Source organism: Cottoperca gobio, chromosome 9, assembly GCF_900634415.1.
Source record: "Cottoperca gobio chromosome 9, fCotGob3.1, whole genome shotgun sequence".
In the NCBI taxonomy this organism is placed as follows: Eukaryota; Metazoa; Chordata; class Actinopteri; order Perciformes; family Bovichtidae; genus Cottoperca; species Cottoperca gobio.
The window spans coordinates 8,760,963-8,888,462 of NC_041363.1; the positions used below are offsets into that span (position 1 = coordinate 8,760,963).

The 127,500-nt window shown below is 40.4% G+C and overlaps 9 protein-coding genes across 23 annotated transcripts; 6 read left to right on the plus strand and 3 right to left on the minus strand.

Annotated features, from left to right (window-relative positions):
- Positions 1 to 14,861: 14,861 nt before the first annotated feature.
- On the plus strand, positions 14,862 to 19,361 carry LOC115013945 (arrestin domain-containing protein 3-like). Of its 2 annotated transcripts, XM_029440516.1 has the most exons (7): positions 14,862 to 15,267; positions 15,855 to 15,912; positions 16,051 to 16,198; positions 17,172 to 17,268; positions 17,799 to 18,055; positions 18,271 to 18,497; positions 18,647 to 19,361. In XM_029440516.1, the coding sequence occupies exons 1-7, from the start codon at positions 15,012 to 15,014 to the stop codon at positions 18,753 to 18,755; spliced, it is 1,152 nt and encodes a 383-aa protein (XP_029296376.1). In that variant the 5' UTR covers positions 14,862 to 15,011; the 3' UTR covers positions 18,756 to 19,361. The 2 variants fall into 2 exon arrangements, with proteins under 2 accessions (XP_029296376.1, XP_029296375.1); XM_029440515.1 differs by having other exon boundaries at positions 14,864 to 15,267; positions 18,271 to 19,361.
- Positions 19,362 to 20,605: 1,244 nt separating this feature from the next.
- LOC115013630 (arrestin domain-containing protein 3-like) lies at positions 20,606 to 24,199 on the plus strand. The gene is made up of 6 exons (XM_029440070.1): positions 20,606 to 20,951; positions 21,461 to 21,518; positions 21,602 to 21,743; positions 22,264 to 22,360; positions 22,461 to 22,717; positions 23,022 to 24,199. The coding sequence occupies exons 1-6, from the start codon at positions 20,696 to 20,698 to the stop codon at positions 23,769 to 23,771; spliced, it is 1,560 nt and encodes a 519-aa protein (XP_029295930.1). The 5' UTR covers positions 20,606 to 20,695; the 3' UTR covers positions 23,772 to 24,199.
- Positions 24,200 to 24,561: 362 nt separating this feature from the next.
- Positions 24,562 to 31,986, plus strand: LOC115012949 (uncharacterized). 2 transcript variants are annotated; one of them, XM_029438819.1, is made up of 6 exons: positions 24,562 to 24,962; positions 26,032 to 26,319; positions 26,520 to 26,676; positions 27,691 to 27,810; positions 29,010 to 29,100; positions 29,437 to 31,986. In XM_029438819.1, exons 1-6 carry the CDS (start codon positions 24,858 to 24,860, stop codon positions 29,633 to 29,635), a joined length of 960 nt encoding a protein of 319 aa, XP_029294679.1. In that variant the 5' UTR covers positions 24,562 to 24,857; the 3' UTR covers positions 29,636 to 31,986. The 2 variants fall into 2 exon arrangements, with proteins under 2 accessions (XP_029294679.1, XP_029294678.1); XM_029438818.1 differs by having other exon boundaries at positions 24,819 to 24,962; positions 25,916 to 26,319; positions 29,437 to 31,985.
- Positions 31,987 to 37,166: 5,180 nt separating this feature from the next.
- aqp3a (aquaporin 3a) lies at positions 37,167 to 43,063 on the minus strand. The gene is made up of 6 exons (XM_029439629.1): positions 42,907 to 43,063; positions 39,367 to 39,493; positions 39,106 to 39,243; positions 38,830 to 38,945; positions 38,492 to 38,709; positions 37,167 to 38,332 (listed from the first exon to the last, which is right to left on the minus strand). Exons 1-6 carry the CDS (start codon positions 43,012 to 43,014, stop codon positions 38,131 to 38,133), a joined length of 909 nt encoding a protein of 302 aa, XP_029295489.1. The 5' UTR covers positions 43,015 to 43,063; the 3' UTR covers positions 37,167 to 38,130.
- A 6,341-nt stretch (positions 43,064 to 49,404) lies between these two features.
- On the minus strand, positions 49,405 to 63,562 carry nol6 (nucleolar protein 6 (RNA-associated)). Of its 2 annotated transcripts, none has more exons than XM_029440061.1 (26): positions 63,360 to 63,562; positions 62,788 to 62,997; positions 62,517 to 62,633; positions 62,203 to 62,382; positions 61,882 to 62,050; positions 61,578 to 61,712; positions 61,252 to 61,415; positions 60,998 to 61,118; positions 60,788 to 60,846; positions 60,595 to 60,696; positions 60,388 to 60,503; positions 59,919 to 60,096; positions 59,357 to 59,479; positions 58,763 to 58,911; positions 55,694 to 55,769; positions 55,132 to 55,272; positions 54,801 to 54,918; positions 54,363 to 54,517; positions 54,024 to 54,187; positions 53,642 to 53,794; positions 53,405 to 53,502; positions 53,114 to 53,238; positions 50,897 to 50,986; positions 50,584 to 50,778; positions 49,927 to 50,028; positions 49,405 to 49,748 (listed from the first exon to the last, which is right to left on the minus strand). In XM_029440061.1, exons 1-26 carry the CDS (start codon positions 63,396 to 63,398, stop codon positions 49,599 to 49,601), a joined length of 3,429 nt encoding a protein of 1,142 aa, XP_029295921.1. In that variant the 5' UTR covers positions 63,399 to 63,562; the 3' UTR covers positions 49,405 to 49,598. The 2 variants fall into 2 exon arrangements, 1 of the variants encoding a protein (XP_029295921.1); XR_003832815.1 differs by having other exon boundaries at positions 49,607 to 49,748; positions 50,577 to 50,778; positions 63,360 to 63,560.
- LOC115013623 (zinc finger BED domain-containing protein 1-like) lies at positions 55,717 to 59,504 on the plus strand. 2 transcript variants are annotated; one of them, XM_029440063.1, is made up of 2 exons: positions 55,717 to 56,734; positions 57,655 to 57,703. In XM_029440063.1, exons 1-2 carry the CDS (start codon positions 55,995 to 55,997, stop codon positions 57,689 to 57,691), a joined length of 777 nt encoding a protein of 258 aa, XP_029295923.1. In that variant the 5' UTR covers positions 55,717 to 55,994; the 3' UTR covers positions 57,692 to 57,703. The 2 variants fall into 2 exon arrangements, with proteins under 2 accessions (XP_029295923.1, XP_029295922.1); XM_029440062.1 differs by having other exon boundaries at positions 55,722 to 57,497; positions 57,655 to 59,504.
- Positions 63,563 to 63,731: 169 nt separating the features above from the next.
- Positions 63,732 to 68,648, minus strand: c20h2orf81 (chromosome 20 C2orf81 homolog). Of its 4 annotated transcripts, none has more exons than XM_029440777.1 (6): positions 68,511 to 68,648; positions 67,909 to 68,040; positions 66,798 to 66,950; positions 65,485 to 65,737; positions 65,125 to 65,331; positions 63,732 to 65,021 (listed from the first exon to the last, which is right to left on the minus strand). In XM_029440777.1, the coding sequence occupies exons 4-6, from the start codon at positions 65,722 to 65,724 to the stop codon at positions 64,152 to 64,154; spliced, it is 1,317 nt and encodes a 438-aa protein (XP_029296637.1). In that variant the 5' UTR covers positions 65,725 to 65,737; positions 66,798 to 66,950; positions 67,909 to 68,040; positions 68,511 to 68,648; the 3' UTR covers positions 63,732 to 64,151. The 4 variants fall into 4 exon arrangements, with proteins under 4 accessions (XP_029296637.1, XP_029296638.1, XP_029296639.1 ...); XM_029440778.1 differs by having other exon boundaries at positions 68,515 to 68,623; XM_029440779.1 differs by lacking the exon at positions 68,511 to 68,648 and adding an exon at positions 68,336 to 68,472.
- wdr54 (WD repeat domain 54) lies at positions 67,942 to 72,459 on the plus strand. Its single transcript, XM_029440781.1, has 10 exons — positions 67,942 to 68,053; positions 68,366 to 68,640; positions 69,329 to 69,391; positions 69,592 to 69,658; positions 70,146 to 70,199; positions 70,681 to 70,808; positions 70,976 to 71,076; positions 71,373 to 71,535; positions 71,724 to 71,798; positions 71,947 to 72,459. Exons 2-10 carry the CDS (start codon positions 68,416 to 68,418, stop codon positions 72,076 to 72,078), a joined length of 1,008 nt encoding a protein of 335 aa, XP_029296641.1. The 5' UTR covers positions 67,942 to 68,053; positions 68,366 to 68,415; the 3' UTR covers positions 72,079 to 72,459.
- Positions 72,460 to 84,814: 12,355 nt separating this feature from the next.
- rhobtb4 (Rho related BTB domain containing 4) lies at positions 84,815 to 125,150 on the plus strand. Of its 8 annotated transcripts, XM_029438893.1 has the most exons (13): positions 106,677 to 106,702; positions 107,011 to 107,107; positions 107,273 to 107,354; positions 107,569 to 107,770; positions 108,101 to 108,204; positions 112,024 to 112,209; positions 112,649 to 113,468; positions 113,599 to 113,818; positions 114,737 to 114,855; positions 118,151 to 118,301; positions 118,581 to 118,669; positions 118,848 to 118,953; positions 119,500 to 119,678. In XM_029438893.1, exons 2-13 carry the CDS (start codon positions 107,071 to 107,073, stop codon positions 119,676 to 119,678), a joined length of 2,295 nt encoding a protein of 764 aa, XP_029294753.1. In that variant the 5' UTR covers positions 106,677 to 106,702; positions 107,011 to 107,070. The 8 variants fall into 8 exon arrangements, with proteins under 8 accessions (XP_029294757.1, XP_029294758.1, XP_029294759.1 ...); XM_029438897.1 differs by lacking the exons at positions 106,677 to 106,702; positions 107,011 to 107,107; positions 107,273 to 107,354 and adding exons at positions 84,815 to 84,925; positions 85,623 to 85,759; XM_029438898.1 differs by lacking the exons at positions 106,677 to 106,702; positions 107,011 to 107,107; positions 107,273 to 107,354 and adding exons at positions 84,932 to 85,210; positions 85,623 to 85,759.
- The last annotated feature ends 2,350 nt before the right edge of the window (positions 125,151 to 127,500 follow it).

The following is a 127,500-nucleotide window of genomic DNA, read 5'->3' on the forward strand; positions in this document are numbered from 1 at the left end:
CAGAAACGCTTCAAGGTAATTCTGTTATAACAGGCAAAACGGTAATCAATATTGGGAAGTGAGCACAACACACCAGGCTTCAAGGGTAACATGGAAAACAAGGTAAGTGACCGGTCATATGACTGCCACTACTTGGGCTTTATCCAGGGATATAATAAATAAACAAGATGGCGTCTCAATCACTCACCATGCAGCACTTAAATGCTGAGGACAAGAAAGATCCATAAATAATGGGGGAGTTAGATTGTAGATATGTGTTTGGCCTGGGAAACGGCCGTCTCCGTATTTTATGGGGCTAGTTGCAATGTTGATGAATATTTGCCGGTTTAGAATCATAGCTTAATGTCAGCCCGCAATTTGTTGCAATTAGTCGGGTGATTTATAGGAATGCCGTCGCCAAATGCATGGTAACAATTAACCCAGCTTTCTCTAGGCTTTTTATTAATGGGGTGTCGCACCAGAAGAAGGTTTCAACCAAAGCTAGTACATCTGCAGGCCTCTCGGTGTGTGGCACCGTCCAGCAGCAAAAACGGAGGACAGACTAACCCAGTTCAGCAAAAGCCACACAGGCAGCGCAGACTTACTCGCTCCCTTTAATTGTGCGTGTGTGTTCAGCTTCGTGTTTATATACAGTAAGGTGCTATATGTGTTGTCTAACTTTTTTAATTGAAAATATATATTGCATTTTTAGATTATTTCTATATTTTATAGAAGACTAATCTAGACAAATTAGTGTCCAAAACAAATTGTTTTAGTATATGCATTTTAGTTTTTAAGTGACAAGAAATGACATTAAATATATATTTTTTCTGTTGCCTAATCAAATTGAATTGTTTCCATCAAATGGTATGAATGATTTAAAAAAAGCATATTTTGAAAATGCATGATTAAATATGTATGCATTTTGTAATATCATTTCTAGTTCTCATAACATTTAAGCATGTGCTTTTTCAAAACTATGCAATGAGACAAACATTTAAAAAGGAACCAAACAGCTGCTCTGTCTGGCAATAACAGGGTTCAAGTGGAGCGATGTGCCCCTAAACGGCTAATAAACGGCACAAAATGAGCCTGCAATTAAATTTATACACTTGATTGCACTGCTGTCATGTCCACTACAGGCTTATCGAACACCTGGGATCTATTTCCTAATAGAACCTTGGGGAGAGTGGGAAAGAGAGAAAGAGGGGGGAGAGAAATGAACAAAGCAATCTTTTTTTTACCCCTGTATTTTTGGCTGCTTTCTCAGACGTTTGTAGAGGATCCTCTTCACTCGCACGGAGGGTTTTGAGGTTTTAAATAGAAAGAAAGACAAAGGAAGGGGCTTTTCATTGAACAATGTTGTATAGCTGTAGCAAATTAGTTTTTTTTATACACTGGTGTATTCATTTGTAGCCATTAGTAAGCAGCATTATGACATGAAAGGTTTGTGTTTATGGATTCAATCAAGGTGAGTATTAAAAAAAGAACAATCTGTAGAGATGTACTGCATCTTGTAATATTAAATGTCATGCCTTTTTTTTTCCCCAGTATTTTTGAACAATTGTGCATGGAAAACACTGAGTAGCATAAATGTCTATACACGTTATTTGTGACCCGTCTCACCAAGTTACATGCGTCAATACATGATAATGAATAATGTTGTTGCAAATCTAATGAAATGACAGATTCTATTCTGACTCCATAAGCGCTGACAGTGCACTGCAATACGTCTCAGTCTCAACACTTCATTTCATCCTGAAAAAAGCTGTCGGCAAATTAAAATCCTTAATAAACCTTTATTTGATGGTGTTTGACAAAACTGTGACATTTCTGTGAAAATACTCATCTTTTTCTCATGTTGTCTTCTCACTTTCATCTCTCGCTCACTTTGAATACCTAGGCACGAGCATTTTATTCCTACTCAAGCAAACATACTGACCTGTAGATGTGCTGCCCGAAAGTACAGGCTATGATTAACAAAAATGTAAATTAGGAACTTTTTTTATATTTACTCACTAAACTATGAAAATGTTTTTTGTCATTTTAAAAAACTTTACACAACAGGTCATGTTTTAACCGATACAAATAGTAAAAAGATCTAGCTCTGCTGCAGGCAAAAGATTGAACTTTGTGAAAAATAAGTGTTCACTGCATTCGAGTTTAACTAAAGAATCCCACACTGTGTTCCCTTTCCTCATCTACTGTACAGCAAGACTTCCTTCTCCCGAAGTTTCCTTCAATTTGCTAATTACACCGGGCAATTTCAGAAGAGAGCTGGATGAAAAAGTCACGTTTTGGACCCACAATCTGTCTCTGACCACTGCTAAGTCACATAAAGTATGTGGCAGGAGGCCAACATTAATTTTGCTAACCCTTTTTTAATTGTGGGAGGGTCATTCACAATGCCCAGTAGAAAGCATTAACCACTGAACTGCGACTGACAAGGGCAGGTTTCCCACCAGCAAGAGGCACCTTGCAGGCAGGCCAAGAATTTACAAAAAAAACAGAAGTGAGTATGTTAGATTAAAAGCCATGTTTTACTGCAAGCTGGCACTGGTTGTATAATTCTAAAACAATGACAATCTCATGTGTTTTTGTCTTATTAGTCTTGAACTAAATGTAAAATTAACTTCATGTGGACTTAAATATTCAATTTATGTGCTGGTAACCAACACCATAAATAATTCAGTCAACTCCTTATTTGATTATGTTTTCTAATTTTCTGACCTTGTCAAGCAATTATTTGGCAATCTCTGCCTTTTTCTCTACTTACCTGGTTCACTGATTGGCTAATGGTATTTTAACTTGTCCAAATTATGAGAGTTTTTCTGAAGTAGCCGCAACAAAATTGGTTCAATATGTTTCACAGTTAAACATTTAACAAAGCAACATTCCGAGGAATTCACAAATCTTTCTAAAGGATTCATCACAGGATGTGGAAATGAAGAAATACACATTTTCTTGTCTCTCTTACTCTTACATTATCCTTTTTTTGACAGCTGACTAACAATCATCATTAGAGCTCAAACGGTTACCTGTGTGAATGGCCATAAATCTTGTTAAAGTAACCAAAACCGTCTCTTGCGCTTTTTTCCCCACAAGAAGCAACCTGTCTGTAAGCACACACCATCTGTACATAGTTAGAGCCGTATGCACACAGATGGCAGCCAAACACTCCCAAAGTTGCTCCGTCCGCACGTCTAACCTTACAAAGCAAACTAATTAACAGTAAAACGCAGAGAGAAGGAAGGAGCAGTTTGAAAGAGTTTGCAATGACTCTAATGAGGGGGGGGGGGAGAGAGAGAGAGAGAGAGAGAGAGAGAGAGAGAGAGAGAGAGAGAGAGAGAGAGAGAGAGAGATCTATTTAGCAATGCCAGAGGGATGGTGGGGGGGCAACTTCTACTGAGGCTCTGGGTTTACTGCCCTCTTTAAGATCCATATTAAATGAGGGCTACTTATCGCCAAGCCTCTGTCCCAGCACACAAGCCTTTAACAGCATGGTGCGGGGCATAGGGCAGGCAACTGAAAGGCGGGAGATGAGTGGTGGTAGAGCTGGGGAGGGAGAGAGGAATCTTGATTTGCCAAATAAGATATCGCTAGAAGCGCTTCCTGTTTCTTACTTTACTGTAAGAATCAAGCTTATAAGCCGTTCTCTTGGGGTTCGGTGATCAGACACGGGAAAGTTTGCTTTTCCTCACTTTGCTATGGGCCCAAGGTTTAACATTTATCAGTTGGTTACAAATCTAACAATGCTATATTTGAATCCAGCTGTTTATTTAATGTATTTCCTTTAAATGACAAGCAACCAGTTAAGGACTTGTGTATAGTTCTGGTTGTTGTCTTTTCATGAGACTGTGTACCCACACTTGCAGTGGCCTACCATTTTGATGAAATTCATTTTGTGAAAAGGAGGACAACTCCTTGGAAAGTTAATTAGAAGGAAACAAGCACAGGAAAAAGCAGGAAACGAGAAATGACCCAGCTGCCAAAAGTAATAACGTTTTCATTATTTATTTCATTATTCATTTGTGGATGTGTTCAGACAGAATTAATAATAGAAATCCCTCAGAGAAAATGTTTGCGCTGGAACCCTATTACGAGCAGGCCAAGTCCAGTGGCACAGTTAGTTAACATGCACAAATGTACTGCCCCCGACAAATAACATATCAAGTGGAGCCCTGAATTATTTTGTGCTCCCAAACCTCTCTCTTTCAATTCTCTGCTTTTCATTTAATTGTTTCAGTCAGGGTTAAGGTTGCTACTCCCTGCTACCTTCATGGAAAAATAATGCAATTTAAGAAAAAGCTACAGCAATAAACAGTCATCTGCTGCCAAATACTGTGAGAACTGTATTGCAATAATCACAATGGCAACCATTTAAATGTGTATTGCTCTGTTTTTATAACAAAATGAGCTGTCCATTTCTCTCCGAAAACACTAGTAATGAAGCACAGAATCAATTAGAAGTCCCTTTGGAGAGTGGAATATGTGTCGTTCCATTACACAATTCTTCTTTTTAGTCCAAACATTACTCTGCATGATATTCCCTGATCTGGCCTGTGTTTGCTTTTTCCTCACTGTTTACTGCAACACTTCCAGGCCAACTCACATTTGATTTTCCCCACTGAGATTCCAAATACACTCCCAATACACGCTCTGGAGAAAATGAGGCCGGAAAAGAGTAGTGCCGAATCATTCAAGGCTGTCCAAAAGATCTATATTACAAACGCAGATTTTATTTTCACTTCCAACATAGACATCTCTTGATAAAAAGCAGGTCAAAGGCAACTGGGATGACTGGGTTTTCTCTTGGCATATTATTTTTCACTTATCAAATGTGTTTCCCTTACCAGCCTCCCAACCACAACCTACCCACCCAATTCCTGGCTTTACTATATCAAGGAAAATTGAGAACGGATGGTGAGGGACAGAGTGCCTCATTGGATCAATCTATCTATAGAAGATGGGGTTGAGTTGGTGTGTATGTTGGGGGTGGAAGGGAGGTAAAAAAGAAAAAGGAAATAAAAAAAATAAGAAGAAGAGAGCCTTGGCCATGTGTCAGTTGAGCATTTTTACATTAGCCATACATAAGGCATTTCTTTCTTCCTCTCCTATTTGCCGCTCAAAGCACCAGGGCCACGGCCATGTGTGAATAATCACACAGAGGGCCTCAGAGGTGCCCTCGCCGCCTTACAAGAGGCTGGGTGCAAGGGCAGATGGGGGAGGCGCAGGTTGAAGGAGTAAAGAGATGGGGGGGGGGGGCTCGTAAACGTTAACACGTTGAGGATTTGGATATCCTCACAAGCTTGTCTCATTAGCTGCTAATTGGCAAGACTTTCCCCCATCTTTTGTTCTGCATAACGTTTGTCTTTTTTGGGGGGGATGGAGGCAGAGGAAAAAGAGGATGGTGAACTACATATTTCAAGTGCTGCATGCTTCGCTGAGAGAGAGTTAAGCCCATATTACAGTAACAAAAACACTTCTGTCCTACGATTAACCTTAAAAAGCAACTGAGTGCAAAACTAAACGCTCAACCTGCTCAACCAAATTAGCACAGAGATCAAGGTGGAGAGCGTGATAGCAAAAATAGAGTAAAAACAGTGGGTGAGAGAGAGGGCAAGAAGCACAGACAGGGGTTATTTTTCCACTCTTTCAGTTTTCCCAACTGGGAAATTGTAGAAAAACATCAACACATTTTAACAGCAAATTATTACCAAAGCTCTCCTCAGTGCTGGGTCCAACGCAGACATGTTGGAGTTTACTTTTCTAGAATTATTCTGAGTATTGCACTCTTTGACAAACATTAAACAAGACAATAAAATACATAGTTGATGGTGTATTTGCCTACAGGCATAGATGGCTTGAAAGAAAGACAGGAAGAAAATAGGTCTCTATATTAACAACAGTTTCCTGACAGTCCAAGTCAATTATACATTTACAGAAGTAGACACTCAAGTCTGCATGAACCCTATCCTCAAGGCAGAACCTGACTGGAGATTTAAAAGATAGAGTCATGTGCCTGAGGATTTTTATTACTCACACACACACACACACACACACACACACACACACACACACACACACACACACACACACACACACACACCTTTTTCTATCCTTTTGCTTCTACGGAGATGTAAGTTTGCTCTGAATGCCAATAAGGATCAGGTAGAATGGCGGGTAAATTGTCCACCCATTACTTTAGAGGATTTTATTTTTTCCTAAAAATAAAAAATATTGGATTTCAGGACCAAGTCATTTAGAGTAAACTATGCCTGATGTAATCTATTTTAATGGACATCATTAAACTGAATAGACAGAGCTGTCTCTCCATGTTTGCAGATGGATTTTTATGACGAGTTGAAGAATAGAGGATGCATCAATACTTGCTTTTACTGACGAGTGGTATAATATTATGCACTTTAAAAATTCCAGCCGGTGTTCTTTATTACTAGCAGGTGCATGATGTCACTACAGTACTACAACTTATGTTTTTAAAGATGTTTTGAGTTGAGGAAGGAACTATGTGATCACCGCGTAGGAATGAGGGGAGCATCTGAGGAATGCTTAACTTATAAATGGTAAATGCTTACCTACAGCATGCAGAGGGAAATACTATAAAACAGTAAAAAGTAACATGATGGTTACAATTATGGTGAGAATGAGGGCTCCGTTTTATGTTAAGAGAGATGTCAGAGACGAAGAAAGGGTCAAGAAGCTGGGTCATAGCTCTCATATGCTGTTTAACACCTGACGACAAAGACTGACCAAGGTTCATAACTCATAAGGAAAGAGGTGAAGATAAATGGGGGAATAAAAAGAAAAAAGAAATAACCTAAACCGCCAGCTCAGTCCTCTGTCTGTCTCTTTTTTGGGATAGAATACTGACTTTCTGTCAAACCTCTCCTATCATAGTGTGCACAATATAATAAATACAAACTTTAATAACAATATATAAAAGGATAAGTTAGTCTTTTATCACAACATTCAAACACCTACATCAAACTAACCATGTCTGACCAAAGTCTTCTGACTTGTAACAGTCCATAGGACTCACAAGAACAAGGCCTCCAATAGAAAATCAGGGTAGGTCACAAACGGCCAGTTGGCTTCATCCAACATCCAGCAGATCAAGGGCCTCGAACTAAAGCAGTACTGACACTGACCTCACTGAGACCCAGCAACTGAAACAGCCCTAACAAGGTATTAGCAGGCACCTCTGTATACCCTCGAACTCTCTGTCCGGGTCTAAAGAAACACAGCTGCACGGGGTGTTTTCCAGGGCACAGGGCAAACCTGCAAGCAACGTGGTGCCCCTGGCTAAGCTCAAAAGGTGCAGCTGGAAGGTCAAGAATTCAAAGAACTGGGGGGCAAAGTTTACAGAGATTATTTTTTTTAATGGCACTTTTCTCTCTCCAACAAAGCTCATGTATTCCACTTAATGTTTGGATATCAATTTATAATCATCATCACCACCACCACCAGGTAAGCATGAATGTTTTTTGCATGATATCAATTTAAAGTATACACTCAAAATATATACATTTCCTGTTGTAATTGGTATGAGTTTAGTTTGCCCTCTAAGAATGTGGTATAGCTGTGTGGGTTTTTGTGTGTATGCATGTGCAAGCACGTATGGCGGTTGTCTCTGTGTGACTGTGGGCGTCTGGAGGAGAGAGAAGCCTCATCTGTTACCAGCCCCAGCCCGGCCGGCCCGCCGCGTGAAGTAGAACGACAGGGTGTCACCGCCGACGACAGTGATGGATGCCCTAAATTCTGTAGGCAACTTGGGCAATTGGACACATTAACAACAGGCACCTGCTTTCCCCCGTACAAATCTATTAAAAGATAACAGCAATGGCGGCTCCCACACTATTAGTAAATTATAGCTCTGTCTGAGTGTGAGGTAAGTGTGGGCCTCCCTTCTCCCACCTACCCCCTCCTACTCCCTCTGCTACACTGTCTTATTGGCAGTCTAATAGTGCCACCGAGTGGCAGCAATTTATAGTACTTTTCTTAAATGTGGAGCAATTTTTGGACATGGCCAAAAAAGTATATAGAAGACGAAGAAACTCAAAAAAGGTAAAAGGTTTTTAACGGTCTATAATTTGCATTAAGTCAACAATTAATTTCATTATATTTATGAAAATAAGTTCCATCCATAATAGCTAGTTATATTTATCATAATTTCAAAATGTGTCAAAAAAAGACACCAGCAATTATTCATTGTCACATTCATTGTGTTTGTGCAAGTGTGTGTGTGTGTGTGTGTGTGTGTGTGTGTGTGTGTGTGTGTGTGTGTGTGTCGGTGGATTAACAAGTTTAGTTGTTCTTCACCCTTTTGTGCACCTTATAGATTTTTCTTTGCAAGCCATTTTTCCATAAACAAGCCTTTCCTTGGGCTGACTGGGCCAAATGTCTGGGACAATGTGGCTGATATAAAACCATTATGACCTACTCAAGACCTCCTCTATTAAAACATTAACAGCAGACCAGTACTCTCAACATGACACTATTATGACATATGTTGGGCAAGAGCTCAGGTACGGCACATAAACGCGTGTCACATAAATTTGCTGTGGGTAAATATTTCTCTGTCTGTGAGGAGGTTATGTGTTTGCGAGCTAGCTAAGAATAAAGGGAGGACAAGACCAGTAAATACTTTTACAGCAGGCAATTTGTCAGGATGTGTAAATGTCTCCAATTCCCAACAGCACTGGAGTAAAATTTACAGTCACTCGGGAAGTGACAATGCACAAAAAAGGACCACTTTTACTCTCTCTCATCTCCCTCAGACCACTAAAACCTTCTCATAAATCTCCTCCGGTCCCCCCAGATGTCTGCTGTTGTCAGATATCATGCCTTGACAATGCCTTCCACCATCATTGTCTTGACAGAAATATGATATGTGAAACTGCAATGTCACATCACTTAACATGATTTAGCCTAAGCTAGCCTGCACCATTTTAATCAATCAAAAATGTCACCTTTTTCCCTGTAATGATGGTAGAGGTATAGGATCCCAGAGTTGGGGTGATCTATAAGACTTATCTCGGCTACTGATTTATGGCTACTGCCAGCTAATGTACTAAAGGAGCCTCCTCCCTTGCTGTCATCAGGGTGTCTATCAAATTGGCAAATAAGTAGGCCAGTATTACCTCATAGGCAGGGAGCAAGACACTTCATGTTGACTGTAGACCCTACGTATATAAAATGATGCGTCTTTGAAACCTTTACAGGTTTACTGCACTACCAGATAATATATTTTCTATATCCTGTATGTGCAGCATCAGAAATAGCTTAAATTGCCAAGTAAGTGCGTAGGCATACAAGGAATTTGATTCTCTTATTGTGTTTCTCTTAATGTACATACACAGAAATAGACTGATGGATACACTTGTGCTACTGCAAGGTTTGGACAAACATGTCCATCAAATGTCAGACAGTATGTATGGTTGTTGGTTTAGATTATATTGGATTGGTTGCTAACACATCCATTGATCAAATGTCTCCCTCAGCCAATTGTTCTGTAAACACTCTAAAAGCCTCACTGGATAGCTGAAGCATTCGGCAAATCAAAATCAGAGTATTAACAGCATCAGACTGGTAACGGTAGCTTGTCCCAAAGACCTAACAGATATAATATATTTACCAAAACATGAGACAACTCAATGGGTGCTTTTCATTATGCTAACTTAAGCTATATTGCCTCCTCTCCCATCACGTGACCCGGAAATTGTCCCCCCTCCGCTAAATGCACCTCAAGGAGACGAGGACGGAGGAGGCATTTAGAGGAGCAAGAGCTTAGCGCGAGGAAACACAGGTGTCTTTTATCTTTATTAACACATTTTATTCTCACAGCGCTTACTTTGTAGTGTGGCGTATCGGGATTTACAGATTATATAATAGAACACAGTTACATGTTGAGATGCAATATAATGCACTGTCACCTTGTGTGTGATAATATTAACACTTTAATATATATAGTATAATTTAATCGCCAAGTGTTGTGGTATCACACAAAGCAGTTTATTTTTTGTTATGTTTTTTTATTTTACAATACAATCTACATACACATTTTTATGCAGCTATGTGGTGTATTATTGTGCAGATAATAAATAAATAAACTAATAATAACAAATAACTGCAGCAAGTCATAAGTAACTGACGTTGCTTAAGACTGACTATGCAACCAAGAATTTCTCATTTGGCAGCTCTGTCCTGCGACCAGACACGTTAACATAATGAAAAGCACCCTTTGTCTGAATAAGTATTATAGACTTAATCATTGTAAACAAAAATAATAAGCGGCATAAAAAACCATCAATGTGACATACAAGGGAACTGGAACCTGTACCTGTGACCACAATAGAGTGACTGGATCCACATGCAAGTAGCTTCACTCTGCCCAGCCTTTCCATTGTGAACTCTCTCAGATGTGCCTCCTCTGGACCGATGTCCTCTGGACCGATGTGCTCTGGACCGATGTCCTCTGGATAGATGTCCCCTGGCCTGCCATGTCCAGTCTGCCCAAGCGCCCCACTACCCCAGCAAAGCAGATTCATATCCAAGTCACACTATAAGTTCTGTGAACACAGACAGATAAGAGGGATGTGGTTGGTACTTTATTCAGTTTTAACTTCTAAACATAAACAAGAACTGCGTATGTGTGTGACATCAGTTTTCTCTCAGGTTGGAACCCCAGTTCCTTACCTATGCAGGTATTTTAGAGGCTCAAGTGATACTGGAATCATACTCAGTCACCAATGAAATATGTGGTTCCACTTACAGTATGATAAAATAGTGATAGTTCAAAATAGCTGTTTAGAAATACTGACCTTCTGGTCAGCATTAAGCTTGCACAAAACAAATCTGAATTTCCCAGCCTCATGTGTAATTAAATGTGGACCTGATGCAGATCACCAATATTCTCCTCAACATGTTTATTTACAATCTGCCCTCTGTGCTAATTAGAATGTTACCCTGCACACACACACACACACATGCATATACACATGGACGCTGTGTGTATGGATGTATACACACACACCCCACAGCAATGTTACCGCCACCATTCCATCCGACTGCTATTGGAATTTTTCCGAAAGAGCAACCCAATAGATAACCTATTACAAAACTATAAGAGATCAATAGCTAATTTCTTTGCATTGATTACCACTTGGACATTTAACATGCGCCCTGTGGCCACAATGTGTGTTCCACAAGCTTAGATCCCCATTGGCCCTCATGAGTATTAAAATTATCGATTCAGACAGAGGACTTAAAATGTCAAGATGTTCATTAATCTTAATAAAGACTGGACTTGACCAAGGCACCCTTTTTCCCAATGCAGGGATACAACCTATCCAACTAGGGGCATATACACGGCATAGATTAATGAGCTTCTACTGAGGAATGTGATTTAGGTCTTTGCCATTAATACATCAATTACAAAAGAACAAGTTTTTTATAATGGTACTTACTTTTACCTAGTGTGCAGCTCAACACATTTTAAAATGTATATTGACTGCCCAAACATAGTTATTTGCTGAGAAATAAAATGTAAAAAGTGGCGCTACAGTAATGAGGTCTTTGTGTGATATGAAGCCACATCTGCTGTAATGCTACAGATGGCCCTCCGAAGTCCATAATGGACAAATGTTATTAGGAGCAGCCTAACGGCCACTTTCATCGCTGTCTTATGCAGATGAGTTTCAAAGCATGCAGGGCTGTCCTTAACTTAATGAGGGCCCTAAGCAGGATTTGATTTGCTCACTTTTCCTACTTTTAATTACTTTCATATTTCTGTCACACTTACTCATATGTTTCCTGCCAACAATTGGTTGAAAGTTAAGCTGTTGCCATAATATGCTACCTGTATGTCCATTATTCACTAATCAGGAAGGTACCAGATCATTTTTCAATAAAAAACAATAAAAACATTCTCTATGTTACACAAAGACATTTTTCAATACACAAAGAAAATATGTTGAAACACCATTTTTGCTGGCCAGACACGACAGCAAATTGACTGAATTCTGTGCATCGAGAAAGAGCTCAAAGTTTTGCAAGAGTTTAAGAGCTTGTATATTGATGGTTGTTCTATTAGAAATATCTTAAGACTTTATAAGAGAAATCAAATACCACACCACAAATCTAACCTTGCCATTTGGAGATGCTGTTTCTTGTTGCACTGGACAAACAGTTTATATCTAGATAGAGGCCATCTTCAGACTTTTAAAAGCTAGAATGGGTATCATCAATTTATTTGGAAAAATGTATGTTTGCTGGAGTTCATGACATGTAATTGTCCTTTCAGTTGGGCTATACCAACAGAAGTATGAGACATAACAATGAAACAAAGATGGTAAAAGCATCTAAAAAAGGAAATTATTCAGGAAAAGACATAGAAATATTCAACTGACAAAGAGCACTCTTGGACTTGATGCCAATAAGGTATAAAAGGCTTTATGTCTCAAGTTGTATTGTAAATAATGAGAAATTCCCACTGGAGAATCATTTACATTCTATTTTTTATGGAATAATACCGTCACATAGTTTTAGCACTATAACATATTTTCTGGTAAAAAGTCATTTTGTTTGTCCAATAAAAAGAATGAAGTGAAGAGTTGAAATCGTACTTGCCACAATTACAAATAGGCCTATATCGCCATAAAATAGAAGCTTAAATGCAGATTGTAAAGACCAGTTTGGGTGTGTAATTCTGAAAGCCTAACATACGCAACATGAAAGACAAAGAAAGGCAGAAACACACTTAACAGCACAACGATACCAGGAACTAACCTGTATCAATCAATGTTAAAGGACAAGAACATTTAATTTCACCGTGTATACTTCTGTTGTTGGTCCCTTTGTTTTCGCACATTGGTTGCATTTGGTTGTCTTGTGTCCCTGACTTCCTTTCTCCCCCCAATCCTACCCTCCCTGCACTCCCCACATTGGCAGGGTAACTGTCTCCATAGCACCTACTGTTGACAGCACACCAGCTGATTGAGATTAGCCTATCATCTAAACTGGGGCAAACTCTGAAAGCCGCAAGAGGTATTTTAGAAAAGGCACTAACACACACAACATTATGACGGTCATTTTGTGGTCAACTATAGACAGTGAACAGAAGACTGAGTTTGTGGACTCCTTCAATGGTGGTCTGCATCCTTGAATATTTACTTTCCAATGTGCTTGCAAGTGATGCAGTCAATGAGCAGTCTAAAGATGTGTCCCAAATCCATATTACATAGTATTTCTATACAGTAGGTACATAATAGTAGTCATTGTATACTGTTTTAGCAGTTAGTATACAAAATCACCTAAATATTTATGCTGCATCCATTTATTGATAGCTCCAATGTATGACTTGTCACTGACTAATACGGAAGTGCATGACAACAAATAAATATAGATGAATCAGCAAAAGACCATTGTGCAATGTGATTAAACCCACATGCAATTGATATGCTGCGATAATATGCAAGGCAGTTCTGTAATCTTCACACAACCGACTCTGTGGATGTGCAGGTCAGAGTTCCCCAGTGTTAAACTTTAACTGAGGGTTTATTATTAGTTACTTACTTATTACTTATTTTGCCACTTTCACATCAAACTCATTGTGCGGGCCCATCACACACCTGCTTTCTCGATTTTAATTGCTACTCAGTAACTTATGCACCAAGGGCAATAGCGCTAAGCTAACATTTATGACATGGGGAAGTTAAGAGACATTAAATTACGTTATAGACAAATCAATTCTAACGTGCCACCTACACTGACATTTTCTGAGGGGTTTTAACCAATGTTTGCGAACATTTCACTTACTATAACGTCAAGCTCAGGAGGGTAAAGGGTTTACGTTAACAACACTCACACATAGTTTTTTTGGAGAGCGTTAGCTAGCTATATTGCCAAACAACAAAAACTGTGGCTATTTGTGACTTCAAACAGGCACCTCAAATTATTTTTATTGCTGAAAATAAAACGGTTTAATAAGACTTACAAAAGTCTGGAGGTAAATTGTTGAAGAGACGCCGACTTGTGGTGGTCTGATCTGTTGCACACCGGCAAAAAGGGCCCACCGTTTTGATCGTGACCTCTGACATGCGCATTAGGTGGTCTCTCACCCAAATCTCTTCTACTTGGTACATTTCTGCTAATTCTATTACATTTATATATGTCTGATAATATATTTGTGAATTATAGAAAAGTCAACATAACTGATGCCCATAAACAGGTAGGTTATTGATTACGTGACTATTTAAAATTAAAGTTGTAATGATGTCAATTGAAGAATGCATTTTTTCTTCTTCTTTCGTTTCACGGAATAGGCGTCAAGCCTTCAGAATAAAAGCAGGAAGTTGTAATTCTGTTGTTTATTTGTATTTGAAATTTGAAGGGCAGCCACTCACAGCTGTAGTTTTTGTACATTGGTCTTTAATTGTCATGGCAGAAATTATATGTCAAAATACCCAGGCATGTATTGCAGTAAATATTCTCACTTGTTCTGACACTGTGCTTTACATTAGTGGGTTGAATGATTTGCTTAAATATCAAATCGAATTACTTAAATAAAAACGATTACATTTTTTTTTTGTATCCTAAAAGCTGATGGCCCATATCGGACGTCTGTGGTTCATCTTTAATGACCGCACCTCCAAATGTTTTTTCCTCCAGTTTTCCATCTGAGGTTGTTATATAGTCTCAGTTTAGAAAAAAACAATGTTCTCCCTCTGATTGACCTCCAGGGGGCTTCATATCATTGTTTTGAATGATTGCAATGCGCATTTGCACAGAGTGGTCTCTCCTTGTTGCCTATGAGCCCACAGTCTCTCCTTTGTACATTGGATGGCGGTAGAGAACTCTGAGTATATTTTCTTAGGGCGTGTCTCCTTCCTCTGTCTAGACGCCATGAGTACCCTCATAGCAGTGGAAGCGTTTGGAGATGTTTAGGTGGATTGATCATGTGGTTTTATTCATTTCACCAGTAGGCTATAGTCTGATTTACGCACGCAACGACAATGTCTTCAATTCAAAGTTTAACGATGACTTGTGACGCGCTGAATGAGTACGGAACGTTTTCGGAGGGAGACACTCTCACTGGGAAACTAACACTGGCTTTATTAAAAGAGACAAAAATTGAATGCCTGTTTGTTAAAGCTAAAGGAGACGCTGACGTGCGTTGGACAAAAAAGAGTGGCGATCACACCAAAACATACTCTGCACACAATAGATATTTCAAACTGAAACAGTTTTTAACACCAGAGGACTGCAAAGGTAAGCGACAGTTATACATTGCTTAACCCAGTGTTTCTCAATCGGGGATACTCCAGTAACCGTTGGGGTACTTTGGAGTACTGCAGGCGGTACTTAAGATATTTTGACAAATATCAGTTATGCATTGTCCCTAAAATAATAATTCTATAATAAGTTAAATAAAACATATTTAAATGTAAGTTTGAAATAATATTTGAAAGGGGGTATGTTATTGAAAAACGTTTGAGAAACACTGCCTTAACCCTTAATTTGTTACTAACTGACTGAGCGCTATATTGTTTCTGATAGTTCGTTACCACTACATTCAAAACATTAACTTCCAAAAAGTAAAAGTACATAGTTGGTCTATTGGGAGCTCATATGAACTACTTTAGTTTATAGTGTATTACATAACAAAGTGAGTGAATTGCAGCTGGATGACAGAATGTACTATGTTGAAAAGAAGCGCAGTTGAGAAAAAGTATGACATGGTAATTCTTATATAAAGTGCATGTGTTACTTTCCAACACTGTCTTCATTACTAGCATATTTATAGTAATGGCATTAGACCACTGTTAATATTAACACCAACATCGTTTCCTTTTCAGACACTGTACTACCCCGAGGATGTCATGTCTTTAACTTCAGCTTGAAAATACCACCAAAGTCAGTACAATAAGACAAGTTACTTTCACAGTGTAATTGATTTTAGCAAACAGGACCAAATAACCTACTCCTTCATATGCTATTGATGTTAATTCAATTCAAATTACATAACATGAATATGTTGATTCTCCATCACAGAAGCATGCCTTCCTCCTTCAAGGGGAGTCATGGAAAGATTGTCTACACGCTGGAAGCCAAGCTGTCCAGGAGTTGGAAGCTGGACCGTACAGTAGAGCAGATCATACAATTTGTCTCCAAGTCCTATCAAAACATTAATTCTATGATGGTGTGTAAAATATTCAAACATAGAAACACAAATCTTTGATACTGAAAGTCATGTGACAGAAACTGTATCCTTTTATTCTACAGTATACGTGGAGACTGCATTTGTTAATGTGATGTTACAAGAGATACATCGATACTGTGATACAGACTCAAATAGTGGGACCGGGTGACAGTGGGCCAATCTGGTATTGGATACTATTATTTTAATGATTAATAATTCAGTACAATTATATTTAAATATACATTTTTTACATTTTCTTTTACAAAGAAAGCTAGGAAAATAATGTTTAAATCAAGCCTGATGTTGCCTTACACATAGAAGAATGATCTCCGTCACTTCCACACCGTGAGGCATACAACTTATTAGTTAAACACTGGTATCTGATTGGTACTCACTATTGACCAATACCCAAAGTCCAGGTATCGTTATCGGTTTTCCGGACTGAAAAGTCGGATTGAAGCATCCCTAGATGTGTCAGTGGGTGCCAGCAGCCCTTTCCTTGGATGCAGCACTTCTCATGGGGGCAAGCAGAAGCAGAAAGGATATAATGGACTATTATTAAAAAATGAAAAATATAGGTATTACACCATTTTCCCAAACCACATTCAAATGTTCTACTTTTATTTGCTGAAGTTTGGGGACATCCACCTATGAAGTCTATCCCGCCACTGCAATATAAGTGAGACATTTTAACATTTCAAATGCACAGTTGAAATGAATAACAATGGTGACACATTTCATTTAGAGGTGTCAGTTCCGTGGTCCAGCTATTGTGCACGGCAAGCTAACAGAGCCATCATAAACGGCATAAGCTCCACATGTGCTTTTCTTGCTATGATAAGTCAAAACATTTGTTGTGAAAAAAAGCCTATCAGGATTTGAATTTCAATGTGTGCTGATCTATAACTGAAACACTTGCATTGTATTGCAAATGGGTCATAAGTAATTGTTTTCACTGTTTATTGCATTCTAGTCACCACAAATTGATTCAAAAAAGAAAGAGATGGGACTTTTCTCAAAAGGACATGTAGACATGGAAGTCAAACTTGACAGGATGGGCTATGCTCAAGGTAAATCCTCTTCAAACATGGTAGGTTCAAGTCATGGAAAGAGAAGGCAGATGGTGTCATCTATTTATTTTAGTAGTGGTTATCACAGTCTTGAAAAAACAGCCAATTATTTTCATAAAACTGGAAAAGTGGTGACATTATAGTTAAATTGTCTTCCTATGTATTACTTTTGCCAACAAGAAAAATATTGAGTGAGCACTTGTGTAACTAAGAACATTACTGACAGCTGCTTGTCATGGTTTTAGTAAAGCAGAAGAGTTTGGGTAAAATTACGTTAAGATTAAAGTCATTAGAAAAAGCCTACCATTTTTAAATCATAGTCACTATGATATTTCCAGACTTGATCTGATAGAACTTTCAAATAACATGAATGGAACAATAAGTGGGCGGGGTTTATCGTTTTAACACTGTTGATATAACGTGGGTAACTTTCCTTTATATAACACACACTCTGGATTGCATCGTGCTATGTGGCAATGAATTAGAATAAATAAAAATTAACCAAAAATCTTATTGTGTTTTTCTCATAGGTGAAAGTATTGTGATTGTTGCAAGAATCAACAATGCCTCATCCAGTGAGATGATACCCAAATTCCGTTTAATCCAGGAGATGGTGTACCATGCTAAAGGCAGTACCAAACATGAGGCCCACAATATCCTCAAAGTGGTTGGGGACGATATTAAACCTCAAACACAGAAGGATGTCACATGTGCAATGAAGATTCCTCGTGATCAGATGCCAACAATTGAGAATTGTGACATCATCTCAGTGAAATATTATTTAAAGGTATGCAACACCGTAACAGTGTATCTTTATTGTAAAGAAAAATAAGTTACGTCTTGAGCGATTTATAAAAAAAAATGTAAAATTAAAAAAGCTGTTAATCCATAAATATCGATAAAGGTTTTCCAAATTTGTTGTGAATGTCAGATGTTCTCTTGCTATTCTATTTTAAAAGTAAAAGTATAATGTCCTAATGATGCTGTCATATCTTTTCTCAGGCATATCTGGACATCAGCTTGGCCTTCGATCCAGAGGTCTTCTTCCCAGTAGTCGTTATGCCTCTAGCCTGCGCTCCTGGACCTCAGCCTGGTGTGGCTGCGGGTCCCTATCCAGCTGGGGCTGTTGGGGGCCCGAGCAATAGCGACTTCCCTCCCCCTGCGTTGTCTTACGGTCCTCATCCTGTATCCCCACACTCAGGCAGTTATGGAAACCCAGGAGCCCAAAGGTATTCAGCACCACCACCTGTGTATCCATATAACCCATCTGCGTATGCTTGTCAACCAGGTGTATACCCTGCTCTGCCTGCACATATGAGTGGGGGCTACAATAATCCATCATCGTCTTCTGTGCTTCACCCTCCGCCTACTGCCCCAGAGATCCACCCTTCTCCTTCACCCTTCAACATACCCCCAACTGCTCCTACGTACAGTCTGCCGCCTTCTGCACCAATGATGAACACAGACTTCCTGTCTCAATCGGATGAAGCTCCTCCAGCATATTCACTTCTTTTCCCCTCCTCTGCTACTCAGAAATCTGATGCCAAATAACAGTATGTATGCTTATTGACTGAATCGGTTTATTAATTGTGAAGTAAAATACTAATAGTTAGTTGAAATTGGGAAATCCGATCACCTAAATTGTATCTTTAACACTTTATTAATGTTGTTATATTTAAAGTATGAATTGGAAATGAAAAAGGCACCATGTGCAACTTTAACTGTTTGCATGTAATGTATAATATACAAAGAAATATGACTTTTGCATTGTATATGATCTGGTCAGTTCAGGTTGATAATTAGTTTTGTCTCCAGCTACTGACATTACTCAGACTTCAGCCATCAGGATACACTGTGTGTTTTACGTGCCTTGTTTAAGTCAAGTGTCTTGATAATTTTTCGGCGTAATAGTTTATAGGCTACCTACTCTCTACCTCACTATTCTAGAGGTTAATTGAAAGAAACTGGACAGCTACAAGGCCAAATACAGGTCTAATGTTCCTTGTATTTTCTAGTCTATTTTACACCAGAGGACTACTTTTCTTTCATTTAATTACACAAAAGATTTTAATAAAGAACTGTAAGAAAGTTTCTCTGTGACATTCAGTGTGAGTGTGAAAACTTTTTTATGACTAATATACTATTGGCAAGTTATCTCCTCCATCTGATCTCTTCCATCAAATCAAAAGACGTACCTATTTATTTTTTTCGTCTTTACAGATAAATTATTTGAAATATTCGCATGGGGGGGGATAATAAAAAAAAAAGACCATAGTAAATATCCAATGCAATATAAACTAGTTTAAAACCAAATACAACACCATTTTCAAGTTCCAGTGTCCCTTCATGACCTCCACCATGTTGCCTGTGGCTGTGTCACCTCCAACTAGCAATATGAGAGATGTGATGTGATGTGAGATCAGTCAGTACGGATTATGACATAGAAAAGGAGATGGAGTTAAAAAAGGAAGGGTGATGGATATCTCAGTACTCCGTACTTTACCATACTCCTTTTCTTTCTTTATTTGCTAGCTCTAAGGGATCCTTTGAACTCCTGTCAGAAAATGTGATACAGTTAAAGTGTTCGATAATTAAAACATTATAAATAGTACATTGATTATACACTTAATCAGATTCCTTAAAGGTTCAATGTGTAAAATATGCCAGAATTTAAACTTAAAACATTAAAACAATTAACTAACATTTTCAACAGAATGTGAAGAGGTAACAGTGTTGACAGCGTTAAAGCTGCTGGATTCGGGCCATGATCCTGGCAGACCCAGAGCTTGACAATATTACATCAGAACCACTGGAGAAGCTGCAAGCTCCCCTTCCGGGAAGCAGTAGCCTACTGTGTTGGCGTGGTGGACGAAACAAAAACACTTGTCTCTACCAAGCCGGACCCAAGCCATATTTCTATGAAAACATGACGTTGGACGGACCATACAGCCCCCAGTGCCACAGTAAAGACACATATACTTAAGCCCCACGTGGAAATTTAGCTCTCATAGTTTCAGCAGTCTGGTCTAATGAACTGGCTCACACAGGAGTTACAAATACAAAGTAAATATCAACACTAGAAGAGAGATATACATTATATAACTGTAGAATACAATACACAATATAAAGAAAACATTAGAAAGGCTATTCTAATGTTTTCTTTATATTGTGTATTGTACTCTAAAACTTAGAATACAATAAATATACCAAACTACTACAGCTAAAATATAAATAGGATACTGCTGTAGTTGTAGGTATAGTTTACCTATACTGTGTAAACCTGAATAGCTGTGCATTATGTTGTTGTGATAATGATGTACTACATGTCAATCTTGGGGAGGAGTCACACCCAGTTTGCACAGTTTCACTCAGGACTATTGCCGTGAAGTCTCACGTCGGGGGAAACAGCGCGTTTGACTGATCAAAAATGTCTCCGATAAAGGACTTCAATCTAGTTTACGAAGCTGTCAACAAAGAAGGAACTTTTTCTGATGGAGACACTATCGCAGGCACAGCCACTTTTACTTTGACAAAAGAAACCAAAGTGAAGGACCTGGTGGTGAAAGCTAAAGGGGAAGCTCGCGTGCACTGGTCAGAAGGCACCGGAGAAAACCGGAGTTCGCACAATTCGCACAAGAGATACTTTAAACTAAAAGAGTATTTAGTTCCTCAAAATGACAAAGGTAGGCCAAGGAAATGGGTTGTCTCTTTGCTTTTCTAGCTTATCTCAACACTTGGCTGTAATTTAGATTATTTTAAAATGATGTTAGTTTGATAAGATGCATGTATTTATGTGTTTATGTACACGTATTGCTTTTAATATTGGTACCTGAGGATCTGCTTGTCATATGTCTACGTTTAATGCCAAGTGCACTCCATTATTTATTTAGATACATTGTTTCATAAATCCTACAAATCTGCTTTCAGTGTTGACAACAACAGCTAGCCTAAGCACACGTAAAATGCTACTGCAATGAATGTTGTCCACTTGTATGTATACCATATACCACATTCTGTAGTAGTGCACATATACCATGGATTAGGTTACACATGGACTTCCTGGAACCACCCTGCCCTCACTATTTAATTGAGTACATAACACAAAGTGCATGCATCCAGCTTAGTAAATAGAGGCTCTGTCATTTGTCATGTATCTACATAAAGTGTTAAATCATTCTCTCTTCTTTTGCAGTCACTGTACTTCCCAAAGGAGTCAATAGCTTTAAATTCAGGTTTAAAATCCCACAGGGGTAAGTGGGAGATTTCAGCATCTAGCATAAATACTGTGTCATTGTTTGCTTTTACAAAAAACTGCATTTGTTCTTTCTTAAAGGGACATGCCGTCATCCTTCGAGGGGTTGCATGGAAAGATTGTCTACATGCTTGAAGCAAAGATGTCCAGGAGCTGGCATATGCCTTCAGTAGTACAGAAAGAGCTCAATTTTGTTTCAAAGTCCTTGCCACACCATGGCCAAGTAAGTACAATGATATATGCAATGAATTTGATACACTATATACACTTTCCAAATTAACTTTAATTTGGATTTTTGCAGCACTTAAACTGAAAAGTAACATGACTAAAAACTAATGACAGTTGAGGGAAAGGAAACAAAGAGTTAAGTGTGAAAACAGTTTTATACAGTATGTGTCTGAACAAAGTTTCATGAAGTCTGGCATGGAGAAAATTTGAACATAACGGCAGTATACCATACCTAAGTACTGTATATTATGGAGAGTTTGAACGATATGATGTGTAATCTGTTGAAGAAACCACAAACCAGTTGTTTGAATAAACAGGAAATGGAGTGGGTTCCGCTAAAAGAACTGCAGCTGCGAGTGACGAGAATAGTGAATTGATTGATTTGATAGTATGGCCCATTTCAAACAGGGAGGGAGGAGTAATTTTGAGATCTAGACACAGATGGCTCCTGAACTTTATATTTCAGCTATGTTCAGTTGATATCATGTCATGTTTGATTGTATGATTTGTTCTAGTGTCCCCAGTCTGGTTCAGTGGAAAAAGAGATTGGGGTTTTCTCCAAAGGACAGGTCCAAATGTCTGCTTCCGTAAACATGAAGGTTTGCTCTCCAGGTAAAGTCATCCCAGCTTACTACAGCATGTGTATGTGCAATTTTTATTCTGTGATGACGTTATTCCAGAACATTTAGATGTTATGATTTGTTTTTGATAGGTGACACTTTGTCTGTCTATGCCAAAGTCCGCAACTCCTCTTCCAAAACGTTGAAGCCAAAATTCAGTATACAGCAAAAAATAGTGTACCGCGCCGGAGGTTCCACTAATGTCAGTGACCTAAGTCTGTGCAAAATCGTGGGGGACCCTATCACACTGGACTCAGAGGAAACTGTCTCCTGCCAATTGATGATTCCTGCCGATGTCATCCTCACCCTCCATAACTGTGAAATCCTCTCAGTTGAGCATTACGCCAAGGTATGTCATAATGTAATAGGGACTTTTACACCCAATTCAGAAATTAAGAAATTGTGTTGTGTTTGCAAATATTGGCGGTTAAGTGATTGTAGCACAGACGATTCCTGTCTTACATCACACACTTCAACAATCATTAGAAATACAAAACAACATAACACCAGCTTATGAAATAGCAGTATAAGATGCCAAACAATAATTGTGTTTATTAGTCACAATGCATGGTCTACTTAATTAATAGTTTGATTGATTCAAACCTTCTGTGATGTAGACAGATTTTACTTCTTGATATGTTTCTGTTTCTCAGGTGTATTTGGACATCAGTTTTGCCATTGACCCAACAGTGATTTTTCCACTGGTCATCATTCCTTCTAGCTTTGCTACCCTTCAATCTGGTGAGGCTGTGGGGCCTTACCCAGCTGGTGCAGCTGCGGGGCCTTACCCGGCTGGTGCGGCTGCGGGGCCTTACCCGGCTGGTGCTGCTGCGGGGCCTTACCCGGCTGGTGCGGCTGTGGGGCCTTACCCGGCTGGTGTGGGGCCTTACCCGGCTGGTGCGGCTGTGGGGCCTTACCCGGATGGTGCGGCTGCGGGGCCTTACCCGGCTGGTGCGGCTGCGGGGCCTTACCCGGCTGGTGCGGCTGCGGGGCCTTACCCAGCTGGTGCGGCTGCAGGGCCTTACCCAGCTGGTGCGGCTGCGGGGCTTTACCCAGCTGGTGCGGCTGTGGGGCCTTACCCAGCTGGTGCTGTTGGGGCCCCAACTTACAGCGACTTTGGTCCCCCAGCCTTTCCTATTGGACCATTTCCTGTACCTGCAGGTTACGGTGCTTATGGGTACCCAGCACCAGATCCGAATCAACATGCAAACATAACAAGTGGCTACAATAATCAGTGGCCACAACAGGCTGCTCCATTTGGTTTTTCAAGTGCCGCTTCATCTTCAGTGCAGCATGGACCTCTTGCTCCACCTCTGTTTCAGCAGGGAGAAGAACCTCCATCTTATGTGTCCCTTTTCTCCCCTTCTCAGGACGCTCTTGGTGGGACTGGGTCAAATCACTAAAGCTGAGCATCAAAAAGAAAACAAATAATGAGTCAAAAATTACAGACTGGTCAAGTTGTAAAGTATTTGCTGTTTGCAAATGTGAAACTATATTATAGTAAAAATGGTTTTCACTTTTTTCTTAACTTTTAACTTAACAGATTTGTAATTTTTTAGTTGTCCTTTAACTGAACTAGTTCTTATCTATATGCAAGCTTTAAATTGACCAAGGGGCAAATCAAGGGATATGGTATTTAGGGTTCCTCAAATGTTTTACAGAGTACAAGTTACTGTAAGAGTTGCAGGCAAAAAGGGAAAATTCAGCAGCTTTTTATTGGCTGTGAACTGTTTTAATGTTGTTTTAATATTTATGTAGACTAATGCTGTATTTAATTTATTTAATTTTAATTATTTAATATTATTGCAATAAAAGTACATTTGTTCGAGAATATGGTTTTAATAATTTATGTCCACTCAATAAAGGGTAAAAATAATAGGCAATAGTTAGAATAGTAAAATAAAGACTGAATATATATATTTTGATCAAGGTGTTCCACATATTTGTGTGGTGCATCATGATAGAGAAAAACAACATGTGACCAGGCAGGCCCCGAAAGCTGTCACATTCCTCACAGTAACGAATGGGCAATCCTATTCAGCCTGGGACACTGTTTTGTCCTTATAACAGATTTATGCTCTTAAAATCTAATTGGTAGTCCATGGAGTTGTAGCACACTGGTTTTAAACACATTTCATTGCCTGCCATAGTGGTAAACAAGGAGTATCTATGAGTTGTGCATATTAGTTGTATACAAAAAAACAGAATATGCACATGCACAACAGCAAACAAATAAACACAGCATTGCAAAAGACCTAGTGATTACCTAGTTACAGGTGGAGAGTAGAAATAGCAATGGGCAATCAAAGTCATCTTTAATATAAAGACATTGTTATGATCCCTGGACAATAACAGAGTATTTAAAAGTAGGTATCCTCTGAAGAGTTATGAGGTGGAGTGCACGGATCATCCATCCAAGTGACGGATGCATAGAGGGAGGTTGCGTAAACTGTTCCCGCCCACTTGCACTTGCTACTGTTGCTGAATAGATGCAGGCTGTATTGCCACTGGAGACTCCCAAAACTATCTGCCTGTCATCGCCATGGGGAGAAGGCTGTGGTGTGTCTCTTTGCTTGTCTTCGTCATTTTCCAAGGTAACGTAAAGAAAATGACAGTTTTTACATTTCGCTAGCAAGTATAACGGCACTTTTTAATGCAGTTGGTCGTTTGACAGATAACTGAAATCGTCAATACAGCGATTCTAAGCTGAAGCCAACGGTCACTAACGTTATTAATTTCAACTTTTTCTACGTTAGCGGTCCAAATAGTTGTATACTGTTCGTCGTATTAACACTTTCCAAGTCTAAACTAAAGTTAGTTAACTATGGTTGAATAATTTCACGCTAATTCGTAATTTAAGTAATTTAAATAACGAACCTGTTTAGCCCAACGTTTTCTCAAGTCTCCTCCATCTTTCACCAAAAATAATTTAGCTAGCTCTTCACCATAGTTAGCTAAAAGTGGAGTTATGGAGTTAAATTATGTTGAGATAAAGATACATTGCTTTTCAGTCGTATTAACGCTAGAGCTAAGTATTACAAGACACTATTTTCTTTTTTTAAACCTCTGAAGTAATATTTTACGATACGTTTTCCAAGAAAAAAAGAAAGTTTAGCGTTAAATTACAATCTCTTTAATGGAAATTTGGCTTTAAATTCCCTCCTGTTGGGACCATGTTGTCATGTCCCCTCATTAAGAATAATTCCAATATCAGACAACTAATTAGCATAATATGCACATTGTAAACGCACCAATATCTTACCTAAGTTATATTATGTCAATTTAAAACAGTTAGGTGTGTTTCTGGGTTTGCAGAATAAAATATCACATATATGTTGCCATATTATAAATTAAGCTATATTCTTCCCACTTACATGACCTTTTCCTAAATTTAAGTTTTAAGAAATGTAGCCTAATTTAATAACTTTACAATGATATGCCTAGCTTCCCTCCCCAAATAACAACAATAGCTGAGATGTTTATAATAATGATAATAAGATTCAAGCTTGGACAATGCTTTTTTTTTTTTCATGTCCCCCCTCCACAGAGACATCTGGCTTAAAAATTCAGAACAAGCTGCTGGTTAAATGTCTGCAGGTGCAGGAAGGAACCTTGGGAGGTAGAGTATCTCTCGGTGATTGCAGCCCATATTCCGCCTTACAGGAATGGCGTTGGCTCCCTGAGAGCCAGGCTCTAAGGAATCCCCACACTGGGGAGTGTCTGACTGCACCGGGAGAGCAGTATGAAGGTGTCCACCTGCAGACCTGCGTCTTTCCCCCTGAAAGTGACGAGACTGATGCTGGAGTGGTAGCGGTGGATATAGGCCGAGAGGCAAGAAGCCAGGCATGGTCCTGTTCCAAGAAAGGCCACCTCAATTTGATAGGGACTGGTCTGCACTTGAGTGCCACACAAGAATCCACTTTGGTCTTCCTTTCAAGGGAACACAAGCAGGTAAGAATAATTTAGAGGAACAGAAGGGCTTTCTCAATGTGACATAACATCTGATAGTAGTACCTTTTAATCAAATTACTTAAAGTGTTTCAAAATAAGGGAGAATATGTATATTGTAGAACATTTTTACCTAGTAAGAGAGTAAAATGTCAAATGTCTAATGCTAGCTGGATGTTCTCTTGGCTCACGTTCTTTACAAGCCTGGCAGCAGGTGGCGGACACTTGACAACCAGACATTGTGCAATGGGAGAGATGGCAAACACAACCAACACCAATCTCACCACAATCTGGGGAAATCGTTGGAACCTGGGATTTTTCCAAGTGCCATCTCTAATATACGCAGACAGGCTGAAACATGTAAGGACCTAAAAGTATCTCACTAGCAGTAGTTTAATGAAGGTTGTTTTCCTACAGTATGTGACTAATTAAAATAGCATTAAGTTCCTTAAAAAGCCTGTGAGTGGATTTGCTCGATTAAACCCCTCTTAATTACACATTTTTATAAATGCATGACATTATTGTTAACCATTTAATCAAGATTGATTTTCTACATTCCAGCCAGCTAATATTATCAGTCCTTCCAGTGAAGTATACATTATTTATGTATTATTTGTTTACTTTTGTTAATGATTATTAGAACATTATTGGTTTGTGTTTGGTCAAGCAGTGACCATCTTGCCAACTCTCCTTGGTGGTGCATTCATGGATGCATTAACACTAAAAGGCATTTATTTGACAAGTTATTATGTCAAAACCAAGTAAACACTGTCAAGAAAAGGATAATGAATTTGTTAATTTTCCGTGCATTGAAAAGGTTGCTGAGCCGCAAAGCTTTTATGTCTTTCTTTTTTTAACTTTTTTTTATTCAGGGACTGGTTTCACTGAGAACAATGTTCTCATTTTCAGGAACGCCCTAATCACTTTCACACAGTACACAGTCACACCTAGAAGCTGTCCAGTACAACCACAGTCTGATCGTCTGGCACTGAGCAGCTTCACTTGAGCTGCTTGAGTTGTTTTGATGTCTTTAATTGCACCGACAAAGAGGCTTCACAGAATACCTCCGTTCTAATTCATTGTGATGGATTACTTAAGTTAAGAACGTTTTGAAACCATTACAAGTTATTTACACCATAGCCTTTTTTCACAATGATTAAATGAAATGTGTACAAATTAAACGTCATCACCGCATGATTTATGTTGTCATTACATCCAGCTGGTCTTGCATGAACTGTCTCACTACTGAAGATGGACAAACACAACTATGACTTCCTTTATTAAAAGGGCAAATAAATCTCACCTTGGTCCTTGCTTCTAGTTGAGTTGTTGTTGACAGTTGTTGTGACTTATTTCTTTTTTCTCAACTTCCAGTTGAAGGTATATTGGGCGTTGAGGTCACAGAAACATATCCCCTAATGGATATGCCTCTTTTGTCGCTGAGCACCAAATCCCCTGCAGATCCCACCATGATTTTCTTCAGTACGGACTATGGTAAGTTTGGTAAACAGAAATCAATAAAATATTTAATGTATCCTCTGTATCTCCCTTTGTATCAGTGGAAATGTTTGATTCCAATGTAGGCTGACATAGAAGCAGTGGCTGAGGTTCCAATAGTCTATTTTGCTTAGGGAGGTTCCTATCTGAGTGAAATGACCCGGAAGTATTTTAAGTGGCAGCCATGAGAAGAGGCGGTCGAATTCTCTAAATGCTAAGGAAAGGTGCTTCAATGCTCCTTTTCTTAACTCCTTCAGCATAGGGAACACTGGACTATCCTTTATCAAAGGAAGGGACGTGATGCCGGCCCACAATTTCTTTCGGCAGCAACATTTGAACATTCGCCCGCCAATAACATCCACCGTCGCTGTTTAATTTTACACTATGGATGAATTGAAAACATCCTTCTTAGGAGGTGTGATTCTATTTTGGACAGGAATCCTTATCTTATCCTTGAATTGTACAGCATTCTGTTTTTCACTATACTCATTTTCTATGTGTTATAAATAAAGTTGCTTCGAGGTCAAGAAAAAGTGGTTAGCAAAAGACATGGGACGTAATTGTAGTAAAGATGTAGTTATTTTTCCAACACTAGGTGGAGATGGATGACTGTGAAACTGAGAGCAAAGTTTATGGTTGGTGTGTTGCAATGTTTGCGAAGGAGTTTCAATGGGCTTTGCAGGTTCAGAGTCTTGAAAGAAATTTAACAAATGCATGAACAAGAATGATAACTTAGAAAGAAGTAAATATAAGTTGCAATGTGGCTTGTGTATAATGAATGATGTTTTGTTTTGTCGTGAAAAGAAGATTCTTGAGAGAAAAATTGTCTTTGGAGTTTTATTCTTTGCAAAGAAGGTTCAATCGTCATACAGAGTGCAAGCAGTCTGGGTGAGGAAAGAAGAACAATGTATAGCTGTGTTTATACATTTTAAAGACAAAGAAAGGGGAGGGATGGAAGAGTCGTAAAGCTTATCAGCACATGATAAAGAACAGACATAAATTATATTAATGACACTGATTTAATGCAACTGACTCTTAGTGAGACACTTAAAAATCTGTTTACCACAGTGGAAGGTACCTGACTGGTGTGGTGGAAAACGACTGAGACAAACACATATACAATGTATGCATATAAGAGCAAGAAAAGCATATTATGAAATGTACCATTACAGTTTGGTCTGTGTTCATGTGTATAGGGATGGGCTGGAAGATAACCATGTTGGTACTAAGTTCTTTGGCTCTGGTCCTGGGGACTGTGATTATTATCCTCAATGTTTACTCCAATAGGTGAGTGCTATACACACAAACAACACAAAGTAAAAAATGTTTTATATATAGATTTACTTTTGAAAGGATAAGTGGATTAATAAATCTTTGACCAACATAACAAATACATTTATTATATTTAGCTTATCAATTAATCATTAAAATGGTAAAATAGACAACATTTTACTGGTAACAACTTCTGTCAAGCCAGGATTTGCTTGTTCTTTTCAGTGTTTGTCATTGTAAGTTGGATACATTTGAGTTTTTTGAGTCTTAAGACATTTCAAAAAGCTCTGGTACAAAGCAACATGTTGTACTTCCACCCACTTTATATCCTTTTCTGTCTTGCTGTGCCAGAAGGAAGAAGGTGGTGTGTGTTTTGAAGTCATACACTTCGAGGCCAGAGGCGAGGGTTCCTGGATCCCCGGTACCCAATGAAAGAGCCCCGCTGACAGAGCATGCCATGCGCCTCCCAACCTCCTCCCCCACTTTACAACGAGGAGAAATCCTGATTGAGTGGAAGGATGGCACTGTTACTCCACTGTACGAGGCCTGAAGATTGTACCGTTTAAGTATGTTTGAACATGGGGGGGGGGGGGGGGGGGGGGTTTCTTGTGACAAAATAAGTTTTCTGTTGTTTCAGACTGTTGGCATCAAAATAACATTAAGCTAACTGTTCATGTTCTCATGTTCAACTGAGTTCATGGATCAGTATCTGACTGTTTCTGTGAGACTTAGCTGCCAATGGAAGTTAAAAGCTGTTGTGAAGCTGCCAGAATAGAAAGAGTTGGACTATAAGTTTTCACTAATACCTGACATCTGGTGTGTGAGATTTGAGGGATCGCTTTTGGATGAAATGACTGTAAAATTAGTTTTTAAGCATTCAGCCATTAAGTAGGCGTACTATAAGTACAACTCAAGGGCTCAACAAAGTAACCAATAGCTTAGCCCTTTATTTGGATAAATACTAATAGAAACTAATCTTTGTTTGTTTAGGCCTAACTATATGAAGGGCTGATCATCTAGCCCCAGTTTGATGTTGGACACTCAAGTTGCTTCAGGTGTCTCTTTACATATTTGCTTGATCTTGAAGCATTTAAAAGGTCTGCAGGCATTGAATTGATCTTGTAATTAACATTGTGCCAAATAACATATCAAGGTGCACCGTGGCTCCTCAGACTCACAACCTTAATATTAGGATTAACAGGCTTTTTAGGAAAATATAAGGACAGTTGTTTTGCAAGATAGTTTGATGGAAGTTGTTTTCAGAACACAATTCAGTATTATTTAGATCGTACTCTATCATAACTATATAGAGTAGTTAAGATGTTTCAGAAGAACATTTTAACCTAGTTTACATAAGAAATGTCAGTAGTCCGACAGCATAATTCAGTACTGCAACACACTTTGCTTTAATACGGACATTACAAAAACATTTATTAATTCAAATTGTTAATAAAGAGAGTGCTTATAACATTGCCTTTGACCTTGGAAATGTGAATATCATATGATATATTTGAAAGCTCCAGAACCATCTTTTGAATGGAGATTGTTAGTTTTTTTTGCATTTGTATATAGTAACCTGGTAAAACACTAATTAGTGGCAAATGTGTTTAGTTTTTTTAACTAAAGTTAAGTATTTTTATGCTGTGAACTAGCTAATAAAATGGGATATATATATATATATATATATATATATACAATTGACTGTTTTTATGACTACATACTAACATGATGTATTATCTAAAGCGTATGTACTTCTGTGTTTATTGTACATCTGCCAACCCTTTCCCATAGTAGTTTAATATTAGTGAGGGGGAAAGAGAATGGTTGCTGACAAAAGCACCATTTATAGTAATTACTTCAGACAGTCTGTAGGGATGTAATAATCACAGATATGTTAATTTGATGATGATGGTGACTTGGCTTCCAGGGAACATGGTAGTCCCTGTGGCATGGAAACTGCCCAGCAGGAGGAGTCTGTTTACAACAGAACCAAAGGTGCTTTTACTATTTTTTTTCTGGGAGAGGTCTGGGTGATGTTTGGTAGGTTAATTTAATCTCCCCTTCATTTTAACAATAATGAGTGTGTGTTTGGACAAAACCCTGCCAGAAAGAAAGTTAGTGTTACATGTAAGCCTGGTACTTTGTCAAAAGTGTATGTGCAACTAACACTTCTGCCTTTTGTTATATTTGCTTTTAATGCACATGTTTGTACACCTAAAGCTAGAGCTTGACACCCTGTCTCCCCTGCTGCTAGTGTTTGTACTAATGAGAGGGTACAAAGTTAATGATAATGAACAGCACACGGCTCCCTGTAAATGACATGGCATCTCACACCCTTGCAAACCACATCCACATACCTAAAAAAAAGCAGGTTATTTATTTCCTAAGCTTCCACAATAATACACTTTATCTTTAGGACATTAGGTTTATCATACTTTAATTACTTTTTCCTTATGTTTTGTTGTAGAGTTGCCAAACCGATAACTATGCGGTCTATATTTGGAAATGACAAGTTTTCACATTGGATTTAAAATAAAAACAATGCCTATGTGGGTAAATTTCCGCTTTACCCTCATTTTAATGGTTGGCTGTTTACACACTCATTGGGTGAACAGTTTAGGAATCGTAACCCTATCATGTGAACTCCCTTTGCAGTTGCACAGACATGTCTTCTTGCAGGTGAGGAAGGAGGGGATGGGAAGGATACCTGTATGAATAAGAGGTGTGTGTGAGAGAGGACTGACTCAGCACTCTCGATACCTGGCAGATCATATATCCGGTTTCAAAGTCTCTATAATGGTTCCTTCAGATCAGTGTATTCACAAAAGTACTCTGGTAAATGTTGTTAAAATTATGTTTCTGCCTGTTCCTTTGTATTTCAAGTTGCATTGATTAAGTGATTGGTGCTTTAAACTCATACAATAGAACTCTATTGTCTGTATTGATGTCTTTTCTGTTTTGGGACAGTCTCCAGTTTATAGTTTTGTTGGGAGAACAGTAGTTTCTCAGAGCCTGGAGACTGCAGAAATAACCACAGTTGTATCCTGTTCATCCCTATCATCATAGTTATACCGCATGAGACAGTTACCGGATGAAGCAGAATTCATAAGACCGCCTTGACCTTCATATGACCTTTCAGAAAAGTGTTTTCTGTATAAATACCAATCGGCCAGCGACAAACACCAAAAATCCCTTTGCACTATGAAGTGGTGTGGATGACATTTTAGTTTCAGACTTGGATGAAAGGGAAAAGACAGAAAGGAAGAGAAGTAACAATTAACAGATGTGGTCTAAGGACCCTAGATTTATGAACATCCTCTATTTCCTCCTCAGCAATGCACAATGGATACTCTTCAGTTCAAGTTGAAATTCCAGAACGAAACATGCTAACATCTTGTGAGCATGTGTTTGTTGTTTGTGTTAAATGTGTCTTCATCACAGTCATTGACTCGCAGGATAAAGGAAAAAGGATATATATGAAAACATTTCTGTTTTCAATGGATGTCACTCAAGTGTCAATTTCTAGAACAGTTGAAACATAAAAAACAACATTTCTGATGGAGATGTTTTTTAACTGTTACAACTTCAAAAACAAACTATAGCAAGTTTTTGTGTTGTCAGGAAGGCTCACGCTCTGAGTTTGGTCGTTACGTTGAGTATTTGCATGTGTCTTCAACAGGGGGTCCATGACCCCTAGGGGGTCCAAGGGGAAACTGCAAGGGGGCCACAGAATTATGTGTGAAACCTGTTTTTGTTTTTTTTTATGTTTTAAAGTAACATAATTCAAACATATTAATAGCAAAGATAGATCGGCCTGTTCGTTAAAAAAAACAACTCACTGTTACCCATGAATCCTTGTGCAATTACGTGTGCTTGTTGACATTTAGGTGTGAACAAGCTTGTTGGAAGTTTGGAATGCAATGAATTAACACATTTTAGAGTCTCAATCACAACTAACATCAGTTGATAGGATGCATACCTCCGTTCTACAAATGGAAGAATGAAATGCAATCACATGTTGTAGGATTGTTTGGGGTTGACTGTCCAATCTTACTGTGGCTGCATATTGCATTCAATAATTATGGCTGTTTATGTCAAATATTAGGAAACGGTTACCATATTTGGTAAAGATTGGATATAATTTGTTGGAAGGAAAGGTGAAGAAGTGTTTTGGATAGTTTAATGGCCTAAAGAATCAAGGGAAATGTATTTGATTCTGCACTGCAAAGTTCAGGAGTTATGAGCAAAAGTGTCATGTGGATAGGCCAAAAGCTTTTTTCTTGTCCTATTGTCTAGCTTTGCAGAAAAATGTCATTCTATTTTTGTTATATGCTGCTAACAGGCAAACACACAGCCAGAGAAACTGGCACCTTCTTGTACAGGTTTAATATTGTAATTTAGCTAATAGTTCATGACCCACCATGATGACAATTCTGATCAATTTTGGTGTGTTTTATTAGCAAAAGGTATGGAAATAACTATTTTGAAACAGCTTAAAAGTAAGACAGTTGATACTTATTGAATTCATCTACTGCACAGTGTGGATCAGTTAATTTTGTTCTGTATGTGGAAGACAACTCAAAGCAATTGTAGTATTGCTCAACATGCTTTAACAGAGTATTTAACAATGGTGTGTGTTTGTGTGTGTGTGTGTGTGTGTGTGTGTGTGTGTGTGTGTGTGTGTGTTTGTGTGTGTGTACACATACTGTTGTTGTTGGTGGTTGTTGGTATGGTGGATTCATTTAGTTTTCAGGTTGTTGCTAACTCATGTAAATTGGGCATTTTACAAGAATGATTGTAAATGGATATGAATCAATCAAAGTTGCCGCACTGAACTCGATGTAGCTGTCTATTATTTGGATTCACTGCAGCTTCACAAAGCTGCCGTTATCACACATGGCCTGCACATGGTAATAACTCTTCCCTCAGGTGTTTCATATGATGTATAACAAAACAGGCCATTAGTGTCCCAGCCTGAACCAGACACTCCATACAACTGTGTGAGATACATTTTATTGCGCTATAAAATTTAAGGTAAAAGTTGTTTGAACTTACCAGGGCAATTCCCCTCTTTTTTTTTTCTTCTTCCTGTCTGTCTTTATTTGTATACCAGCCATTGTAATAAAAGGGTGAAGCTGCTGATGTTTTCCACATATCCATCAGCTTGTTGTTCCTGTGAAAGTGTGTTATGCAATGCTGAAATGTAGCCAGGTGCAAATGCTTTGATGAGACTCAACCTGGCCTAGGGGATATAATGGAGAGTTTACAGGTATACTCGGTACCAGATCCTGTAAAAAGGAATATACGTGGTATGTGAGATGCTATATTGAGGGTATAATGCAGGTTTAACATGAAAGCCTTCTCTTTTGGGAAGAGGGGCGCTTTTTCTTTGTACACAAGGTATGCTTCTTCCTTCAAAATGTAAGCTTATGTACTTTGTTATTGAGATTACTATAAATGTTCTCATTGCTTTTCTTGTAAAGCTGAGGAGCTGCTAAAACATGTAGTTTTTCTTTTATTCTTTTTTCGTGGCTGGTTACAACTGGCAAATGATTGGCTACATTGGATATGATATTTACAGACATTTATTCAACAGCAAGGTCTATGCAGATGAAATCATCTGTATGCGCACATGCAATGATCAATACTTACCAGAATCCCATTTTATGCTAATTAAAGTTCGATAAATATGGCAAAGACTAGCTGCTGCATCTGGAGCTAAGGGAATCCTACGGACCTGAAAATAATGACTCCAAAATTCGCTGAAACAATATCTTACAGAGCCATAATACGTTAAACCTGATCAAATGTTAGAATTCCGTCTGAGCCTCAGGCAGCATACTGGAGGCTACCTTGCAAGGCAGCTCGAGATGGAAAACACATGTCCACAGCCACAAGGTTGGTGAGTGCTGCTTGGATCAGCTCTTTAAAGGATCATCCTGGCGGATTTGCAGTTTTTAGTCCAATAACTGCAGACTGTGTTCCTTACATTGCTGCTTACAAGTTTCCAAAACATAGTTAAGATATTTTCGGAGAATTTCCTTAATTCCAGTGAACCGGTGTTTCATTACAATGGCTTTCAGCTTCACTGCCATCACCTTGCAGAAACTTGAAACTCTTATTTCATCGCCTATTGCGAGGAATTCTTTCAAATATTCTTACTGCTGATGCGTTCAAAGATGCGCCAACATACTCTTTCATCAGATGAAAAACAATCTGGTTTTGATTCTCTGACAGTTTACGTCATGATGAATGTAATGCTGCTGGCTTTCAGATGTTTAAGGAATAACTTGACATTCTGTGAAATATGCTTGTTTACTTTCTAGCTAAGAGTTTCATACCACTCTGATTTCTACGCGTTATGGATTTAGGGTCAGCATTCGATTAGCTTAGCTTAGCATAAATACTGGAACTAGAGGGTTCTTTCTTTGAAGTACACCTACCTCAGCAAGAAATAGCCACAGAACTTATTTCGTCTTTTGCCTCCTGGCTCCAGCTCCATACTTAATACACAGATAAGAGTCTCTCATCTCATCTAACTCTCAACGAGAAAGCGAATTAGGGAATTTACAAATGTATCATAAAGTTTTGAGGAAAGCTGCAGCACGTTAAACAGCATGTGCCTTCAAATGTCACGTCGGGTCTGTTTAGAACCTGGTGTGGTCCTTACTGTCCGTCCAAATGTGTTTACTTGTCTCTTATCTTAGTGTTTCCAGCTGCCAACGCACATTTAAAGTACCAGGTTGCACACAGGAAAAGGATGACTAAATACAATTTTTTTTAGTTGAGTTGGATTTAAATTAATATAGGAAGTGTAAACTGCAAACTTAAACATGCAACAGCAGAATCTTTAGCCACTTGGGGGCAGCGGAAACAAGCTGTAATCTCAACACTGATATATTATCACCTTTTTAGTTGATATTTGGCAGATACAGAGCACCATTAGCACTTATTTGGACTCAATATGTCCACCTGGTGAATCTTAGTCCAATGTTCCCTCTATTTCTAGCTATGTTTTGGTCTCCAGCTACTCCTGAGGGAAATAGCTGTCTGTTTATCTGCTAAATGCTCCACTATGTTCACCAGCTAGTTGCTTAATTTGTCTATGTGCAACTTGGTGTGAAGTTGGTTTTTGGAGCTAGCCTCTCTGTGTCCTCAATCTATTGGTCTTTCTAAAATCAGCCAGCGTGATAGACATGGAACCATCAAAGCAAACAGCATTAGGGGTACCTTTACATTTTCATCAGTATTGTTTGCTTGTAATAATAAGTAAATTATGTTTTTGCCTCTGTTGAAGGCTAAATTATGCACCACAAAGAGTGTTCTTTGTTCATTTCTGTAAATCATTCATACTGGTTTTTTTTTTTTTACACACAAAAGCTTTAAACGGTAATACCATGTCATTTTGATTCACTATGATTGAATGAGTCTCCCATTTGTCATCGAGATGAAAAAAAGAAATTGTAGAAACCTGTCTGTTTGGAAAACTGCAAGGCAGTAATCTACTCCACACATGCAAGGTGACCTGCTCAGACCTGTTGGAAGTAATTATATAAAAACTGCTGATTCATACCAGATACATCAGAATTGCCCTTTTGTGTGATTCTCCTGAAATTCTCTAAAAAAATAAAAAACATTGAGTGGGCATATTAAGCTGGAAAAAGACAAGGCACATTTAGACCTGCCTGTGCAAGTGTCAAGAAGGCAAGCGTTTCTATCAAAATGAAACGTCGGCACGGAGAAATAGGACTGATTTCATTTATGCTCTGAAGGACGATGGCCCAGTTGTGGTCTGTGGATACTGAGATATGCTTGGAAATAAAGTGAACCCTTTAAATAGCAGTGCAAAACACTGCTTTGCACAACATAATGAGGGAGCAGGTCTCCTTTTGGGAACATAAAATCATTATTAGGGCATAGCTGAGTGAATCACTATGTAGTCTTAGATCTTAACTGTGGTTACATTCTCTTTTAACCGTCCATTCTCTTGTAAATGCGCAACACAAGAACGAAACATGATCCACATTCATGCAACAATCAAAAACAGAACTTTATTGTGTCAGTACAAAAGCATTTCCCCTCAACCTACTTACAAACTATCAATGTGCTCACACTCCAGTTTACCACCCAACCGTTGAGTCATATGCAAGGTACAAACAAATGAATTGACATAAACTACTTGAAGACAGATAGATAATATTGTGCTGTACATAGAATATCACTGTCATCAGATATCTGATATTTGTCAAGCTTGAAATTAGAAGGCTACAATGATTCTTTTGATAACATTTAATTCATACAAAGCGTTAGTTTGCTCGCTGATCGCATATCTCCATAATGATCAGTTTGTTTAACAATTGCTGATTCGAACTTAAACAGGGCAAAGAGAGTGTATGTAAAAAGATAGCTGCTTTAATGTGGTTGCTTTTAGAAAGCCGTGGTAAAATGAAGAATGTTGTGGGAAGGATTTAGCTTCACCGCCATGTTTCAGCTATAAAAACAGTCGACATTAGCGTAGACTACATGGATAGTGTCATTTCACTAGCCTATTTAAAAATGTATAATATTCTTCAATATTTAAACTTTTAGGTTGAAGTTTGATAACTTCCCTGAATTCAAATGTCAACAGTGAAAAGTTCTGGACTGACAAAATGCATACAAAAATAATTGGGAAAGACATACGTCTTAAATACAAGTTTTATAAAACTACATTGGTATAAATCATACAATACTGTTTAAACTGGAGTGCTATAGAATCTAAGATCCAAATGTTCATCTCCTACATGAATTAATGTAATTCTGTGTTTCTGAAGTTGTGTTTCTCCCCTCCACACTCACACACAATCGTTGTCTCCAATATAATACAATAAAATGATAATGAAAATAGAGTGGCCTGTTCCCACAAACACACAGCTAACTTGGAAGATATCCCAACAGCTGTAAAGATGGTTTGTAAAACCCAGTTGTGGCTGGAAGGAAAAATGCTGGTGTGTCTCGGTATTTACAGAATGTGCATATGTCGGTGTGTGTAGCTCTCCAACACCCTCAGATAACTTCTTTGCTAGTGTCTTTGGGTTTGTCATTGGTGTTGATATTGGTGAGTCGGACGTTCTCCTCCTCTGCATCTCTTACGTCACGTTCTTCTCCCTCCATATGAAAGCCAACCATCAGCTGGTAGATTATCACACCGATGATGGTGCCAAGGAAAGGGGCAAAGACGGGCACAAGGAACCAGCCGTTTCTAGCCCTGAGGAGTGACAAAAAAGAGTTTGTTATTTAAAAGAAATGTGTTTTACTTTGTCTCAAGCTTACATGGTCAACAGATAGAGGGCACGGTGAGAATGTTGCAAAGTAGAGTTCACATTAACAATTAATAAGGAAAATGCTTAAAAATATGTGCACTTACGTGAAGACTTCGCTGCCCCACCCAGCCATAGCGGTGAAAATACGTGGTCCGAGATCTCTGGCAGGATTCACAGCATAGCCGGAGTTAAAGCCCATAGACAATCCAATGACCAGAACCACAAACCCCACAGTGAAGGCCTCCAGCCCTTTAGGGATGGGGTTGTTGTATGGATCCACAATAGCCAGAATACAAACAATCAGCGCTGCTGTTCCGATTATCTACGTTGGAGAGGGGGACACGTAAAAGGGAATTGTGAGTTGGACACCTGAGTTGCATCACCTATATTCGTCAAATTAAATTGAGTGTATAATAGCTGTTTTCAATGTTTAAAAGGTTACCTGATCAAAGAAGCCATTGACGAGGGTGAGATGTTTTCCAGGGTAGGTAGCAAAAATGCCAGCTGTGGCATTAGGCCCAGTCACATTGAAACATCCAGGATGGTCCCACATGGCATCTGAAAGTATACAAACAACAAACTAAAGCATTAAACATTTTTAGTTTGGACTGTTGTTTAAATGACGCACTTAGAATGTGTGAAACCTAAAACACAAAGCTGTCCATATGTGGCTGTAACAAGATCATTTATTGAAATTTCGCTCCACTTCAGCACTTACCGTAGTACATGGCGAAAATGATAGCAGCGCCAAAAAAGGCACCGATTGTCTGAAAGAGGAAGTACATGGGGAACTTTCTCCAGCGCTCTCTTCCGAGCAGGCACAGGGCAAAGGTCACTGCCGGGTTCAGATGTCCACCTACAAATGTACATGGTGACAATATGTCAGTACATATTCAGACTCAGACTCCAGATTGATTAATAGAAGTACAAAGCTGGTTTAAGTGGGTTCCTGTCATTTTAATTAAAATACTTTGTTTACCTGATACCTGGCCGCAGACCAGGATGCCTAACATTGCAGCGAAGCCGAAGGCAAAGTTGACTGTTAAGAACATGCCATGGGAACCACCGCTCAACACCAGCTGCGCCACAGCACCACAGCCAAACATCTGAAGAGAACGAATAAAAGCAGGTTTATGCTGGGCTCCAATCCAATTATGCACATAACAGTTTATAAGTAGTTTATGTTGCAGAGATAACAAGTAATCTGATGAAGTAATGCGTACTGTGTGTCAAATTAATTTGTGATTTTAAAGAAAAGAAAATGCACATTCATCAGTGTTCTTGGATGTTCCCTGTGGAAGGTTTTGCACACCACACACTAACCGTAACCAGTATCTCAACCAAACATGAATACTGTACATTTAGTGCTTTGTCAGTTAATCAAGGTCAAGCCAAGAGGTGAAATTAGGCAATGTGATCTTTATCAGTGAAACCAGTGGAACAAAGACCCATTAAATGAGCTCCTTTGTGTTTGTAATAGCACACAGGAGTACAGTATATTGCTGATACTTCTACTGCCCAGCTGATTTATTTTGGAAGTGGAAGAAAAGTTCTGTTTTCACTTTGGATGAGAGAAAAGAGGAAAACATGTGTTGTGACTGATTCTGTCAAAAAGAAGAAAGATTTAGGAATGTGTTATCTTTAGATGTCAGAGCAGTTCTGCCAAGCAGGTGCCATACTTTTTATTCTGCACACTGTATGATTATGTGTGTGAGTTCGGTAAAAGGAATATGTGTGGTTTATGTCTAGCCTGCTGCTCTTTAAGCCCCCTGATGAGGATCAGGGGGCTGACTGCAGGACTCAGATGTTGAGGTTAGCTTGAGGGAACCACACTCGGAGGGACTGGCGCCTGAGGGGAGCTCATCATCACTGGGCTCAGTCTAAACTCTTTTCCACCCCTGATGAAGCCAGCCATTACTGGAAAAAAATACTACATAAATCAGCTCCATGTTAGAATGTGCTTAGTTTTGCTTTTTAGAGTGTGGCTGAATATCTCCTTGATGTTATGCCATGATGGACTCGTGTGATGTAACAATACAAATTTAAAATCTTAGGACTTTTCACTTCACAGATTTGTCAAAGACATTGGCTACCAAATGATTTTTGCATTAGCTTGCAAGGGTCAACTTCCTTACTTCACAATCCACTAGAAAGGTCTCATTTAAATCCGACACTGTATCTGGGAGCTGTGAGTATTCTCATATTCACTAATGTGTCTTCCAAGAATTCCAACATGCCATGTTGCTGTTGTAATCTTGCAGTGAACTGCACCCCACCACCTCCTCAACCAACTCTCAATTGGCTGATTCAGCTGGTCATGCATCCATGCGGCTACTCCCAGCTTTTAGCACAGTCGGGGAGCTTATTAAAGAAAGCCACACAGCAGCCAGCTACTCAAACATATATTTGGCAATTGTTTAGTAGCTGAAGGCAAAACTTAAATTGCTGGCCTGGAACCAATCTCTAAATCAGTACCTGTGTGATCTTTTCAAATTCAAGATGAAGAGCCTCAGAAGCCCCCCCTTACAGCTACTCAAAGCAGGGAACAGTGCAAACAGTGGTTTGAAGTGGAAAATGAAGTGCACTTTGTGAGAGTGCATTGAGGGGTTAACAAAACAGTTACAGTAGGATAACCAAATACATTAACTGCCTATAGGTGACCCTCAAGCACATCTTTTCAAAGCCCCCTTTAGACTGACTGACCTGATACTATACATTCCACTACATGAGCATGAACAACAGACATCCAAACACACTGGACTGACATCAGCCCGTAGGTACGCGACACATTTCTTCAGCATGAACTGAGTTCAGAAATATCCTGTTTAATGATATTAACACGTTGCTAGGAGCGAGTGATACATGCAAAGAAAGTACACACACACCTACTGTACCCACACCCTCACACACGTCACTTATCCTGCCAGCTCATCCTACACAAGTCGCTGATTACTAATGAGCAGTTTGCTTTGTTTCATTTGTCCCTAGTAGAAACATATATTGACAGGCTGACATCTGGAGAGAGAGGATCGTTTAAAAAGATACATTTTAGAGCGAGAGAGAAATGATCTCTGATAGAAGAGAAATGAAGTCAATCTGTGATGTGATGTCTATTGTTCACGGACTTTCCCAGTGCTGCCATCGACATGTGTCACCTACTAAATAACTGTGCCACACCTTTCTGTCACATCAGTAGTCATTGCACATGCTGAATTGTGTGACTAACAGTTGTTAAATATCTTCAGTCCTTATGTAATTGAGTAGTTGTCCACTGCATATCTGTGTTCATACAATTGACTTGTTTAAAAATGATACCTAGCTTCTTCAATTTCTGATTAAGCTCTGCTGGAGGGAAATATGCAAAATTTTTTTATTTTGGATTGGTTTCAGAATAAAATGTTGACATTAATTAAAAGCAGCACACTTCTATGCCTTTATAAATGGCTTTGTTGATCACGGAAAGTGAGTCACAAAACACAGCACAGCCACACTATAAATGTTAAACCATTACAGGAGCCTTTAGGTTGCCCACTAAGCTGGTTGTGGAACTAGTATTTAAAGTATTAACTGTAAAACTCATTTTATGTTAAGTGTCAAGTGTCTGCCAAAACAGGGGTTAGAATAAAATGCTCTTTATAGAACAGTAGCCTTTGTTTATCAGTGTAGAATACCCCGGGTCTGGATCTATTTTACTCAATGAACAAAATAAGTGTCTGTTTACGCTGCAATGAAACAATGTTCTTATGTTATGTTGTTATGTTTATTTTAATCAGAAACAGCTTTTATGAGTTAGATAATGAGCTACTATTTCAGATTTCAGTCTGTGATAAAAAAAAAAGGCTAACATAAGTCATTACTGATGTTTGAAAGTGCAGTGTGTAATTGAATGCCTGTGATACTGAGTTATTATTTGACATTAACATTAACTTGCACGTTCTCCTGCATACAAACACACAATAAAAGGATAATAGGATGTCATGAGGTCTTGGCTCCGGGATCGCAGCTTTTAAGCAAATATGGTTGTGTTATCTTAAATACGCTTTTGTTAACAGAGCATGAAGTCCTGATCAAACCTGTCTGTTCATGTAAATAACACTACAATTACACTCTTTGTCTAATACAAATAATACAGTGTCATTTTGCTCGCTTTGAAGTCTGTGAGTGGTTTATAAATTCATCACTCTTCAAACATGGCAATACAAAAAGGTATACAATACGAATGCTGTCATATGAGGTGTAATTGATTGTATTGCAACATAAAGATAATTGAATGGTGAGAGTACTTAGAGAAAAGAAAACACTTTGAGAGGGGACAGAGTTCAGCTGTTATCATCATACCGAATAATTCACAGCATTTGGCAATTTAAAAGCTTGGCAGCTTTGAATTTTTTTATTTAATAACTCCCCCATCTATTTCAGCATGAGATGTTGCAATGTAAGATCCATCCAACACACACACACACACACACACACACACACACACACGCACACACACACACACACACACACACACACTTACCACAAGGATGAGGGTGCCAAGACACTCTGCCAGGGCCTGGCGAAGCAGCAGGTTACGGATCTGGAAGAACCGGGCCAGTTTGTCCAAATACACCTTTTGTCTACCCATGTTTTCTTGTTAGAGGCTGAGAAGACTATGAGAAGACAGACACGGTAGGTAGATGTTTTTCCTGAGTTGTTGTGAAGCTGGGAGGACTGGTCTCCTCTTATAGCCTAAATGGGTTTGGATTAGGCAGGGGCCAAGCCTGGCCCCACCCTCTGTACCACGCCTCCCTGCTTGTCACAATGAAATTCAGACTGGTTTTCTCAGTGTCTCTCTAATACATACATGCATGCACACACACGCACACACTCGCATGCACACACACACTTTATATTGTTATACCTGTGAGCTCCTTTCATAGACCTCATTCATTACATACCTAAAACCTGATACTTCAGCCTCTTCAACACATGCCATTTCAAAACAATATAGCTTCCCCAAATATAAAACAGTTATTACATTTGGGTAATTCAAAAGTTCAGCCAAAATTCAAATCTCTAGATACATCATAAAAAATGGCCTTGAGATCAGGCAGCTACAGAAACAGAGAAACAGTAAAGAGCTTACTTATGATGCTTATGCTCTTTCAATTTTTCAAAAGGTCTCTTTATAATAAGTGTGATAACAGAGTAGCTCTGCAGTTGGAGATTTGTATGTAGCTTGTGCATCTTGATTATATATTATATATGTTATTTTGCACACTTACTATGGTAAGGCCCTGTCACACATATCCGTATGACAGAAACGTATGCCGGCGCATACAAAATATCGGCAATACGTTGATATAACTTAAGGGTAAGTTGTGATCGTTCGAAGGACGCAGACGACACGCCGAACACGCCAGACACACGGCTCTGTCACACAGTTCCGTATGGCAGAAACATGCTGGCGTATATGAAAAGTAACTCAAAACTTGTCAGAGTACAAATACATCCAACTTTTCGACAGTGGTGTTGCAGCTGACGTATACATAACAAATTATTATACGCATGTCAAACATTGATATCACTTACTTATACAAAACGTATCAGAGCATCTGGCCAACGGAGCTGGAAAAGTGCCATTTGGTTCACATCATGCTGGAGAACAGCTAGAATGTACTCTTGTCGCAGCCTCTCAGCAACCTGCATGCTCTCTGCTGTGTTCATCAAGACGTGCTGTGAAGAAGTGAGGATGAGCTCCTCACAGGGACCCTACATACTATATTCAAACCACAATAAGCTCCCAAAACGCTAGCTGAACGCTAGCTGTACTGTAGAAACACGTTTAATAAGTTACTCGGTCGTCAGGGATAAGCTTAATATATCAATAAATTGGCTCTAGGGTTCACCGTCAGCCGACGTAGCCTATATCTAACGTACCTCTAACGTACTCACGTAGGTATTTACGTACTATATATACGTAGGTAAGTATTCCCGTACTATATTTACGTAGGTAAGTATTCCCGTACTATATATACGTAGGTAAGTATTCCCGTACTATATTTACGTAGGTAAGTATTTACGTACTGTATTTACGTAGGTAAGTATTTACGTACTGTATTTACGTAGGTAAGCATTTACGTACTATATTTACGTAGGTAAGTATTTACGTACTATATTTACGTAGGTAAGTATTCCCGTACTACATTTACGTAGGTAAGTATTCACGTACTATATTTACGTAGGTAAGTATTCACGTACTATATTTACGTAGGTAAGTATTCACGTACTATATTTACGTAGGTAAGTATTTACGTACTGTATTTACGTAGGTAAGTATTTACGTACTGTATTTACGTAGGTAAGCATTTACGTACTATATTTACGTAGGTAAGTATTCACGTACTATATTTACGTAGGTAAGTATTCCCGTACTATATTTACGTAGGTAAATATTCACGTACTATATTTACGTAGGTAAGTATTCACGTACGTATTCCGTATTCACGTATGTCTAACGTAACGTAACGTCTGCATATCTTATGAAGCACACGTCGGGTACGTCTGGTAATTTTGATCATGCTCAAAACATCAGCGTTCAACAACGCACCCCAGCGTAACACAGTGAGCTCTTAACGAATACTACTTATACCTTACCTTATATCAACGTACACTAGCGTGTTGCCCATATTTTGTATACACCATATTTTTGTATATCTTATGCATTCGTTAGGTAATCGTCTGATACATTTTGTATAAGGAAGTGATACTCTATTACTCTATTTGTATAAGGAAGTGATACTATATATTTGGACTCTGACAAATTTTCATATACGCCAGCATACGTTTCTGTCATACGGATATGTGTGACAGGGCCTGTGGTAAGTGTTGCCTGACCTGATCTTAACCCTAAACAAATCTATTCGCCACTCACAACATTTACCATTAGATACTCAGTGCCCTAAATCCACTGAATCCTAAATTTCACTTTTCGTTACTCACCTTTTATGAGTTTGCAGTGAGTACCTTAGATTATGCAAATGAATCATATACAGATAGATCCTGTATACAATTAAAGTAGCCTCTGTACCCCTCTTAATCCAACAAACTGTATTTTGTTCATACGTGTAACCCTAAACCCAATTATCACTTACCCACTTTTAAAGATGCCAGATGTCCCCTATTCCACATCCTTGTGAAGACATTTTTGTCTTCCTAAGAGTAGAAATAAAACACACACAGATAAGTGTAATTCATACCTGTTTGCAGCCCTTACTGGTTCATTCCCACCCGCTCACATACATCTTTCTCTTTTCCCTTTCTGTCCCTCACCTCATTCTCTCTGTCCCGTTCTTTTGTCCCGCGTCTGAAACTTCATCACCACATATTATACCTTCTTTGTCTGCTTTCAATAGAGGTGTGAGAACATTCTCAGTTTTAAAAGCCCACAGACATGCCTCTATCAGTACGAATCAGTGTAACATTTCTTTACTCTGTTTGGACTTTTTGTTCTGTTTGGGCTATGCCTATTTTGTTTTGACAGTGGAGTATGTTATCAACAAGGATCACCTGAACATTACACTGTTGTGCACATATCTGTATAGATTACTTGTAGAGATCTACACACATTTGACATTTTCCATTTACAGCATATCACTGCTACCTATTAAAACAAACTGTTGAGTAAGATTATATGTGAAAATATTTCACTTCACTGGCACGCAGAATGTATCTCAATGAGAACATGGGAAAACAATGGTTCAGAACAATTTAAGAGACAGTATGTTACATGTTGCATAATTGAATGACCCCGAGGCAATCTGAGTCATGTCAGTCACCGCGGCGGCGTCAAACCTAAATGAGTCATGAATGTTGTGCAACTGTTCCCTGTTTGATTGCCTCCATGGAGAAGGGAGGGACAGTAGGAGATGCCAGGTTCATATATTCCCATATGTGCCATACAGAGATGTTGAATGGAATTTGTGTAAAAAGTATATAATGCGATCCAAGTCTACGCCAGTAATGTGAATATTAAACCGAAGAATTGAATGAAACTATATGGTACTTTTGAGTTTCTCTGCATGGCAGGGGTGATCACTCAGGTATGACTGAGTGCAAGGCATTGTCTTTTGCCTGTCTGACTCTCTAGTCAGGTTGTTTCCCTGCTTTCTACACAGTGCATGTCTGGCTAGGCTTCAGTATCTATAGACACTGTTAAGCAGATATGAAAAATATGCTTTATTTGTTATTTTTTCCCATCGTTATCCATTTTTTTTTGTGGCGAGCATTTATTCCCAAGGCCTCAATTCCTCTGGTATTTGCTCAAAAACCTAATCCTCATCTGAAACATTTGTACTAGTATATTCCTCTTTAACATTTTAACCTGGCCAGGGCTGCCATCTTCTACAAAGACAGCGAGAGTGTGCTTTCACATATTTCTACTTGGCTGTTGTCTTTCTGATTCAGTTTATCTACCCAGACTTCCAGAAGGAATCCCATCTTGAAGGCCAGAGGAGCTGCATTTTTGGGCCACATGGTTTTAAACAACTTTTCCTGGAATGGTTTGGCTCAGGGACAGGACAGTACATTGGAAAGGGAAAAGAATGGTGGTACCCACAAACATTCAAGAGAAAACGGTAAAAACCAACATAAATTCCTGTCCATATTCTGCGATAACAACTCATAACAATTAAGCTTTGTTGTCTCACACATGTTCACAACTCTGAGGTCCTTAGGAAACTGCACTGATCACTGTTTTTACTGTTTGTGAGTGATGGCCATATGTCTACCAGATGTGTTTGTCTGCAGTAGGAGTGCCAGTCCAGCACTTTTTTTCTATCATATGCTGGAAGACAAGACAGGTGTAGAAAGATTGATATCCCTCATCCAGATAGAACAGGTAGGCGCGCTGCTTTGCAACAGGCAAAGATGATGTTAGCAACAACTGTACACTGAAATTAAAAGGTCTGATACACTTTAGTGAAGTCAAGAGTCATAGAAGTAGTGCAGGAAAATCACTAGTTCCTTTCAAATCTCCCCTTTTTTGATCTCTCAATGCAGCCTTGTAGTTAAAAAACTGACTCGGAAGCAGCGTTTCTGGTTTTTCAACCACTTTTAAGCTTGTAATCCCAAGCTCAAAGCCCATTGTTATCAGTCCATACAGTGTGAAGGAGAAATCTGAAGTCATGTCGGTTCATGATATCACTGACTAATGCACAATTTATTACCACCCGATTGTGGCGTCACTCGGTGGTGGTATGGTATCTCCTCTCGAATCAAGTTCCCAGCAACATCTTGTCATTGTTTGGTGAATCACTTCAGTAGGGTTTATACAAGCTCATAGACGTAGTTGACAGATGTTTAAAGAATATATGAAAAGCATATTTGTCAACACTTGTCACACTTTGTCAAGATTAGATGCTATGATTTATAACATTATGTGTCATACAGTGTCATGTGTGTGGTGCATTAAGTCGCTTCTAGTACTTTTCCCCTTTCTCTATAATTATGCAGGACTGTAATTGAAACAACATTGTTTCTCCGTCAACAGCTGCAGACATAAAACACATACACATCCTATGACACAGCCGAATGTGTCAGCGTTGCAGTGAAGTTTTTTTAAATGCCGTGTTGTTCACGGCTATGTTCACAGTGATGTGACAAACACACAGCAAACCTCTGCTGTACTGTAGACCGTCAAATGGATCATTTTTTTCCCTACATGTATCAATTTGATGCCTCAGACTCAGATAAATAAAACTCATTTAAATAGTAAATAAATAAATCATGCATTACAAATATAAACAGCATCTACCATCTTGCATATTGAGTTGTCCAAACCTTTTGCAAACATTTCACTAGAATACATAAAAGGACTATTGTGTTTAGAACATAATGTTCCAGTGACAAGGAATCCATCACTCTTCAACTACATTTCATACCTGCGCTAATCACAACCCTCACCTGCATCTCAGATTTTATTGCCCTTTAGTAACCGGTGGAAGTTCAACTGAAATCGAGCCTTACAGAGAGAGAGAGGGAGAGATTGGCACGCAACAAGGAGTCTCAAAACCTTTAAAATAAAAATAAAAATCCTACTTGCATCCAGGTTATTATGGATTATAAACACACAGGTCAAGCAGTTTTACTGAATATGATTGCAACTACAAACGAGTGTCCACAAAGCTCTGTATTTACATATCGCATATAACCAGGAAAAACTTCATTGATGCATCACCTGCTTGTTGAATGTCTCAGAAGTTGCGAAAGCTCACAGTCATCTGTTTTACAGTAATGAAACGACAAGTACAGACACAAACTGGAGATGGTCAACCCAAAGCACCAGTTCCTGGTAAATCAGGGGTGTGTGGTTATCTCCAGAACTGCGTGTTTGAGACAGTGGAGCAATAGTGATTTATTTAGCAATCTTTACCGTACCGGGGTCTGTTGTCTGTGCACGTTTTCATAGTTTGTCTAATGGATTAAAGCCAGAGTGGCAGAAACAAAAAAACAACCCGCACCCCCGTTTTGTCCCCCCCCCCCCCCCCCCGCCGCCGCCAGGAGGGAGCAGCAGCAGCAGCAGCAGCTCTCCTCTATAAGGCCAACGCCACACATGAAAATTATAAGATAATAGTGTTATTTTTGAATGGCACTTGAATTTTGAATATTCTTGCTGTTAGTAGTAGGCTGTTTATAAAACAGATGACTGTTTTTAGATTGTATGGACCCAGCTGTAGAGGTGAAATACTGCCCTTTATTATGTAGTATGTGGTCAGGTATTACACATTGCACTTTTAACCTATTATCAAACTTACTGAAGATACATTTTCTGACTAATCAATTAATCAACTAATCATTTCAGCTCTACTGTAGCAGCACAACTCCATTTAAAAGAAGCTGACTTGTACATGTACATTAAAAAGTTCTATTTTTGGCCACCCATAAATGTTATTACAGATAGAAAACATTTTAATCATCAATATTCTTTTATTACATTTCATCTACTGATTTAGAAGTAAGGCAAAGGAACACAAACCAAAGAGTAGATATGCATTTATTAGACATGATACAGCATCACCAAACAAACATGAGGCTGATCTTTAACAGCAACATTATTAACAGATAATATTGTTAACAAGATGTCCAAAACGTATTCATGGTTCTATGGTTTTGTAAGGTAGACACAAATAAAACAAAGGTAATGTAATGTACCTGGTGAAAATGCTGCGTCTAAAATGACCATTTTTCAGTTCTGGCTTCCACTGATTTGATCAAACCCTTTCCAATGACCTGGAAGTCCTCCAGTATTGCTTCGACGTTGGGAATGGTTTTCGCTTCCTCTCCAGTCACCGCCACATTCCGAGCGGACACCTGTGACGTCTGTGATAAATGAAACAAAGATCAAACATCAGGTCAGAGTGATGGATGTTGACGTGCGGGACATGAAGAGGATGGAGGTAAAGGAGACGCGTGATTAAACAAAGCAAGCTGTTGGCAGTGCAAAAGGCTTTTGTCCTTAATCTATGCGTTTAGATAGAGGACATGTCTCAGGCCTTACCTTAAAGGGCATTGGGATGAAGGCCTTTGGCTTCCATAGAACTGCGATCACTGTTCCACCATGGGGGTCACAGAAGAAGAGGGCTAGGTCTCCGAAAGCCTCCTGAAAATAAATAAGGTTAGGTGATGCAGAAGAAGTTCAGGACACTAGTATGACAGAATCCATTATGTTGCAGTGCTGTAGGCCAAAAGCAAAGTCTGTTACATAGAAATGGGCATCAGCGGATCAAAACTACACGTCAGGACACGTTTACATCAGTTATTTATTAAAGTTGATGTTCGTCTTAAGTTGTTACATTTAACAACTTAGGTTTGATAAGCTTGGTCTAGTCATTAACTCTTGGCTTGCCTGCCTCGACTCATCGTTAATGGGCAGCTGTAGACTTGTACATACACTGCATAAAGACGACATGTATTGGCAGCATAACATAGCACACATCCTTTTTATGGCATTATTGTGAGAAATCTGTAATTAATTTTTAATGTTAGGAAGCCGCTGGGCATCACATAGAATATGCTTCGGGCCTGAACTGCAACTTGCATGCGCAAATCCTGCTGCACAGCTTTTCCTCCAATCCTGTGTCAACAAGGCATTGTTTACACAACACCTCCCTTTTAACCCAAAGTTTATCCCAGTCAGACCAGACTTACTCTGAGCTCTGCCAAGGTAGAGGGACACAGGGTTGTAGCCGACGACAGGCACGGCCCCTCCACACTGGGCCACATTGCCAGCCATGACGCCCCTGCTGAAGGTGACAGTGGGAGGGTCCACTGCCTGAACGAGCAGGGGAACCTGCTTGGGGTTGAGGTGAATCAACACGTCGTAAGCGTCCAGAGGAGGGCGCATGACCACCTGCACAGACAAATGTATCACAAGGCTGAACTATTCGATCATAATTCATTCAGATAGTAGAACATTTATGAAGAGAATAGTAAATGAGAGCTTTCAAGTGCTTTTTTTTTTTACTAACCCTGACATCTTGGATCTGGTCGCTGTCCATCAGCTGAAGTTCTAGTAACTTCAGACTCTCTGCAGCCACCATCACCACACGCTGCAGCATCTGACAAACAACCAAAATATAACACTTGATTGTTTGGACATTTGTTTTCCACTAAAGATATTCTTACATGACATGACATATAATATAACATTTAGACCCCTATTGTGGTTGTACAGCCATCAATTAGCACTGGAATTTTCAATTACCAATTTTCCCAGAACACATAAAATATGACCAACAATTCAAGACACGACAACAACACGAACAACATTATTCAGAGCAATATCCAGCAACTGTTGTATTACAAAGGAGACAGTATTTTTCAACACGTCGGATGAAGGCACACCCATGCTTTTTGCATTAGTGCAACGCCTCACTTACATACACAGCAGGAACAAAACACAGGTAGAACATGTGTCAGTGTTTAGAACTTGAAGAGGTAAATGAATGTGTGTTCTGGCCTAAACTGAATAATGGGATCTCATCTTCTATGGCAATTACAACTATAAAGCACGATAACTGCATGATAGTGAAAGAACCTCGTTTCTTTGTCATTTTGAGGATGTACAGTCAAGGCACGAAGTTGTCCCATAAATGTACTTTATTAAATTCAACCATATTATCATCCTAGTCCGTGTATTATTCTATGCTAATGTTAAGTATTTTGTCTCCTTTTGTTAAAGGCACATGTATAGTTGAAGTGACTTTCTTCCTACTGAAAGGTTCTCCTCCAATCGCTTTATTTCAGCGTTTTAACTTAATGATACTCTGTACCCAAAGTACTTGTACAACATTGTTGTTTACTTTGTCTACAATTAGCCAAATGGACCAGATTACAACCCATTATCATCCCATCAGGGAAATGTAGAATGCACTTTCATTGAAAATTATTTGTGATATTTTTCTGCTTCAGTTATAAAGCACAATATGTGCAGAGCAGATTAACATTTCTGTGGTCAGGGTCATGTAGGTATGTTTGGTAGAAAGCATCTTGTGTGTTCAGAGAGAGAAACTCAAATACTCTGTTAACTGATTCACTCAATCACAACCTGCTCCCTAGTGGTCATTCAGAGGTATTGAAACAACAACAAACCGTGATCATTCCCTCACCTCAGCCATATGTTTTGAAGCACATTTTCATGGTTGGTAGTCCTTAAAAAGGTGGGCATGTGAAATCAGCGAGAAACTGATATATGCAACCCGAGCAGCCAGATAAGGTAAAATGAATCCTAAACATTGCGATTAGTAAATAATGACGTTTCTGTCAGGACGTCACGGACCACAAAGTTCCTGTTCTCCGCCACCGGTATAAAGGAGGATGCTGGGAGAGGCTCAGTGTTAATGTTGGGCTCGTAGGGGGAGTGAGGTTTTATAGAACAGGAAGCTTATCTGGGTCAGCTACGCACCATGGGAAGCTGCTGTGTTTACCTTCTCGCTACACTACTGTGTGCCACTGGACTCTTTCACAGCCACGGTCACATCCAAACAGAGGGATATAAAACTACATATTTCACTTATTTCACTACGACAGAGGACAGCAATGAAGAGCAGCTGGTGAGCTCCACCTGATGGTTTACCAAAGCACAAGTAGTGCTCGTGGAAATTCTTCAGAATGTTGTTTATTATGTGATATTCTGGTGGTATTTTTAATATTTAATAAAAGTAATACATAACATTTCTGCGTTTCCAGATCAGTGATTTACATGGAGTTTTGGAACGACTTCAGAACAATCAATTTCCAGCTCTAAGAAAAAAGCACGGCTATCTGCCTGTGGTATGTAATGCAACAACTCCGTCCATCTGGAATTATCTCCATTCCTAAAATCAATCTGTTTAAAAGCAAGTTTATTATCTTTCCATTAATCAATATTGCTTTAATGTATTTTCAGTGTGATCCAGGAGACCAGTGTGCACTAAGGAAAGGCTCCAGGATCGGGAAACTATGTGACTGCTATCTGCCGAGAACATGCAACTCTTTTTTACACCGTTGTTTGTGATTCTGTCTCTGTGGTACAAGTCTATCAAAACATAACTTATAAGCTTGTGATCAGCTTGATTCCATATTTCTCAAGTTTTTTCCATTTTGTCTTTTTTCCTGTTGTAATATTTAACCATTTTCAAATTCAGTATATAATGCTAATCTAATAAATGTGTTGTGGTGTGAGTTGGGTGCTTGTATCCACTGACCTGTACACTAGGTCCTTTCTTGGTCCACATAGATAGTGTTTTCTCTTTAGGCGTAGCTATAAACATGACAGGCAGCGACTCCCTGGAGGCCATGAAGTCATTCTTGATCTCTGTGTAGTCGGTGACTGCACGTGACAGAGGTGTACAACATTCCGACGTTGTGTTAAAACAGCAATGCATAGGAGCACAATGTTAAAGTATTTTGGGTGTGTATATAAAAAGAGGTCAGAGGGGGGTTTGTTTGTGTGACACAGAGGGTAACAGTGTGTGTGTGTGTGTGTGTGTGCTTGCCTGAAAGCTGGTTGTTGAGGTTAACTACCAGCGGGTTGTTCCTCCAGTCAAAGGAAGAGAGCAGATGAAGGAAACGAAGGAAACCGACCTGAGGAGAACTGAGGAAGACAGAGACATGACCTACTGAACGAACAAAGGGAAGTGACAAAACATTTGATTCATAAATGAGGCTGATGAGGTGGACCGATTATCAACAAACAAACAACAACAAAAAAAAAAGGTAGAAGCAGTAGTTACCCAGGAGGAGTAAAGGGTGCAGGCTGGAGGAACAGCGACACCACCAGCAGGTCTGCAGTGTCCTCGGTGATGTCTTCACTGAAGAGTTGAGCCCCCAGCCAACGTTTAGCCAGGCGACACACTGCCCCGAAACATGGGTGCTCCTGCTGGAGCCTGCCAACACCAAGATGAAATGAAGGAGCAAAACAAGTGAGCAAACTGTGCATGCGGAGCACGCTAAATAATGAAGAATCAGGAGATTGACAAAAAATATGGTGACAAAGGTTTAAGAAATTGAAAACATGAAACCAAAGAATAACCGTTTCTATGTTTATAACAGCAACTAGAAGGGTTTAAAAGACCCTACAGTCCTGCTTTACCACACAAACAGTTTTAATTGTACCCATGCAATGTGCTGGTGAGTAGAGGCTTGTGAATTGTGTCCATCTCCAGAGCCTGAGCCTCCTCGTTGTCCCTTACAACCAGCAGCCCCTCGGCATTCACACTCTCCCTCAGCACCTGAGGCTCACGATGGTACGCCACCTGAATGCGGAACACCAAGCCATCCTGGATGCATAAACAAAAGGAAATAAGACATAAAATAAACAGGACACTGTAAATTGCAATTAAAAAAACACTATGCCAACAACTTGCCTGGACATACCACAAACCTATAATTAGATTAAAAAAACAACAGTGAAGTTCACAGACAAGTGTGCTAGATGTACACTCAAAATTATACCTTGCTGACATCTAGGTGATTGGGGCAGGGCTTGCACGTATAATTATGGTGCTTCTTGAGTAACTCTCCTAGGCGGATGTGGAAGGCAGTTCGGATGTGGCGGATGGCGAAGCGGTCGTGAGGCCACTTTCCACTCCCTTCCATGTGACAGATCACTGCAAGAGCAGGGTTATGATATGAGTTTGTATCGCTACATGCATTTGAATAGCTTAATGGGCTGTTGATGTTCCTGCTTTCAATACATGGGTTGCAACTTCAATCTTTATTTCACCAGGTACATTACAGAAATCAAGGGAAGTTATGTTAAAGTGAACATTTATAAAACATTTTCTGCGGCAGACAGTGCAGAAATGACTTAAAAGTCTAGATGTAGTTTTAAACTAATTAAACAAGCGTTAACAACTTCCTAAGTATTTGCTAGTAGTGGTAGGTGTATACCTGTGATAGGGGTGATATAAACAGGGCAAGGTTTGCCTTCCTTTGGCACCAATGATCTGGTAGTCTTTTCTCTGTCAAAGAAGGAATAGTCCAACTTGAGTGGCAGAGGGGGAAAGACCTGCAAGGCAGAAATGAAATGTAAAACTGTCATAATGTCAAAGTCACAATAACGTTAATATCAGTAGCTTAACAAAAGCTCAGTGAATTGGTGCGGCATGGTGTTTAAAATGATGCAACATTGGTTACATTTCAATAATACTGCTACTATTTACCACTGCATTAATGAGAGCAGTTCCCTGTTAAGAACAATAACTTTAATAATAACAATAACCTGTGTGTATCTGAGTGCAGGGTGCGCTCCTTGCACTGCTGTGATGGAGAGAGGCAGACCTTCCAGCCTCCACAGTTTTCTACTCAGGTCATCATAGGACTGAACAACCAGTAAACTATCCTCCTCCCCGGTACTAGGCACCTGAAAAACAAAATACACTTCAAACACATGCTGTACGTACACATTATTATAGACTAAATTTAGTGATGAAACAGCAACACTGATGCCCACTTCTGGTGGTCTAGAGTAGACCATTTAAAAATGTTTTAATAACAAGCAACAATAAAGACATTTCAAGAAATAAATAACATATATTGTATTACACCATTAATTAACAGGAAAATAATTAAAAACAAAACCAGATAAACCATAATTAATTAAATACAAATCAATAAAGAATGATTTATTGAGTTTCCTTACAATAATATTCATAGCACAACACATACAAAACAATAAGCCCTATTATATACGTTTTCAACGAATCACAGACTTAATTTGGAATTTGATGTCTACTAAGAATAAATCAAAATCAAAATTAAATCGGAACAATTTGGCCAATTACCTCACTTCCCGTGTTGATGACGTCATCCACCATCGCCCCCACATATCGCAGACAGCTTTCGGGGATATTGGCATGCCTGGTGGAAATAAATATATATATATATTTTTAAACCGAGGCCTCAACACATTCATACCTACACTCACCTCACTTTAAGTATATGCAAAGGCTTATGCCGAACTGAAACGGGTCACAAATGGGCTTTTTATTGGCCCAAAGAGTCATTTTTCGGCGCTAACATTAGCTAACTTTAGCTTGCTAACGTAAACAATATTTTTCAGCTATAAACCAGCTGAACGGAAACATGAAGCGTACGGGGAGGAGACGGAGCTCTGTGTGGGACTGCTTTGAACAAGTGGGGAACTTCGTCCGTTGCATGAAATGCGACGCTACACTGAAGTACTGCGGCGGAGCCACCAGCACCATGATGAGCCACATGAGCAGGCACCATCCGTCCACAGCACCGCTGGACGAAGACGAGAAACCGGTGATTTGTACCGTTCAGTGCATCGAGGAGGACAGCACCGCTAACTCGGACATCATGCAGGTTGCTATCATGTCACCCAACATAAACATGATGACTACCAACCCCCCTGAGCGTGACTACGGAGAGAGGAAGCGCCTGAAGCGGAGCTCTGTGTGGGACATTTTCATCAAAGTGGACGACGAGGTTCACTGCACGATGTGCGACACAAAGCTGAAATACAGGAGCAGCACCACCAGCATGATGTACCACATCAAAAACAAGCACCCAGACACTATGCCCAATGATGGCGTGTCAGTAGCAACACATGCAGAGGTGACTGAACTCATCTCCAGGATGATAGAGAAGGACATGCTTCCCATCAGCGTGATTAGTGGTGATGGTTTCCGTGAGCTACTTGCATACACTGTGCATAATTATAAAATGCCATCTGCTGTCGACATTACACGCCTTATAGAAGGCCATTTCCACGAGAAGGTGGACGAGCTTCTAGTGCAGCTGGGTAGAGTGGAGAAAGTGGCTCTCACTGCTGACTTCTGGACAGCCCTCCCATTTCAGAGGTACATTACAATTTCCTGTTCATTCATAACAGAGGACTGGCAGGGGAGGTCAGCTGTGCTGCAGACACACAAGCTATCATCAAACAGCCAAGCTACTACAGACAGTGTCACAGAGCGGCTTTTTAACACTGTACAGTCCTGGGGTATTGCTGGGAAAGTGACTGCATGTGTTCATAACAACACACAGGGCATTTTGTCAGCCCATGTGTGTGCCAGTGTCACCTGGGACTATGCCACTTGCTTTGCCTCTACATTGCAGCTAGCAGTCAGTAATGGGCTGAGTGAGGATCTGGTCCGCATCATAGTTGCTGCAGGGAAACTTGTCAAGCACTTCAATCACAACTTGCTGGCAAGTGAGGCCTTGGAGCAGAAGCAAGTTCAAATGTGCCTGCCACAGCACAAGCTTATCCAATCGAGCAAAGCAAGATGGGACACCATCTGCGATATGTTTGAACGGTTACTTGAGCAACGGTGGGCAATTAAAGCAGTGCTCTCTGATCGCACAATCACCAACAGACAGGAGGCCCAGATCCTTGAGATTGAAGATGATTGCTGGCAAATAATTGACAATTTCACACCTGTGCTAGCAACTCTGAAATGGGCAACAACAGTCATATCGGCTGAGACAGAAGTGTCTATTTCAAACATCTACCCGATCACTTTCAGCCTCATTCAGACCCATCTTGTACCAAAAGAAAATGATGTTGAACAAGTGTCTGACTTCAAGCTGAAAGTTCAGAAGTCACTTAGAAATCACATGGAGGTAGGCATTAACTAATCAATGTGCTCTAACTGAAATATATTTGGCAATGATTTTAGTAGAACAAGTGATGACAAACAACAAGATTTATGCTGATTAAGATAAACAAGCTGCATTCCTTTACATTACCCTTTTGTCAATTTCATTTTACTATTTGCAGGTTGACTCTAATGGCCTCGCCTCCAAACCAGCTCTGATTGCCTCTATGCTGGACCCTCGACACAAACATCTCAGCTTCCTGACGCCTACAGGGAGACTGGCTGCAAAGGTTAAACTGCACGAACTAGTTTCAAAATTAGACGTGATAACGACTACTGTGGGCCTAAAGGATGAACAGCAGGAGATCCTGGTTACACCTGATATTAGCCAGGTGGCTATGCCCTCACAGCTGAGAAGTGACACCAAAAATACCATGATGTTGCTCCTGGGAGACAACTACAGTTCCTCCTATGCCACAGACTCTGAGGCTCAGGTAGATTACTACTTGAGAGACATTGCTCCCTCATTGGACATAAACCCTCTGGACTGGTGGAGGGTAAATGGACCAAGATTCCCCAAACTGGCCACTCTGGCGAGACACTATTTGTGTGTACCTGGGGTATCACTGCCATCTTTGTTGTCAGAAGCTGGGCAAACCTTTGCAACTATGCGTACACGAATAAGCCCAGAGCATGTTGACATGATGATCTTTGTAAACAGAAATGCATAACTTGCATAATTGCCTATAACAATAATGGAGAAAGGTTACTTGCCTTGATGTTACAAGAGTATGGGGAGATTGTAGGTATTCTCCCACTGTTTATATGTTGGTGCGAACAACGCTACACACACTTATTTTTGGTCAACAAAAGGTTAGACATTTTTCCCCTCAACAGTTGCTGTGAGCTGAGCTGCAGTCAAATACTTAACTCTTCCCAAATATAGTTCCCAACATTAGAAATGCCTCATCGCCTCACTTGACTTGATGGCTGACACTTGGCATTAAACATAAAAAAATCATGGCAAACACAAGCATCTAGTACAGTCTGCTAATGGTGTAACCTTTTACCTTAACAAAAAGGTATTAGGTTTTGTACATAATTGTTAAGAACACATATTTTAAATGGATTTCTTTACAATAGTCTACAAATCAGGATAAAACAGCATACTGAGTCTTTGTATTAACAATACAGCTAGAAACTCAGGGACCAAACTAACCACTGTATTATTAACAGTATCAATGTGATGCCTGCTGTGTCTCGCAGTATACGCAAAGATAAAATACATACAGCTCTAGCAGGTGTGTAATGATCTGTCTGGGGACCAGTCGTTTTTGGCACATGCTCTCTCCATCCCACAGCACAGCCTCAGTGATGGCACCGTCCTGGAAGCGACGCAGCTCGGAGCGAGAACCCCACAGCTGACGAAACTCAGCCGCCTTGCAGAAGAACGCCATTGTTGTTAATAATGAATCATAACACAAGCATGAAAACACATAAATGATAAAGACACAAATCTAAAAAAACAAATAAAGAAGAAAAGACAGATTTTCAATAAGTGCAAATGCTAGCCATATCAAAAATAAAAGTGAGTCATGTCCATAAATACTACATTTGATTAGAATATTACAATAGTAATGCATTCTTAAAAATATTTACAACCATATGACATTTAGCGTGTATGAACATTTTCATCTAAAGTCTTTACAAATCAAATGCACTGTATGGTAAGTGCAGTGAGTAGACACTTACATTCAAATGTGCTCCTTTGTAGCATTTTTGATTTGTAGATGAAAGTAAAATGACCTTGTGTCTTCAACCCAGATGGGAAAATAAGAACTAAAACACTACACACATGCACAGAAAAGAGAGACGTGAGGTTACCTTCGGGCTGTCTGCAGGTGGGCCTCTTTCAAGGACACAGGCTGCCAGCTCTGGCCTTAAGAGCAAACCGAAGGAGAGGGGCGGTTGGGTTTTGTGTTTTGGGGCTTCACTCTCCACCGACCACTGTGATGAAACAAAAATGAAGTTGAACGAATTCAGTGATTTAAGATTGTAAATTATATTCACATGCGTATTTGTTTTGAACTCCTTTGTAAATACACAGTTGAGTCAACTTACTGTTCTACTATTTCTGATACAAATCAGGTTTTTTGTTAACAGCTTAGAATAATATGAAATTAATCACATAACGTCAGTGTGCACGTTCTACCAGTTCAACGGATGGGATTGAGAATCGGGTTAGGGTCCCGTTGGAATCGCAGGCCTCCGTGACTATTGTTTTTTCTTTTCAATGCTTTCCGACAGTTGCTCATGCCATATGCATACCGTATCATGTTTCAGTTAATTTGGGACCGGAGGTATGGCTGAAAAGCATGGTGCTTGTATGTACTCTTGCCACCCAACAATTTATCCAGAATTAATTATAAATTAAAATCTTTCACACCTCAGGGTCAGGAGAGAGGGAGTGGGTGAGGAGGCTGATCCTTTGGCCCAGTCCTTGCTGAAGCAGTGACAGAATAAAGGGGAGCGCAGTGTGGATATAATTTCCACTGTGGTCCATCAGCTCACTGAGGAGATCCTGTTTCTTACAGCTGGACTGAAGCTTCACCAGCTCACATAACCTGAGTAAGAAATGTAAAGCACAAAGCAGAAGTGATGTCCGGATGAGAATGGGAGAATTTTTGTACTGTCAAGTTACTAATAGGATTGGTTTCTCCCAGTACCCAATTATTACCTGACATTTAGGACCCTGACAATGACTGTGTGTATGAGAGGGTGTCTAAACTATCTATAGCCAGAATCTGTAAAGGAGACGTTAACTCATCATAAACAGTGACAAATGATGTGTGCGTGTGTCTGTGAGGATGTGTTACAATAAGCAGTATATAGAAGAGGGTCTAATTTTGCCATACTGGAACACGTGGTCGCTTGTCCTTATCATGGGTTTGGGTGTCATGAGGAGGCTGTGGAACCCATCCACCGTGGGGTTGTCCCAGAACTGCATCGACACAGATGCCTCGTGCTGCAGCTGAGAACCAATTTGAAAATTGTCAAAAACCTGCTGCTTCATCTCACCAGTGTAACAATGACCTACACACATTTGTTTTTACAGTACTTACCTGTTTGTAGGTACAAGCGGTCATGTCAGCACACATGTTGAGATGTCCTGAAGGGTCGACAAATACGACCTGGAAAACATTGTGGAACTCGGCGAGGGATGGCTGCAGGGAAAGGAAAAAGAAAAGGGGACAATAGTGATTAATTTAGGGAGGTGAACGAAAGCGTGAATATGCACAGGTTTAGACCACTCACAGCTGTGGAGTCAGGATCTTTGGCTAGGCTAATTCCATTCACTGTCAGGTCTGTAGATGCTGAGGGTTAGAATGAGAGGTGGGTGAGTTTCAAGATATTCAAAGCAGTGACACGCATATTGCTGTAAGATCAACTACTGTATATCATAATGTTTATCATATTACCCTTTATTAGATAAAAGGGGGTTTAATGGATTTGAACATTTCTTACCCAGGAAGTTCAAGCTGTTTCGAAGCAGCTGATAGGCTGTCATGGAGTTACTGATTCTGCGAGTGTTCAGCAGGTAAGCCAACAACATTGAAGCCAAGAAGCCATTAAAACAACCAGTGCCCTATAAGACATTAAGAGAGCAAAACAGAGGTGATGTGAGAGAACCCGTCTTGCAAAAAAAAAAAGAAATACAATGTAAAAACAAAGACGTAAGATCTGTGCAACAAGTAGGAGAACCCTTCCACGCCTCCTACCTGGTTGAGCTCCCTTTGTCGAAGCCAGACTTTGAGCAAAGCCACCCCATCAGCAAAAGCGGAGCACTGGGAGCTGACCGCAGAAAGAAACTGGAGGTGAGGCCTGGGCAGTAAATCCCCCAGAATAGAGCTACTGTAATGCGGAGTGGGAGGTTCGTTGCCCTCTGCAACAAACAAACAGAAGAAATTGGTTTGTTATTTCTGTCACTGAAAATGTGGTCCTGAATATTCGTACGATCAGTGTCTGACAAAAAGTGATTGAAGGTGACAGTATCATTGTGATGGATAATATTTGAAAAACTAGCCATACAAATGAACAATCTTACCAGACTGGGAGGTCTGCAATCCGGTGTACCACTCTGTCCGGATATTATTCTTCTGGGGGTGGAAACGGCTGGGCTTAAAGAATCCAGGAGGGGGACAGGCATGAACATGTACGGTGAAGCTGGACGAGTCTTTACCTGAAAGATGGGACATGACAACAACACATCATAAAGTAAAGTAATACAATCATAAACAGTTTAACACACATATGCAAAGAAAATTAATTGGTTATAAAATACATACATTGAAACCAAATAAAAAAGTTGGCAGTATTTTGTACAATGTAAAATAAAAAGAGTTAAATACCTGGAGGTGTCAGCAGCAGAACGGGCCGGAGTCGATTGCCATGGAGACAGGAATAACGAAGGGTTCCAATTTCAGAGGAGGATGCGAGATACTGGGCCAGGCCTGCCAGGTAGAGAGCCCTTTTCCTTGGATACCTCTGGTTCACAACATCTTTAGGGTGGAGGACATCCTAATAACAGAAAGAGGATCCGACAGAAGACACCTGTGTGTTAAGTAATGACTGTATTGTCATATTGCATTCAGTACATGGACATAGCACATTGCTCTCAAGGCTCCTAGTGATGCATTGAGATAAAAAAAAAAGGAGGTAAGGTGATTTACCGCTGGGATTGTGACAGCCAGGTCCACCCTGATGCGTGGTTTGGTGCAGGTGCCAAGGGGGTAGCTGCCAATCAGATCAACAGAAGCAGGAGGTGCCATGTGGAACTTGCCCTTTGTTGTTTTGGGCACCAGGAGGAAAGGGACCTTAACTGCACTAGATAGCCATGACAGGTCGCTAACCTGAACACATAGAGAGAGAGAGGAGAACATGTGGTTACAGGTTTATGTGGGGGAATGTATAGAGCGCTGAATGAATGGAATTACAGCTCAATGCCAAAGCATGAAGCTTTTCTTACAGTTCAATTACTACATACCTCAACCTCGGGTGAATCTGGTACAGCCTGGATCAGCTTGGTGACTGTCTGAATGAAGGAATCTATTTGCTGTTTCCTACGCTCACTCAGGGCGACCTCTCTCAGCAGCTCTTCCATCTGTTATTGGTGATAGATTATAAACATTTTACTGGGAGCCTGTTAAAGGTTGTGTGTTTATTGTTTACGTGGGACAACAGGCTTGACTTTTGACAATACCCCATTCCTTTTCATGTCTCTGGCCATGTCCAAGTCAGTAAGTCAGAGATCTCACCTGCATTTTAAGCAGGCTGCAGTGAAACAGACTTTCCGCCTCTTTCAGCTGGTTTAGCTCCTCTGCTGTGGGAGGTCTGTACAGATCACTTCTGGACAGCTTCACTGGGTGACAGACCATCTCCTCCCCTCCAGCGTCCTCAGATTTGCTCCTTTTAGCTTTAACGGGAGCCTCATTTTCCTCCTCCTCGTGACTCTCTGTGGGAATCATCTGTAAAATAACAACATTTAGTAGCAGCAACAGAAACTCAGTTTGATTCAACTTTGAATTTGACCACTAGTAAAGAATCTGAATAATCAGGATATGATATAACAACTGGGCTAACTAACTGCTATTATGTTATTTGAACGTTAATTCTGATGTTTGTCTAACAATGACTGAACCAGTTGTACATGAAGTTTCTATAAATTACATACTTCACTTAAAGCAAAAGTCTTACCAATATAACGTAGTTGCCAAATTGTAGCAAAGCATGTAAGCAAAAGCCGTGTACCACTGAATGAACTGCCCCGTGTGTTAACTAAGCCGTGGTTAGCCACCTAGCAGCTAATATCATATGTCGCCAGTCTTACCTCTGCTGGGTCCTCGGCAGCTGTCTGCTTATTTTTCATGTCTGATCTGATTTCAATGTGATGATAATTCCGGTATTTTGAAAGTTTTGATCAACACTGCTTTGCCTTCATTGCGCTCTCACATGTGCAAAGGGTCAGACAAGCATGCTACAAAGCAAAATATTTCCCTAATTGGTGTAGAAGCGGCGGAAGTGAATTGTGATTGGCTCGCTGCTCGTCGAACCTTGACGAGCGTCATACCGGCTCCAACAAGATAGGTTGCATGAGCAGTCTTCCTTGTGGTGCGTCCAATAGGTGCTCCGGTGGTACTGATGTGTCAGGGACGCCAGGGACCTTACATTGTAATACATTCAAAAAAAAAAAAACGTATGCAGTAAATGTACATTTATTTATAAAAGTATATAATAAAACAAATATAATATTATCATATTTCTTATTTTTGTTGCAATTGTTTTATTAAAATAACCACATCTATGGCAGATGTTTACAGAGGCTGCATATTAATATTAGTATGCCTATAATGTGCCAGTTTATTAGGTACTATCCATAGACTGTATACTGTCTACAACTTATGCAGTTTAATACAACAGCCTTGCAATACATCCTCCCTCGTTTCAGTTTTTGTTGAAACTGTTGATTCAACAAGTGTTTCTCTTATTTAGCCTACCCTAGAAAAATAAATTGAGTTAGAATTTTTTTCAAAAAGTATAACATTTCCCAACTTAGCCGAACACTTTATGATGTGTTCTTGTATTACAAGGAACTAAATACAGCAACATACATTTATTATCACTACATTTTACAATCAGTTTTTTCACAGCTCTTGGACTGAAACAATGGTGTGACCTGAGGTAGTTGACCTGTAGTAAACTGATCAACTGAAAACGGTGGCACAACTGCATCACTTCGTATCGGCCTCAGCTTGGTAAACGGAGTAGGAGGGTTACATTTGAGAGGGGTCATTTCAACTGCCCGGGGATCCAGGAGAGACACACCCTTAGCCAAAACCATTGTGTCCAGCCTCAGAGGCCCAGAGTACCCCATCCCTTCCTTTCTATGTCGAGAGGGGGACAGTTTCTTCAGCCAGACATCTGTCTTGCTCCTCTGAAACATTGCTGGCTGATCCTTGGAACTGGTTAGTTGCTTCGGTGAGGTTACTGTCCGCTCAGTCTGCCGCTTGTTACGCCTTGGTTCTAGTTTGGATAGTCCACCTGGTTTCTTGGGGTTGGGTTTTGTGTCGTTGTTATCCACAATCTCATACTGAGGAAAGATGCGGTATTGAGGCAGGCTGGAGTGATCAAGCTTTGGTATGGGTTGGTTGTTCTTATGCTGATATGATGATCCAGTCGTGTAGTTATAAACAGAATGTGTCCCATCTTTACCCTCGACCTCCACATCCTTTTTTTCTGCGGAACAGGGAAGGGGAGGCAGTAATTTGCCTGCAACAGGTTTGGGAGGTAAAGTAACCTGCTGCTTTTTCTTTAGATTAATTTTTGGTGGGGGGCGAGGACTAAGCACTTTATAGCACTCATAACTGACAGGCCTTCTGGGACTTGTTTCTTTTTCAGATCGCTTTGGAGAGCTGTTTGTTTGGGCCACAACATTACATTGCTGGTTGACTCTTGGCTCTGTCTGTACTGGGACCTGGCTAATGTCAGCCTCCTGTTAGAAAACAAATATAGAGAAAAAGATATACTGTAGATACGGATAACCTCTTGGTTGAAATTTAAAGAGAAAACTTGCAGAAGAGACATATCAACAGTACCTGTTGTGGGGCAGGGTGAGGTCGAGGGGTAGCATTTACAACAGGCACACATCCTCGAATCCAGGAATCTGAAGTTGCTGGCAAAGGCTCTGAGTCTTCTGTTTTAGATGCTTCCTCTGGTCCTTCTCCTTCATCTGGGAACAGGATTTGAGACTCTAGGGTCTGTGTGAGGTAGCTCTTGGCCCAGGATACAGAGAAAGGTGCTAGCTTAAGGGGAAAAACAGGCAACATCATGGATGTTATATGTACGTGTGGATGAAATTGATGACAACAAGATAAATACTTTCATTAGTCTCTCAATGAGTGTAGATCAGTAAGTTCACATTGAAGTGAAATCAAAATAAAACGTTTCAGTTGTACCTGTCTTTCAATGTACACTTTTAAACAGCCTTCCATGACCTTGCTCATCAGCTCCTCCATGATCTCCCCCACTGTCTCATCTGCATCCTCCTGGCTCAACATTTCTATCCATTGGGCCTGAGTTAAGCGACCAGAGAAAATATCTTCCACTTCCAGGTCCTGCGTTGGAGGTGTGATCACTTGGACAGATGACCTATGTGTTCGCTTGTCAGCTTGGGACTTGGTTATAGAGCGGGGCATCTTGGCTCAGAGGCTGGTGTGAAATATGAAACACAAATGATGGAGAAAAAAACATGGATGACAGAATCAAAAACAAGTTTGATTTATTTACTGGGGAAAAAATAAACAATTTCACATGGAACAACTTTAGAACATCAGTTGGCATGTTGCTGTGAAAATGTAATTTTGTAAACATTAGCACCCTCTGGTGGTGGTAATCAAACGTGACAGTTTTAATATCTCCTAACTTTGATGTAAAACTGTAATGCCCTGAATCATTATAGGACTTGTATTTGCATATGAACACAATCCCCTTGCTTTACTAATTACTAATTCTTTTAACATAACAGTAAACAGTAAATCATTTGGACAACATTGTGTGAGAGGAATAAACTAAAAAATATGTATAAAGTCCTTATGTCCTTAGTAAATACTAGCTAGTTTAAAACGAATGATTTCACTACATCGAGTTGCACCATTAAAACTTATGAAATGTCTTAGCTAGTTAAGACTTTAGGTGATGTGTGAATAGATTACTGGAAAACGTGGAGTGACGTTCAATTAACCCTCTATGGTACGGTGTTGCCTGTAGGCAACATACCCATTTTTGGCCTTTTATATTCACACAATACATCACCAGGTATAATGCAATACTTTGAATAAGAGGTAGGACCATAAGGAACCAATTACATTGTTTAAATATTTCACTTGAATCTCTGGGGGCCATCCTGAAGACCTTTTTTGCAGACTGTCCCACAAGGATCAGCTCAGCCATTTCTCTCCACAAAAATGGTCTGAAAATGTAATTTCCTGCCCTTTTTCAGTCTGGAATTTTTTTTATTCACAATACTATATGAGTAAAGCTTAATCTGTAATAGTTTAATGTACTTTATTTGCTAATTAAGTAATGGAAACTTGCTAAAAATGCAAATGTTGCCTTGAGGCAACACCATACCATTAAGGTAAATTGGATAAATGATGGATTTAACTCTAGTGAACGTGTGGCTCCTGTACCGCAGGGACTGCAAGACTTTGGCATCCCAAAGAAAAAAGTCTCCAGCTTCCTGAAATTCAAAGCTGAAGTTGCAAGTTACCTTTGCAACGAGAGGAAAGTCTTGAAGAAGAGGGGAGACCATCACAGAATGTTGAGACCTGGCTGAGAAGAAGGGCAGAGCCCCTGCCTCTTTGTGAGGTCAACCCTAACCTTAGGCCTCTGTGGGTGGGGAAAAAGGGCCGGTGCAAATATCCTGTTTGTAAGGGTATAGGGAAAGTGCAGTGTTCAAAGTGTGTCACTTATCTATACTTCACTGCTGAGAAGAACTGCTTCATGAATTTCCATAAGCAGTGAGATAGTTAGATAAAATATGCTTAAACTCTCAACCCATTCATTCCAATGGGTGACTCCACAATGGTACAATGCTGCCTGCAGGCAACATTCAGACCTGTAATCTTGTTCAAATATTAGAAATAACTATTTTCATATTTTAAGTGACATGTATTTTAATCTGTTGAGGCTATTTTGTATTTTCCATGTGTTTTTAAATAAATGTTGTTAACAATAACACTCTTTTTTTATTGCTTACCATTATGGTACGGTGTTACCTCAAGACAACGTACCCCAAAAAAGACACCCCCAAAATTATTTAGAGGGTTTTAAAAACAATCAACGGATTAAACAGGAAGTCACTGCAGGATCACTGTAACGTTAACATAACTTCCACAAATAACGGCTTTTGGGAAGCAAATGATATGCATCAAATTAAATGCCAAATATTTCTATGTACATATATGTATTATGTTGTGATATTAATGCATACATGACGAAATAACCATGTTTCAGAGTTAGCTTCTATGCTGTCATTTAAAGTAGCATAACGTTTTGTAATGTGAAGTACACTGTGTTATTTTTGTAAACCGTACTTCCCAGTTTACATCATCATTAAACAACTTTTTTTTATTAATTAATTCTTTTTTTATACTATTTATTTGAGTCTTCAATCGAAACAAGTCATACATTATCAAGCACGCTAAAGTTATTGTGTTAGTTAGCTAACGCTAGATACACCCGGCCGTTACTGAGTATCATTTCATTTGAGTTAAACTAATTATATCTTCACGGTTAAAATGGCAAACGTTACACCGCGTTACTGCTTACAAATAATCACTGTTATACCGTTAAAATATCAAATCTGTTAACAACCTTACCATACACTCTTCTTTGTGCCCCCTTTTCCGTGTGGTCTACGGTTGCTCGGCAACTGACGACGCATGGATGACGTTTTACGTAGAGGTGGCGTTGTATCTATGGCTGCGGACGACGCGGAGGTAATCCTGTTGCTATCAAGAAGAGGTAGAAAATTGCTTCGTTCAAGTTAACTTTATATGTGATGGTTGATTACGACAAAGCCATGGCTGCTGGGCCGGTTTTTATGTAATCTGAAGCAAAAGCATGTGCAATTTGTCACACAAAAGTAACGCTGTCTCTTTTATTTACGCTTTACACTTAGCTTCTCGCTAACATAGGTTAGCTTGCTGCTAATGTTATGTACTTAGCGTTGCCAATTGCTGCCAAATAACACTGTGTTTTAATGAAATTGCTAATCTAATTAAACCACAATCTTGTTGCGATTACCTTTATTGTTTTCTCTTTGATTGACATCAGATTGCCTACTGTCATTTCAACACATTGCGTTGCTAAAATAAGACAGCTCAATGTATCACAAAGAGAAGAGCATCCAGATCAAAAACAGCGCCTCGGCGCTGTACAACAACCTGGGCGTGCTACGCATCGCCCCGCGGAGCCTCACCTACTTCACGGTGGTGCATGCTAACGTGGTCAACATGGTCAGCGCGTCCTGGGACGGCCTCAACTATTCCCACCGTCAGCTGCAGTCCAAGGAGCCTAATGTCGCCACAAGCACGTCGCTCATCATGCAGGTCAGGCCACATTCTGCAGTGAACGATCACAAGAATTGGTGACTTTAATTTGAGAGTATTTGTGTTTGTAATCAGATGGAAACTTTGGGAATTGATGCCCCATTTTTATTGTTCCTCAATTTTAGAAGACAGAAAAGAAATTGGAGAAGTTCACATATATTGAAATAAAGTCGTCGTACAGCATAATAATTCATTTAATTTAAAGTCAGTAAATGGATAACGTTTGTGACCCATAGCCTACTACATGCATTCTTAATGGTGATGCTCCTTGAGGGCAATACTGGCCATTAAAACTTATTGGTTGTTTTCTATGTATATGTAGGATCAGTGCTCTGGATTGTCCTAAAGTTAGTGGACTACTACTACGTGTGTAAAGAGGGCGGAAAATCCAATATGCATGCATACACCCTCAAACACTTTTAATGTTGAAAGTAAGCACATAATCATAGTCAGTATTTAATTTCCAATCCAATGTTTTTGAGTATAATTCTAAAACAATAACAACAAATACCATCTCACAAACACTTAAGAAAGCTTGATGTGAAATACATTATTTAATAGGTTGCTGGCAAATATAAAATGATACAAATGTTTAACATTGCCTTATTTTGTCTTTTGCTCTAGCATACTCTGCATTTTTTTTTACTGTATCATGAAAATAAAGCAATCCTGTATTTTCTTGTAACAGGCTGCGTTTTGTGCTCTGCCCTCTCGTGATCTGCTGGTGGTGACCTCTCAGAAAGGCATTCAGGTGAGTTTTTCTATTTTTGGAGGAGGCAATGTTACTTCTGCTGCTTGTACTGTATACTTATAGTAGTGTGGTTTCATCTAACCTGTATGTCTAGACTGAAGTGTGTCATTGAGTGTTTTTTTTTACATGTGAACCTAAACAAAAGCATTAATATATGTGTTTTTGCAGCATTTCACTTTCATTTAAATCCATTGCTTTAGATTTATGAATCTGATGGTTCCACCATGGTGTACTGGCATGCACTGGATATTCCCGAAACACCTACAGGTAAACTTGCATATCAACTGTGGATTCGCTTCACACGTAGGCACTCAAAGACTGACCTATCTCAATTATTTGCATATTGCAATTATTTGCATATATATTATATAATGCAATACGATAAGATATGATAAAGTGTGATATAATACAATAGACTATGACACAAGTAAACTTTGTTGTTCCCAGAAATGTCTCAGTGCAGTTGATCAATTCTCATAACACAAACATAATTAAAAACGTCAGTTGCAGGACCTGATTATTCAATTTCATCTACACCTAGATTATTATATCTACACAATCACAAAAGGCAGGGAAGACGTTGTACACTTCAACAATAGTTTTCTTCTTTGTCAGGTTTCTTTTTGCCTGCACAGTTATACACATTTTCATATATGCATATTTGTGCTATCAAGCATTTGTGTGTGAAAGAAAAGCATGAATCCAGAGTTTTATACCAAATTCTGTGCACTCAAAGAAGTTCTTTGTGTCCCAGCTCAGGCCGTGTTTGCTCGGGGGATATCAGCAGTGGAGAGTTATATATGTGTGGGTAAGTACAAGAGGTGGGATCAATTTATTTGTTTTGCAAGTCACCAGAACGGCTTCTTTGCACTTGTGTCCCAAGTCAAAAAACAAGTCAATACTGAGAAGTTCCAAGTACTAAACTTTAAGTTTTGACTCCAAAACAAGTCATAATTTGCTCTTTTTTCGACTGGAATGTTTTGCATACTGAAATTAGTTTTTTGTACAAGATACAATTTAATATTTAGGCTTAGAGGAAGGTAATAAGTATTTCAAGTTAAAGGGCTCTAGTCCAACTGAATTCATTGGTGTTAAAGTCCAAATCAAGTAGCAAGCTCTTTTTGATTTTGTCAAGTTGAGTCTTTAAGTCATCACATGTCTGACTCGAATCCAAGTCATGTGACTTTGTCCACTTTGCTGAGAAGCATTGAGTGGAATATATTCATGTACAGTATATTTCAAATACAGGGCAACACTCTACAGTCCGCCGTCTCTTTCTCTCTCTCTAGGCGTTTCATCTGGTGCCATTCTAGTATTTGATGTTCCCAGTAAAGGCAGTAACATTACTCTGTCTGACGTCCTGAAGGGGCATGAAAAGTCCATCACTGACATGGCCTCTGAGTGCTCTGGCAGCCAGGTAGGGCGTGTGTGTGTGTGTGCTTGTTAATTGTCTATCTGAACCTTTGTTGATTTGCGATAGCTTCTAACTTTTCCATGAGTGACAGACATACATACATCTAAATACATTACTACTTTATATGATATATAATCCCATCCATTCTGTTGCGGTCTCCCTTCCCTCAGGAGTGCATAGCTGATCTCATTAGTGCAGATGATAGGGGCAACCTGTGTGTGTGGAAGTCAGGGGAGACATTTCAGAGGTTCAACAACATCCCTGGCTTTGAGTAAGTCGTTTATTGAATTATATAGTATTGCCATTTTCAATGCCGTGTACAATGTAAGATTGAGCTTTAAATAAAGTGACCTATGGTGAAACTCCATCATTCCTCCTCTTCTACTCTTACTTTTCTTTTTATCTTCTCTTCATGCATTGTTGTACCTATCTACTCTACGTTCTGTTACGTTCCACTGTCCTTTTGTTTTCTTATTAATTTCCCCTCCTGGCTCTAATTTAATGTCCATTATCTTTTCCCTCATTTCCCTGATGGCAATCATCCTCCATCTACCTCACCGCTCTCAGTATGAGCTGCACATCGGTCAAGTTGTGGAAAGGTACAGCGGTGGCAGGTTACGGCACAGGACAGATTCGTCTCTATGAGGCAGTGACGGGAATCCTGCATGCTGAGGTCAACGCCCACGCTCGCTGGATATACTCACTGGACATCGCTCCTTTTTCTGGGCTGGTGAGTTGTATAAACCAAATGGATAAAAAAAAGTTGTTTTTCTTCAGTTTATTGTTTTGAAATGGCAAACACAGATATCTAGACATTAATTAGTTCAATAAATGACAAGTTTATTTAGCTTTAAAGATGTCAAAGTGTATCTCAAATATTTCTTGGGGCATATCTCATAACACTTGCTTTTACTTTAGCTTTTGTCTGCTGGCGAGGACTCTCTGGTCAGAGTGTGGCACCTGACAATGAAACCAGAGTCCCTCAGCGTGGAGGTAACTGCACCTAAAGCAGAATTCAAAACTTATTTTCTTAAGACGTTCAGAATCGAAGCACACTTTGTTTTTTTTGATTCCTCCAGGTTTAATTCATGCTTACTCTCAATGAGACCCTGACTGTGTGTTTTCCTCATTTCCCTCTTAGGTTGCCCATTTGCACAATGAGTGTGTGACGGACACACAAATCTGTGGCGCCAAGTTCTGTGACGGCGATGGTTATGCCTTTGCAGTGACAGGCTATGACCTGAGTGAGATTATCCGTTACACCCAGTCTTAGGACTTTGCTTTCATTGAAGCTAAGTTTATGAATGTGAATGATGTATATTAGAGATAATGTATATCTGGATCGAAAACATGATCCAGAGAGGACAGAGTCATGAGTGCCCAGGTTAAGGTCAGGTTTACATTCTGCCAGGATCGGGTATTTAACATAATATTGTTTGTTTCATGGCATTTCTGTCCTCTAAATCTACACAGTTTTTGAAGGAGATTAGCATATAACAAAATAATTAAAAAGTAATGTGTTAAAGTTTCTATAAATATTTTATGTACAAAGTGTACACATTTTCATGTATGTGAATGTAACTTTAAAATGTTGTAAAATATTCTATTATTAATGTTTCAAACAACTGTACCGGTAAACATTTTTATAAAGAAAGCTGCTGTATCTGGGTTTTAATTTTGCACTTCACAAATGCACCAATAGATGGGGCTGTTGGTTATCTCATTTTGAGCAGGACAATGACAGTGTAATGGAAACAGATTTCAATTTAGGTCAGGCTGGAGTTACTTAAAAGTTATGGACTGACCCAAAATTGTGATTGGATGCTGTGTGCAGACCACAGGACACAGGCCACTCATGTCAACAGTAGCGCACTTCAAGGTCATAAATGCTTTTTATTATCATCGTCATCATCTCTCTGCATTCTCTCTTCTTTTTTCCAGTCATGTCCACAGTAACAGACTTCAATTTATAATTAGATTTTTACTTTGATGTATTTCTTTTTTTCCATTCTAATTTTCCATCACAGTAAAAAACATCTACATTCGAGGAAAGTGTTTATTTTTCCAAACTGTGTCTATGATGTATTTGTTAACTTAACTTTCTGGCTACGCCTTATTTTATATAGTTAATAGGCATTTACATTTGGTAAACATAGAGCCTCACTCTAGTTAGAGTGGAAACAGAAGGTCTCTCTGTTTCCCAGAAAATGACATGATGAACTAGAAAGGCCTTTTTATTGAGACAAATGCAACCTACTTACTACCGTTAATCCATTTCTCAGAATTACTGTGCAAAATCAGCACAAGACAAAACATCTCAAAATACAACTGCGATCTTGTTTTCTAGGATCTGTTGAGACAAGCTGAAAATGCCTTCACTGAAAACAAATCTTGCCAACTCGGCTGTAAAATCTAGTCTTATTCATCACAGGTCACGTGAGTTCACATCAGGTAACCAGGTCTCATTGTAATCCCACCCACCTTACAGTGACAAGATAAGAAGAATCAGGTCAGTGAGGAAGTGTGTGTGGTTTGTCAGTTTAAGGCAAAGTGTGTATTGAATCCCAGAGTTCTGGTGTTTTCTGGTTTACAGTCAACACTGGTCGCATAACATCCACTGACAAGACAGTTTTGAACCCACACACAACGTTATTGCTGATGGCCGGGTCAATTATATAGCTTAAACATGCACTGCGTTAACATGAACACACAAAGTCTTTAGGGAATCAATCAATTTTCAGTCATTTTGTGTCATGCGTCCCAGCAGCCTGCTGTGGGGTGGCAAACCACACTGGCTGGAGACTGTCAGTGGAGGACTAAGCTGTCGATATGAGGTCCCAAATGACTCTGAGATTACACAATTTACTGGAACAGTACAGATGGGGGGAAGGTTGGCCAAAAGTTATACATGAATGAGGCAAAGGAGTGAAAGAGCTGAGGAGGTACACAGCGGATAAAAAAGAGCTTGTCAAAAAGAAAGGGCTGAGAGTAGAGAAGGGGAATATGACATACATTTTTAAAGTAAAAACATGTGGAGACAAACAGCAGTCATTTATTCCTTGTTCACTAAGTCAATAGTTCTGTGTGAAGCTCTAGTCCCGTACACAGCCTCGGGACTACTCATGCTGTGTACTGCTACAATGCTTGTCAATAGTCAGCTCTTAGGTGTTACACACAGCTGAGCACACAATGTTTGGGAGATCAGACCTCAACATGTGGACTGTGTATGCATGGCTGTATGTGCATGTGTGTCAAGTAATAATGTTAATAGAGAAACAGTCTTCTTCTCATATTCCCCAGTAGATTGAATTATTTCATTAATGACAGTGGCATGACAAAAATAGATCCTGAAAGTCCTTCAATGAAAGGCCCCCAGTGACCCTGATGTGTTACTTTAATAAATCACAGATAAACACACTGCGTACATAATATGGATAAGTCATCACAGCATTATTGAGGGACTGGCCTTTAATTCAGCCTGTCCAGCTATTACGACAAGTGACGAAGTCTCGCATTCTTAATAAATAATGTTGATTTACCAACAAAACAAGTTTGATAAGTTCACAACTGTAGATGGGTATCGACCAAGCCCGAATTCTCAAACTCCATGCCACAGTACAAGTTCATCCATCAGGGCCAGTTATGATCTTAAGTGTTCGTGGGTGTGGTAATTATCTGTATGTTTGTTTGTGAACACGACAGCATGAATATCCTTTCGGCTGTTTGTTTGTGTGTTTCTTCATTATTCTTGTGGAGAAAGAGCAATTTATCCCGTGCCCAGCCCAGCCTTGTGGCAGCTGCCTATGCCTGTGCTGCTAAGCCTACTGGGATAGAGCCTCACCAGGGGGGATGGAGAGCCTAAAGCCCCTCCAGCCTGCTGCCACAGACAGACTAGATCTCTGACGAAGCAACCAGGAAACCAGCTCCTGTAGACATGCTGTATAAATAGATCTTCCATTTTAAACACACTGAAATGGGAAGGAGGGGGGGGGGGGGGGTACTACACACTGACAGACCTGAAAAACTGTCACTGCTGACTGACAGATAAGCAGACATAGAGGTGCACACCAGAACTAGGTCAAATAACATTAGCAAATGATCAGAAAGTAGCTATATAAATATGTATATGTATTGTAAAAAGCAAAAACAATGCTGGTATTAAATGCCTGGTGAGATTCTTAGTCTTGTGAATTTACTCTGCATGAGATATTTTGCTGATTCAAACCAGCAAAAAATTAAATTTGTAAACACATTGTGGACACAACGTTGACATATTACCTTTAAAGTTGATATGGTGAACTTGTTAGCAAACGGTTGCTAATTACACATCTACCAGTTACAGAGCAACATTATCATTTATTTGGAGTTAGTTTTCTCGTCACCAGGGAGATGTGAGTCTCATAATCATTCTTTTTTTGTTCTGTCTCTGGGAAATATCTGACTATTTAGCTACTAAATGCTACACTATGTTCCATGAGCAGGCAGTTCATAGTGAGTTTTTAGAACTTTTAAGCTGAAAACTGCTTGCTGCAGCAGAAAACGACATTATGAGAGCAGCGGCGGTGAATCAAATCAATAAAGTTACGGGCCGGGCAGCTAAACAATGAGCTGAAACTTGTTATAAAGCTCGTAAGGCAAGGGGAACTACAGAGTCAGGTGATAGTTCTTGGAAGGCCACCCCTTTAACATTGTCTTTTTGTTTTACACTTTCATTGGATTTTGTTGTTAAAAAAATATGAATTATAGCTGCTTTAAATTATAGTATTGCTCATTTTAGATTGATTTTAATTGGGGCGAACCATCTTGTATAATTGGATTAGTTACAGTAAATCATTATTTTCTTATTCACTTTAATTATTCTGTGCGAACAATACGGAAGAAGAAGAAGAAGAAAAGAGAAAGGGCGTGTAATTATCTGTGATGTCATCATGGTGATTATGATATTTGGAATGCGGAGTGACTGAAGTGGCCTGAAGATCCAGTTTGCAAACATGCACCCATGACAGAAATGTGTTGGCAGCGGTGTTGTGGTTGAGCTCTGTTTCATTGCTACAAACTACATTATAGTTAAGCCATGCCAACACACCCACTGCTGCAGCCACAGCTGCTGTACATCATTAGGCTGTACCATGGAAAACCACACCCACACATGTCAAGGCAGGACAATCCACCCTTGCTGTTTCTGAGAGCCTCTGATTTGGGGCAAAATGTCTCAACATACAGTACTGACTGACTCACTGTATGTTGAATCTTCTCTAGAAATCTCGAGTCATAAGAAGACAAGTCGAGGCTCGACTGATGAAAGAAAGATAAGGGTGCATCTGCCATGTTGTCGGATTTGGTTGAAATGATTCTGAATGAAAGGGCAGTTGAAAGTCTCGCGAAAAGATTTGACATTCATTTTATTTTAGATTTCCAACAAGTTTAGTCATAAGAATAGTTTTAGGTTGTTAAAAAGTGGGAAGTGAATACAGGGTTACACTGACCATTTAGATTTACTCCATTATACAACAGCACACACACACACACACACACACGCACACACGCGCACACACGCGCACACACACACACACACACACACACACACACACACACACACACACACACACACACACACATTTGCATATCCCCAGTAACGTCATTTAGAAGGCATGGGTAAGCAATGGGACTTAGGTGCATTAGATTAGAGTAAAATAAACATGATCAGACCCTGCCATCTGCACAGGGATGGCATGGTTGCTTAGCACTGGGCACTGTTTGGATTGTCTGACGTTGATGTGCTGACGTTGAAGTGTGTGTTATTGTGTGTGTGTGTCTTTGTGTGTTTATGCCTATGTGTGTATATGGCCATGTGTGCAGATGGGACCATTTTAAATGATGATGGATTTATTTTCTAGACAGTCTTCCAAATAAAATCTTGTCTCAGATTTGAATGAGTTTGTCTCTGTACGATTGTGTGTGTGTGTTTGTGGACATGCATGTGTTTAGTTTAGTTTTGGCAGATCATTACTGTTTTATAATACATAATATGATCAGTGATAATTTGTTTTCACACACTTCTTTCAGTAAAAGAGGGTTTGTCATCAAAATAATGGACACAAAACTAGACAGACATGCTTTGCGTTGTTTATTCCACTCAGGAAAATATACCAAAATATAACAAATAATTTGTCAATTGTAGACATCTGCTTTATCAAACTGATCAACATTTGTTTTTTTCATTCCCTCATTCATTCTTTTTATCACACATAGACACCCATCTCATTATCTAATAGAGTTATTGAGTCTCAAAATAGAGTCACAGTAATAATAACAGCAATATCCTGGCAACCCATACCATTGTGCTCTGTCAGTGAGACTGCTAATAGGGTTAAAGTGAAAGAGATGAATGGGCGTCTTCAGGGCACAACCTTAATTTGAAATACATAAACATTTCCATCAAACGTTTCTTTTGTGTTCTTTGTTTCTCTGCATGGGAACATAGTTATGTGGGTATCTGTTTCTGTGTGTATATATATATGTGTGTGTGTGTGTGTGTGTGTGTGTGTGTGTGTGTGTGTGTGTGTGTGTGTGTGTGTGTGTGTTTGTGTGTGTGTATGTGTGTGTATGTGTGTGTGTGTGTGTGTGTGTGTGTGTGTGTGTGTGTGTGTGTCAGCTAGAAAAAGAGGGAGAGAGAGTTTAGAGTCGACCAACTTGGCATTCACCTCAGTGCGCACAAAACATTTCTAATTGACAGCCATTGAGAAAGACCAGGCCACCTAACACTGTAGAAACGTCACACAGAGGTTATCTGGTGCACCAATTGAAAACAGATATGGAACATATAGTCATTTTATTCATCACAGTGTCAAGATGCACCATGTTCAACATGCAAGAAACAAAAGAGTGCATTTATCTTTTATTTTTATTTTTATCAGTGGTAAAGGAAAAACATGAGGTTGGCGACTTTATAACAATATTCCTTTCCATATTGTTTATTGCAGGTAAAACAAAAAGGTTGAAAGACTTTCCTTTTTGATAAAGCTTATAGTTAGGGCTGGCTCAGGTTTGCCCTGGATCAGCCCCTAGTTATGCTGCTATAGGCTTAGACTGCCGGGGGACACCTTCCTGCTCTCTTCCTTCTCTTCCTCTCTCCTCCCCTCCCTCTCTTCTTCTCCCTCTCTATCTGTATGCATTTATGTAAATGTATGTTACTAACTCATCATCCGGGGTATCATCCCCAGAGTTTCTGTGTCTCTCATGTGGCAGGTTGCCACTGATAAAGTTTACGTCAGGATCATGAATCGTGGTTGCGCCTGCTGCCCTGGTCCTGCTGCCCTGGTCCTGCTGCCCTGGTCCTGCTGCCCTGGTCCTGCTGCCCTGGTCCTGCTGCCCTGGTCCTGCTGGACACCTTTTTGACATTTTCCTGGATTCATCCAAACTTTCTCTTTTTTCAACACAACATAATTTCTGTCAAATGTTGTATTTGCACTATGTTGTTTATCCTGTACACATGACATCTATTGCACGTCTGTGGGATCCCTCCTCAGTTGCTCTCCCTGAGGTTTATTCCATTTTTCCCCCTTTATTTATGGGGGTTCTTTTAGGACGTTTTTCCTTGTGCGATGCGAGGGTCTAAGGACAGAGGGTGTCGTAACCTGTACAGTCTGTAAAGCACACCGAGACAAATGTATAATTTGTGATATTGGGCTATATAAATACATTTTATTTTATTTTATTTTATTGGATGTTACCTTAACAGCACCACAGAGAGGGCAGCTTCATATAGCACCTGCTGTGTTTCAACAGAGGGTCTTCAGTTCAGCTCTGGTGTGCATGTGTCGCGTGTGTGTGCATGTGTGTGTTAGTGGTTGGATCAGAGTTCATTAGTAATCAAGGCAGCTTTTGTCCTGAGAAGTTAAGCAAAGTTCAATCTGTAAACGTACAGTCCAAGGACAAGACATTTTAGTGTAACACAAATGGATCTACTTAAAATGTCAAATTCATTCTTCAGAGAATCATTTTCATGTTCTAGTGAAGTGCATACTTTTTATTTATCGTTGTTTGAGAAGCCTTTTCCATAGCAGTGATCTGGTAACTCAGCAGCTAGCAAAGCTCTGCCACACATTCACACCCGGCTGAATCCAAGTATGAGCATGATGTGGTATTTTACTGTTGGACACTGTGTCTATAATCCATAACGTTTCCATAACCTCTATATTTCTTGAGTTTCCCTGACTCTTTACGCTTTCTTTTGCCATAAATCTCTACTTTGACAAAAACCTTGTTTACTAAGAATTTGGAGCTGCTAGTATTTTGCTTTGTAAACATAAAGACAACCTTTTTGTTTATTTCCTTTATTTATTCAGCAGTTACTTTTTTATTAGAATTCTATATTTTCTATTGATTCTAAGAATAAATATAGCACACATTAGGTAAAATAATAACAATATAATTAATCATTCTTAAAGGTGTTTCAATGACACAAGTTTTCATATCACAACAGATGAGTTGGAGTGGTTCACCTACTGACCCCTTTACCCAACACATTCCCCAGCTGTTCTGTCACTCATCATTAATTCCCATGCACCAACAACAACACACACACACACACACACACACACACACACACACACACACACACACACACACACACAAACACACACACACACACAAACACACACACACACACACACACACACACACACACACACACACACACACACACACACACAAACACACACACACACACAAACACACACACACACACACACACACACACACACACACACACACACACACACACACACACAAAGTCAGAGTGGTTTAAACGTTAACTAACTGGCTCTGATTGACTTGTTGTTTGTGAATTTGTACTCTTGCTTAACTCACTGGGCAATGACTGATATATAAACGACTCCTTTGATAAGTGTGCTTCTAAGTATCATGTAACAGTACTCGCGTATGGTGTACGAGAGAGCGAAAACAAGGTATGAATCTTGCCTCTGGTTCTGACTGTTATATTGATATGCTTATTACAATCAATACTTTCAATGGATGAACTCAGCTCTTCTGATAATGCCGAAAAGAACAATGCTTGTAATGCCAAATCATTCTGAGATTTTTGTCTAAATCATAAAATATTTAATCATGATGACAATGCTTAGCAAGAACAAGAAAAACTGGATAGAGAAGGAGGATTATCATTGTTTTGATATAAACCAGTGGAACTCTGAAAGCAGGGTTCTGCGTCGGACACACTCTCACAGATTGAAAACTTAAAATGTACAATACCGGGCAGAGGATGCAGGTGCTGAGTAACTCCTGTTTAGTTTAGTTTAGTTTTATTTACTTAGCACCTGTCCCCTCCACCCATCTGGCCTCCTGCCTGCCAGCCAGGACACTGTAAATGATATGTGGTAAATGGAGCAGAAGTACAAACACTGCAATCTGCTCATTTGTCCTGAGAAAGCTGTCGGACCTCCGTGAAAAACGCAGTGACCCACACACGTTTCCATTCAGGCCAGTCACTCCCACTCCGCATGCCTCTGTTGATGGAGGGGAAGGAAAAGAGAGAGAAGTTTGGCTGTGAGAGAAAGTGAGAGGAGAAGAGAGACGTGACTGACCTCATGTACTTAGGACCTAAAGAAGCTCCTGCTTAAGCCATTGACTCACCAGTGAGGAAACTATTACACACACACACACACACACGCACACACACTCACACACACTCACACACACACACACGCACACACACGCAAGGCCAACACCTTGCATAAATTCAATATGATCAGCTAATGGGTGTGCTCCTGTATTTTCATTAGAGCAATGACAATAACAACTCATGAATATAAAGCCCTCTGGATGGAATCTCAAACCTCCAGCTCCCTACTGAGCATCATAAGTCATGTAAACAAGAGACAGAGAAACAAAAAGAAAGGAAGAGAGAAAAAAAAGGAAGAAATAGGAAAGAAAGAGAGAAAAAAGCAGAAAAAAAGAGAGAGTAGGTAAAATAATGGGGAAAGACAGACAGGAAGAAATCGAGAGAGAGAAAAAGAGATCAGAGTTTGTCTTGAAAACACAACCAATGGATGTCAGGGCAGAGGTAGCTGTGCTCATCCCTGTTTCCATGGCTACCCGAATGTGCTGTCAGTGCAGTGACGCCAGTTAGGAGCATTGCGTTGTCGCCGTGCTGACATGAGCCACACGTGCCAATGCCCAGCTGACAGCACTGAGCATACGCCAGTGTCTATTCATAGCACCTAAGTGACACCCGAGAGGGACGCAAGCAGCCTGTAGTGTGGGCCAAGGAGGCCAGGTGCCCAAAACTGGGTGGGTGCTGGACTAGATGACACCCCATGATGGAGGTGGATGAAAAAATGAAGAGATTGAGAAATAAACTCATGGTCGGGGTTATGTCATCCTTTCTCTGATCTCTGTCCACGCCGACAAAGTGACATCTGGCCTCTCAGTTGTCACAAAGAATGACACAAATCCCTGGTTTTTTGAAGTCTCTAAACATATGCACATGCACAGAGTGTGCATATGTGGATGAACAACATACCCACAAATAAGACAAGTAATCTACACAAACCTGGTGAGGTCAAACAGCATTTGTTTGAGACACATAAATGTAGCATATACAAATGCACAACATACTGTAAATATGGACCACATATGAACATGGTACACAAAACATATGGCATAACAAACTAAAACTGCATAGCACCAATCTAGGAGTTACTACAGCAGGTAAGGAGGGCATTGTAGTTTTAGGAGAGGGTTTTTTCCAAACTGCCAGTTCGTGGTAGATCAGATCGGGGACCTGTAGTTGATTAATATGTGGGACTCGAGTGGCTCACTACTTTCTGGCTCAGCAGAATCATGGGGTGAGGGATGGTTGTGGATTATGTCTCTGACTCACAGTCATATTTGCTGTTTTGTTCTGGGATGTGTAGTTGAAAAAGACTAGCATACAATGTATATGTTTTGTTCTTTTATTTTATCTTTAAAATTATATTTTGAATTGAATTACATTTGTTTAAAATACATTTCATTTTGTTTAAATAAATATACATTTTGATGCCCCTCCTCACCTCAAAGCAGATTGTCACCGTATAAATAAAAGTAGAACATCTGAGAACTGTTCCACTGACATATTGGTAAAAAAAACAACTCAAAATCCAACAGTAACAATATTCTGATATGCGCACGTATTCTAATTAACTTTGTATGTATTGTAAAAAAATAGATTTAATAAAGAATCTCCATTATCTCAATCATAAAACTAATAACTGAACAAACTAAACCAAAGTCTGACACTGTGGCTCATATCAATTAGAAAACCTCAACTATTGCTGTGCCACAAAGTCAATTGTAATCATCTTTCGGAGCATGGCTGCGTATGATGCCAATTCACCTTCACACCACACTGCCCAGAATGTGGTGCAATTGGCAAGAGGGGCTGGAAACACCAAGTCAGTGCCTCCTTTGTAAGCAATTGTTCAAGCTCAATTGGTACTTCTGTAACACTGCTTTGTCTGTGAGATCAGGCAGAAGAATAGCAGAGGCTCTGAGGCGAAGAGAGGCCCATTGTGGTCAGCCAGCAGCCAAAGTTAGATGTCATTGTGGTCATTCGATGGCTAGTGTCAAAGGCCATTGTGGCTCCTAGCATAGCACAGTGCACGGGACAGAGTTGCTGAGTGAAATCGATCTGTGCGGGGACAAAGATCATCGTTTTGTATGTGTGTGTATGGGTTAGTTTTGTATTGTTTGTTTATGTGTGTGCATGTGCTTGTCTGTGTTGAGTGCTGTGTGCTGTGTTTGTTTGTACAAATTCAGCCGACGCAGGCCTTTCACACCCCTGGAATCAGCAGTTTGCCCCTCAGGAGAGAGACTGACAGAGAGATGGGGTGAACCATGTGGACGCACCCATTATGCCCCTATTGTGCCCATATGGCTGCATCAATAGTGCTATAGCCACTGGCAGTGGAAAAGTGCTGTTCAAGACACTTTGAGATAAAGGTCCAGTACATATGTGTGCGGCATGAAGAAGAGAGGGGACAAAGAGCCTAATGAGAGCAGAGAAGTGGACGGACTGAATACACATACAGTCATATGACCTTCAGTGTATCGTACTGAATGTCAGCAGAACACAGGAAACAAAGTATGTAGAATAGAAATGAAGCACTCACAGTAGTAGTTAATCCTAACGGTATCCATGTCATGGCTACAGCATGATGTTCCACCACCCATCTATACTGGCGAGTGTGCATCTGTGTGTATGTGTGATGACTCCGATACCTGATGGCCCCAGCCTGAGGATGGTTGCTTAGGACTTGCATGCACGCTGAGGTACGAGCAAGCCTGGGCAGGCCCCATCCTTGCCTTCACAGGACAATGGCTGTTTCAGATGCTTGGCTGAGCAGGAGTCAGAGAGAATCTGTGAGAGACAAGGGGTCTCTCACAACCCCAGCCTGACATTTATGCTTTGGCCAAGTCCAAGACAGAGTACATGCATACACAGAGAACAGACTTCATCTTTTCTTTTGGGAAATGCTGATGAAGGCTAATTCTAAAATGTTTTTCTGACAGCTCACACAAACAAGTTGTTTTATTGTCTACATTGACCCCCTGACCCTGATGGTTTTTGAGTGGAAGTTTTATACTTTGTAATTTGATTAGATCTCCATAACAGAGTTCAACAAAACATTGAAAACACCAAGAGTCTCTAAGCTTCACACAAGCTGTCTGGCTATTGTCAGCATGTGATAATCGTTCCAGAGCAGATACATAGGAGATACACAGGAGATGCTGGTTGTACAGTGTCAGAAGAGTTTGAGCAAGGCGCCCCCATAGCTCATCTGATAGAGCCCCATGTACTAAGGCTGTGTCCTTAGAAGCAGCCTGGGTTTAAATCTGACCCGTGGCCCTTTGTTGCATGCTGTCCCCCCCCCCCCCCCCCCCCCTCTCTCTCTCCCTTTTCTGTCTATCTTTGGCTGTACTAATACAAGGCACACAAAAAAAGCCCAAAAACGAATTTTAAGAATGCGTTGAAAACATTTAATCTTCCTTGAATTTATAGAAATGTCTACATATCAACATTGATGAGATGCAGTACAAGCTGGGTAACTAGACTGTCTAAATAACACATACAGGGCACACACACAGGGCATATGTTGGACTAAGGATTAACAGTTTCTACTGTACACCACAATATCTGTAATAAACATTGGCTGTGTGTAGCATCAATCCCTACGGTTGGGAACATACTGCACTACACAATAGCACTTGACTAGACTTGTACATCCACCCAAATAATTACAAAATGAATTCAGGTGGGTATTTGTAAGGATAAAAACAAAGGTGTAAAAGTCCTGTTATGCAAGCTTGCACAAACAGGCAGGTTGAGCAGGTGGATATGATGAAGTCAGCAGTGTGACAGACTGAGCAAGAAGGACCGGCTGCACCAGCCCTCCTGTCGTGCTCTTGAGCAATGTTTCACATTATATTACCTTATGAAAATATGTGTATTGATATCACAGCAATAAGAGTCACACTGTATTGTGGTTAAAGTAGCAACTGAAGAATATTTTTGAGTAATCATACGAATATTTTTTTGATTAATCAATGAATTATTTGGTCCATAAAATATCAGATGATGGTCACAGTTTCTCAAAGCCTAAGGTTTTTATTCTTGTGAAAAAATTACTTGAATTAATTAAGATAGTGCTAAAAAATCATGATAAAATTCCCAATAGGAGACGCACAAATATGAGACATTTATAACACTTGAGTCCCTAAAAGAATATCATAGCCAAATATGTCCCTATAGGAATACGATGCATCCTTTTCTACCTCCACACCGTGTGCACTGTCCGGCCTGAAGGCTGGCACTCTCTACTTTATGAATGGATGGGTGTGGCACTGTGGTGACTAGTAATGAGGCTGTCGTCACTGTGCTCGTTGATAGGCGCTGGCATAGACTACTGTGGGTGAAGGCTGGTCTAGAGTGAAACATAACTGGGCTCTGCCACCGCTGGGGAGAGACAACGAGAGAAGGAAAGGGGAGGAGAGGAGAGACACAGACAGCAGCGTCAGCCCACTACCCTGCATGAACTAAACTTCTGGCGAGACATTTGGTGAGATAGGGGACTAGGATACAAAAATGTGTTACGGTGGAAGAAAAGGCACACGGACTTTTAATTCAGGATATGCTTTTTTAAATATTTAAAAACAAAATAAGTACAAATCATTAGCGATGGGATCAGACAGATGCGATGAGGATGAAAGGCATGCGAGCTGATACATCGTGCATATGTGACGTGAAGTCAGAGTCGAATCAATATTTAAGAAAAAGACTCATCCAGCCTTTGACGAGCAGCACTGCTGTGTAAAAACAAACAGACAGACAAAAGAAAGTCGAGGTAAGGGTCCCCTCCTCCATATGCTCCCTTCTTGTAGGTGTGACAGAAACAACAAAGGGACGTGGAAAAAACTCGCATCAGGACCACAGGCGGACACCAGCCCAGACAGATCGCACAGCACAAAAGCGGGGGCCTGCAAACAAGAGCATGTCTGCTGCTTTTGCAATATGCAGCAGTCTTCATGTAATTACATTCCTCCCGGCGTCTCTCGGCTGCAACAGTCAGGAGTATTTTTCTTCTGTCAATTCTGGCAGATCTTCACCAAACACGCGCATTTAGAAACGAAACCGATCATTTGAGGACGTTCATGTCCAGGCTGACACGGAGCAAGTGTTAATACATTTGAGTTAGGATTAGATGTTGTCATACAGCGGAGTGCTCTGAAGTGATCGCATGTGTTTGTGCCTTGCAGTTTATTGGGGAGAAGCAAGAGACGAGCGCTTCCCAGAATAAACTGAAGGGAAAAGAGCAGCGGAGAGGTGTGAACTGAAAGTGGACGTCGAGAGGAGAGAGACCTGAGCTGATTCCAGAGGTGAATGTCTTTCAAAGGTAGGAGCCACGGGATTATTACAGATACTGTGTTTTAACTTGTAAACTGTAGTCTATAGCATATGCTCGCAACAACACGGTCAGTGCAGACCACATGAGAGTAGATTGGCTATAGGGTTGCATAACAGTTCAGTTAGTTTGGGTTGTTCACAGTGTTGTTTTACACAAACCCACAGGTTGAATTTGCTTCTGCACCCGACAGTATTTTTTAACCTGTTTGGGAGAAAACACCCCGTAAAAAGACGCCGTAAGGCATCTTAGAGTTGGACTGTCTTTTGTCTGATGCCTACATTTGCAAAAACTTATGAAGTTATAAAACGCCTCTTATTGTTTCATATGTTTACAAGTATACAAACTAAACATTTAAAAATATCAATTTGGGTGTGTCCATTTATATTGCCTATTATGCTTTGAGTCTTATTTTTTATTTTTCTTCAAGTATTGAGCTATTGAGTTAAAAATGGCTACTCACAAAAGAATAGTCAAAGGATATAACCCAATAAAATAACATGTTAGAAACAAATCTAACCATTGTATGGAAACATTTCATGATTATACATATATATAAGTATTATTATACAATATATGCAATCAACATTATAGTTGTTCAATGATACCAAAATATTTAAAATGCCACAATCTTAATATCGTCTCACCGTAAGTACCACACACTCTTTTAAAAACGCTGCATTACATAACTTTCTTTGGCTAAGCCCAGTTTTGCTTTGCCATAATAAGGTTCTCTTTGGAGATACAGTAATCAATCAGCAAGTTACTTTGCTTGGCTTGGTCAAATACAGAATCAGATATCTCCGCAACCTGCAGCCTGGATGAGTGAGTCCAGGTTGAATGCATAGCTGAGTCACTCAGAGCCAAACAGTGTCTGCTGTAGTTACTGTATATGCTAAAGCACACAAAGGCCAAAGCATGGGAGGGATCTTGGTTTCTCTGACAACAGCCAAAACAGCATCCAGTTTTCAGCTACACCAACAATGCCCACAAGAGTAAAATATTTCCTAATGTTTTTGTTCCTTCCTCTTCGTTTTTCCTATACCGCAAGCAGAGAACAGATGGTGGGTGTGGGGGGGGATGGTCTGACAGAGTTGACATCAGTTCCTCCGCTCTGTCCCACTCCTCTGTGTTTTTTTTTATCAGCTGTGGAATTTGAACCATTCTTCCTTTTGGGTGAGGCCCGTCCCTCTGTCTGCCCCTTCTCAGAGGAGTAGGTTGTCTCCAGAGGAGGCTGTGAGTGTGTGTGTGTGTGTGTGTGTGGGTAAATGGGGCTTTCCAGTAGAATTGCACACCAAACATTCCTGGCTGCTGGATGGCCGTCTAGTGGGCCAAGTCCACACAGCTGGGAGTCATATAAGAAGCTGTGTCTTTGTGTGAGTTAAGCAATATCACACACACACGCACACACACACACACACACATTCGGTCACATGCACACATATACTTGCACACATAAACACACATATACAGAGTCTGCTTCGAGCCCACACCTCCCCTCAGCTGGATCCAGAATGACTGGGGGGCTGTTAGATGCATAGGAAAGTTTGTAATGTTTGTATGTGCATGGATATATGTCTGCATGTGTGTATGTATGTATGCAAGGATGGAGAGTTGTAATTATTAGAGAGCAAAACTGCTTCTTATTGAAAGACACTCACATGCACATCCCCGGAAACCAACACAGGAATTCACACATAGAAAAGGGAAAAACACAAAACTAACAGAGACTCACAGTCACCGTACAACAGTGTCTTCTTTTCTTACCAGCACCACATGATGTTTGTCCTCTTAAGTAAGTTTTGGAGAGAGAGAAAACATGGGGGGGAGTGAGAGAGAGAGAGAGAGAGAGAGAGAGAGAGAGAGAGAGAGAGAGAGGGAGAAAGAGAGAGAGAAGCAAGTGATTGTGCTGGTGATGGCAACTGTACAGTTTGTTTTTCTCTTATTGGCTGCCTCTTTGGTTGTTTTTCAAACAGGGTGTCAGTGAGCAACGAATGTGTATGCAAGAGCAGAAAGCAGCGCGAGAGGAAAGTTAAGGAACGTGTTGCCTTGTGTGCTTGGAGAAGATAAGAGTAGAGAAGACAAGAGGAAAAGAAGAGAAGGAGAGATTGTTTAAAAATGAATAAGAAGAAATTGATCTGGGGTGGTCGAAATAATTGAGGAAAAAGCAGTGCAGATCCTGAGGAAGAGGGACGCGAAAGGGGTTTTTGCTAAGGGAAACTAGAGCAGGGCAGGCTGAGGGAGTGGGAAAGAGAAAAAGAGATTGGGAAAAGAGCGAGTAAGAGAGAGTATGTCAGGCGCTAGAGTGCATGACTGTAAACATGATAAATCAGAGGGCAAAACCTCACATTTTCCCCTGCTTCCTGTTCTAAGTTTATACCAAAAAAATTGTAACAAAGGGATTTAAATAGAAAAACCCCCCAGAAACAGTTAACCTTCCTCCTTCTTGATGAAAAAGGATTGTTAGTTTCTCAGAAGAACAAAAACAACTCTTTCACAACCAAATCCATATGTAAAGTTCTTTGAACATCTGTCTTAACTTCCTGTAATGTGGTTATCTGCTGGACTGTGTCTCTCGCACTCTCTCTGTTTTTACTGTATGTGTGTGAGACTGAGTGTGATCAGCTTTATAGGCCTCTGCAGCTGGTATGAATTACAGATGTCATCATTACTTTGGTCTACTAAACAATAAAAACAATATTAATAAATCAAACACAAATGCCTGCAACTATTTTTTGTACATCATCTTAATTTCATGTATGCAGGAAGTAAATCATACCTTTACAGACAGCTCATGTGTAAGGGGAATGAGCTGTTTGTGTGTGGTGAGAGACTTGGATAAGGAGGTGTCGTGTTGCCAGTGAGGACAGGACAGGGCAGGGTCGGATCAAGAGTGCGAGAGGAGATAAGAGACATTTCAGAGAGGGTGTCTTCATCCGGTCGTGGCCACTCAGATAGCTCCGAGCTGGGCTGAGGCCAGGGTCGGACAGGAGGTTGTGTTCAGAGACCCTGGACGGCTGCACTGATAAAGAGGCTCATTACACAAACTCACTGTTGACACAATATGGGAAAAGAGTTCTGGATCAAGGGTTTGTACGCAGCAAGAATCGCTTCCTTTTTGCCATGATCAGTGCTTTCAGATTTAAATTTTCTTTATGTCAAAATAGTTTCTTAAATCCACCACAAAAACTCGTTTCTCTCGTGGTTGTTTCTTAGTGTCACTTGATGTCCCTCAGGTTCTGTGCACCTGTAGGTAACTCTGCCTGCACACATGTTCTCATGATGACATTGTGTGGCTTCAAAATGACAAATTACCACAAGCCTGATAGGGTCATGGTCAGGTAGCATGCCAGCTGAAGAGGAACGGGGCTGCTCTTTAAAGAAGATGGCTGGTGGATCGACTGGGGCTTTGAGGTTTTAGCCTAGAAACTCACATTTGCCAATACGCACACTTTTAATCATTAATAGCTCATAAAGGTTGCTTTTTCTCTCCTTAACCCACACAGACAGTATATAACACACACACACACACACACACACACACACACACACACACACACACACACACACACACACACACACACACAGAATAAATCACATTTGGATATTTCATTCTACTTTCTTACAGAGTTTATGTTCGTGGGTACTTGCGTGTGTGTGTGTGTGTGTGTGTGTGTGTGTGTGTGTGTGTGTGTGTGTGTGTGTGTGTGTGTGTGTGTGTCTGCATGTGTGTTTAGAAAGAGACATCATGTTATGCCACCACCAATAGGCACAGCTTGGTTGCTTGGCTGTAGCTCCTCTCTATTTATGTCCATGTGTGTGTACTTCTGTGTATCATGGTGTTGTGGATGTATCACTTCAACAAATATATCTTCCTGTGCATCTGCGTGTCATTATGCATGGATATTTTTGTATGTGTGCATCTCTGTATGCAATTTGATCCCTGGCTGTCTTTTTCTTTAGCATCTGCTCCTCACGTTTGTGGCAGAAAGCCGATCCCCTTGGGTGAATTGGCTCCAAATTCATATGACTGAGAATATGCCAACAAGGTATTCAAGTGTGTTCTGCAATCACAGATTTCACACCATAGGAGGTTGTCTGAGGGTTTTATAAAGGTTGTTGTGTGTGTGTGCTGCGAGCGTCTTTGTACGGGTGTGGTTGTCCTCGCCTCCTCTACAGGACTTAGGAAGCTGACCCATGCACTAAGCACTTCCCATGTCTGTGTGGGAGCAAACAGCTCCATATGTCTGGCTTCTGTGCTGTTCACACGCAGTGGTAATCTCCCGCGCCTCTCATTTTCAATGTCTGCAAGCCTCGGTTGTCATTCTCTTTATCTTCCGCTTAGTTTTTTACATCTTGTCTGCCTGTCTATCCACCTGCCTTCCTTCCTGTAATAACTCGCATCCCATCACAGACACTATTCAGTGGTGGTGACTTTCATTAATTGAGAATTAAGAAACCCCAATCAGCACCCTCAGCAACAGCCGTGATTGGTTGTGCTTGGGTGAGAGAAAGAGAGTTGGTTCAAAGCTCTGTTTTCTTGTTTGTCCAAGTGAGAAAAGAGAGAGAGAGAGAGAGAGAGAAATAGAGAGTGTGAGAGTTCTGGGAGTTGCCACCGCGTGTTCAATGTCACGTAGACATTTGCCTTCATGCCATTTTAACACTAATAGCTGGTGTTAATTGGACACTTCTAAATAGGATGGAGAACAATATTTAGGTGGTGTCTTTAGGTTTTCTAGGACCTCAGCTGCTTCTGTGTTTCCTCTGTTGCTTATTGTACACACTATGGTCTCGTGATACATTTTTCTCTTACACCGCTCCTTACTCTGCCTTCCCCACACCCTAACAGCATTATAAGGATACATCAAAAGATCTTCCAACACACCCAAACTCATACATACAGCCATGCACAGATACAAACACAATGACTCAGAGGCACACAGAGAAACTCATTAACTCCCAAACCCACAACACTTTTATATAGACACACATTGACACATGCATATGATGTCTGCTTGTGCACGTGCCTCTGTCTCTTCTCTAGTAAGAGCTGGAGGCTTTAAACTAATCTGTGGTTCGAGGAGAAACGCCCAAGGGTGCCATTCCTGCTAATCAGGGTCAGACCAGTTTCAGAATTGGCCAAGGCACTGATGAAACCACAGGATCTTTATCCGTAATTGTTTAAGTATGTGTGTGTGGGTGCGTGTGATTGTATGCGTCCACAGGTTGAGGTGTTTCCCTTTATCTATTTTTATACATTGTTGTCTTTGCACTTGTAATCGCCCACATGTCATCTGAGCGAGGGCTGCCGGATTTTTGCAGCTTCAGGAGACTGATGCAACCTGACTGACACTCTCTGTCTCTGTCTCTTTCCCTCTTTCTCACACACACATACATGCACGCACGCACGCCCACACACACGCACACACACACACATGCAGACGCACACACACACACACACACACACACACACACACACACACACACACACACACACACACACACACACACACACACACACACACACACACACACACACTAGAATGGATGAATCAGATTTGCTAACAGAGGGTAGCAAGTTGCAGATGATAGTTCTGTCATCATCCCAGTCAATGTTTGTCTGGCTCTCTGTGGTTTACTCCCCATTAAAATCTGAAATTGACTCACCATATATTATGTGGTTTGGTTAGCCAGTTTCAGCTTAGATCTATTTTTATTCATTGCATACTTCAGGAACCCTTAATTATAAAATATATTGAAGGGGGAAAAAAAGCATAGAGCACAAAAGTCATGTTGGTTGTCTGCTTTTTTTAATCTTACAATAAATGAGAGTACAATGGAAATTAAACTCAGAGTAAGCATGATGATATGGAAAGAAACCATATTTGTAACTGTAAATCAATTCAAGGGCCACACACTGGTAATTAACAGCCGGAACTGCAACCCTGGTATTGTTTATATCTTGTGTCTGTGTGTGTAATTTGTTGTCAGGTATTTATATTTCTGTCAAACTGGTGACAGATTTTGTCACTGCCATAACGTCACAACTGTGAAAGATGCAGACACGAAACTTTACAGGTGTTTAATTGAGATCAAAATAAAGGCAGAGTTCGAAGATGGTTGCGGTCCGAACAAGGGCGCTACCCCCGCCCAATTTGGCGTCGCAGCTGTTGTGATCCCATCACAAGGAGGTCTCTAGTATTTTGTGAGTTGCAGCTCATATATAGATTAATCTAGATAATACATCACTTTGTAAATCCATCAAGGTCATCTAAGGTCAGACAATTTTTAAATTGGAATATAGTCTGGCAGTAGAAAATAATCTCCCTCTTTGTTTCTCTCTCTCTGTCTCTCACTAGAATACATCATTATATTTAACATAAATATTTAATCAATCAGGTCATGTTATAGAGAACTATTGGATTCCTGAGTGTTGTTATGCTCCATTATGGCTGTTAAATTGCTTTTCACTTCCCCCTCGCCACAATGATCAATAATACAGTAGGGACAAACTGTTTATTAATGGTTAAAAGCCATGTGTACACAACATTTTGAGATATTTAAATGTTACATTTTGCTTATATAAATTCCAAGAGTATCTTATCGCGTCTTGCGTCTTATCTGAATATTTCTTTCTCGCCTGAATGACCTCTGTTCACAAGTGGTTTGGATTAGCTGGGATCAACAGTAATGCACCTTCCAAAAGAGCTTCCACCCCGTTGCCCCTTGCTCTTTTTCAAATGATTAAAGCCTGTGTGGTGGGGCTGCAGCTTGGCAAATGAATGACATGTGATCACAGTGTGAGATGTCTATTGTATGCCGGTCGTATCACCGGCTCACGATGCAGCAGTGCGGAAATAACCCGGACACCAGTATAGATTTTTCCATCACACTATTTTAGGATGCCTCCTGTGCATACTGTATCAGTTAAGCATGAGCATGTGTGTGCATGCATGTGCCGTCATGTTTAACGATATTTCCGCAATTGTAGATGCATGTTGACCTCCATTGTTGACAGGTTCCAACAGTATGTAGTTCATTGCATTCCCCTGCTGTGAAGTGGAAATTGTATCTCTATATTTGAGGGATTACATAGCTCCTCTACTGTCTGAGAAAATGCTTTGACCTCTCAGGGTTATAAGAACTCACTCAAAGCCCTATTGGATAAAAATAAAAATTGCATTGCCATTGAGATAAATACATTTCTGATTTGCTCTGTCAGTGAGATGCAAGGTTTTCACCTCACAGCAGGTCTGTTTTTGTTTGTGTAAGTGCAATACAATATGAGGAACTCTAACTAACAGAATGGATAAACAACATGCAATTGCTATTTGAAGTAAACACAACAAAGGCCCTTCCTGTTATGCCTCAGCTCTCTATTATGTGGTTTATTTGTCTGTCTGCGTCTCAGTCTGTCTGTGATTTTTGCTTTTTAGACTCCTGTTTTTTCCCTCCCCTCCATTTCCTCCTCTCTATTTCTGTATCTGTGAGCAACAGTGTTTTTTCAATAGTGGCAGACTGATACTGGATTTCTTAGCCTGATACCAGTATAGATATTTAGTATCTGCCATGTTGAAAAATGACAACATATTGGTAGATATTAAAGTACATTAACACCCAATCATCAAATTAATTTTTTTATAGATTTGTGACAGCATAAATGCATTGAGGAAAGATATTTAACAGTTAAATACATTTTACAACTAAATAAAACAGTTACATACTACAATTTACTACATTTATGTATCTGGCAACATACATCAATACTGATGTATTGTATCTTATCAGTTGATTAAAGCAGCACACAAGGCTGTAGGTGTCAAGGCCTATAGAGCAGTAGTTCTCAACCTGGGAGACTTCCCTAGTTTCTGCTTTATTTCTGCTTCATGATTTTATGTCCTTACGCCTATACATTTTATTCAAATATCATTATGAACACAAATGACTCTTTAGTTCAACCGGTCACCCCTGATGGACATATGCAACCTGTAATGAGGGGTTCCAGGTAGACTTTGCATGGTCACAAACCAAAAAGGTTATACTGTAATTTGCAGAGTGTGCTGGGTTGATGTACTGACTGTGTACAGTGTGATCTCTGCTGCTCTGTGCCAGACTGAAGTCCAGAGGTGTTTGGCTTGGCTGCAGTCTCTGTTTGATCAGGCTGTTTCTGGAATACTCACTGACCTGTGTCCAGGCCAAATACATCTCTCTCCTCGCAACCCTAGCATTTTTCCTTTGCTGCTGCGTGCACCTTCTCCTGGTTACTGTCACATTGGTCATAACTTTGGTCACTCCATTTTATATATTATTAATTAATTATAGGGCTGTCCCTACAATAGCAATAGGGCTGTCCCTGTATATTTATGTATTACCAGATGAGTGCAACTTAAACAAGCAAAGGAGATTCATCTTTTTCTGTCCTATGCTTGTGAGCTATGAGAGCTCCATGCGCCCTCCCTGACCTTTTCCTGTTTGTTTTCTGATCTCAACCCCAGTCCAAAGTTTACACTGATACATCCTCACCAGAGTGTGAGAGTGCCTGCGGACCTGTCTGAGGTTCAGAGAGGTTACCAACATTCCCAATCACCACAGGTAGCAGTGAGGTGTCAACGCCTATAATAGATTACATGTATTGTTGTAAAAACCTCCTGGCGGATGACAAATTACAGTACTTTGTATTTGACCACTATTGATCTGCCATTTGTGGGCTGGTCAATAATGCTCTTAAAGAGTTTGGTACCTTCAGTACCTTAAATAAAAGAGAATGGGCTTTTATTTTGGACCTTTTTTACCGGCATTCAATTGTTATTCAGAAAAAGAAAAGAAATCATAGAACAGGAATCATCTATTTGGGCAAATGCCACAATAGGCCATACTAAAGTAAATACTAGAAAAGGTAGGATTCAACCTACAGCAGTTTGTATTTAATTCAGCGATGTTGTTTTACATAAACCAAAAAAAGTATTTCTAATATCTCATCCATTTACCTTTTCCTGCCTACTACCATATTAATGAGCTCCAGGGACAAAATATTTAATGCACTTTGCAGGTAGTCCATGATAAGCTTCCCTCTTATCCCTGCGGATTTACTAAAAGGAGGAAGTTACTGGGGAATATATCTGGTGGATTACATGGATATCAATTTCACACTGACATTGAACCCACGGTGTATCTGGAGAGTAAGTGTTATAAATCTAATCAGATGTGGCATAAAGAACATGTTCAGTGGATTACACTTGTTAAACTTGTGATGTAGCAGAGATGTTTGACATTTCTATGACCTCTGTGAGTCAAAATCCCACCATCAAGTACCAATCCTGGGTCTGTTCTTTATTCTTCAGTGTTCAGTGTCTTCCTGCCATCGGATGTGTAGTCCAACATCTTTATGGAAAGTGTAGATGAATACTGAATCATACTTTTGTTTACAGATGCATTGATGATATATATTTAAATCATAAACTTTGGTATTTAAATTCTCAACCTGGGTAATATTGGACGATAGCCTTCAAGTTTCCGTAGTGATTTTAGACCAGGCCCACTGATCTTCCCACAAGATCCCATCAGACCTTCTATAGTTGTAGTCTTCAGCTGCTTCTGCAGTCCATATAGACTAAGACCTGTTGATGTCTGTTCCCTTGCTCACCTAAATGAGCTCTCATAGCCTGAGCTCTGCTCTTTTATCCACGTCCTTCCTCCATCGCTATTTCCATATCTGTCTCTACCTCACACTTCATCTTGACGTCATTTCCATCCAGACCCTTGACCTAAGCACCTAGCTCATATTCATCCCTATAATACCCTCAGGCATGCACAGCCAATGAATCTGCCAAGCCCTCTAACTGGCTCAGCACTCACTTCCAAAGGTAATTAAAGTGATCTTTCACTTTGCTGGAGCATTAGCCACACCATTTAGTACATATGCTCCCTTATGAGTCAATCAGCCACTGTGATCTTTACAGAATCTACGTGGACCACTAAATAGATATTTAAATCGCCATCTCCATTTGCTTGCAATCTTGGAGAATCTATTCTAGTGTAAAACACATACATATAATACAATACAATACAGTATAACCTGTGCTTAAACAGGACACTACTTCCCCCAATAAAAGGGCCACACTTAAATGTGCTAATCTTCCAGCAAAATGAACTATCACTTTAAGAGTTTGGACCAGCAGCTGAAGAGAGCCTTAATAAGATTACCCCTGCCATTTGACAGTCACAGCTTAAGAGGCACCTCTACTGACCTGTTTGTCTCTATCCAGCAGAGAGTGTGCGTGTGTATTTATTTGTGTGTGTACGTATTGTAAAACTATGTTTGTTTGTGGAAGAGCCTTTTTTATTTGTGTCTGCATATATGCTTTGATGCAAAAATCAAGAGTCAGTCAAGTTTTTTGTGCGAGAGTGTATGTCTTTATGTGTCTGTACATGAACTTGGGTATAGCAAGTCAAGTAAAACATGCCTGTGCAACCACAATCCCCTCAAGTCAGAATGCAGACAGTACATTATGTATTTGCTATTCACAGTTTGTCTTTAGAAGCAGATTTGTGTCAGTCAAGAATTCAGAGCATCCACTCAAACCTCTCAAAACACCCCATCCACTTTGTTTATCGCCAGTCACTCGCTTGTCTTAGGTTGTGATTTTGGATGAAACGGGCTTGAATTGACAGAGAAGGGTTTTTAAATCAACAGAAAAACAATCGTCAAACAAAAAGCCCACAGTATCACTGGAGTTTCTCACCAAAGTGTTTCCTACACAGCACTCTCAGATGTTTTTTGAGGCCATGCCAAGAAAACTATAGCCTCAAGAAAGCTGGGGTAACTTGATGTGGGTACTGTATGGGCTGATGGTGGCAGATGTGCTGTTGTTGGTAGTGGTTGGGCGTGCCGGATGCCACATGACTCTAGATGGGCATACTGAGGGCAGCTAGTTATGGACAGTGAGGAATATGCAGTGCTGTGCTCTTGTTCACCCCAGGCACTACTTTGTGAAAGCCAGGCACCTCTCTGGGAAACATTTAAGTTGGCATTAATATCATAATCAGAGATCTGCTTATTCTCAAGTGGACAGTGGGCAGTTAAGCACACAGAAACACCCCCACACTCACACACTCACTCATTCCACTCTCCATTCTTCCCTTCGGTTCAGCTATTCCCACCTCTAGCCTGACCCCAGGTCAAGTCACTTTACATTCCCATCATATTCCACCATCATCACCAGCACAGACTTGACCTGCTGGTTCCTCAGTATTATAGTCAGCGAACGATTATCTGCAGCTAGAGACACAGACTGACAAACTGACCGTCATTACTCATTCTGCATGGGGATAATACCTAATGACTAGTATGTCAACAGAAATTGTTTTAACTTTTAGATTCTGTTTGGGATCCTGGAAAACTTGGTTTAAGTATAATAGCTCATACAACTTTATCATACAGACTTTTTCTTTGAATCCATAATTTGTTTTGGGGGCAGATCTGATTCAGTATTACAACAGGGTGCACACATCTTCAAGGTCAAATTCATATTTTATATTTTCTTTCTTTAAAGACAAAATGCTGCCCAAAACTTAATCCCTTAATATGGACATTAGAGTAAAGAAATTACAAACATTTGGTCATTTTAAATAAAAATGTGGCTAATTGGTTGACTTTGAAATTGGACAGTGACATTTTCAGGTCTCTGGTCCTCCTGAAGGGTCCATAAATAACAGATAACAGATAACAACAAAATGTTAGTTACCTGGTCTAATTCAGCCTTTTTGAGATGAAATACATTAAACCTACACATACATTTTTTTATATTGGATCTGTTTTAACAAGGCATAACATGTATGTTATAGTTATACAATCGTATTCAAGAATGATTACATTCACTAACTTTTGACTAACGTGCTGTAGCCTTTTACTCCATTGTAATGTTTTTCTATTTCTGTGGTGAGCAATGAAGTGATATGTCTTCCTTAGGATATAATGAGACAACAACAGCTGGTCACATACATGGAGTTTTCAAACTGACTGTAGATGAGACAATCTACTGATAATTTAGTAAGTAAACAATATCCCCGGCCTCTCTCTCGCTTGCACTTTGTCTGTCCGTCTCTTTCTGTACTTTCTCTCAGGCCTTATCTAGCGTTGAATGTTTTTCACTTAAACTCACACTCTGCTAACATGCCCATCACCCATCGCCAAATAGGACGGCTGTTACAAAACACTCTGTTTCATGCCAGGGTGCCGGCTCTACAGCAACACATCCCAGCCACCTCTCCATGTCAAAGTGTGTATATGTGTGTGTGTGTGTGTGTGTGTGTGTGTGTGTGTGTGTGTGTGTGTGTGTGTGTGTGTGTGTGTGTGTGTGTCTGTGTGTGTGTGTGTGTGTGTGTGTGTGTGTGTGTGTGTGTGTGTGTGTGTGAGGGAAAGAGAGGGAGTGAGAGATTAAGAGTGGGAATGAAAAGCAGATTCAAAGTCAGAGATTGACATAGATGTATGTGTGTTTCTGTGTTCTTACTGTTCTTCTACCACTGCTCGTTTAGGAATGCCAGTTTTCCCCAGGCTCATTTCTTTAGCCTCCAGTGATTCCATTCTCACCCTTCACCTTTGACTTCTAAGCAACAAATTGAAATTCTTCTTTTGATGCATTTTTTCTTGTCCCTCTGCAAACAAAAAAATGCATCATCCTGCCAAACAAACAAGCAAATGATCTTATACTGTAGATCTACATACATGCATGTGGTATATAATGTTTGTTCATGTGTGTGTGTGTGTCCCCGGGTTGAAGGTAGAATTTAATCTTTGATACTGTTATCAGTTCCATGGTGCTCGAGGACTGTTTGGAAGACCCACTGCAGCTCTGACCTACTTGTGTCAGTGTACAGGGCTGCATGTATACTGTTTTTCATTGAGTGTGTGTTGCATGTGTGTGTGTGTGTGTGTGTTTATTAGCGCTTGGGACTGTGTGTGTTTGAGGCAAACTCTCTGTGGACGCAGGGAGTGTGAGAAGCTGGGTGTTTTGACAGCTTTAGAAGAGTTCCAGTACAGTACTGAGGCAGGGGGTGTGCGGGCCTGTTGGATATTTGGGCGAGCAGTAGGGGTGAGAATAGGGTCAGTGGAATGGTGGACAGGAGGGGATGAGATGAGGGGAAGAGTTTCAATCCAAAGTGCTCTACGGTCATTAAAATAATACCTGATATCCATTGCTTAAAGTTTCTCACACAAAACACAAACAAGGACTCACATGCATTCTTTGCTAAGGATGACGTTACCACACTATTTTTGCTTAGAAAATAGTTGTTTGCTGCTATATTAATGCCCTGAATGTCGTATATAGGCATAGGCCCTTTAGTATTAAATAAACTAATGATGTCATCTGAAATCAATCCATCTGAGCCCAAAGTTTTTCACTTCCACCATAATGTGAACAAGTAGAGCATTTGACTGAAACAGCAGCAATGGTTCTGTGAGAACGGGCGTCCCATCTTTTTGAATGGTGGATCGTTGATTGCATTATTGATGAAGGCATTTGCAAAAGGTAAACTGAAAATTGTGATTCACTGAACTTGAATGAAAAGTTTTCATTTAAATAAACTAATTCAATCCTTCAATAAGACTTGAGGAACATTGGATGGCGATGAATATATTGCAGACTCGACTAAGTATTTGTCCAAGCAGCAGGACACTCCTTGTCGAGGTAGTTATGCCAAAGAATGATCTCAGTTCATTCTCCCAACTTTAATCTCACCAAAGTGTAAAAGCAATGGGAGTAGTCTTCCCACACAGTTAATAAAAGAGCGATAAAGCTTGTAAACAAAGCCACTCAGTCCTTTCCGTACTACTGTAGCTGGAAAGGCCAGACATGAGCTCAGCCTGTGCTGCTTGAGAGTTCTCTCACAAGTACACAACTCCAACAAAGGGGCCGCCTCTCCACATTTCTGAGCCCTCTCAGTGCCAGTGCTGTTGAACTCCTGCTTTCTGCAGCAGCATTCCAGCCCATCTTTCATGCTGTTTCATTCTGGCAATGCCAGCCAGGTCAGGGGCCGGAGTTTTCTCAGGGCTTCAAGACAACACTGGACAAACAGATATATAAAAAGACATCTCCACTTGGTTGCACATTAAACTCCTGTTCACTTAACAGTGTTGTTGGTGTTGTGTTATTGCATGTGTGCAACATACATGAAAACATTATGTGTTTGTGGGGATAGACTGAGGAGCAGAAGGGTCAGGTAGAAGACTTGTGGTTAGCTATAGCATTATTCTACTTTATTACACTCTTTCACTGCATGCGTATAGTCTGGCAGCCACTGCTGCTACACTATGGATTTTACACAAAGGTAAAGGCTATCGGTGCAGTGGCCCTGAGTGACAACACTGACATAATCTGGCAGAGAGTGTTTATACTGTACCTCCTTTGTTTCAGAGAGGTCAGTACCAAATTATTCCAGTAGATGTCTGTCTTCAGTCTTCCACAGTCATGAAAGGAACTTGGTAGATCAGACTGTCCATGGTCCCACTTGGCCAATCACTGCAACATGTCCAAAATGAATTGTAAGATCAACTGCAATCTAATACAAATTCCACATCTTGTCTAGAATTGCAGGCATGGCTTTAATGAAAGGCAGATTGACTTAGAAGAAGGCTCCTGTCTCCTGTAAAAACATGCCTGGGCAAAGTCTTCAGATGGATAACATCACATTTACAAAAGATTTAAGTTGAAAGTCAAAAATAGCTCTGCTGGCAGAATACTGAGGTATTTTTACCTCCTGGCAACATGGCAGCATTGTTCTTCTCTGGTACAGCTTAACATTCCAGAAATGAATTCCCAGACATCGAGATCTTGGAAAAATGTGAAGTATAAGAAGGCTGGGTAATATCAACAGCAATCCATGATCTGCCTTTTTTCTTGGCTCCTGTATTGGCTTTTGTAGCAATACACAAGTGTTGCTATGTGGTAGCTAGTTGCTATGCCTGAATACCAAGAATAACCATAGAAGAAAACATCTCTCCATTGCCCATGAGTAATAACTACACTATCGCATCATTTATCTGGATTTTGGTTTGGATAAGGGATGACTAAGTGTAGGAGCAAGGATTAAAGGAACAATTAAGCAAGCCATCTGATGAATGTTTATATTTTTCGAAATGTAAACAATAATTTTTATTCATATTGCTTAATGTTTGCCATGCCTTTTTTATTTATTTTAATTTTAAAGTGCCCTATCCTCGTGTTTAAATAATAATGAGAGTCGTAATGACAGAGTCTACAACAAGCACAGCGGTGGATGGGAATGCTCCATCAACAAAAGGCAGCATGCTTTGCGGGATGTATTGAGTTAACAGGATGGAAAGAGCACAGTTTCGGGGCGTGGATACTATCATCTTTGCAGGATATGATTGGCTCCTGTGTCCTAGTCTTTCACGAGACCTTAAAGTGGTCATTTTCAGCTCCGACATCCGGTTTCTTAAGTCTTAAATATAACTTGTTTTGAGTGTTCAGCCGTTTATGTCAGGTGATATTTATATTATTAAAAGCTACTTGGTGGCTGTTCTATAGCCCCAAAACACACAGCACAACAAAGCTGACAATGCAAGAGAAAATGTAAACGTCTGAGGTTGAATTTGATTTCTGAATCACAACCCAACATTTTTTAAATATCAAATTTTCTTACCATTAATGTCTTCTATGCTTTCTAGTCTACTCCAAATATGTCATAGCCCAGCAGCTGGGGTATTGATTACAATGGAAATTGCTTAAGGTCGACATTCTACCCCAAATGTATTTTACTGTGACAGCACCTGAACGCAGCACAAGATGAGTTGGGCTACTTGTCTCGTGACGCGCAGTCGTGGAGGCGTGCCTCCGATGAAATCAGCTGGGGAAACAACAACAGAAAAGGAGGTGACTCAGACCAAAAATATATTTAGGACAGTTATGTTTGCAATTTATTCTAAAAAGTGCTCCGTTTAAAACCACAACAACGTTATATCAGGTCTGCAGCAGCGAATCGATACTTGTTGAGTACTTTGAGACGCTGGATTAAGGAGGCAGCGAGGGGAACTAAGAGGAGAGGATGTGAAAGGGCAGAGGTCCTGCAGTTATATGTGCTCTTTTTAAAACAACGGGACCACCGTGACCACCTCATCATTCTCTGCGCGTCTTTGTCCGGTTTGAGTGACCGGCTGTACCACCAGCCGAGTGGCATGTGGGTCAATTCCGGAACCGTCGGAAGGTAGGCATCCCTCCTGCAGCAATACTGGGTCACAGGCTCCCAATGCGATAATTGATGTGCACAAAGCAATCCACACACCGTTTAAAATATCCTTTACTTTAAAGATTCTGAAATCATCAGCTGTAGGCCTATTTAATTCTTGTCATGGTGACTTTATAGTACTTAATGGGCTTTTAATCTCCTCTTAAATCTCTATAATGTCCATGTAATTGTCTCAAGGGCTCTTATATGTTATAGGTATTACATTACTTTAGCAAGAGATGTTATTTTTGATCCCACGCTTGCTGAACAGACTGCTTTCGATTCAGTGTTGTAGTGCAGCGGATGGGTTTGGCACATTACGCAAGATTTATCAGCGCATAATTTGGGATGTAGGCTGATATCCACCTGCCTTTTACAACATAGATGTGTGAAACACATTTTACCACCGTGCTGAATGCGTTGTGTAATAGCCTATTACCTGTATTTTATTTCTCCACACAGGGATGCAAATACAGTAGATTGTCTGGTTTGTTGAATCAGTTTCCAAAAAATATGAATGAGCCAGGTGGTTATGAATGGCTGCGGGACTAGGGAGCGCTCAAGGTGCTTTTCATTGATGGAAAAGCATGTGGATCAAAACTGTGACAAATTCTGACAATAGGTAACAGATAGGTGCATAATCTCAGTTTGTAAGAATGCACCTGCACTCACGCACGCAAAACTACATGCACACACATAGACACAATGTAATGCTGATCCTGTGGCTATGACGTCATTGGGATTGTATTTTGTAGGGATTGTAATTTGCAGGTGGCTGTGGCTGGAGAAGAAACCTTTCACTTGTACCTGGAAATAAATAAATAAGAATATTCTACATGAGGTGTTTTTATCTGACCATATATTAATTTCCAGTCATCAGCAATAATAATTTCTGCAGGATGTGGTTGTGTAAACAATTTGGCAAGAGAACTTCCATACTATGAAATCTTGTCTTTTGTCCAATATACTTGTCTCCTTAAAAGATGTCTATTAATTGCCACCCTGTCACTGTGGCCCATCCTTATGTGGAAACAACAACTGTTCTACATTTCATTATTTATTTTAGCACTATTAAATATTCCTTCCACGTCCTGGTACTTTTTTGGATTTGGTTTTAGACCTTCTATTATTGTTAATGAATCAATGATTGGGGCTGTCATTGTGTATAACGTCAGATGGATCTAGGACAGAGCTATTTATTGTCCTGGTTAGGCACTATGCCCAACTCTGTGCCAACAGCTTTGAGATAACATAGTGCAGCACTGACAGACCCACATAGAAGAGTCCGCCAGCATCATATGGCTACCTTGAATGTTCTGACCCCTGTATCAGGCTGTAGCGGAAGGTACATGGGGGTAATAGACCTTGCAATTGTGTGTATGTTTCATGCTTTATGTGTGTGTCCTCCTCGGTCTGAACTCAGTATGTTATAACATGGACTATATAGCTTTGGTGAAAAGTCTAGAAAAGAAAATAGTAAAAATGGGTGAGAGAAATGAATCACAAAAGTAATACTGGGAGATATTGAACAGAACACTGTGTTATGTATTGAAGTGGATACTGGAAAGAATAAGGGCGTGAAATAAAAACAAGATACAGAGAAACGAGTTGAGACAGCAAGAGAGATAGAGAGAAAGAGTAGGTGGAAAATATGGACAAGGGAGAAGGAGGAGGAAGATGGAGAGGGATAAAGGAAATTAGGGCATCAAGAGGATCCTTCCTGTGTTTACAAAGCATTATTGCAGCAAAGAGAAGAGTGGAGGAAGGCTTTCACAAGCAGACTGACATGCTGCTCCCAAAGACTCTCTCATTCATTAGGATTGATGTGTGCATATCGCCGTCTGCTACGGGCCGTAACAGCAGTAACATCTGCAGTGGTGCTGACATGCGTGTGTGTATGCATGTCTGTGCTAGTGTGTGTGGGTCTGAGGTCTACTGTTGTCAGCCATCCAGGGAGCCAAGCAGAGGCTATAGACCAGGTTATGTAACCAGTCTGTGCCAGCTGCGCCTGTGGCAGTCTCAAACACCCACATAACACACACACACTTTTTACTCCCACTCCCACACACACCCGAAAAGCATACACAAGTACGAATAGGTAGACATTTTCTTTCATGTGAGCACACTTTTGACCAAACAACAAAAGTTCTAAAAGAATTAGGTTGCATACATGAATGCACATGTAGCATTTCTTCCAACAATTACACACATGGACACTTTGACTATGCAGTCAAGCCTATGATAGTGTAAACCCCATAGCTCTGTGTGAGTGCGCAAGTGATGGCCCATGTATAAAGTGGGTTATTGGGGTCATTATTGTTTTTCAGGGCTGGGTGGAGGAAGCGGAGAGGCAGGCGGCTCTGTCAGGGTGTTGGGTTGAACTCTTGCCCCAAAGAAGAAGACAAAAAAGTGGTGGAGGGCTTTGGGAAGAGCAGTTGCTGCTAGTGGATCGCTAAAGGTGTTGCATAACAGAGGGGGAAGCAAACCGGGTGTGGGAGGGCTGTCTGCTTAATGCTGCTCCTTGATTGCTATACATAACAATGTGAGGTCATAGATGGATAAATAGACAGATGTATAGATTGATAGATGGATGGATAGATGGCTGACCTCTAATAAAAGGGGTAAATGGGGCATGACATGGTATGGTTGAGTGGGCGCAACTGGGAACAAAGCAGACAGACCTAGACAGACAGAAGGATAAATGAAAGGATTTAGAAAGGAAGTGTATAACAAAACAAGAGTAAAGATGCCAGGCACTGCAATGAGGTAGAGCTGTAAGCCATCTCCTTACGAAACCCCCCTGGCCTTAAAGCAAAGCCATACTGAGACGCACACTATCCAAATTATGCATGAGCTTCTTTGTCTGTCTGGTCCTCCTGCACCGAACACATACACACACACACGCGCAAAAAACACACTGTGACTCAATTCGTGACATTCCAGAGTAAACCAGAAGGTCGGTGTTTGTGTTGAGTGGGCGTTTGAGTTCATGTCACAGCGTTCCTACCACTGTGGTCTTGCCTACATCCATCAATATGTCACTATAAGAGTCAGAAATACACACACAAAAACTGGGACAGAATCTCATTCTGTTTCACACACACACACATGTTATTATTTTATTACATGCCAACAATTCTTTGCCCTTGCTGCGTCCTTTGATGCCTTGTTGGGAATATGACACTGGCCAGCAGATGAAGTCTAGACGTCTGTGTACAGTTAACTATAGGTCATTGCCTTAAAATGAAACCCGAGCTTTGCAGCTTCTCTTTCCGCTCATCTGAGCTGCACTGTTCTGCTCTCACAGTCTCCGGCTCATTCTTCAGTCATGCAATTAAAAATAATTGTTGGAAGTTTATAAAAGCTCATGCAGTTTAAATGTAAACCTGAGAGCAGGTGCATTTCTATAAAGTGCAGTTGTGTGTCACTAAATAATTGTGTTATGTGTGGTGATTGACGCATGACCACACTCTCGCTCCGAGCCGGCCCTAAGCTCATTACAACACACACACACACACACACACACACGCACACATGCACACACGCACACACGCACACACGCTCACATGCCCATATGCATACTGACTTCCAGACTCCCGTGGGTCAGTAGTAGAAGATCTTAAACTGTACTCTTGTCTCTTTTTCTCTATCTGTCTTTCACTCTTTTGACATTAGAGAGAAGCAGCAGAAAGTAGCAGCCGGAAAAGCTGCGATATGTTCCCCTGAGCGGCATTGGTTATTGTCGGTCTTAGCCTTTTGATCCCGGTGGCATGACTGACTGATTCTAATGTTGGGCTGACAGTCCCTCTCTTTCTCTCTAAGACTCTAATAATCCCCTCCCTGCCTTGTCTCTCGTGCAATCCCTTTTGCTTATCTACTGTTGCATTGTAAGTGCTAGGATTAATACTGTGCATCCTCTCTCCCCCTTTACTACATGGATACTATTGGATGTTACAAAACCATTTGTGTAGAATGTCAAGCTTCATACTTCATAGCCCTCATCTCTCTTCTCTTTTCCTAATGCAGCACTAAGAGCTGCTGCTTTGGCAGATGCCATGACCATTACACAGATAGCTGTTGGATAAGTGCAAGGCTGTGGTAACTTTTTATTGCTTCTTCTGTCTCTCTCTTTTACCTGTAGTACGTGTCTCTGAAGGTGTCGCAGTCAGACAGGTGGCAATGGAAAAAGAGTATTTATAACTATGAAAGGCACACTTCTATTTGTTCCATATGGACCATTCCCGCAACGGCCTCTTTGACAAACACTTTTCTTCAGATAGACAAAGGTAGGCTCTCTGTGCTGTACTTCCTGGCTGATGTAATTGGGATTCCTTTTGACAGGAAATATGTTCTTGTTGATGATGACAGGGGAAATCATTGCCTGAGGTCTCTGTGGAAGAAATAAATTATATATAGCAGCAGTGGTATTATGAAAAGGTTAGAGGTCTGTGCGGACATGGAGAGCAGGTCATGGCTGTTAAGCAGGGTGCACACATGGCTCATGTGTCCGATGATGAATAGATGCCATGTTTAGCTGCTGGTGTCTGTCAGTGCTGGACTTAAGTGTTGCACGTCAATGGAATAGCAAGTGAAGGCCTTTATGAATGTTTCAGATGCTCTATTTATGGGGCCTTGGGGTGGGTCTTTGAACTAGTTACAAGGACGGATGGACTGATTAGCTGACTACAGGTCTGACTGTGTGTTTGTGTATGTGTATGTGTGTGGGGTTGTGTTCTGGTTATGCAATAGAAATTGGTATTAACATGTGTTTTGACATTTCAGACATGTTTGTAAGCAGTTTATAGAAAGGGGATTTTGATAAGCTTTTCACAGGGATGTGTGATTTTAAGAGAGGAAGTCAGTTGAGCCGTGTAGATAGCCACATAACCACCTCTGTCTTGTGCTACGGTTAAGTCTGCAGTTGACAGGTGGTCAAACATGCAACAACAGAGTTTTTTACCCCTCTGCCTACAGTAAATACGTTTGACCCCCAACAGATGATGCACATCTCCCCTTGAGCTCCTGAATGACCTAAAAAGTTCATTACACATGCCTCAATGAGGGATTTTATCATCTGTCTCTTGTGGTGCCAAGGTAGATGTTTCATCAGTATGCATTATGTTTTCTCTGTAGCAAAGATGCTATCAATACATCAAAAGTGGAACAGATAGGGGGAAAGACAGACAAGGAGAGGAAAGGACAGTGAGCTCAAGGGAAGTCTCTCTCTTTTTGTCTTTCTCTCTCTCTGTGCTGTTACAGAAATAGCTCTGCGGTCCCTCCATTCCTCAGCCTGCGAACCATGTGTTATGTTGAGGAGTTTGGCAGAAGTCTCTGTATACTGGTCAGTACAGCTACGGGGGCTTAGAGCCTTTACAAAGCTTCCCTAGTTTGGACTGTGCAAGAATTAGAAGCTACTGTGCCTAGTGCCGGTTGCTTTCATTGTCGAAATACAGTGTCATTCCTCCTGGGATGTGTTATCAATGTGAATTTAATTTTCCACGAGTATTGAATTAACCTCTTTTTCTTTCTCTCTCTCTCTTTCTCCTATTCTCCAGGGCCCTCTCCATGGATATAGACACAGACTATGAGCGGCCCAATGTGGAAACTATTAAATGTGTGGTGGTAGGGGATAATGCAGTAGGCAAGACCAGGCTAATCTGTGCCCGGGCCTGCAATGCCACCCTCACACAGTATCAGCTGCTTGCCACCCACGTGCCAACCGTCTGGGCCATCGACCAGTACCGTGTATGCCAGGAGGTGGGCACGCACATACACATCAACACACAGCCAAACACAGTGTGGAAACAGTCATATATATACAGTAGACAAACTCTGGTACACTTTTGGACATGGTACTGATGCTAATTTTGTTTATTGCATGTGAATCACAGGTAAAACATCTCCTTTCAGGCCTTTGAAAGTTGACCTAATTATAACAATGTTGACCATGCAGTTTGACATTGTGCATTGTTTGTTTTTTTACTTCCCAAGTGCTTGCATAGTTCTTTAATTCCACTAAAAACACAAACATCACAATGAAGTTAAGACCTTTTAACATGCTTACAGAGATTTGTGTCTGAGTTGCAGGTGTTGGAGAGATCTCGTGACGTAGTGGATGAGGTCAGTGTGTCCCTGAGGCTATGGGACACATTCGGGGATCATCACAAAGACAGACGATTTGCCTATGGCAGGTGAGCAGATGCATACACAGACACAGGCACACACACATACGGTTTCAGACATTCTAGCAGGCAGAATCTAGTTAATTACCTTGCAACATGTTCATGTTTTTTCCCAAGAGATTGCTTTGTCTTGGCTGTAGAATTTCTAAGGTCTTGATACAATCTCCTTTGGGTAATATGTGACCAGATTCATTGTTGGCCGTTTCAGGAGAAAGTAATTTACAATGAGAATGGAACTAATCCATCGCACCCACATAAACATGCCCACATAACATTTACTTATGCAAAAGTTGTTTTTTGTGTAATCCAGCCTTAGTTGACCTCTGTCCTCAAGCTGTTACATCCTTCCTCCACCAGACATGATTGGATCATCGCTCTATCCTCTTACTCCCCGTCCCTTTATCAAATCTGCTTTATTGGCATGAAATGCAAAAGTACTTATTGCGAAAGCAAAATCAGAAAATACCAATTCAAATGACTGACCAAACTTGAGCACATGACTGCAACACAGTCAAGTGAAAAGTGAAGATACATTTCACATGTAAATCATTTTTTTCTCTTTTGTAAAACAGTGCTGAGACATTAGTTGCCACTCTCCAACTTTTAGGTCTAGTAATCATCCATCTACGTTGCCATTATATCTACTTAAGCATATATTTCATAATTGAATGTGTCTCTTACATAATTATAAGCCATAACCAAACACAAACATCCACACACACACACACATGCATGCATGTACATATCACACAATTGCAATCTGTGTTTCTCAAGGGTAGAGGGAAGTACTTTGTGTAACATGTCACCCTGTCACCTTTTGGCGGATGTACTGTATCTGCGTGACAGATGGTAATTTTGTACATTTGAAGGTTGCATGTTCAGTTTGTGGCTCAAATTCCCTCCCCACTGTTGTGTTCTTTCATCTCTCAGTGCCTGTACATTTGCACAGTGATCTGCCTCTGTTTCTGTGTGTTATGACATGTGCACGTGTCTGTCTGCATGCCCTGTATGCTTTGTCAGCCTGCAGTCAGCTGACAAAGACACAGTGCCAGCTCAGCTGTTTTCTGCCTGCCTGCCTCCCTGGTGTCTGCAGCTCCAGGCATCCACCTCCTCCTTCTCCTCCTCCTCCTCCTCCTGCAGCTCTGTTCATCCACTCATTCTTCTGGGCCTTGCCCTCTCTTTCAACCTGCCCCCAGACTCCTTTCCTTTACCTCACCCCCCCTCTCACCCGTCTCCTATATTACCCCGTAACTCAACTCCCATCATTAGCCTACTCTATACCCTTGACACTTTGCTGCACCTAAACCCTCTCCACACCTTCCTCCACTCTGTAGCCTTTTGTTGATATCTAAACTCAAAACATTACATTGTTAGACAATACCTAGACTGCCACGTGCTTTGTTAGGAGAGAAACATTCTGGCTTGGAGAACAATCTCAGCCTGAAAATATGCTAAGCCAAACTTAACCTCAGCTAACCTCTACTCATTTTTTTTTTTCGGCCAGCAGACATTTGTTAAAACATAAATAAATCAAGTTTCTTGACTAAATCAGCAAAACAATATCATAATGCACTTATAAGCATCGTTCTTTATTTTAGTAGCTTTTAGTAGTTATTAACTTTTATACTGTTGCGACAGATTTGATGAGCGTCATGGAAGGCTGTGTTGGCAGAGTGAGACATACATATGTTTGCATGAGACCCATTCAATTCTTTACAGGAAACACACACACACACACACACACACACACACACACACACACACACACACACACACACACACACACACACACACACATACACACACACACACACACACACACAAAATAACCAGTCACTGATGGAGCTATTCATGCATTAGTGCTGGTGGTAAATGATTAGTGATAGCACTGTGGACTTGTTTGCTTCATCATTTGATTCACATGTGCTTTTTCATTCAGACAAACCTATGTTCAGTACATACTGAACATGTACACATGTACACACATGTTCAGTGTAGCAAACATCCAACGCTACAGCAAACAAGTTATCCTGACCAGATTTTAAAAAGGCATATACACGCCATATACACAACAACAATATCTAGGTCATCCGGGTTGACCTGCAGGTTGAACCTGAAAATAGCTCTGAAGTGTAAAGCAGCAGAACTAATGGATTAGTCTAGTGCTAATTTTTAATTACCCCACCTTCACTTTCAGACTATCAAATAGCTGCTTTTGAAAGATAGGTCAATATTGCACATGTTTAAAAGCCTTCAGGGGCAGTGGTGGTAAACAAATAAAATAATCATTTAACCACGAGAACAAAGGAAGTACACATAACATGACCTCAAACACACTAAGCCATTATAATGATCCTTTGACAAAGTGTGTGTGCGTGTGTGTGTGCGTGTGTGTGTGTGAGTGTGTGTGTGTGTGTGTGTGTGTGTGTGTGTGTGTGTGTGTGTGTGTGCTGTGATGTAATGCGTTGGCAGTATATATGTATATATGTCCTTGGGAATAGGAGCTTTTCAGAGATTACGTTAGTCAGAGTAAAGTTGGACTATGAAAACTGTGTCCTCTGTAGAGAGTACTTTGATTTACTGCTGTGTGCCTTCATAATAATTCAACGTTTGTAATGCAAATCAAGTTGTTTTATAAAACCTATTCAAGGATGCTTCCTTTTACAAGCACTTGAAACTGTTGAAATTTAATTCCCAACAGGTGGAATTACCCCTTTTTTCTGACCTTTTCATTGAATTTGCACAAAGTAAAGTGAGATATTAAAGCAGATAAGAGTTGTTTTTTTGTTTTGTTTACAGTGAAGCCTTTGTCTCCTTAGTAACTAGGCCATATTCACTGTAACACAGGTATTTTGCAAGCCCAAAGAGAAAGAAGTGTTTGAGTTGTGTGTAATGCTGCTCTCAAGTTCAGGATGTGGTTTAGCACCTTGCATTTTCAAGTGTACACAGTATGTCTGACAAATATAAAAAACAGAAATATACATTTCATTATCTGCTGTCTATCAATGATGGTTATTGTAGCACACAAGTTACAGAAGTGATGCTAATGGATAATAGCCAAGTGTTGCTGGGGTCAAAAGCCCTTTGTTATTTGTTATTTTAAGAAGTAGATGATTTAGGACATTTTAATTCTTAACTGTCAGCGTTGTACTGGTACTAAATGATCCGTCTCACTAACACAGAGTTTGATTCAACATTACCTAGAAACGCACATGCACAAACATGCCACAGAAATAACTGTAAGTGCTGCTGTCTACTTGCTCAAACACATTTGTTGAAGAAATTAATTTGGTTGTACGTGTGTATCCTGATCTATTCTTAGCCTTCTTTTTGTGGTCCATGTAGCCTTGGAGGGCTTAGGGTTATTTACGTAAGAGAGAGAGAGAGAGAGAGAGAGAGAGAGAGAGAGAGAGAGAGAGAGAGAGAGAGAGAGAGAGAGAGAGAGATGAACACAGATCACCAGCCCAGAGGCCCAGACACACATACACACGTACGGACCCACCCACCCACGCACACGCGTCTTGTGACCTCAGCTTGGTTGATGGCACTGTCCATGCTCCCACAATGCCTTGCAGCAGCTGAACAACCTTCTTCTATACACATATCACACATACTTTAACATAAACTGACAAGATTTTCAGTGACTCAGTACTGACCCCTTTTTCCTTTTTCCATCAAAGACCATATGTCTTCTCCCTGTGACATCTCTTGCTCATGACACAACACATCAGCTCTCCTCTGCCATCTTTATCCTTCCTTATCTATGATCTATGTTAGGTTGTAAGTACTTGAAATTAAGACTTTTTTCTCTCCCTTATTTCCTTGTAGGTCTGACGTAGTGGTGCTTTGCTTCTCACTGGCGAATCCCAATTCCCTGCGCCACGTACGCACAATGTGGTTCCCGGAGATCAAGCACTTTTGTCCACGGACACCTATCATTTTGGTTGGCTGCCAGCTGGATCTGCGCTATGCCGACCTGGATGCAGTTAACCGTGCACGACGACCCCTAGCCAAGTGAGACGCCTTCTTCATCAGGCATTAACAGGCAAATTCAGATAGATCATGCGTCATGGTGGCTTTCAGTGAGGGTTACGTGTGGGGTTGCTCCAGTTAATCAATGATAAGAATTAGCAGTATAACAGTAACTGAATCACATGAGACATTGACTGTTGCTCTACCTATCATTGATTGATGTTGTGAAGAATTCAAGAAGTCATTTTCTGGTTGTTATACATTTCGTTCATTAGCTGTAATCCCAATTGTTCCATCATATAAATGAAGTATAGATATATGTTGTTAAAATGAGTACTAAGATGAAGACATCACAGTCTTGCTCTGTTCAAATTGTGTAAAAGATACTCAACTTCATGCTTCCTTTTTACTTACTTCTTTGTTTACTTGCGTCTTTAACTGAACATTATCTTTAACGTCACTATCTCTTCCTGTCCCACAGACCCATCAAACCTACCGATATCCTTCCCCCAGAGAGAGGCCACGAGGTGGCAAAGGAACTTGGGATACCATATTTTGAGACCAGCATTGTTGCCCAGTTTGGAGTCAAAGATGTTTTTGACAATGCCATCCGAGCCGCCCTCATCTCCCGTCGTCACCTGCAGTTCTGGAAGTCCCACCTGAAAAGGGTCCAGAGGCCCCTTCTCCAGGCGCCCTTCCTGCCTCCTCGCCCGCCTCGCCCCATAGTGGGCATCCCAGACCCCCCTCCCACAGACGGCGAGGGCCCTGATTCCCTTTTCTGCCAGCCACTGTGTACAGATGTTCTTTTCCTTCTGCATGGCGGTGCCACTCGCGTATTTGCACACACAGTATATCTGGCTACTTCCTGTTCCAAATTCTATGACCTCTTTACCCTTGATCTTGGTGGATCATGCATGGGGTCACGGGGGGAGGAACAGGAGAACATGGAAAACTTGGACAACGGGGAGGAAGAAGAGCAGAGCAGGAGAGGAGCCAAGGAGCAAGCTGGGCGCACTAAAAGCCTGGACATTGATAAAGACGGGGCTGATGGAGGAGTGCGGGGCCTGAACCGACCCCAGCTGCTCCAACAGGGCTCTTTGAGGACTTCCCAGAGTGATAATGCGCTCCCCTCTCGAGCCCACTACTCCCTGGGAGCACTAGCGACTGGTCGAGCACTTTCAGGATGGGGGAGGGGGTTCCTGAGTGTGTGTCTGGAGCATGTTGATGATCCCATGACTGGACGAGCACGACTCATGACTGTGGTAGCCATGGATGCGCTTATACAGGAAGAACCATTCAAGGTGAGAGACTTAAAAGCAACACGATTACTAAAAATATAATACTATAAATCTGTTGATGTGAAAATGACACATGTTCTGCATCATTACTGGAGGCTACCAAAGTTCCAAAGCTGCATATTTGCTCTTTCAGGCAGTGCTTCAGTACCTGTACACAGGCAGTCTGGACGAGAGCCGAGGGGATCTGATGCAGGTAGCCACCATCGCAGAGCTGCTTGAGGTGTTTGACCTGCGGATGATGGTTGCCAATGTTCTCAACAGAGAGAGCTTCATGAACCAGGAGATCACCAAGGCTTTCCACGTCCGCAGAGCCAACCGCATCAAGGAGTGTCTCAATAAAGGGACCTTTGCTGGTAAACCACTGTGCCAACCATTCAGTGCCTCAATACTTTCAATAGCATTGGTATCATTGTAGATATCAGTAGGTGCGTGCATGTGTGGGCTTGTGTGTGTGTGTGTGTGTATGTGAGAATGTGAGTCGTGGACGATTATGAAAAGCTGATGAGGAGAATGTGCAAGAAAGACATAAATATTTTTGCAAATTTCCAGCATTCTCTTTCAGTCTCTGGAAATGTACACTATGTGTACATTTTGATCATATATTTGCCATTGAATATTTGCTATAAAGTATGTATTATTTATGTTGTGGTTTGCCTGTTTTCTGAAGTCCTTTCCTTGTGTTTGTGTGGTGTTTTCGGTTCCACCAATTTGTTATGTATGCATGTTTTCACAGTATTTGCAGCCAGAGCCAGACATCAGCTGTCTCTGAACAAAGCCTGTCTCACATTTACCTCTTTCTATACTTTCTCTGTTGTCTTCATGGTTGGGAATGGGAAATGCTTAAAATGCTTCTAAGAGATTCTAAACAATTTTACAATCAGATCTGCTTTATCCCAGTTATTATTCAAAGATTAAATTAAAAATAAATTAAATCTTTATAATGTAGCATATTATAACATTATTACACCGACATTTTCTCTTCCAAAGCTCCTGTTCAGAGTCCACACACGATTTACTTCTTGACCCACTACCCTGCGTCTGCTCACCTTCCCTTACTCTGTGTCAAAAACTGTTCTGTCCTTCTGTCAATTTATCTCTCAGTCTGTCTACCTGTGTCTATGTGTCTGTGTGTGTCTTCCTGTCTGTCTGGCCTTCTGCCTGCCTGTGTGTGTGTGTGTATGGACGTCTGCCTTGTCTGTCTTTCCCCCTCTGTAGCTTGGGCTTCTGTGGCACTCCACGAGATGAATGCTCTTTTCCCACCCCGGTTTTAGATGTGGTGTTCCGACTGGACGATGGCTGCCTCCCAGCCCACAAGCCCCTGCTCATCTCCAGTTGCAACTGGATGGCTGCCATGTTCCGTGGCTCTTTCATGGAAAGCTACATTGAGGAGGTGAGCTCAGACACACCGGAAAGAACTTGAGGATGGAGTTACCTTTAAGTTTTGAGCAGGGATTTAGTTTCTGTGTCCTGAATCCTTGGAAGTAAACTCAGGTCAGCTTTTAGGGGCAACCTTATCACACAGTAACATCTGATAAAAGAAGAGATTAGGTAAAGGCTAATAGGTTACTTGGATAAGGTTTATTACTTTGGAGATGTCTAACCTGCATGACATGCACATGTGTACTTATAGTATGTGAAGCTTTACAGCTCAGGAAGCCTGAGGCCTGTTATCAGATTGACCTACAAACAGTAGTTTTACCTGCAAATGTGGTTAGAGCTCTGCACATATAGAATGTACCTATTGTACATGAAAATGTACATGTACATGTACACACATCCTAGTACGCAAAGTAGGCCCAGAATAGTCCCTCTTTCGAGTGGCGGGTCTGGTTACTTCAGGTGTGCTCTCTCCTGAGGTTCAGCCTCTGGTCGCCTAGGTGCTCCTCCGGGGCCAATGCCTGTGAACCGGACCTGACCTAATCAGAGAGGAAGTTCATGTCTCCGTCTGTCTTTAAGTCGCCGCTCCCCGGACTGTGTTGCCGAACCAGATTCCCTAGGGTAGGGTTACTTTCAAGGTCAGCAGGATTTAGGTTACATAGATTCAGGCCCTTAGAGGGATTGGAAATAATGAGAGAGAGAGATAGACAAGGAATACAATTTGTGCATGTTCAGTTTAGGTTCTCAAAGTTATAGAAGGCATGTTAGAAGAAACTAAACCATTTAGTTTTCACCTGGATGACCTGGATTTTATTCCAGAACACACCGTGCGAGTGGGTGTGAAAAAAGCCGTTGCAGTTATTGTGGACGGTGGTGAAAACAGGACATCAGCATCACTGAGGGGGCACAGTGTTTGCTGCTGGTGGGCTGCCGGTGTCTATGGTTACTCTAAACGCTTCATTTAATGACTATTGTGGCATTGTTTATGGCATGATGCTGGCACAGAAGGCAGGTGCCCTGGAGACAAAGACTCAAAGACTGACTGCACAATGAAGCTGTGGGCACTTGTATTTCTGAGCAAGAGTGTATTTATATTTGCATGTAAATGTATCATATTGCACTTTTACGCAGGGGAAAAGCTTTGCAGTGCTAATTAGTGAATGTGATTTTATATGTCAACAGCAAGATGCAGTTAGCAGATTGTGAGCTGGCTCTAAAAGTTACTGCTTTCCTACTTGAACAGGAAACGATCGGAAGGGTTGCTCACCACAGATTGTATTTTCAGATCTGCCATCGACTGACTACATATCATATTCACTTCGAGGCACTCGATATTAAATATTATTGTTCATTAACTTCCAGTGGAATCATACCTTGATGAGTGGTTTTACACTTAGACATATTCAAATAAACAAAAATGTTGATTTCCACATATTGATCAAATTTAATTGAGCGAGTTATGATCATTTCAGGACAAGAACATGAAGAATGAAAATAAAAAAGTTATGTTTATGATCTATATCATCATAATACAACTGTTCTCTTAGTTTTGGGAGGATCATTATACAAATCCATTTTATGAAAATTCATAGAAACTGTAACCATGAGAGTACCATGTGATCAGATAGCACTTTTCTATTTCCATGCTCATATCACACTTCCTTCTAAGTATTTTTAGGCTCACACATTTCAGTGTTCAAGCTGTTGTGCGATAACATGACTATTCTAGTTTTGTGCAGAACAACATTAAGATATGTGTTTCAACCCCGATTATCATTATTATTTGTAGTATTATTGGTTTTAGCAACATTATAGACACTTGTGTAAGACAGTGTGTCACGGTTCACCTCTGGATTATGTTCCAGATGTGGGGTTCTGTGTTCATCAATGTAAGTGTGCATCCCAGTGGAGTATTACAAGTTGAGAAGTCTGTTAGGAGACAGCAGATTTAACATTAATTCTTATCTGGGAAGATTTTTTTCACTGTAGAGGAAGAATGACGTCAAGTTTCTTACTCGCTCTTAAACTTTGTACTGTCCTTATCTGTGGTGGCGGCTGTGTGACTCACTGCTTCTTCCTCACCCACACATTATTTTGAATGTTGACTATAATGTATTTTAGACTCATTACGTCTTTAAATTTCCTTTTCAGTTGAGTTTTTTTTAAGCCCTTTGCGAACTGATATTTACTTTACTTTCCTTTTCTTTTCCTTTTTATCATTAGATTTGTTTATTGTTTTTTACTCTGAGCCTAACTTATCGGGGTTTGCAAATAAAACTTGCACTAAACTATTAATTGAGCTCTAGGATGGCAGACTGAGGGAACAAAAGACTATCTGTCAGTACAGCTGATGGGTGTTATCCATAAATGTCCTGTCACTGTCAATGTGTCCACTCATTAATGCTTCCTGGCTCCAGCTGGGGCTTCAAGCTCTAGAGACCACCCTTGTCCTGGTGTTGTGACTTTTTAGTTGTAGCGAGAGGTCGCGCCAAGCTGACATTCTCCTAATTGGCTATGGTAGTGGAAGTTGAAGAGCGTCTCAGTGGGTTCACTCGGAGAGCCCCTGGAGGGGGCAGGTCACTTATATCACTTACATCATCATTTACCCTGCTTCCATCCTTCCTGGGGTTAGACGGCATTACTTGCCGCTGAATTGCTGTTTGCTGTTTGTCTGACTATCAATAACAAGGTCTTGCTTTTTTTAAATGCATTTACGTATATAACTACAATGTGGAATAGTGGGCTACATTGAAAAGTAGCATGACTAGTGCCTTTAGTAGCTATGGTCTAATTGAGGGTATGGCGACATCTAGAGGTCATTGTACATGATTGCTTTTTTGTGGTGTACTCAGGTTTGGCACTTTTGCCCCAATATAAAATGCTACCTTAAGGGTTTGTATGTTGTTTTACCCTAATGTTACACATGTTCAACTGTGCATGTCTAGAGTCCAGCCATCACTAATAGTCGCTCACTGTTTGAGCACATATACGTGGTTTGGGGTATTTAGCGTTAGCCATATTGCTCACATCTAGATCAAAGAGAATGTAACTGGAACAGCATGTCCTCTGCCCTTTACCTCCAAATACCCTCTGCAATGCTTTTATTGATATTATCGTCTTTTTCGGACCCTAATCCATTTCTAGCCACTACACTTCATATAGCATATATACATTTGCCAACATATTATTTTGTATCAAATGTCCATGAAAATGAATGCCTATATTTAAGTCCACTATTTTCCACATTGAAGTTTAGCCCTTCATTACTCATGTTTTTTTGTTTTCTCTTGATCTGGTAATTGTTTCAGGTATCCATCCCTAACACCAGTACAGCCTGTATGCACGGGGTGTTGGAGTTCCTGTACTGTGGTCTGCTGACGCCCTGTCCTGGTCTCGACCCCATGGAACTAATTATACTCGCCAACCGTCTGTGTTTGCCCCGCCTTGTCGCCCTCACAGGTAAAGACTGTCTATGTAGTGTTAGAAATGTTGCAAAGAGAACTACCTATTAATTTGGATGTCTTGTTCTGACACTATGTGGCAGGATATGGTTTTGATAGAGCTTTACTTGTGCACAAATGTCCTTTTATTAATGAGTCAAAAGATTGTAGGTGCATTGAGTTGTGTTCAATGCAGACTGCCAGACGGACCAAGAATTTATGACTGGAAGATGAAAATGTCAGTGGTGCATGTCAACAGTAATATTGACACGATTATGTATGTTTTGTGCACCTTCAGAACAGCATGCTGTGGATGAGCTTCTCCAGTTGTCAGCGAAAGGAGGTGACATAGATGGACAAGTGTTGGCCTACCTCGAGCTTGCACAGGTTTGTCCTTACAAAAAATTATTCATTCTAAATTTCTAAAAAGATGAATAGTAATTTACCATAGATTCATTTGATAGATGTTGATCTTAATATGTCTTATCTCACCTTTTAACCTTTTTAAAGGCCTCTTCTTTCACAGCTGTAATAACTTACATCTCCTCTGTTTTTCCTTTTGCAGTTCCACAATGCCAAGCAACTATCAGCTTGGTGTCTCCATCACATCTGCACTAATTATAATAGCATCTGCCGCAAATTTCCCAAAGACATGAAGGTCATGTCTCCAGGTAAAGGCACCTTACACTGATAATCTGCCTCTCCCAAACTCCTTTCACACATGCAGCTTTCAACAACACAACTCTTATAAAGTTTGCTTTGCAGTCTGAACAAAAGGACGTTTTCTGGGTTAAGCACACTGCTAAGGAATTATAGCATGCTGTGACTTGTTCATAGCTAGCATTTGGTTGGAGTGGGAGAGAGGTTTTTTTTTGTTTGTCTGGAAAAACACTGATGCAAGGAAGCTAAAAAATAATAATAGTAGTGAGCTACATGAGCTGTTTTCTGTCTTGCATCAGGAACATTATATGCAACATCAAAGCCTCACGCTATATATAATACATTTTACACACATATAAATAGTAGGTAGTTATGGAAGCACAGGGAAGCACAACCACAGCTAGAAGTTAAACATGCGTAAAATAATCTTTAGTGACCTCACTTTATTCACTTTTCCATGTGTCATCTCTCCATTTTATTCCACAATCCCTCACTGTGCAACTATTATTGTATTTCTTGAATCTTTTCTGTGCATAACTTTTCCCCCCTCTCTGCAGAAAACCAGAGGCACTTTGAGAAGCAGCGCTGGCCTCCTGTGTGGTTCCTGAAGGAGGAAGACCGCTATCTGCGCTCTCAGAAGGAGCGCGAGCGTGAGGAGGAGATCTTGCGCAAGCAACACACCAAACGGGGCTGGTGTTTCTGGAGACATCCGTCCTCCTCTCCGCACGTCTCCTAAAGGGGTTTCCTCCACTGACTTCTTCATCCTGACCTGGGTCATCCTTCCCAGGATGACTAACCCCCCTGTAACGCATATAGAGGAGGTCGGCTTTGAACCCTCCATCAGTGGAGAAAATGACTCTCAGTGCAACTATGCCTGAATGTCAGCATGTTTGGGGGAATGTATGTGTCTCTTTATAATTGTGGGCGACTTCATGAGTGCATTTTGGTATGCTTGTGTGATAAGTGTGGACTTAACTGAAGGGTTTGTGCGTTGAAGTGTGAGTGTATGTTTGCGGTTGGCATGATTGAGTGATGCTTCCGAGTTGAGTGCTTCCCAGATGCCCTAATCTATAAGGGCAGAGTTGCGTTGCAGCCCCTTGTCCCCTCCACAAGAGCTCTGTCCCACCACCAGCACTCACAGTGTCCCAGCCTTTGAGTGATTGGACTGTGAGCAAGGGCTCTTTATCTCTCTCAGTCTCCTTCCTTCACATTGACCTTAATGACTATTACACATTAACCACTGCAGCTTCTCTCGGGGAGCATACCTCTGCCTTCACTTCTACGCAGACTGTTAGATTGCACACATAGACTGGTGCACAAGATCCACCCATCTAAAACCAGCACTGGATTCCCAGGAACTGACACTTAACAATGTAACTATTCTTTTTTTGAGATGATTTGACCTTTTCATCTATTTTCTGCGCCTTGTTGGACACTCTTATCAGGGGAAAGGGCACACAGTACTCCCAGGAAGTGTTGAGAGCCTTGATTGGCATTGCAACGATGGTACTGTTAATCTAGAGCCCAGGTTTGGGTGCAAGGGCAACCTTAAAATCGTTAGCAAGTTGGGATGCTCAAGTCAGGAGGCTTGATCATAGCTATTAGCCGAAGTGGTCATTGGTGTCATCATCCACCCCTGCACCTCCCACCACCTCCTCCTGCACACCACACGCGCAAAAAAAAGCAAAACACAAGCTCTCCTTGATGAGTTGGATTCACCATCTGCACTTCAGAGACATTCAAAGTGACCACTCTATAGCAATGATGGGGGTAAAGAGGGCTAGCCTTACTTGACACCTCTACCATTGTGGAATGATGGATGCAGTATTAAATAAATGTGCTTGTAACGTCCATGACCATTTGGTTGCATAAAAGCACCTCAGCCAGCCTGCCTTTACACCCCTACACCACTAGGGGCAGCACTGCTCAGGGCCCCGGCACTTACCTTCACATTAACTAACAGCAGTTGTTGTGCCTGTGCTTGCTTCGCTCTAGTTTTAGTTATTAAGATCAGTATAACTTAAATCCTTGCAGAGTGTTAGGAGAAGGCTAAAGCCCAGTGTTTTTAGTGCATTTTAAAAACTGACTGTATGTGACTATTAACTTTCACCTAATTCTGAAAACCAAAGCTGTGATTCTTTTTCTTCCTCACTTTCTTTCTCTTCTTCTTCCCTACTTCCTTAATTGGCAAGAGGGGATGGGGGAGAAAAGAGAAAGTGGCTCGTGGGAGAAGGAGGCAGTGTGATATAATATTTTAATCCCTCCTCGTGGTGGTGTTTTCAGTCTGTGGTGTCAGGAGAAAGGTGTCACTGCTGGACATTGCCTTCCATTCCTCTTGAAAATGGTGCTTAAGACACAGTAAGACAGTGTCCACATGAACACACAGACACACATGGGATTCATGTTCACAGTTTTAACGTCTATGTAGTTACCTGCGATTAACGTGCAGAGTATTAATGATGGTATTCAAATTTGACAATTTTGTTTTTAAACCTTAATGTTTCTTCTCCATATGCTCGCAGTCTGTAAGAGGTCGTAAAAGGTTGCTGACTTTAGAATGTGTAGATTTCTACAACTTTGTAATGTCTTTAAATGCTTCGAAATTCAAAAATAGCGTGATCTGTTATGCTTGCTCGTTCACCAGGCAAATGATATGACTTTAGATTGAATTTGCAATCGTGAGTGTTGTTTCAAAGGATTTGATGTATAACTGCATATGGGAGAAAATCTGATTTTTTTCGTTAAGGGTGCTAATTTCTTTGGGCTTTAGCACTGAATGTGAAAACGAGACTTTGTGGTGATGATTTTCCATTAGCATGTCGTTCTATTTGTGGGTTTGCGTCCCTCAGCTTTGCCCAGGCAACAGTAGGAGATAGAAAGATTGTGTGAGACATTTGGTGCATTCTGCCGTTCTCCATGGGAGGCGTGTTAAAATCATTCTCGGCTACCGAAATAGAAGTCAGATAGGATCTCACGAGGCCCAAGTGAGAAGTGAGCTGATTCCTCTCTGAAATGAGTGAAAGTGGAGTAAAAGTGAACAAGTCTCAGTCAGCATTACATGCAACCTACATCATTTAGAGTTACTCCACAGATGTTTCAAATGTATCCCAGTGCAGTGCTTTGGGAATTTAGAAACTAAACCTCGAAAGGAGAAAGTTGGGGGACAGTTTTTGATTGACTCCAATAGCCTCCTTTTAGTTCCCCATAGAAGGGATGGCTATTATATTTGTCTTAGTGATGGTTGGAATGACCCATTAAGCCTCTTCTTGTGGTCTGTGTGCCTTATAGTTGGACAAAAAACTAAAAACTAGATTGGGATTTAAGCAACATCTTAGTTCAAACATGCAGACAGGCTCTGCAGTGGTTGACATGATGGATACAGTAGACAATGGCAGTGTTAGAACTTTAAAATGGATTATGGTATTGCTTTATAAATTCTAAACCATTATACTTCCTGTGGGGATTTTTGAGCCAACTAGAGCCATGCCTGTGGAGAATCTTTAGGCCCGCTGCTTGTTTTGATGCAGACAAACGGCCTTAAATGAAACTCTACGCAGAGTGTCGTACAGTAGGTTGGTCCTATCACGGAGCCTTGGGTTAGCATGTTTTCTGGAGGGGTAATTATTTTGATGGAGAAGGATCCACAGCATGGTTGGAAATCTCCAAGGGGATTGAGAGGTAGCGATAAAAATTACTAACAGGTTGATTCCTGTTCTGTAACTGATGTAAACCACTGACTTTGAGAAAGCAAAGCTTTTTAATGAGCACTGGCTGGCCTATGTGCTGGAAAAGTGCAACCACTTTTGAAATGTGGTTAATTTGCATGGTGGCCTAACGTTGTCATTATAATGACACTTGGTGTTGGAATGCACTTTCTTCTTCTTTTGTATATGACTATACCTTTCTGTGCTTAGCATGAATTGTTCTTTATGTAAGATTGTTTTTGAAACCTGATGATTGTAGCATGATATTTCCACTTAAGTCTTTCAGAATTTCCCACAACTTGCTCAGTCATGAGCTGAATAACATAACCATGTCCAGCTTCTTGTTTAAGGTCTAGTTGGCACTGAACCCCACAGTAGCTGTCTTCTTGCTATGTGGCTTTATGCACAACTCAGTTTATGAAATAAACTCAGCACAGCTCAAGGTAGCATCACTAATTATACAACTTAAATAATATGCTGGGACTTTTGCTTGAAAAGCTAATGCAGAGGATATGTTTATTTTGTTACTGTAGTTAGTACAATCAATCAAGCCTATTCTGGTGATTTTTAAGATATTGGGTACAGGGTAACTGAAAACTATAAAAACAAAATTTCAAATAAATCAAGTTTTCTAAAGCACATATTTTAAGAATTTCCCAAATGGCCTAAGGCCAAGTGTAATGTTTGGGTTTAGCCTAAATGTAGTGAATTGGGTAATGCGTGACGTATGTTTCTGTATATACAGCAGCGTTTCTTAACCTTGGGGTCAGGACCCCATCTGGGGTCACTTGGTATGTTCATGGGGTGGTGGAACATTTCTAAAACTGAAATGATATTATTTAATAAATGACATACTGTAGGTTTGAAGCACATGTCATAATCACTATAATGTTTATTTGGATATTTTAACCTCCGGTACACGACAACGTGACTATCCTCTAATGATGGATGTAGATTGTGAGAAAAAGAGATGGAGTCATGGGCCAGAAAAAGGTTGAGAAACCCTGATGTACACAGAGGGAACGACAGAGATTCAACATTTTAAATGTTAAAACCTTCTTAGCTTTATTCAGCACTCAACATGTGCTCCACAGTGACCCCTACAGGCCAAAGTCACATTCAGATGTATGATGTAGGGTTGTGTTATTCAACTGGATTGTCTTGTTCTATCTTATCACATCCTTTTTACTGTCACATTGTCCTCATTTATTTTAAGTGGAGCTTTCTTCTTCCTTCTCAGCAGGCCTGACCTTCCTTTTTAAATGTGAGGCCTAGTCACTGAGAGAACACCTTGTTTTTAGTCCTTAACTGTGCCTTCAGTGAAATCTCACTCTTTTGGCTCTGTACAGGCTGTTGGCACTGCACCTGCAGCCTCCTGGGCTCAAAATAAAGTTGAATTAGCCAAGAAATACACACATGAGCACATAAATAAAAGTAGGCAGCTTTCTTTAATGTACAGTATCTTTACATCGTTACTGGCTATTTGGGTCTTAGTGATAACTTCCGTTGATAACACAGATATGGAGCTTCACAAGTTCAGTATGTAATTTCAACTATGCTAAAGCTACGCAACTTAAATTATGAAATGACCAAGAAACCCAGCAAACCAGCTTTTTAAATAATGTTTTGCACTCTTTCAGGTGCCTGCACTTTCTATTATGTAGCCTAATGCAACATTTTTGATAAGTATTCTAAGTCTTTATATTTACCAGTTTTCTTGATCAAAATTAAAAATATCTTATTTCTTTTCCACTTTTGATTGATCTATTTCTCTCTAAGCCAAATTCAGTAGTTTACCTTCTTGCTTCCACTATTTAGCAGCAATGTACTATGTTGCAACCATGCATAAAGTCAGTTGTATTCTAAGTTGGCGAACAGCATTTGTGGACTGCTAGTTGGATTAAAGGCAGACATTAGCTGTGACAACTATATATATTATGCTTTAATGAAGATAGTTGTTATCCAAAGTACAGTACAGTGTTGTAAATTTGAGTCACAGCTGGAATTAACCTCTCACCTTATAACTGCTCACCACACTGTATGGATTTACTAAACTGGTACATAGGATTGTATGCACAGAGAGTCCCAGGGCAGGAAGAGTGTTTGTATAGACATCCATGGTGTGATTAATCCCTGGTCTATAATGTCCTTTTTAAGGGGATCGTATATACTGTATGTATTGTTATGAACTTTTTGTTTCCATTTACTCATATGAGTTGTATTAACATTTACTGCTCATGTTATTGTGTGTATTACATTAAAAGGCTAAAGAAAGAGCACACCACACTCATAAACTATTAAGGGCTTTCAAGAAAATATACAACAATCAGAATGTTTTGCTGCTTTTGCAAAAAATGTTTTGAAACTAAACAACTGTAATATTTTTGAACCACTGTGATTTGTACAAAAAAAGAAATAAGGTAGAAAAAAGTTTTTTTCCTTTTATGCCATTTCAGTATTTTGATGTTTGACATGGATTTTATTAAAACTGTTAATCTTTTGAACTTGTCTCATGTGTTTGTTATTGTTGTGTGTATTTTCTGAATAATATATACTTTTCTGGTCATCGTGATTTATATTTCATTTAACTTTTATTTATGGAAGACCCATGGAGGCAAAAGTCTCATTTTTAATGGGGCCTTAGTGACAAATTATACATACAGTGTTTTAAAACTGTAAAACAATACAAAACACCAACCATATAAAATCAAATGTGACAAACCAAATAACACAATCAAACTACTTTTATGTTATGGCATCACTTTACAAAGCATACACAGATCTCACCATCACATTTGTTTATTAAGGAGAAAATATACAATGCCACTGATAAACATTTTTGCATGCTAATGATGGATTTTGACCCACTATATTCCAGAAAATGTGTCTTAACAAGTCAACATATTAAAGTTTCAAATGATGAAAATGGAAACATTTTTTAATTTACTATATCTTTTGTGTTTTTCCCTTCCCCTCATACAATCCATGCAAATTTACACACACTGCAAGTTTAATGCAGCTGTGCCACCTAGTGGACACAAACAACTGTGCAACCTTACTATATAAGATATAAATAATAAAGTATTTTTACACAGAATAGGTTTGACACCTTTTTCCTAAATGTTAAAGCATTCTATTTAAAAGTTGTACGCCTCCGATAGGCCATGCTGGTTTTTCAGTTTAATGAAGGCCTTTGTGTCACCTCTTTCAGCATACACAGAAAAACAACTCTTTATTTGTTTCTGACCCTGGGTCGAGCAGGACAGGTCTTCTGGCTCCCTACACATAGTGGGGGATTGTTTGAATGATTCACGAGACTGCTGTCGAGAGAAATGAAATACGCAAGCTGTCTTCCGAATCACACAGCAGATGCCCTCTTACATTCTTTTTGACATTTTCTTGAAACTTTGGATGAAAGAGAGCAACTCTCACGCAGTGGCTCCTTCAACACATGCATCATGAAGATCAAGATTTGAGCTGAGACTTTTAATAGAGCAAGTCTGCTAAGGGATCTCAGAAAGCCACAGAAATATGGGGGGAGTGGGCCAAGTGTTGGCATGGTGATGTTTAGTGATGTGGCTGATGATGAGAGGAGGAGTGACGAGGGAAGGTGGCGGTTTGCGGTTAGTGGAATATGTGTGTCCGCATGCTATCTTGACACGCGTGTGTGCATGTGTGTTACAATCAGACATCTTGGAAAACGCACCAGTAAAGCTGCATTAAAACTCTTAACAACCGATGACGTGCACCAGTTTCCCTCTCCTTCTCTAGTAAATGTAGGAATTTACTAGCGTACGTTTTGCAGCAGAGACCTCAGCGTCATCCATGGTCACGAGCATCGGTTTAAACACTGATTACAGACCTTTATGCTGAGTCAGCTGTTTGATCCGTGAGCTATGTTCAAGTTTCCCACAGACCTTGCCCCTGCTCGCGCACCGCAGCATCATAGAACACAGCTACAGAGTCACAGACACGCGCTGACATCACCACATCTGGATCTCATTTTCCAGGGTTCCCTCGGGAGCAGATAAGAAGATCTGAATTTGAGAGCAAAAGACAAAACAAGCTGAGAATTGCACAATGTAAATGTGTTTGGCCTCTTCACGGACCATACAGGTAAGATAGAAGCTGAAATAATCAGATACTGTAGATGAATCTTTGATGATGCTTGAGGCCTTGAATAATATGATGGAGGAGTGGGAAGAAGCTTAAAAACAAAGACAGGATGTGTGACTTGGGACAGCACTTTTTAATGTTCACAGTCTAAGCTGATCAAGAGCAAGATTGTGTTTTCAGAGTTTAAAAGCGTCCAAGGATACAATAACACGCTCACACACACACAAACACGCACATTCCATGGACATTTTATAAAACAAGTCGACCCACAAGTAATACCAAACTTACAAAGGAGGTTCGTTGCTTGAGGAGTGACACATTCCTCCGTATATTTGACCCTCCTCCAAGTGTCATCTCATCTACGTGTTGTTGCTCCAGACCTCCCGAAGGTCTGCTCCATAAACAAAACTGTCTGCACCCACACACACACACATGCACACAGACATACACCTCTAAGTCAGGGCCTCTCAAAGCAAGGTTTATGAATACTTTATCATCCTGACACCACGGTCTAATTTAAGGCCTGTTTTGTATAGTAAAGCAGAAGTGGAGCTCCTTTTTTGAGATTTGTGGTCTCTTTTTATTTCTGCACCACCCTGCCATTTGTTTATGCTTGTCATATTTCACTTAAGCAAGGCAAACTCGAAAACATGAGGAAGTCAAAAGCTTATGTTTGTTACGTTTGAATGAGTAACGGGGAGACAAAGTGAAATGAGAATGAAGCAGCAGCACACTGTT

Excerpts from the sequence above, each read along its gene's own strand:
- LOC115013945 (XM_029440515.1), top strand. The coding sequence starts at position 15,012 with ATGTCTTCAATTCAAAGTTTAACGATGACTTGTGACGCGCTGAATGAG. Across the intron at positions 15,268-15,854 it reads AACACCAGAGGACTGCAAAG|ACACTGTACTACCCCGAGGA; the intron begins GTAAGCGACAGT and ends TTTCCTTTTCAG. Across the intron at positions 15,913-16,050 it reads AGCTTGAAAATACCACCAAA|AAGCATGCCTTCCTCCTTCA; the intron begins GTCAGTACAATA and ends TCTCCATCACAG.
- rhobtb4 (XM_029438893.1), top strand. The coding sequence starts at position 107,071 with ATGAGGGATTTTATCATCTGTCTCTTGTGGTGCCAAG. Across the intron at positions 113,469-113,598 it reads TACAGGAAGAACCATTCAAG|GCAGTGCTTCAGTACCTGTA; the intron begins GTGAGAGACTTA and ends TTGCTCTTTCAG. Across the intron at positions 118,670-118,847 it reads CCTACCTCGAGCTTGCACAG|TTCCACAATGCCAAGCAACT; the intron begins GTTTGTCCTTAC and ends TTCCTTTTGCAG.
- LOC115013623 (XM_029440062.1), top strand. The coding sequence starts at position 55,995 with ATGAAGCGTACGGGGAGGAGACGGAGCTCTGTGTGGGACTGCTTTGAA. Across the intron at positions 57,498-57,654 it reads CACTTAGAAATCACATGGAG|GTTGACTCTAATGGCCTCGC; the intron begins GTAGGCATTAAC and ends TACTATTTGCAG.
- c20h2orf81 (XM_029440780.1), bottom strand. The coding sequence starts at position 65,724 with ATGCCCCGCTCTATAACCAAGTCCCAAGCTGACAAGCGAACACATAGG. Across the intron at positions 65,332-65,484 it reads AAGTGTACATTGAAAGACAG|CTAGCACCTTTCTCTGTATC; the intron begins GTACAACTGAAA and ends TTTCCCCTTAAG. Across the intron at positions 65,022-65,124 it reads CTCACCCTGCCCCACAACAG|GAGGCTGACATTAGCCAGGT; the intron begins GTACTGTTGATA and ends GTTTTCTAACAG.
- aqp3a (XM_029439629.1), bottom strand. The coding sequence starts at position 43,014 with ATGGGTAGACAAAAGGTGTATTTGGACAAACTGGCCCGGTTCTTCCAG. Across the intron at positions 38,946-39,105 it reads CATTTTCGCCATGTACTACG|ATGCCATGTGGGACCATCCT; the intron begins GTAAGTGCTGAA and ends GTATACTTTCAG. Across the intron at positions 38,710-38,829 it reads TCAATGGCTTCTTTGATCAG|ATAATCGGAACAGCAGCGCT; the intron begins GTAACCTTTTAA and ends TCTCCAACGTAG.
- wdr54 (XM_029440781.1), top strand. The coding sequence starts at position 68,416 with ATGTATCACAAAGAGAAGAGCATCCAGATCAAAAACAGCGCCTCGGCG. Across the intron at positions 68,641-69,328 it reads GCACGTCGCTCATCATGCAG|GCTGCGTTTTGTGCTCTGCC; the intron begins GTCAGGCCACAT and ends TTCTTGTAACAG. Across the intron at positions 69,392-69,591 it reads CCTCTCAGAAAGGCATTCAG|ATTTATGAATCTGATGGTTC; the intron begins GTGAGTTTTTCT and ends CCATTGCTTTAG.
- nol6 (XM_029440061.1), bottom strand. The coding sequence starts at position 63,398 with ATGAAAAATAAGCAGACAGCTGCCGAGGACCCAGCAGAG. Across the intron at positions 62,634-62,787 it reads GCAGCCTGCTTAAAATGCAG|ATGGAAGAGCTGCTGAGAGA; the intron begins GTGAGATCTCTG and ends CACCAATAACAG. Across the intron at positions 55,770-58,762 it reads ATTACACACCTGCTAGAGCT|GCATGCCAATATCCCCGAAA; the intron begins GTATGTATTTTA and ends TATTTCCACCAG.
- LOC115012949 (XM_029438818.1), top strand. The coding sequence starts at position 24,911 with ATGGGGAGAAGGCTGTGGTGTGTCTCTTTGCTTGTCTTCGTCATTTTC. Across the intron at positions 26,677-27,690 it reads ACGCAGACAGGCTGAAACAT|TTGAAGGTATATTGGGCGTT; the intron begins GTAAGGACCTAA and ends CTCAACTTCCAG. Across the intron at positions 27,811-29,009 it reads TTTCTTCAGTACGGACTATG|GGATGGGCTGGAAGATAACC; the intron begins GTAAGTTTGGTA and ends TCATGTGTATAG.
- LOC115013630 (XM_029440070.1), top strand. The coding sequence starts at position 20,696 with ATGTCTCCGATAAAGGACTTCAATCTAGTTTACGAAGCTGTCAACAAA. Across the intron at positions 21,744-22,263 it reads CCTTGCCACACCATGGCCAA|TGTCCCCAGTCTGGTTCAGT; the intron begins GTAAGTACAATG and ends GATTTGTTCTAG. Across the intron at positions 22,718-23,021 it reads CAGTTGAGCATTACGCCAAG|GTGTATTTGGACATCAGTTT; the intron begins GTATGTCATAAT and ends TCTGTTTCTCAG.